The sequence below is a fragment of the Oncorhynchus mykiss genome, chromosome 23, assembly GCF_013265735.2.
Source record: "Oncorhynchus mykiss isolate Arlee chromosome 23, USDA_OmykA_1.1, whole genome shotgun sequence".
In the NCBI taxonomy this organism is placed as follows: Eukaryota; Metazoa; Chordata; class Actinopteri; order Salmoniformes; family Salmonidae; genus Oncorhynchus; species Oncorhynchus mykiss.
Genome location: NC_048587.1, coordinates 16,992,252 through 17,136,430, shown reverse-complemented (window position 1 = coordinate 17,136,430; position 144,179 = coordinate 16,992,252). Strand labels below are relative to the sequence as shown.

The following is a 144,179-nucleotide window of genomic DNA, read 5'->3' as shown; positions in this document are numbered from 1 at the left end:
ACTATGGGCAGCACCCTACACACTACAGCAAGATTTTGATTTTTAAAAACAACAAGCTAGATTGTTTCTTACCTTTTCAGAAATGTTGAAGCCTCCTTGATGCTCTGTGGAACTTCCTGAGTAATCAATAATTCCATTCTCCCCGAAAACTTCTTGTAAGATTCCCCTCAAATGCCAGTTGAACTGGTTGAGCTTTCCTCGGATGTAGCTTGCTTCTTCTGTGCTGACTGAACTTTCACTGCTATGCGGATGACACACAGCTGTACATTTCAATGAAACATGGTGAAGCCCCAAAATTGCCCTTGCTAGAAGCATGTGTTTCAGACATAAGGAAGTGGATGGCTGCAAACGTTCTACTTTTAAACTCAGACAAAACAGAGATGCTTGTTCTAGGTCCCAAGAAACAAAGAGATCTTCTGTTGAATCTGACAATTAATCTTAATGGTTGTACAGTCGTCTCAAATAAAACTGTGAAGGACCTCGGCGTTACTCTGGACCATGATCTCTCTTTTGAAGAACATATCAAGACCATTTCAAGGACAGCTTTTTTCCATCTACGTAACATTGCAAAAATCAGAAACTTTCTGTCCAAAAATTATGCAGAAAAATGAATCCATGCTTTTGTCACTTCTAGGTTAGACTACTGCAATGCTCTACTTTCCGGCTACCCGGATAAAGCACTAAATAAACTTCAGTTAGTGCTAAATATGGCTGCTAGAATCCTGACTAGAACCAAAAAAATGTATCATATTACTCCAGTGCTAGCCTCTCTACACTGGCTTCCTGTCAAAGCAAGGGCTGATTTCAAGGTTTTACTGCTAACCTACAAAGCATTACATGGGCTTGCTCCTACCTATCTCTCTGATTTGGTCCTGCCGTACATACCTACACGTACGCTACGGTCACAAGACGCAGGCCTCCTAATTGTCCCTAGAATTTCTAAGCAAACAGCTGGAGGCAGGGCTTTCTCCTATAGAGCTCCATTTTTATGGCATCCTATGATGGTGCCACGTTAAAAGTTACAGAGCTCTTCAATATGGGCCATTTTGTCAATGTTTGTCTATGGAGATTGCATTGCTGTGTGCTCGATTTTATACACCTGTCAGCAACTGGTATGGCTGAAATAGCCGAATCGTCTATTTTGTGGTGTAGCTGCAAGCAGCCATGTTGGATCCTTATGGTCCCACAGTGCCACCATCAGGAAATGTTGGTCTCATTACCCTTGGATGAGCTACTCCTTTCCTCCTTACTACATCTGCCAAATATCAGAAATCAAAATCAAACAGATCATGCAATATGCTTTTGATGGATTTTGGAGAGAAAAAAGTACAATGTTGACTGCTTTAAAGCAACAATCTGTAGTTCAAGCAATAACACTGTTTCAGGAAACAGCTGGGGGATGGGGATGGGAAATGTAATCCCTCTCAAATTTATAGACAAAGCTAAGGACTGGCCATCCATGATATCATAGCGTTTCTCACAGATTCATTGCTTGAACCCTTAATTAACCATACCTGGGAGCCAGTGATGTATTTCATACTTCTGTTTGTCAGATGAGAGACGCAAATGACAGGAGATGGGAGACTTGCCATAGGTGCTGTAGCTGGATGTGGAAATTGGTCATCTCATTGTAATGTTTGTCTGATAATTACCAAATGTTGAATTGTTTCTAACAAATCCCTACATTTTTCCACCTTTAGTAAAATGGTTTAAATGTCTGATGTACACTAGGTGTATGCAACTTAGAAATCAAAACTGGATGGTGTTCAGAGATAAATGGGAGGGGTTCAGGGTTGCTGAAGGATGGGACTAAGAACAAGAAAAAGATAACTAATACAAAATGTACTGTGTCTGTAAAATGTATATAGTATTTACAAGCTGGAAGTGTTATTGTCCATTAGTTTACTGCAATTAGGGAAGGGGGGGGGGGGGGGGGGGGGGTTAGGGGAAAATAATAAAGGAAAATATATATATATTTAATTTATTTCACCTTTATTTCACCAGGTAGGCTAGTTGAGAACAAGTTCTCATTTGCAACTGCGACCTGGCCAAGATAAAGCATAGCAGTTCGACATATACATACAACACAGAGTTACACATGGAATAAACAAAACATACAGTCAGTAATACAGTAGAAAAAAATAAAACAAAACGTCTATATACAGTGAGTGCAATTGAGGTAAGATAAGGGAGTTAAGGCAATAAATAGGCCATGGTGGCGAAGTAATTACAATATAGCAATTAAACACTGGAATGGTAGATGTGCAGAAGATGAATGTGCAAGTAGAAATACTGGGGTGCAAAGGAGCAAGATAAATAAATAAATACAGTGTGTGGATGAGGTAGTTGGATGGGCTGTTTACAGATTCGCTATGTACAGGTGCAGTGATCTGTGAGCTGCTCTGACAGCTGGTGCTTAAAGCTAGTGAGGGAGATATGAGTCTCCAGCTTCAGTGATTTTTGTAGTTCGTGCCACTCATTGGCAGCAGAGAACTGGAAGGAAAGGCGGCCAAAGGATGAATTGGCTTTGGGGGTGACCAGTGAGATATACCTGCTGGAGCGCGTGCTACGAGTGGGTGCTGCTATGGTGACCAGTGAGCTGAGGTAAGGTGGGGCTTTACCTAGCAGAGACTTGCAGATGACCTGGAGCCAGTGGGTTTGGCGTCGGGAGTGAAGCGAGTTGGCATATAAAAACAAATATATATTTAAAATAATATATTTATAAACATTACCGTTCAAAAGTGTGGGGTCACTTAGAAATGTCCTTGTTTTTGAAAGAAAAGCAACTTTTTGATCCATTAAAATAACAGAAATTGATCAGAAATACAGTGTAGACATTATTAATGTTGCAAATGTCTATTGTAGCTGGAATATGGAATATCTACATACAGTGCCTTGCGAAAGTATTCGGCCCCCTTGAACTTTGCGACCTTTTGCCACATTTCAGGCTTCAAACATAAAGATATAAAACTGTATTTTTTTGTGAAGAATCAACAACAAGTGGGACACAATCATGAAGTGGAATGGCATTTATTGGATATTTCAAACTTTTTTAACAAATCAAAAACTGAAAAATTGGGCGTGCAAAATTATTCAGCCCCCTTAAGTTAATACTTTGTAGCGCCACCTTTTGCTGCGATTACAGCTGTAAGTCACTTGGGGTATGTCTCTATCAGTTTTGTACATCGAGAGACTGAAATTTTTTCCCATTCCTCCTTGCAAAACAGCTAGAGCTCAGTGAGGTTGGATGGAGAGCATTTGTGAACAGCAGTTTTCAGTTCTTTCCACAGATTCTCGATTGGATTCAGGTCTGGACTTTGACTTGGCCATTCTAACACCTGGATATGTTTATTTTTGAACCATTACATTGTAGATTTTGCTTTATGTTTTGGATCATTGTCTTGTTGGAAGACAAATCTCGGTCCCAGTCTCAGGTCTTTTGCAGACTCCATCAGGTTTTCTTCCAGAATGGTCCTGTATTTGGCTCCATCCATCTTCCCATCAATTTTAACCATCTTCCCTGTCCCTGCTGAAGAAAAGCAGGCCCAAACCATGATGCTGCCACCACCATGTTTGACAGTGGGGATGGTGTGTTCAGCTGTGTTGCTTTTACGCCAAACATAACGTTTTGCATTGTTGCCAAAAAGTTCAATTTTGGTTTCATCTGACCAGAGCACCTTCTTCCACATGTTTGGTGTGTCTCCCAGGTGGCTTGTGGCAAACTTTAAACAACACTTTTTATGGATATCTTTAAGAAATGGCTTTTTTCTTGCCACTCTTCCATAAAGGCCAGATTTGTGCAATATACGACTGATTGTTGTCCTATGGACAGAGTCTCCCACCTCAGCTGTAGATCTCTGCAGTTCATCCAGAGTGATCATGGGCCTCTTGGCTGCATCTCTGATCAGTCTTCTCCTTGTATGAGCTGAAAGTTTAGAGGGACGGCCAGGTCTTGGTAGATTTGCAGTGGTCTGAAACTCCTTCCATGTCAATATTATCGCTTGCACAGTGCTCCTTGGGATGTTTAAAGCTTGGGAAATATTTTTGTATCCAAATCCGGCTTTAAACTTCTTCACAACAGTATCTCGGACCTGCCTGGTGTGTTCCTTGTTCTTCATGATGCTCTCTGCACTTTTAACGGACCTCTGAGACTATCACAGTGCAGGTGCATTTATACGGAGACTTGATTACACACAGGTGGATTGTATTTATCATCATTAGTCATTTAGGTCAACATTGGATCATTCAGAGATCCTCACTGAACTTCTGGAGAGAGTTTGCTGCACTGAAAGTAAAGGGGCTGAATAATTTTGCACACCCAATTTTTCAGTTTTTGATTTGTTAAAAAAGTTTGAAATATCCAATAAATGTCGTTCCACTTCATGATTGTGTCCCACTTGTTGTTGATTCTTCACAAAAAAATACAGTTTTATATCTTTATGTTTGAAGCCTGAAATGTGGCAAAAGGTCGCAAAGTTCAAGGGGGCCGAATACTTTCGCAAGGCACTGTAGGTGTACAGAGGCCCATTATCAGCAACCATCACTCCTGTGTTCCAATGGCACGTTGTTTTAGTTAATCCAAGTTCATCATTTTAAAAGGCTAATTGATCATTAGAAACCCCTTTTGCCATTATGTTAGCACAGCTGAAAACTGTGGTGCGGATTAAAGAAGAAATACAACTGGCCTTCCTTAGACTAGTTGAGTATCTGGAGCATCCGCATTTGTGGGTTGGATTACAGAAGTGCTGACAGCACCTTGGGATTCGGAAGCCTCGTTCACTTTCTAAGAGGCTTTAGGATACAACAATGGAGCTCTACAGGGATTTCAGTTAAATATATTCGTGTTCAGATGTGACATGAGATTCAACCCAGCAAACTGCCTCTCTGCTGAGTGTGGGCCAGAACGTATTCACACCCTTTGACTCTTTCCACATTTTGTTGTGTTACAGCCTGAATTTAAAATTGATTAAATTGAGATGTTGTGTCACTGGCCCACACACACACAATACCACATAATGTCAAAGTGGAAGTATGTTTTTAGAAATGTTTACAAATGAATTAAAAATGAAAAGCTGAAATGTCGAGTCAATAAGTATTCAACCCCTTTGTTTTGGCAAGCCTAAACAAGTTGAGGAGTAAACCTATGCTTAACAAATAACATAAGTTGCATGGGCTCACTCTGTGTGCAATACTAGTGTTTAACATGATTTTTGAATGACTATCTCATCTCTGTACCCCACACATACAATTATCTGTAAGGTCCCTCAGTCGAGCAGTGAATTTCAAACACAGATTCAACCACAAAGACCAAAGAGATTTTCCAATGACTCGCAAAGAAGTGCACATATTGGTAGATGGGTACAGTGGCTTGCGAAAGTATTCACCCCCCTTGGCATTTTTTTCTATTTTGTTGCCTTACAACCTGGAATTAAAATAGCTTTAAAAAAATTAAAAAAATGAGTTACACAACATGCAGATGCAAAATATTTTTTGTGAAACAATCAATAAATTAGACAAAAAAACAGAACTTGAACATGCATAACTATTCACCCCCCCAAAGTCAGTACTTTGTAGAGCCACCTTTTGCAGCAGTTACAGCTGCAAGTCTCTTGGGGTATGTCTCTATAAGCTTGGTACATCTAGCCACTGGGGTTTTTGCCCATTCTTCAAGGCAAAACTGCTCCAGCTCCTTCAAGTTGGATGGGTTCCGCTGGTGTACAGCAATCTTTATGTCATACCACAGATTCTCAATTGGATTGAGGTCTGGGCTTTGCCATTTAAATGTTTCCTCTTAAACCACTCAAGTGTTGCTTTAGCAGTATGCTTAGGGTCATTGTCCTGCTGGAAGGTGAACCTCCATCCCAGTCTCAAATCTCTGGAAGACTGAAACAGGTTTCCCTCAAGAATTTCCCTGTATTTAGCGCCTCCATCATTCCTTCAATTTTGACCAGTTTCCCAGTCCCTGCCGATGAAAAACATCCCCATAACCTGATGCTGTCACCACCATGCATCACTGTGGGGATGTTTTTCTCGGGGTGATGGGAGGTGTTGGGTTTGCGTCAGTGTTTTGCTTAATGGTCAAAAAGCTCTATTTTTGTCTCATCTGACCAGAGTACCTCCTGTTTGGGGAGTCTCCCACATGCCTTTTGCCAAACACCAAATGTGTTTTTTTTCTTTTTTTTCTTTAAGCAATGGCTTTTTTTCTGGCCACTCTTCCATAAAAAGCCCAACTCTATGGAGTGTAAGGCTTTAAGTGGCCCTTTGGACAGAAACTCCAATCTCCGCTGTGGAGCTTTGCAGCTCCTTCGGGGTTATCTTTGGTCTCTTTGTTGCCTCTCTGATTAATGCCCTCCTTGCCTGGTCTGTGAGTTTTGGTGGGCGGCCCTCTCTTGGCAGGTTTGTTGTGGTTCCATATTCTGTCCTTTTTTTTATAATGGATTTAATAGAGCTCTGTGAGATGTTCAAAGTTTCTGATATTTTTTTATAACTCAACACCACACATTTGTCCCTGACCTTTTTGGAGAGCTCCTTGGTCTTTATGGTGCCGCTTGCTTAGTGGTGTTGCAAGTAATTTTTTCAAATTTTACTTCACAAATTTGGACTATTTGTGTATGTTCATTACATGAAATCCAAATAAAAATCCATTTAAATTACAAGTTGTAATGCAACAAAATAGGAAAAACACCAAAGGGGATTAATATTTTTGCAAGGCTCTGTAAAAAACAAACAGATATTGAATATTCCTTTGAGCATGGTGAAGTTATTAATTACACTTTGGTTGGTGTATCAATACACCTAGTCACCACAAAGTTTTGTCTTTTAGTGAGCATTTCTGCATTGCCAAGATAATCCATCCACCTGGCAGGTGTGACATATCAAGAAGCTGGTTAAACAGCATGATCATTACACAGGTGCACCTTGCTCTGGGGACAATAAAAGGTCACTCTAAAATGTGCAATGTTGTCACACTACACAATGCCCAAGATGTCTCAAGTTTTGAAGGACTGTGCAATTGGCATGCTGACTGAAGGAATGCCCAACAGAGCTGTTGCCAGAGAATGGAATGTTCATTTCTATACCATACGCCACCTCCAACATCCTTTTAGAGAATTTGGAAGTACATTCAACCGGCCTCACAACCGCAGACCACATGTAACCACGCCAGCCCAGGACCTCCACATCTGGTTTCTTTACCTGCGGGATCATCTGCATACAGCCTCTCTCTGCGCTACAGGTGATGTTCCCCCCAAACTCTGTATGCCAACCCTGTTCCTGCAGCTACCCAGAAACCAAGTAAAACCTGTTCAGGAACATCAATAGCAACATGTTTTCACAAACAAAACATATTTCAATAAACGTTGACAGCCCCTCTCTCTACGAGCTCGAGAATGGGATGGAGAGAGAGGAGAGAGATGGAAACATTCAGTGGTGAGATATTCTGTAGCTAAGGTAATGTGTCAGCCTATTAATTACGAAAATATTTTAAAAATCCCTATTAGTAGGCTATTCAAAATCAAATACAAATTCGCTGTAATTGTAGGCTAACTCTGTAAGCCGCCCTGCGCAATCAATGAACCAACAGTATCGCCTAGGCCTATATGTTTTCTCCCAGACTCATGGATAGAAAGTTTGGAGCGTAGCATAAGGTAACTAGTCCATCCAGTATGGATAATAATACAGTCCACACTCAAAGGCAATTACTATAATTTAGTATAGGCTAGACCAGGGGTGGGCAACTCCAGTCCTCGAGGGTCTGACTCCAATAATCCCCTAATCATGATCTTCAGTTTAGAATGCAATTTGATTAATCAGCTCTGTTTGCTAGGGATTGTGAAAAAGTGACACCAATCAGGCCCCGAGGACTGGAGTTTCCCACCCCTGAGCTAGACCAATTATGTACCAAAGACATCTTAAATCAGTTTCTTTCTGCCGTGCGTAATATGCGGCACAATCATTATTTTAATTCTGGGTTTATTTTCTGGCTTGGGCTCATATAAACTGTGTACAAAATGTCTTTCCATGACATAGACTGAATCTAGGTGAAAGCTATGATCCCTTATTTATGTCACTTGTTAAATCCACTTCAATCAGTGTAGATGAAGGGGATGAGACAGGTTAAAGAAGGATTTGTATGCCTTGAGACATGGCTTGAGTATGTGTGCCATTCAGAGGGGGAATGGGCAATTCAAAATATCTAAGTGCCTTTGAACGGGGTATAGTAGTAGGTGGTTTCCCATGTGTGTCAAGAAGGGTCCACCACCTAAAGGACATCCAGTCAACTTGACACAACTGTGGGAAGCATTGGAGTCAACATTGGCCAGCATCCCTGTGGAACGCTTTCAATACCTTTTAAAGTCCATGCCTGACAAATTGAGGATGTTCTGAGAGCAAAAATGGGGGTGTAACTCAATATTAGGAAGGTGTTAATGTTTTGTACACTCTGTACATGTCTATGCATAAGCGTTATGCATCCAACGCTGAAACAGCGTAAAAAGCATATGGGTGATTTGAATCATTCATCATAGAACGCGCTGTCCATTTTGTTGCGTCAGGCTTCGAAACATCCACCACAACCATGTTTTCCACTCAGTTTCAACCTGTTGTTGAACTTCTTTCTTCAAAATTGATCAATCACAGTGAGGTGAGTTTAAAAAAAAAGGACAATACTGTTTTGATGAGTGTTGGACATGATTTTCAATTGCATTGATGTCAGAGTGGTTAAAGGGACAACAGAGCCCTGAGTACCAGGCCATTAGCAATCTGATGGTCATTGCGAGTTGGGTACTACCAATGCATGTCCAGAGTGCATAAGAGGAGATTACCATGATCAATGGTCACATACATATTGTGACGGATCAGCTGGTCCTAAACGCCCTAACACAGGCAGGAGGCATGAAATGAGCAGACCGGAGGCAGTGGTTGTGGTTCCTTTTCTTTTGTAATGTCACTAAACAGGTTCTTTCGCCCGGCAAAATAATTCCAGTAAAAGGTAGCATCCAAACTATACAAACTAAGCAGCTGACCAAAAGGCTGTGGCCAAAAAGGGAACACAAAACAACAAACAGCTCCCATTGTCTTTAGACTATCGTCTACACATCATATTCCCAGGGGGAACGCTTCCCTCTAGCTATAGCCTGCCTTGTTTAACATAGAGCCAAGGTGCATCAGCTGCCGCCGCTTTCACTTGGGTAAGAACGTCCCCACGTCTGCTCCCATTCCACATCGAGCTCATCTCCTGGCACACCTATATAGAGGGAGACACCAAGCCAATCAGTGGGCCCAGGTGTGTACTAATTGGTTTTACACTGAGTAACCTATCTCCTGAGGAGGGTGCTGTAGTGTCGTCTTCCTCCCGCTGGTCACAATCTTGAACCCTCACAGTATGTATAGAATAGGGCTGTCACCAACTAAAGAAAAATCTTGGTCGACCAAGAGTCGTCTGTTCTCTTGACCAATCGATTGGTCAACATTTTTAAATGTGTACTTTTCCATATATAGACACATCCTATGTGTTTTAATCAAATCAACTATAATCACTGAGCATGTCTGATGCTTTAAGCACACTGTTTGATTAAATAATTAAGACACACAAATGATTAGAGGGAGTCCTATTAGCAATTGATTTGATTGTGCCGCTGTGTTAAAAAAAAGACAGTGAGTGACTGTGTGACTAGCACCCGTTGCCTCTCTCTCCTCCCAGCTGCAGCAACCACCACAGAACATCAAAGTGATTATTGTGCTGTCCGTGTTGCTGAAGCTTCAACATAATTACAGCCATTTCTGATAAAAAAAAAGTTCTGTTACTGAAGTCTCTCATTTGTTTAGGAAAAACATTCCCTATGCATCGCATGCACGTGACCAATAGGGCCTGACCTATAACATAACGCAATAAATTGGTTATTGAAATATAGGCCTAAGTAAGTTACAGTATTAAGACTAAACAGGATGTGCTCTTAGGCCTACAGCTCAATGGTGGTTATATAAGGCTATAAGCCTACTAATGGTAATGACATTTCTTATTATTATACTAATAATAATAACAATAAGAAGGAGATCAAGAAAAAGGAGCCTTATTATTATAAATATATTCATTCTGACCATTTGGAACAGTGTAAACAACGCTAAATCAATAATAAATCATATCAGAGACACTATTCTAACGGGAAATAATTGTGAAGCCTTTATTACAGCAACATTTAAAACAGACATTTGTGAAATTGTTTGCTTAGGCATGGCGTGGGAGCCTGCCGAGCCAACCGACGCAAGGAAACCTCTCGAGCCAGCTAAGGCGCGGAAGCCCGACGATCCAGCTAAGGCGCGGAAGCCCGACGATCCAGCTGAGGCGTGGAAGCCCGACGATCCAGCTGAGGCGTGGAAGCCCGACGATCCAGCTGAGGCGTGGAAGCCCGACGATCCAGCTAAGGCGTGGAAGCCCGACGATCCAGCTAAGGCACCCCTGGTTACATCGGCAACGGCACACGACATCACCAACAAAAACAAAAAATCCCAATTGCTTCAAATTGTGGTGTCAGCATTCTGTAAGGACAGACGCTTGGAGATGAGAAGCAAGTACAGGGACTGAACATTTCATTATTAAGCAGACATGAAACAAGACAGGTCAGCATCTGCACATGATAAACATAACGACATTAATGCTGACACGGGGAACAAACTGAGGAACAAACAGATATAGAGGGGGAAATCAACAACGTGAAGGAGTCCAGGTGAGTCCAATGGAGCGCTGATGCGCGTAATGGTGACAGGTGTGCGTAATGATGGGTGGCCTGGTGCCCTCAAGCACCAGAGAGGGGGAGTGGGAGCAGGCGTGTTGGAGATATCCGTGAATGGATATCCGTGAATTTAATTTTAAAAACAAGAAAATGGTGCTGTCTGGTTTGCTTAATATAAAGAATTTGAAATGATTTATACTTTTGATACTTAAGTGTATTTTTGCATTTATATTTACTTTTAATATTTAAGTATATTTAAAACCAAATACTTTTAGACTTTTACTCAAGTAGTATTTTACTGGGCAACTTTCACTTTTACTTGAGTATTTTTCTGTCACACCCTGATCTGTTTCACCTGTCTTTATGCTTGTCTTCACCCCCCTCCAGGTGTTGCCCATCTTCCCCATCATCCCCAGTGTATTATTACCTGTGTTCTCTGTTTGTCTGTTGCCAGTTCGTTTTATTCGTCAAGCCTACCAGTGATTTTCCCCTTGCTCTTCTCTGAGTTTAGTTTCTGTTTTCTAATTTTGACGGTTTTGACCATTCTGCCTGACCTGAGCCTACCTTGTCACACCACTCTGGATTATTGACCACTGGCTGCCCTGACCCCGAGACTGCCTGCCATTCTCTACCTTTTGGACTCTGATCTGGATTACTGACCTCTGCCTGCCCTTGACCTGTCGTTTTGCCTACCCCCTGTTCTAGTAATACACTTTTGTTACTTCTAGATTGTCTGCATCTGGTTCTTCCTTTATTATTTTTCCGTAACCCTACTACCCCTCCCCTAACTGGAGTAAACTAATGGACAACAACAATTAGGCTTCTACTTTCAGCTTATGCATATAATATACATTTTACGTTAGTTATCTTTTGTTTGTTCTTAGTCCCATCCTTCAACTACCCTCAATCCAATTTTGATTTTCCACATATTTTCAACTGTGCTGTGATGTTTCATTAACATTTCTGAACCTATATACATTTTATGGATCCAGTATATCTTTATACCATTGTTTATCTTTGTTTTTCTCACCTTTCAGCTCCCTTCAACCCCTCCCATCTATCGCTGAACGCCATCCAGTTTTGATTTAAATTTGTCATATATTTTTCAACTGTGCTGTGATGTTTTACAAAAGTTCTGAACCTTTCTGTTATCATAGTTTCTACAGATTGTAAATTAAAGAAACATTTTTGCTGAGAGTATTATAAATGTATTTATCGATTGACAGACTTTTCAAATCACCCAGCAGTGCAATTAGCAGAGTTTGTGGCAGGTAAATGATGAAATTCTTCAGCCATTCCTGAGCCTGTGACCAAAAACAAGATGCATATGGACAGTACCAAAACAAATGATCTAATGATTGTCTCTTTGCATCAAAATCTGCAGAGCTGGGACGGTTGTATACATACTTGTTTTTCAACCACTCCACAAATGTCTTGTTAACAAACTATAGTTTTGGCAAGTCGGTTAGGACATGTACAGCTTGGAAAATTCCAGAAAATGATGTCATGGCTTTAGAAGCTTCTGACAGGCTAATTGACATAATTTGAGTCAATTGGAGGTGTACTTGTGGATTTATTTCAAGGCCCACCTTCAAACTCAGTGCCCTTTTGCTTGACATCATGGGAAACTCAAAAGAAATCAGTCAGGAAGTTAAAGCTTGGTCGCAAATGGGTCTTCCAAATGGACAATGACCCCAAACATACTTCCAAAGTTGTGGAAAATGGCTTAAGGACAACAAAGTCAAGGTATTGGAGTGGCCATCACAAAGCCCTGACCTCAATCCTATAGAAAATATGTTGGCAGAACTGATAAAGTGTGTGCGAGCATGGAGGCCTACAAACCTGACTCAGTTACACCAGCTCTGTCAGGAGGAATGGCCCGAAATTCTCCCAAGTTATTGTGGGAAGCTTGTGAAAGGCTACCCAAAACGTTTGACCTAATTTAAAGGCAATGCTACCAAATACTAATTGAGTGTATGTAAACATCTGACCCACTGGGAATGTGATGAAAGAAATAAAAGCTTCTGACATTTCACATTCTTAAAATAAAGTGGTGATGCTAACTTTTTTACTAGGATTAAATGTCAGGAATTGTGAAAAACTGAGTTGAAATGTATTTGGCTAAGGTGTATGTCACCTCTTCCCCTCTCCGGGGATCGACGTTTCCTGTCTACTAATCACCTGTCCTGGCAACCCATCTATTCGCAAACCTGTGTCTCATCATCAGTCACACCTGGACTTCATTACTCCCTGATTACGTTCCATTTGTCGAATCGCTGACTGATTAAATGAGATGACAGGCAATTTTGTCAAATTGATTACCTAACGCTTCATTGATTACGTGATTGAATTAAACATGCAACAATTAACTCATCAATAACCTGGGACACCACAGAACAGTGTTTATAGAGCTGCTGTCTTCCAAATAAATTCTTAAAGATCTGAAGATCTTTTATATCAATAGCAGTCAATTATTAATCATCACCTTATTCAGTCTCATTCTGATTGTCGTAAAGTACTTGGTTATCTGCACGAACCCTGGCTAACAAGTTGAATCAGCAATACACAAATTGGCTTAATTATTTATTTACTAAATACCCAAATAATCACACAGAATTACATATATATACCCAACAGGATAAATTATACATTGATTTCTAATCATGCCATAAAAAGTCCCTAGTGGACTAACCCAACACCATAGCTGGTTACACAAAGGGTGGGGGAAGAAAGAGCGGGAGGTGGAGAGACAAAGGAATGGGTCTCTATCGGACCTTGAGAAACTATGCTCACGTAAATACAAAATTGTATGCGCTCTAATAACCGCCCATTCGGAAAAGGAAAATGCAAGATATATATTTACTCTGAGCTACGCTTCTATAGATGGGTCGAAGTTGGAAGACTGGTTTGCCCAGCAGAGATTGCCATTGTCCTTTAAGAATGTTTCTGGTTGTAGTGTTGTAGACAGATACATTGAGGTGCCCTGTCGTTCTTAGGAGATTGTCTGTCCTTTCCTAGGCCACGTAAGTTTACAGCTACAGCTGATAAGTCGACGTCTAGGATGTATCACTTCTTCTTTAGTGAATAATAGTTCAAAGTTCATACCAAGTTGCCATAATTAGCTTGTGCTGTATTCTGGCCGGTCTAGTCGAAATTCACCATTCCAGCGTGGTGATCGTCACCTCCACGTTGAAATTCACAACTAAATGTTAATGATCGTTACAGGGGCTTTTGTACTGGGAAGGAGAACCTTCTAACCAATGTCTGTGCTCCCGTGGGTGGGGTTACTGATTGAGCATAATTTTACTCATTTAGAAGCTAAAATCACATTTTATCTTCTCACAAATAGTTTAATGTTTAATCACATACGTTTTGCATAATTTTTATGTAAATCTGATCATTAGATTGTGTAGACTTTCAAAGATACAATTCTGTCGTCCTATCATCAGTAACAATCTACCAAAACAATGACTGATCTGACATCATATTCTTTAAGTACCAACGGACCCTTCCCTTACTGAAATATTGTCTGATGTTACCATCCTGTAGTCTTTCTCTGTGGTAACAAAAGGGCTTTCCAAAAGTCCATTCTGTAGAGTGGAGAGAGTTTAGGTCATAAAGCAGTGGTTGTTGGGGGGGTGAGGGTCTATGACCCTCACCCAACAGGGCAAAGTCATGACACCTTTATATAGCACTCTTTTGTTATCAGTTATCAGGTAGTGTTGGCTGTGGATAAGGTCCTCTGCGTTCTTCAACGTCTTGACATTACACGAGGGGTGTCACCTTCAACAAGCGGAGGATTCTCTACCACAAGTTGACCCAGCACCTCAGCCCATCCAACAGACCGCCCAAGTAAGCAATGCCCCTTTGTCCCTCCCGGACAATGTTGACGGGTCTCCATCCAAATACCCTGGCTTCCTACTCTGGTGCTCACTCTATTTCACTCCATCAGATGGGAGCCCCCACCACAAGAGGTCCAAGGTTCGACCATCGACCAGAGGGCAGAGAGGGGGGAGAGAGCCTACTACGGATGGCCAGACCACGGTGGAGTATACTCACCTTTTGGACAGTGGCAGCATCCAGAGGATTGAATGAGCCAGTGCTCTGCACCCTATTCAGAAGAGTATTGTGCGAAGAGGTCCAGATGGTTGGCGTGCCGAGATGACAAAGTCATTGCGATGGCCATCCGTTTGGATAATCTTCTTCGTGAGCGTCGGCACCCCCATCGCCCCTCTCCCTCCTTCATTGACCGCTCTGAGAGCCTGAACCCATGGAGGTAGGGGCCACACGCCTCATCTGTCCATTGATTTCACCCCCATTTTGGTGGTTGTGGACAGATTCCCTCTCCGGCGCTCGACGTCGCCCGGTCTACTTACCACCGGTCCTGGCAACCCATCTTTACTCCCACCTGTGTCTCATCATCAGTCCCCTGCTTCCTGACTCCCTGCGTCAACATTACACTTACTTACAGGTTATGGACAATTTGCTCTTTTAGTATTTGTTCAGTAGGTTTCCTCAAGGACAAAGCCCTAACAATATAATTTAAAAAAAGAGATTTAAACAAAAGATAATAAAACAAAAACGCTATTAGTAAATACAGTATACAGTATTACAGTAATGTCTATAAAAACACTACAATAAATACTACAGTATACTAGTCGTACTGCAAAAATACTACATTAAATACTACAGTATTCACTAGTATTTATGCGCAAAAACAATGGATAAAATGCATCTCATAACATTTTAACAAGAAAATAGCTGTTCAATCATTCAGCCTACATTGCAGCCAATGTGTGGTGTTCAATGTAGGCCTACATTCTATGAGACTTTTATTACATGTCCTAGTGTGGAAATGCTGGTTTAGTTCCACCCTTCCGAACACCGACGTATGGCTCCTTATGAATATTGATTAATCGGACGTGCACAGCTCCACCTTCCTCCGGGTGCACGGCCCATACGGTCTCTGGCACAGCCCACACCTCACGAATTGTACAGACCAAAAAGCCAGGGTCACGTTGCTAAATCGCTAACTTACGTAGCACAGCTAGCTAAGACAAGGCAGAGGACCGTCCACTCTCTTCTGCAACAGAATTTAATTATCTAGGATGAATACAGAGTTTAGCATTAAGACCACACTTCTCCACGCATGCACAGACATTTTCAACCTCTCCTTGTCCTAGTCTATAATCTCAAGCTGACCACCATCATTCCTGTCCCCAATTTTTTAAACGTAATCTTCATTTTACCAGGAAAGTTGACTGAGAACACAGTCTCATTTACAGCAACAACCTAGGGAATAGTTACAAGGGAGAGGAAGGAATGAGCCAATTGGAAGCTAGTGATGATTAGGTGTCCAGATTTAGCTAGGACACCAGGATTAACAACCCTAATAAGTGCCATGGCATCTTTAGTGACCACAGAGAGTCAGGTCACCCGTTTAACATCCCAGCCGAAAGACAGCACCCTATATTGGGATATTGGTATATTTTCTTCAGACCAGAGGAAAGAGTGCCTTCTACTGGCCCTCCAACACCCCTTCCAGTATCTGGTCCCCCAACCAGGGACCAACCAGGACCAACCTTGCTTAACTTCAGAGGTAAGCCAGAAGAGGGATGCAGGGTGGTATGCTGCTGGTGTAACTCTAACACGGAACCCAAACCGCCTGCGCCATCATGCGCTATCGTGCATACATTTATTTTGTCCCCCTACACCAAAAGCGATCACGACACGCAGGTTAAAATATCAAAACAAACTCTGAACCAATGACATTTAATTTGGCGACAGGTCGAAAAGCATTAAACATGTATGGCAATTTAGCTAGTTAGCTTGCACTTGCTAGCTAATTTGTCCTATTTAGCTAGCTTGCTGTAGCTAACTAATTTGTCCTGGAATATAAACATTGAGTTGTTATTTTACCTGAAATGCACAAGGACCTCTACTCCCACAATTAATCCACACATAAAATGGCCAAACGAATCGTTTCTAGTCATCTCTCCTCCTTCCAGGCTTTTCCCAGGCTTTTTTCTTTGAACTTACATGGTGATCGGCATCTAAACTTTCATAGTATTACCACGACAACCAGCAACAAAGTTCGTCTTTCAATCACCCACATGGGTATAACCAATGAGGAGATAGCACGTGGGTACCTGCTTCTATAAACCAATGAGGAGATGGGAGAGGCAGGACTTTCAGCGCGATCTGCGTCAGAAATAGGAATGACTTCTATTTTAGCCCTTGGCATCGCAGACGCTTGCGCATGCAACGTGTCCAGTCTGGCCATCATGTAAGGCTACCTGCCACAATGATTAACATCTCTAATCATGAAGTGCTTTGAAAAGCACACATCCCTCCATCGTCCCAGACACCCTGGACCCACTCCAGTTTGCAAACCGACACAACAGATCTATAGACGATGCAATCTCAATTGAACTCCACACTGCCCTCTCCCACCTGGACAAGCGGAATGCGTATGTGAGAATGCTGTTCATCGACTACAGCTCAGCGTTAAACACCATAGTGCCCTCCAAGCTTGTCACCATGCTCGGGACTGAACACCTTCCTTTGCAACTGGATCCTTTACTTCCTGACAGGCCAACCCCAGGTGATGAGAGTAGGCAACAACACGTCCGCCACGCTGACCCTCAACACGGGGGCCCCCAGGGATGTGTGCTCATCCACCTCCTGAAGTTGGGCTAATGTATTATTCTTTTAAATTTTTTAAACGTTTATTTGCCAAATTTGTGCACAACATTTGAGAGAAATAAGCTTTTTGTGCCTATAGAACATTTCTGGGATTTTTTATTTCAGCTCATGAAACATGGGAACAACACTTTACATGTTGCATTTATATTTTTGTTCAGTATATTTCATCCACAATATTGTTGCTTTCTCAGCCGCTGTCCTTGGTCTGCATCACACAGCCCGGGAGTCCTCAGTCCTTTAAGACACTTGAAACCCATAAGTAGGTTGTTGAATAGTCATTATGTCGGTCATGGATCCATTCCATACAATACCATTTTGCTGTTTTTAGTTTAACTCAGAGAACTAAGACTCAGGGAGGGATTCTCTCTCTGTATATAGTCAAGACAGTGCTGTCGGATCCTACCCACTTTGTACCTCTACACCCGGGCCAAGCCACCCAAGATTATCCAGCCTTGTTGTGTCCTGACTCTGCTCTACTTCACCTAGGTGGTTTAGGGATTTTAGCAGGGCTGGACAATCATGGATGGTGATCTGATTTGCATTTTTTGGGGAGAGAGAGAATCCTCTCTCAGTTTTCTGGGCGTGTGTGAGTTATGATATTATTCACAGTGACATAGGCCTACCTTCGCAATAAGATACTCAAATGAATGTGTACACAGCATTTTTCTGGACAAACTTCAGTGAGGCTGAATTGTTGTTGTCTGTTGACTCCTGAAACAAGACACAATGCTGGAGTTAGTGAATGTCTGTCTCTCATGGATCAATGTATAGCCTACATTCTATGAACTTGACAATGAAATACAATTACATACTCAAGCGTTCTCTATGGAGAGGAAGGTGTCTGCCTGGCCAAGGTTTCACTTCTGTGGCCAGAGGGGGGCTGTGATGGGTAGGCAACTACAATATTAGTTCTCACATTTGTTACCTGTTGTATAGGACAGAATGTCACTGCTAAACACAGAAGTGAACATTTTAGGAAGAACTAATTTCACTAGCTATAGACACCCAATTTCTCATCTTTGAAAGCATGCTAGCTAGCTAATTAAAACATTATGCTTTGTCCTTTGAACTTTACCTGAACTATAGTTGCACGTTTTGATATTACTTTGCAGCATTTTGTATCACACTGACAAGCAAGCACACACTCGCTTTGACAGCTAAGTTTATTACTGTAGAGACACCTTGCAATTTTGGAGACAGCTTCGTGTTTGGTAACATAAAAGGTGGTACCGTAGCGTTAGCTAGGACTGGGAAAGCAGGGATTTACTCATTGACCTATATATTAACTTACCTACTTCATATGGATGTACTTCAGTGCACAGTTACCTATACTATAGATAGCTAGCCAGCCAGCCAAACTTGTATATCTGTATATGCCCAACAAGTCTACAGGAACGACGATGTATCTAGCTGTGTTGACATTTCACCTATCCAAGCCTTTATCAACTTTTGATGTCACTAGCTAGCTATCCAGCGAATGTTAGCTAGGTGAGGTTAGCCATGAAGCTAGCCCCTGATATGTGTGCCTTAACAGGCTGCCAAGTGAATGACAGTAGCTAATCAGAATAATATTCGCTCTTTTCCTACTCGCCGTTTCAATTTCACCCCACCCAACAGCTCCAGATTGAACTAAGTGCATTACAGATAGCAGTAAGCCATAGCACCAGGTTGTAAATTGGAAGTAATGAGCCCGCACATGTACATGTTCAGTAGGTGGTTCCAAATAAAACAAAACGATCCAACGCAAGACACGTATAGTCAGATATAAATGTACGCCATTTTTTATCATAAAACACACGGTATAGACGCGGACCCGTTTCAAGCCCAAATATATTGACTCAAACAATGACTTATTGACTTAAAAAGTGAAACATCACAGGTCATTGTCTTTCAGTTGAAAAAAAGATGTTCATTGGTGTATGTGTTTAACCTTGTTATCCACTTGTTCTTCAGACAAGGAGGTGACTGAAAATGTTGTTGTAATGTGTTTGATGCAAGAAACCCCTTTAAAATATTACTAGTATTATTACAGAGAATCAGACAAAAATGTATGCATTTTGGAGCCTTTCTCAAAACACAGAACTGCTCCTTTAAGCCACAAAAAAAGCTATTTAGGTGACTCGTTTTTCAAAGATGTCTAAAAATGTACACATTTTGTGCTCTTGTAGGAAGCAATCCCTCCCCCATTGCTGACCAGAAATGAGCTATAACTGAACTAATAACGCAATAACTAGCAACGAATATGTACAAATGTGCACACGTGACTACATGCAGCTCTCGTTTTGATCTCAAAACAAACGCATCTACTCGCAACCGCTAGTGCCTGTCGGTAGCGATAGAATCCTACTCCGATGCGCTGTGCAAAACCTCTCGCATATTTAGTTATGTTTCAGTATGTAGCATTGAAAGTGGCTAGTATTAAGTCTATCACAATTCCCACAATTCCCACGGTAGAGGGAAATGTTGGTAGCGTTAATTAACGGGGAAAACTTGTGTGAAGTCTCATGCTGGTATTTATTCTGCACAGCAGTCCCTGGGAGCTGCACGTGTGCTTAGAGGGAACATTGCTGTGCTGTACTAAAAATCATTTTAGAGTTCAGAATGTCTCAAGAGAAATGGATTGGTATTACTCTCTCCTGATTTTAGAGTGAAGAACTGATGACAGATCAATAGACTTATATTCACAAAAACATCCACATTGCACTGCATCAGTATTGATACAGTTATAATATGTTACAACACAAAGAGAATCCCCAGTGCATCAGTAGATGATAGAACAACCACAACCCAGTAGGGCTGATGCCACTGCAAACCCATCATTGCCTCAAAAAAAACGTTATGAAACATGATATGTACTGTAACAGACCAGGAACAAGGAAACTAACATTCTTCCCTGAAGCTCTTTTATAGTTTCTCAGGCCATGTCTAGACTTGACAGTTAATGCAGCTTTAGTATTTTGATCATAGAGTTCTGATCATGGAATTCCAAACTCGTTATGCGTCGACACCTACATTTAAATGTGTTCCCGTGCTATATTCTAATGCCAGTATGCATTCTTGTCACGGGATACTAGGAGTGGTGGGTTGGAATCAGGCGCAGAGAGCAGGGTTCAGTATATCTTGATTTTATTCTCAGGCCAAAAAACGGTCATGCCAACATACAGGGCGCTTAGAACAGACCAGCCCAAAACCAGGACCAAACAGTCCGGAAAATACACACATGAAAACCACAATCCAACAGAGTAACAAAAAACAATCCCGCACAAAACAAGGGCGGGACAACCTACTACATATAGGGAAGCTAATTAAACTAAAATACACACAGGTGAAACTAATAAGACAAAACCAACAGACAAACGAAAAAGGGATCGGTAGCGGCTAGTAAGACGGTGACGACGACCGCCGAGCACCGCCCGAACAGGCAGGGGAGCCAAATAAGGCGGAAGTCGTGACAGTACCCTCTCCCCTGACGCGCAGCTCCTGTAGCGCGCCGCCACCGGCCTCGAGGACGACCCGGAGGACGAGGCGCCGGGCGATCCGGGTGGAGGCGGTGGAAATCTCTCAGGAGAGAAGGGTCCAAAATGTCCCCCACCGGAACCCAGCATCTCTCCTCCAGACCGTACCCCTCCCAGTCCACGAGGTACTGTAGGCCCCCCACCCTGCGTCTCAAATCCAGAATGCCACGAACAGTGTACGCCGGGGACCCCTCGATGTCCAGAGGGGGCGGAGGGACCTCAGGCACCTCACCTTCTTGCAGGGGACCAGCCACCACCGGCCTGAGGAGAGACACATGAAACAAGGGGTTAATACGGTAATACCTACCTAAGTTGTAACCTGTAACACACCTCGTTTATTCTCCTCAGGACTTTGAACGGCCCCACACACTGCGGCACCAGCTTCCGACAGGGCAGGCGGAGGGGCAGGTTTCGGGTCGAGAGCCAGACCCTGTCCCCCGGTGCAAACACGGGGGCCTCACTGCGGTGCTGGTCAGCGCTCCTCTTCTGCCGTTCTCCCGCTAACCTTAGCGAGTAGTGTCCTTGGAGCGCTGTACCCATTCCTCAACCGCAGGAGCCTCGGTCTGGCTCTGATGCCATGGGGCCAGGACCAGCTGGTAACATAACACACACTCAAAAGGGGACAAGTTAGTTGAGGAGTGGCGTAGGGAGTTCTGAGCGAGTTCAGCCCAAGGAACATACCGTGCCCACTCACCAGGCCGGTCCCGGCAATAGGACTGCAGAAACCTGCCCACATCCTGGTTTACGCGCTCCACCTGCCCATTACTCTCGGGGTGAAAACCTGAGGTTAAGCTGACCGAGACCCCCAGTCTCTCCATAAACGCCCTCCACACTCTGGACGTGAATTGGGGACCCCAATCAGAAACGATGTCCTCAGGCACCCCATAGTGCCGGAAGACATGGGTAAACAAGGCCTCCGCAGTCTGCAGGGCCGTAGGGAGACCGGGCAACGGGATGAAACGACAGGACTTAGAAAACCGATCCACAACGACCAGGATCGTAGTACTTCCCTGGGACGGGGGAAGGTCGGTAAGAAAGTCCACCGATAAGTGTGTCCACGGCCGTTGTGGAACGGGGAGGGGTTGTAACTTCCCTCTAGGCAGGTGCCAAGGAGCCTTGCTCTGAGCACACACTGAGCAGGAGGAGACATAAAATCTCACGTCCTTAGCCAGCGTGGGCCACCAGTATCTCCCTCTAAGACTCCGCACTGTCCTCTCGATGCCAGGATGACCCGAGGAGGGGAGAGTATGAGCCCACCGGATCAGTTTATCCCGGACCGTTAGGGGGGGCCGGCTCTAACCGTGAGGCCCTCTCTATCTTCGCGTCCACCTCCCATACCACCGGTGCCACGAGACATGAAGGTGGAATGATGGGAGTTGGCTCAACGGACCGCTCCTCTGTATCATAGAGGCGGAACAGCTCGTCGGCTTTGGTGTTTTGGGAGCCTGGCCGGTATGAGATGGTAAACCGAAACCTGGTGAAAAACATGGCCCATCTAGCCTGACATGGATTTAGTCGCCTCGCTGCCCGGATATACTCGAGATTACGATGGTCAGTCCAGATGAGAAAAGGGTGTTTCGCCCCCTCAAGCCAATGTCTCAACACCTTCAGAGCCTTGACTACAGCTAACAACTCCCGGTCCCCCACGTCATAGTTTCGCTCCGCTGGACCGAGCTTGCTCGAAAAGAAGGCACAAGGGCGGAGCTTGGGTGGCACGCCCGAGCGCTGGGACAGCACGGCCCCGACCCCCGCCTCGGACGCGTCCACCTCCACTATGAACGCTAAAGAGGGGTCCGGATGCGCCAACACGGGCGCATTGGTGAACAGCTCCTTCAAACGACTGAAAGCTCTGCCCGCCTCTGCTGACCAAAGCAAGCGCACCGGTCCTCCCTTCAGCAGTGAGGTGATGGGAGCAGCCACCTGACCAAAACCCCGGATAAACCTCCGGTAGTAATTGGCAAACCCTAAAAACCGCTGCACTTCTTTCATCGTGGTCGGAGTCGGCCAATTACGCACGCTGTAATGCGGTCATCCTCCATCACCACCCCGGAGGTGGAAATACGATAACCCAGGAAGGAAACGGACTGTTTGAAAAACTCACATTTCTCCGCCTTGCAATACAGGTCATGCTCCAGCAGTCGCCCAAGTACCTTAGGCACCAGAGACACATGTGCTGCGCGTGTGGCAGAATAGATCAAGATGTCATCGATGTACACTACCACTCCCTGCCCGAGCAGGTCTCGGAGAATCTCATCTACGAAGGATTGGAAGACGGCTGGAGCATTCTTCAACCCATATGGCATGACACGGTACTCATATTGACCAGATGTAGTGCTAAATGCGGTTTTCCACTCATCTCCTCCCCGGATACGTACCAGATTATACGCACTCCTCAGGTCCAGTTTTGTGAAGAAGCACGCCCCGTGAAATGATTCCACCGCCGTAGCGATGAGAGGTAGTGGGTAACTAAACCCCACTGTGATGGAATTTAGACCTCTATAATCAATGCACGGACGCAGACCTCCATCCTTCTTCTTCACAAAAAAGAAGCTTGAGGAGACGGGTGATGCCGAGGGCCGAATGTACCCCTGTCCCAGCGATTCAGCAACATATGTTTCCATCGCTACTGTCTCCTCCTGGGACAATGGATACACGTGACTCCTAGGAAGTGCAGCGTTCTCCAGAAGGTTTATCGCGCAGTCCTCTCGACGATGGGGTGGTAATTGGGTCGCCCTCTTTTTACTGAAGGCGATAGCCAAATCGGCATATTCAGAGGGAATGCGCACGTTGGAAACCTGGTCTGGACTCTCCACCGTAGTCGCACCAACGGCAACTCCTATACACCTGCCTGAACACTGCTCTGACCACACCTTAAGAGCCCCCTGTCGCCAGGAAATCACCGGGTTGTGTTGAGCTAGCCAGGGAATTCCCAACACCACTGGAAACGCAGGTGAATCTATAAGGAACAGACTAATCTGCTCCTTATGATCACCCTCCGTTACCATGTCCAGCGGCACCGTAACCTCCCTAACTACTCCTGACCCTAATGGTCAGCTATCTAAGGAGTGCACGGGGAAAGGTAGGTCTAACAACACCAGGGGAATCCCTAGCCTTAACGCGAGCCCACGATCCATGAAATTCCCAGCTGCGCCTGAATCGACTAGCGCCTTATGCTGTAGAGAGGGAAAAAACCCAGGGAAAGAAGTTAACACATACATATGACCGACAGGGGTGATCGAGTAGTGCTCCGCCTGCCCTCCCGACTCCCAGACGAGTTCCTCCAGCACCGGTCGGCCGTGTGCCCTCGCCGACCACAACTGGTGCAGGAGAACACTCCTCCTCCGGTCCCCCTCGAAGCCGCCCCTCCTAACTCCATCGGGATAGGGGCAGGAGGGCTGGGAAGTGGAAACGACAGGACCTGATCCGAACGCCCGCGGGCAGACAGCAGGTTGTCGAGACGGATAGCCAGGTCAATGAGTTCATCCAGTGTGAGGGTGGTGTCCCGACATGCTAGCTGCCTGCGGACGTCCTCCCTGAGACTGCATCGGAAATGATCTATCAGGGCCCTGTCGTTCCACCCTGCGGCCAAGGTCCTAAACTCCAGGGCAAAGTCCTGCACGCTCCTCGTCTCCTGACACAGGTGGAACAGCCATTCACCCACCGCCCGACCCTCTGGTGGATGGTCAAACACAGCTCGGAATCGGCGGGTGAACTCTGGGTAATCATCCCTCACCGAGTCCGGACCATTCCACACTGCGTTGGCCCACTCGAGGGCTCGCCCAGTCAAACAGGAGACGAGGGCGCTCACACTCTCCTCTCCGGAGGGAGCAGGACGCACGGTAGCCAGGTACAGTTCCAGTTGGAGAAGGAAACCCTGGCACCCAGCCGCCGTTCCATCATACTCCCGTGGGAGCGTCAGCCGAAGAGCCCCGGAGCCAGATGTGGTAGCAGGAACAGGAGGTGCTGAAGGAGGGGGTGCTGGAGATGAGGTGGGAAGGCCACTCCTCTCCCATCAATCCATCCTCTCCATCATTTGGTCCATGGCCGAACCAATCCTATGAAGAACGCTGGTATGATGGAAACCCTCTCCTCCATCGATGGGAGAGGAGATGCGGCTGCTCCTGCTGATTCCATGTATTTTTTTGGTGCGGGATTCTGTCACGGGATATTAGGAGTGGTGGGTTGGAATCAGGCGCAGAGAGCAGGGTCCAGTATATCTTTATTCTCCGGCCAAAAAACGGTCACGCCAACATACAGGGCGCATAGAACAGAACAGACCAGCCCAAAACCAGGACCAAACAGTCCGGAGAATACACACATGAAAACCACAATCCAACAGAGTAACAAAAAACAATCCCGCACAAAACAAGGGCGGGACAACCTACTACATATAGGGAAGCTAATTAAACTAAAATACACACAGGTGAAAATAATAAGACAAAACCAACAGACAAACGAAAAAGGGATCGGTAGCGGCTAGTAGGACGGTGACGATGTCCGCCGACCACCGCCCGAACAGGCAGGGGAGCCAACTGCGACGGAAGTCGTGACAATTCTACAAAAGGTGGAATAGGCCAAATATGATAGTAATACAACATCAAATGTTGGCAGTAGCTAAATACTGTAGCTAACTAGCCAGCTAACCTCTGTAGCTAACCAGCAAGCTAGCAAGCAACGCTAAAGGGATTGCAAATGGATTAGCATAATTCTAGCCCAAGAAATTTATTTTGTTTTCTAAATATTAGCTAGATAGCTAGCATTTATGAGGCCAGCAAACACGTTTCTCACATGCTAGAAATGTATTCCTCCAACGTTTTAATGGAAAGGTGCCTCTCGGTCCCAAAACACAGGTTTTCTGGAGACTTGTGGGAGGAGTGCTGATGAAGTCGCCCACTGTATGCGCTTTTGTTAGCCTGATTAAGTCCAGACCGAGGAGCATTCTGCACTCAGTGCATCCCTGACCACCTCCTGAAGTTGTCAACCAGACCTGAACACAATCCGACCACAAAGCAACTTTTGTGTGTCCCATCTTTTCAATGCAATCTTTGTTCTTTGTATTCTGATTGTAGATATAATGGCGCCCGAGGGTATGGCTGCCTTTATACAGGCTCCTAACCAACTGTGCTATTTTGTTATATAAAAAAAAGTAACTTATTTTGTCCATAAAGTTGCTTCTACCGTCTCTTATGACCGAAACGAGCTTCTGGGCATCAGAACAGTGATTACTCACCTCGAACTGGACAAAGATGTTTTCTTTAATGAGTCCTATGCGAAGGATATACTGCTTTCCTGAGACCAGACCCAAATCCCTGTTATTCACGTGAAGAAAAGGCGGAGAAACAGAGGGAGTGTTACGGTGCGTGAATGAGGACCCAAAAGCGAATTAACGTAAACAGAGCTTTTTAATAACAAAACAAACGTAGGCTCAGATGGACCGGCAGATTCCGACAGGACAGGACAAGGTTGCAGCAAACATGACGATAGTCTGGTTCAGGCATCAACAACACAAACAAGAATCCGACAAAGACAGAAGCAGAAACAGAGAGAGATATAGGGACCTAATCAGAGGGAAAAAGGGAACAGGTGGGAAAAGGGGTGACGAGGTAGTTAGGAGGAGACAAGGAACAGCTGGGGGAAAGAGGGGGAGAAAAGGTAACCTAATAACGACCAGCAGAGGGAGACAGGGTGAAGGGAAAGGACAGAAACAGGACACAACATGACAATACATGACAGTACCCCCCCACTCACCGAGCGCCTCCTGGCGCACTCGAGGAGGAAACCTGGCGGCAACGGAGGAAATCATCGATCAGCGCACGGTCCTGCACGTCCCGAGAGGGAACCCAACTCCTCTCCTCAGGACCGTACCCCTCCCAATCTACTAGGTACTGATGACCACGGCCCCGAGGACGCATGTCCAAAATCCTACGGACCCTGTAGATGGGTGCGCCCTCGACAAGGATGGGGGGGGGGGGGGAAAGACGAGCGGGGGCGCGAAGAACGGGCTTGACACAGGAGACATGGAAGACCGGGTGGACGCGACGAAGATATCGCGGAAGAAGAAGTCGAACTGCGACAGGATTAATGATCTGAGCAATACGGAACGGACCAATGAACCGCGGGGTCAACTTGCGAGAAGCGGTCTTAAGGGGAAGGTTCTGAGTGGAGAGCCAAACTCTCTGACCGCGACAATATCTAGGACTCTTAGTTCTACGCTTATTAGCAGCCCTCACAGTCTGCGCCCTATAACGGCAAAGTGCAGACCTGACCCTCTTCCAGGTGCGCTCGCAACGTTGGACAAAAGCCTGAGCGGAGGGGACGCTGGACTCGGCGAACTGAGATGAGAACAGCGGAGGCTGGTACCCGAGGCTACTCTGAAAAGGAGATAGCCCGGTCGCAGACGAAGGAAGCGAGTTGTGGGCGTATTCTGCCCAGGGGAGCTGTTCTGACCAAGACGCAGGGTTGCGAAAAGAAAGACTGCGTAAGATGCGACCAATAGTCTGATTGGCCCGTTCTGCTTGACCGTTAGACTGGGGGTGAAAGCCGGAAGAGAGACTGACGGAAGCCCCAATCAAACGGCAAAACTCCCTCCAAAATTGAGACGTGAATTGCGGACCTCTGTCCGAAACGACGTCTGACGGAAGGCCATGAATTCTGAAAACATTCTCGATGATGATTTGTGCCGTCTCTTTAGCAGAAGGAAGCTTAGCAAGGGGAATAAAATGAGCCGCCTTAGAGAACCTGTCGACAACCGTAAGAATAACAGTCTTCCCCGCTGACGAAGGCAGTCCGGTGACAAAATCTAAGGCGATGTGAGACCACGGTCGAGAGGGAATGGGAAGCGGCCTGAGACGGCCGGCAGGAGGGGAGTTACCGGACTTAGTCTGCGCGCAGACCGAACAAGCAGCCACGAAGCGACGCGTGTCATGCTCCCGGGTGGGCCACCAAAAACGCTGGCGAATGGAAGCAAGCGTACCCCGAACGCCAGGATGGCCAGCTAACTTGGCAGAGTGAGCCCACTGAAGAACGGCCAGACGAGTAGGAACGGGGACGAAAAGAAGGTTCCTAGGACAAGCGCGCGGCGACGGAGTTTGAGTGAGTGCTTGCTTTACCTGCCTCTCAATTCCCCAGACAGTCAACCCGACAACACGCCCCTCAGGGAGAATCCCCTCGGAGTCAGTGGAGGCTACTGAAGAACTGAAGAGACGAGATAAAGCATCAGGCTTGGTGTTCTTAGAGCCCGGACGATAAGAAATCACGAACTCGAAACGAGCGAAAAACAGCGCCCAGCGCGCCTGACGCGCATTAAGTCGTTTGGCAGAACGGATGTACTCAAGGTTCCTATGGTCAGTCCAAACGACAAAAGGAACGGTCGCCCCCTCCAACCACTGTCGCCATTCGCCTAGGGCTAAGCGGATGGCGAGCAGTTCGCGGTTTCCCACATCATAGTTACGTTCCGACGGCGACAGGCGATGAGAAAAATACGCGCAAGGGTGGACGTTGTCGTCAGAGAGGGAGCGCTGAGAAAGAATGGCTCCCACGCCCACCTCTGACGCGTCAACCTCGACAACGAACTGTCTAGTGACGTCAGGTGTAACAAGGATAGGTGCGGATGTAAAACGATTCTTGAGGAGATCAAAAGCTCCCTGGGCGGAAACGGACCACTTAAAGCACGTCTTGACAGAAGTAAGGGCTGTGAGAGGAGCTGCCACCTGACCGAAATTACGGATGAAACGACGATAGAAGTTCGCGAAGCCGAGAAAGCGCTGCAGCTCGACGCGTGACTTAGGGACGGGCCAATCAATGACAGCTTGGACCTTAGCGGGATCCATCTTAATGCCTTCAGCGGAAATAACAGAACCGAGAAATGTGACGGAGGAGGCATGAAAAGAGCACTTCTCAGCCTTCACAAAAAGACAATTCTCTAAAAGGCGCTGGAGGACACGTCGAACGTGCTGAACATGAATCTGGAGTGACGGTGAAAAAATCAGGATATCGTCAAGGTAAACGAAAACAAAGATGTTCAGCATGTCTCTCAGGACATCATTGACTAATGCCTGAAAGACAGCTGGAGCGTTAGCGAGGCCGAAAGGAAGAACCCGGTATTCAAAGTGCCCTAACGGAGTGTTAAACGCCGTCTTCCACTCGTCCCCCTCCCTGATGCGCACGAGATGGTAAGCGTTACGAAGGTCCAACTTAGTGAAAAACCTGGCTCCCTGCAGGATCTCGAAGGCTGAAGACATAAGAGGAAGCGGATAACGATTCTTCACTGTTACGTCATTCAGCCCTTGATAATCTATGCAGGGGCGCAGGGACCCGTCCTTCTTCTTAACAAAAAAAACCCCCGCTCCGGCGGGAGAGGAGGAGGGGACTATGGTACCGGCGGCAAGAGCTACAGACAAATAATCTCCGAGAGCCTTACGTTCGGGAGCCGACAGAGAGTATAGTCTACCCCGGGGGGGAGTGGTTCCCGGAAGGAGATCAATACTACAATCATACGACCGGTGTGGAGGAAGAGAGGTGGCCCTGGACCGACTGAACACCGTGCGCAGATCGTGATATTCCTCCGGCACCCCTGTCAAATCACCAGGCTCCTCCTGTGAAGAAGAGACAGAGGAAACAGGAGGGATAGCAGACATTAAACATTTCACATGACAAGAGACGTTCCAGGAGAGGATAGAATTACTAGACCAATTAATGGAAGGATTATGACAAACTAGCCAGGGATGGCCCAAAACAACAGGTGTAAAAGGTGAACGAAAAATTAAAAAATAAATGGTTTCGCTATGATTACCAGAAACAGTGAGGGTTAAAGGTAGCGTCTCACGCTGAATCCTGGGGAGAGGACTACCATCCAGGGCGAACAAGGCCGTGGACTCCCTTAACTGTCTGAGAGGAATGTCATGTTTCCGAGCCCAGGTCTCGTCCATAAAACAGCCCTCCGCCCCAGAGTCTATTAAGGCACTGCAGGAAGCTGACGAACCGGTCCAGCGTAGATGGACCGACAAGGTAGTGCAGGATCTTGAAGGAGAGACAGGAGTAGTAGCGCTCACCAGTAGCCCTCCGCTTACTGATGAGCTCTGGCTTTTACTGGACATGAAGTGACAAAATGACCAGCAGAACCGCAATAGAGACAGAGGCGGTTGGTGATTCTCCGTTCCCTCTCCTTAGTCGAGATGCGGATACCTCCCAGCTGCATAGGCTCAGCACCCGAGCCGGCAGAGGAAGATGGTAGTGATGCGGAGAGGAGGGCAACGGAGAACGCGAGCTCCTTTCCACGAGCTCGGTGACGAAGATCAACCCGTCGCTCAATGCGAATAGCGAGTTCAATCAAGGAATCCACGCTGGAAGGAACCTCCCGGGAGAGAATCTCATCCTTTACCTCTGCGCGGAGACCCTCCAGAAAACGAGCGAGCAAAGCCGGCTCGTTCCAGCCACTGGAGGCAGCAAGAGTGCGAAACTCAATAGAGTAGTCTGTTATGGATCGATTACCTTGACATAGGGAAGACAGGACCCTGGAAGCCTCCTCCCCAAAAACAGATCGATCAAAAACCCGTATCATCTCCTCCTTAAAGTCCTGATACTGGTTAGTACACTCAGCCCTTGCCTCCCAGATTGCCGTGCCCCACTCTCGAGCCCGTCCAGTAAGGAGAGATATGACGTAGGCGACACGAGCAGTGCTCCTGGAGTAAGTGTTGGGCTGGAGAGAAAACACAATATCACACTGGGTGAGGAACGAGCGGCATTCAGTGGGCTCCCCAGAGTAACACGGCGGGTTATTGATTCTGGGCTCCGGAGATTCGAAAGCCCTGGAAGTGGCCGGTGGATCGAGGCGGAGATGGTGAACCTGTTCTGTGAGGTTGGAGACTTGGGTGGCCAGGGTCTCAACGGCATGTCGAGCAGCAGACAATTCCTGCTCGTGTCTGCCTAGCATCGCTCCCTGGATCTCGACGGCTGAGTGGAGAGGATCCGAAGTCGCTGGGTCCATTCTTGGTCGGATTCTTCTGTTACGGTGCGTGAATGAGGACCCAAAAGCGAATTAACGTAAACAGAGCTTTTTAATAACAAAACAAACGTAGGCTCAGATGGACCGGCAGATTCCGACAGGACAGGACAAGGTTGCAGCAAACATGACGATAGTCTGGTTCAGGCATCAACAACACAAACAAGAATCCGACAAAGACAGAAGCAGAAACAGAGAGAGATATAGGGACCTAATCAGAGGGAAAAAGGGAACAGGTGGGAAAAGGGGTGACGAGGTAGTTAGGAGGAGACAAGGAACAGCTGGGGGAAAGAGGGGGAGAAAAGGTAACCTAATAACGACCAGCAGAGGGAGACAGGGTGAAGGGAAAGGACAGAAACAGGACACAACATGACAATACATGACAGGGAGAATTTCTGGGTGCCTTGTGAAGATTTGGAGGCGAGTGAGTAAATCACCACATCTATCAGTTCTTATTGGTCAACATGCAATCACTGGAAAACAAACTCGATCTACGGTGGAGACTATCCTCCCAATGGAACATTAGAAAACGTAATATCTTAGGTTTAACAGAGTCGTGGCTGAACGACACGGATAATATAGAGCTGGGTTGGGTTTTCTGTGCATCGGCAGGACAGAGGTCTTGAGGTATTGCTCACCTGTGGTAGAGTACCTCATGATAAGCTGTAGCCGACACTATCTTCCAAGAGAGTTTTCATCTATTTTAATGGTAGCCGTCTATTTACCACCACAAACAGATGCTGGCACTGAGACCGCACTCAACGAGCTGTATAAGGCCATAAGCAAACAAGAAAATGCTCTTTAATGCAGGTTAACTTAAATCCGTTTTACCTCATTTTTACCAGCATGTCACATGTGCAACCAGAGGGAAAAAAAACTCTAGACCACCTTTACTCCACACACAGAGACACATACAAAGCTCTCCCTCGCCCTCCATTTGGCAAACCTGACCATAATTCTATCCTCCTGATTCTCGCTTACAAGCAAAAACTAAAGCAGGAAGTATTAGTGACTCGCTCAATACGGAAGTGGTCAGATGACGCGGATGATACTCTACAGAGCTGTTTTGCTAGCACAGACTGGAATATGTTCTGTGGTTCATCCAATGGCATTGAGGTGTATACCACCTCAGTCCCCACAGTGACCGTACGTTCACATCCCAACCATATAGCCATAGATTACAGGCAACATCCCCACCAAGCTAAAGGCTAGAGCTGCTGCTTTCAAGGAACGGGACACTAATCCGGACGTTTATAAGAAATCCCTCTATGCCCTCAGACGAACCATCAAAAAGGCGAAGGGTCAATACAGGGCTAAAATTTTATCCTACTACACAGGCTCGTCGGTTGTGGCAGGGCTTGAAAATTATTACGGACTACAAAAGGAAACCCAGCCACGAGCTGCTCGGTGATGCTAGCTGACCAGAGGAGCTAAATGCCTTTTATGTTTTCTTCGAGGCAAGCAACACTGAAGCATGCATGAGAGCACCTGCTGCTCCGGATGACTGTGTGATCACGTTCTCCGTATCTGATGTGAGCAAGACCTTTAAACAGGTCAACGTACACAAGGCCGTGGGGACAGACGGATTACAAGGCCGTGTACTCAGAGCATGTGCGGACCAACTGGCAAGTGTCTTCACTGACATTTTCAACCTCTCCCTGACCGAGTCTGTAATACCTACATGTTTCAAGCAGACCACCGTAGTCCCTGTGCCCAAGAATGTGAAGGTAACCTGCCTAAATGACTACCGCCCCGTCGCACTCTTGTCGGTAGCCATGAAGTGCTTTGAAAGGCTGGTCATGGCTCACATCAACACCATCATCCCGGAAACCCTAGACCAACTCCAATTCGCACACTGCCCCAACAGATCCACAGATGAATCAATCTCAATCGCACTCCACACTGCCCTTTCCCACCTGGACAAAAGGAACACCTATGTGAGAATGCTGTTCATTGACCACAGCTCAGCGTTCAACATCATTGTGCCCATAAAGCTCATCACTAAGCTAAGGACCCTGGGACGAAACACCTCCCTCTGCAACTGGATCCTGATCTTCCTGACGGCCGCCCCCAAGTGGTAAGGGTAGGTAACACATCTGCCACTCTTATCCTCAACACCGGGGCCCCTCAGGGGTGCGTGTTAAGTCCCCTCCTGTACTCCCTGTTCACCCACGACTACGTGGCCAAGCACAACTCCAACACCATCATTAAGTTTGCTGATGACACAACAGTGGTAGACCTGATCACCGACAATGATGAGACAGCCTATAGGGAGGAGGTCAGAGACCTGGCAGTGTGGTGCCAGGACAACAACCTCTCCCTCAATGTGAGCAAGAAAAGGAGGGACGAACAGGCCCCCATTAACATCGACCGGGTCTGTAGTGGAGCAGGTCGAGAGTTTCAAGTTCCTTAGTGTCCACATCACCATCAAACTATCATGGTCCAAACACACCAAGATAGTCGTGAAGAGGGCACGACAACAAGATTTTGCATGAGTCAGATCCCAGATCCTCAAAAAGTTCTACAGCTGCACCATCGAGAGCATCTTGACCGGTTGCATCACTGCCTCGTATGGCAACTGCTTGGCATCCGACTGTAAGGCGCTACAGAGGGTAGTGCATGTGGCCCAATACCTCACTGGGGCCAAACTTCCTGCCATCCAGGACCTATATATTAGGCGGTGTCAGCAGAAGGCCTCACATTTTTTTCAAAAACTCCAGTCACCCAAGTCATAGACTGTTCTCTCTGTGGTACCTGAGTGCCAGGTTTAGGTCCAAAAGGCTCCTTAACAGCTTCTACCCCCAAGCTATAAGATTTCTGAACTATTAAATAATCAAATGGCCACCCAGACTATTTACATTGAACCCCCCCCCCCCCCCCCCCCCCCTTTGTTTTTACACTGCTGCTACTTGCTGTTTATCTATGCATAGTAACTTTACCCCTTCCTACATGTACAAATTACCTCGACTAACCTGGGGGTAACGTTACCGAGTCAATGTGCGGGGGGGCACATTGACTCGGTAACGTTACCCCCTGTATACAGCGTCGTTATTGTTATGTAATTTTATTGTGTTGCTTTTTCGTTTATTATTTACTTTCGTTTATTTAATAAATATTTGATCAATTCTATTTCCTGAACTGCGTTGTTGGTTTAGGGCTTGTAAGTAAGCATTTACACCGGTTGCCTTCGGCGCATGTGACAAATAAAATTGGATTTGATTTTAGAAGTCGCATATAAGTGTCAAGTGTAGACATGACCTCGGTTAGACGGAATGTGTGGGCAGGGTTTTTTACTTTGAGATTATACAATGCATTGCAACTGGTTACAATGGCTTTATTCAGAACTACATCAGAGCCAAGTGATACTCTTGCTCTTATCAAAGTGTCATTCTTTTATATTACAAATGACAATTTATGCTTTACTGGTTATCATCATGTACAGATGATAACCAACCATTCCAGCCCCTCCACATCCTCTGACCCCGTATTTTCCTTTTAGCCGTACAAACTCAATACGGATGTCTTAAGGCCATTTTTCACACTGTTATGAAGGGATCAATGAACTATTGAGCACAACGGTTAAACAACAGTCATTAAGGAAGCGCTGAGTGAATTGATTTGACACTGAGAGAAACGGATCTCCTTCTTAACTGGTTGTCCTTTCGGTTGAACAGCAGAGTGGACTCCACAGAGAGGTGGACCAACTTGCGAAACGGCAAAACACACATCCAGGTGTAGAATCCTCATTTGACCTGTGACCTCATGATCTTTAGTTACTCTTGTGTCTTTTGTTCTGAGCGAAGCTACATGAGAGAATCCCTCGCCATTTCTCTGTCTGTCTACCCCAACTCTATTTATTTTCCTTTCTCTCTGTCTTCCCCTCTTCCTCCTATTATCTGTCTGACTTTGTCTGTCAATCTCTTTCTCTCTACCCCCCTCTGTCACTCGATTGATACCTCTGCAAGTTTACCAAGGGATGCGCCTCTGTTGACACATCACCATGACAACATCATGTCACTCTGTTGCTGTCTCCATCTGTATCTTTAATTACATTTAGACAAAAGTCAGTGTCTGTTTTTTTTTCTTCTTCCTCCTTTTCATATTCCCCCGTCGGAACCTTCCCTCCCAGCTCGGGCTAGACGTGATTAGCGTTCGTCGGATGGATTTGCATAAGCACAGTGAGACAGTGGCGGCAGAGATGTGGTGTAGGAGACCCCAGGAGAGATTAGCGACATTAGCATGCTGGAGCCTACAGGGCCCTTCCTACAACTAACTGTGTCTGTGCAGGAGGCTCCACTGATCAGCTTCTTAGAGAGAAACATGGACAGTTGAAGGTTGGACAGATACAATTTACATGCCATATTATGACTAATAGGATCTCTGTAATTGTACACAGGTTTCCTATGGGCCTAGTACATACTCTGTCCTAGGGTCCCCAGACCTGGGCTAGGGTAAGTCTAATTAAATCCAATTTTAAAAGTCCTTTTAGTGCAGCATCTTGGTTGGTGTGGATCTGGCCTGGAATCTGAGCTTACAAGAGCTGCTTGTTTGCCAAGGGGCTTTTCTTGTCTATGATGTTGTTGGCTGGGGGGTTTTCTATGCTTTTGACAGGACAAGGAAGCCAAGGCATTCATCTCACTGTCCGTACCATTCTATACATCTCATCACAGATATGAGAGTCCCAGACAATCAACTACTGCAGAACTGATATCAGCTACTGCAGCACTGATATCAACTACTGCAGCACTGATATCAACTACTGAAGCACTGATATCAACTACTGCAGCACTGATATCAACTACTGCAGCACTGATATAAACTACTGCAGCACTGATATCAACTCCTGAAGCACTGATATCAACTACTGAAGCACTGATATCAACTACTGCAGCACTGATATCAACTACTGCAGCACTGATATCAACTACTGTAGCACTGATATCAACTACTGCAGCACTGATATCAACTACTGCAGAACTGATATCAACTACTGCAGCGCTGATATCAACTACTGCAGCACTGATATCAACTACTGCAGCACTGATATCAACTACTGCAGAACTGATATCAACTACTGCAGCACTGATATCAACTCCTGAAGCACTGATATCAACTACTGAAGCACTGATATCAACTACTGCAGCACTGATATCAACTACTGCAGCACTGATATCAACTACTGCAGCGCTGATATCAACTACTGCAGAACTTATATCAACTACTGCAGCACTGATATCAACTACTGCAGAACTGATATCAACTACTGCAGCACTGATATCAACTACTGCAGCACTGATATCAACTACTGCAGAACTGATATCAACTACTGCAGAACTGATATCAACTACTGCAGAACTGATATCAACTACTGCAGAACTGATATCAACTACTGAAGCACTGATATCAACTACTGCAGCACTGATATCAACTACTGCAGCACTGATATAAACTACTGCAGCACTGATATCAACTCCTGAAGCACTGATATCAACTACTGAAGCACTGATATCAACTACTGCAGCACTGATATCAACTACTGCAGCACTGATATCAACTACTGTAGCACTGATATCAACTACTGCAGCACTGATATCAACTACTGCAGAACTGATATCAACTACTGCAGCGCTGATATCAACTACTGCAGCACTGATATCAACTACTGCAGCACTGATATCAACTACTGCAGAACTGATATCAACTACTGCAGCACTGATATCAACTCCTGAAGCACTGATATCAACTACTGAAGCACTGATATCAACTACTGCAGCACTGATATCAACTACTGCAGCACTGATATCAACTACTGCAGCGCTGATATCAACTACTGCAGAACTTATATCAACTACTGCAGCACTGATATCAACTACTGCAGAACTGATATCAACTACTGCAGCACTGATATCAACTACTGCAGCACTGATATCAACTACTGCAGAACTGATATCAACTACTGCAGAACTGATATCAACTACTGCAGAACTGATATCAACTACTGCAGAACTTATATCAACTACTGCAGCACTGATATCAACTACTGCAGCACTGATATCAACTACTGCAGAACTGATATCAACTACTGCAGAACTGATATCAACTACTGCAGAACTGATATCAACTACTGCAGAACTTATATCAACTACTGCAGCACTGATATCAACTACTGCAGCACTGATGTCAACTACTGCAGCACTGATATCAACTACTGCAGAACTTATATCAACTACTGCAGCACTGATATCAACTACTGCAGCACTGATATCAACTACTGAAGCACTGATATCAACTACTGCAGCGCTGATATCAACTACTGCAGAACTTATATCAACTACTGCAGCACTGATATCAACTACTGCAGAACTGATATCAACTACTGCAGCACTGATATCAACTACTGCAGCACTGATATCAACTACTGCAGCACTGATATCAACTACTGCAGCACTGATATCAACTACTGCAGCACTGATATCAACTACTGCAACACTGATATCAACTACTGCAGCACTGATATCAACTACTGCAGAACTGATATCAACTACTGCAACACTGATATCAACTACTGCAGAACTGATATCAACTACTGCAACACTGATATCAACTACTGCAGCACTGATATCAACTACTGCAGAACTGATATCAACTACTGCAGAACTGATATCAACTACTGCAGAACTTATATCAACTACTGCAGCACTGATATCAACTACTGCAGAACTTATATCAACTACTGCAGCACTGATATCAACTACTGCAGAACTGATATCAACTACTGCAGAACTGATATCAACTACTGCAGCACTGATATCAACTACTGAAGCACTGATATCAACTACTGCAGCACTGATATCAACTACTGCAGAACTGATATCAACTACTGCAGCACTGATATCAACTACTGCAGCACTGATATCAACTACTGCAGAACTGATATCAACTACTGCAGAACTGATATCAACTACTGCAGAACTGATATCAACTACTGCAGAACTTATATCAACTACTGCAGCACTGATATCAACTACTGCAGCACTGATATCAACTACTGCAGAACTGATATCAACTACTGCAGAACTGATATCAACTACTGCAGAACTGATATCAACTACTGCAGAACTTATATCAACTACTGCAGCACTGATATCAACTACTGCAGCACTGATGTCAACTACTGCAGCACTGATATCAACTACTGCAGAACTTATATCAACTACTGCAGCACTGATATCAACTACTGCAGCACTGATATCAACTACTGAAGCACTGATATCAACTACTGCAGCGCTGATATCAACTACTGCAGAACTTATATCAACTACTGCAGCACTGATATCAACTACTGCAGAACTGATATCAACTACTGCAGCACTGATATCAACTACTGCAGCACTGATATCAACTACTGCAGCACTGATATCAACTACTGCAGCACTGATATCAACTACTGCAGCACTGATATCAACTACTGCAACACTGATATCAACTACTGCAGCACTGATATCAACTACTGCAGAACTGATATCAACTACTGCAACACTGATATCAACTACTGCAGAACTGATATCAACTACTGCAACACTGATATCAACTACTGCAGCACTGATATCAACTACTGCAGAACTGATATCAACTACTGCAGAACTGATATCAACTACTGCAGCACTGATATCAACTACTGCAGCACTGATATCAACTACTGCAGAACTTATATCAACTACTGCAGCACTGATATCAACTACTGCAGAACTGATATCAACTACTGCAGAACTGATATCAACTACTGCAGCACTGATATCAACTACTGAAGCACTGATATCAACTACTGCAGCACTGATATCAACTACTGAAGCACTGATATCAACTACTGCAGAACTGATATCAACTACTGCAGCACTGATATCAACTACTGCAGCACTGATATCAACTACTGAAGCACTGATATCAACTACTGCAGCACTGATATCAACTACTGAAGCACTGATATCAACTACTGAAGCACTGATATCAACTACTGCAGCACTGATATCAACTACTGAAGCACTGATATCAACTACTGAAGCACTGATATCAACTACTGCAGCACTGATATCAACTACTGCAGAACTGATATCAAGTACTGCAGCACTGATATCAACTACTGCAGCACTGATATCAACTACTGAAGCACTGATATCAACTACTGCAGAACTTATATCAACTACTGCAGCACTGATATCAACTACTGCAGAACTGATATCAACTACTGCAGAACTGATATCAACTACTGCAGCACTGATATCAACTACTGAAGCACTGATATCAACTACTGCAGCACTGATATCAACTACTGCAGCACTGATATCAACTACTGCAGAACTGATATCAACTACTGCAGAACTGATATCAACTACTGCAGCACTGATATCAACTACTGAAGCACTGATATCAACTACTGAAGCACTGATATCAACTACTGCAGCACTGATATCAACTACTGAAGCACTGATATCAACTACTGAAGCACTGATATCAACTACTGCAGCACTGATATCAACTACTGCATCACTGATATCAACTACTGCAGCACTGATATCAACTACTGCAGCACTGATATCAACTACTGAAGCACTGATATCAACTACTGCAGAGCTGATACTCATTCCTGGGGTCAGGAATGAAATGAGTTCACTGTGCTGAAGGAAATCAACATTGAGAGAATGGAGTAGCCATCACAGCTACACACACACAAACACACACAAACATAGACACTCTCACACACATAGACACACACATTTGGTCTCATGATACAGAAATGCCTTCTCTCTCTCTCTCTCTCTCACTCACACACACACACACACACGACGACTCTGTGTCACAGTCCATCAGCAGCAATGCCCAGCCTTGGCTGAGATGAAACGTAATTGCCCTGGCCTGCTTTGAGACTTTGAGACCACCACACAGCTGGAAAGGGCCTTCGTCATAAATAGGCAGCAGTATTTTGCTGACAGTGTGCAGATACATCACGGAGAGAGGAGCAGGACAGACTACCGCTATCATCAGGGGATATGTGCAGGAGTCTGGCTCAGAAACAACACAGGGCTGAAAGTTTGGCCCAGAGCTTGCTTCGTTTACACCTGTGGCAATGGACACCTTTCTGTCACCTTTTTCCCATTTACTGAATCCAGAGATGCTGTCTATAACCATCTCTCTGTCCCTCCGCAGCATGACTGTTTTTCTCCATGAACAGTCTTTCTGCCAGTGTAACAGCACTCTGTCCCACCGCATAGCGCTCCCTCTGTGTTTGTATAGGGTTGCTGTGCAGTTTGTGTGTGTAGAGGTGGGCTGTGTATGGGGGGGGGGGGGGGGGGGGGGTGGAACAAGGATGATGATAGGAGGAGTGTGTGAACAGACGCAAATGAGAGTAATCATCATTTCCACTGGGATAATTGCTGTCTGCAGGGGCGGAGCTTAGCTTTCACTCCCATGGGTGGGAGGCATAGCCAGGGGCCCCCTTTGTGCGTAAAATTGTGCCCAGTATGGGCAATCTCTACTTGATTTTCCAAGTTGAACATGTACAGAGAATATTGTTTTTAATATAATTTTCCAATGATTTAAGCAAGTTTTCTCTACCATTCATGTCTTAAAGTAATGATGTACTGTCGTTTCTCTTTGCTTATTTGAGTTGTTCTTGCCATAATATGGACATGGTCTTTTACCAAATAGGGCTATCTTCTGTATACCACCCCTACCTTGTCACAACACAGCTGATTGGCTCAAACGCATGAAGAAGGAAAGAAATTATACAAATGAACCTTTAACAAGGCACAGCTGTTAATTTAAATCTGTTCCAGGTGACTACCTCATAAAGCTGGTTGAGAGAATGCCAAGAGTGTGCAAAGCTGTCGTCAAGGCAGCTGCTTTGAAGAATCTCAAATATAAAATATATTTTGATTTGTTAACACTTTTTTACTACATGATTCCATATGTGTTATTTCATAGTCTTGATGCCTTTGTTATTCTTCTATTATGTAGAAAATAGTCAAAATAAAGAAAAACCCTTGAATGAGTAGGTGTGTCCAAATTTTTGACTGGTACTGTGTATATATGTATGTATGTGAGATGGGATGTATAGACATTATGGACAGTATGTGGATAGAATATATAGTATATCTGAAGAATACGTGGATAGAATAGTATGTGTACAGCAATAGTTGAATAGGGCTCCCTTAGAGTTGATTAAGTATTCAGATTTAGAATTCAAAGCCATGCCAATGACTCATGCAATAGAAGCATTGTTTCATTGCTTCATTAGTTCATTATGGAAAACGTGCTAATGCTATGTTGGAGTTAATTGAACTAATGTTGAAGAAAGTGTGTTTGCCTGCAACATTAGGCTATAAAGGTACAAATTGAACAGGATTCATCTAGGATTCATGAAAAGGATTTTCTAAAAATATTTCAGCACTGTCTCCCTCTGGACAGCTCCCAAGACATGGGCAAATCAGAATGCCACTTTCCTAACCTTCATGTGGGCACCGTTTCCTGTCCTCCGTAATTTCTTATTCAACAAAAAGAAGAGCATGGCAAAAGAGGCGCTTCAAGTTTTAATCAACTTCAGACAGCTGAAAGACTGCTCTGTCTGCGCGCTGCTGATGTTTAGGCTAATAGTAGAGTTAGCCTAAAGACAAAATTAAATTGACAGTAGTCTAATGGTTGAGAAAATGAATTGATTGTTAAATTGCAGGCCTATATGAAGAAAATGATGAACAGCGCAGGTAGGAATTGACACAGAGGCAAGGAAGCGACGCCAAAAAGAATCACACGTTTCTCTTCCATAGAAAGAAATATTTTGATATCTTTATAGTATCAGAAAAAGCTGATTCTGTGTTTTCCAATTATACTTTATATATTTTTTTAACTAGGCAAGTCAGTATTTACAATCACAGTCTACCGGAGAACAGTGGGTTAACTGCCTTGTTCAGGGGCAGAACGACAGATTTTTACCTTGTCAGCTCAGGGATTCAATCCAGCAACCTTTCGGTTACTGGCCCAACGCTCTAACCACTAGGCTTACCTGCTGCTCCAAATCACCTATCCTTGACAAACAGCTCTTAAAAATGACCCCTTGAGCTCTATAATTTAGCCTAATATAACCTAGAACTTTTTGCCAGAATTATCACAAGTCCTTGCGTTCCCTGCACCTGCACTCTCAACACTCATAGCACAGTAATACTGTATATTTAAACAAAAGAATATGCCATTCTGTTCTTTTGAAATGCATTTTCTTAAATTCATAATTCTTTAAGACCTACCTTTAAAACTCCTTTATTGTCATGTACTGTCATGTTGTGTCTTGTTTCTGTCCTTTCCCTTCACCCTGTCTCCCTCTGCTGGTCGTTGTTAGGTTACCTTTTCTCCCCCTCTTTTCCCCAGCTGTGCCTTGTCTCCTCCTAACTACCTCGTCACCCCTTTTCCCACCTGTTCCCTTTTTCCCTCTGATTAGTCCTCTATATCTCTCTCTGTTTCTGCTCCTGTCTTTGTCGGATTCTTGTTTGTGTTGTTCATGCCTGAACCAGACTATCGTCATGTTTGCTGCAACCTTGTCCTGTCCTGTCGGAACCTGCCGGTCCATCTGAGCCCACGTTTTGTTTTGTTATTAAAGAAGCTCTGTTTACGTTAATTCGCTTTTGGGTCCTCATTCACGCACCGTAACAGAAGAATCCGACCAAGAATGGACCCAGCGACTTCGGATCCTCTCCACTCAGCCGTCGAGATCCAGGGAGCGATGCTAGGCAGACACAAGCAGGAATTGTCTGCTGCTCGGCATGCCGTTGAGACCCTGGCCACCCAAGTCTCCAACCTCACAGAACAGGTTCACCATCTCCGCCTCGATCCACCGGCCACTTCCAGGGCTTTCGAATCTCCGGAGCCCAGAATCAATAACCCGCCGTGTTACTCTGGGGAGCCCACTGAATGCCGCTCGTTCCTCACCCAGTGTGATATTGTGTTTTCTCTCCAGCCCAACACTTACTCCAGGAGCACTGCTCGTGTCGCCTACGTCATATCTCTCCTTACTGGACGGGCTCGTGAGTGGGGCACAGCAATCTGGGAGGCAAGGGCTGAGTGTACTAACCAGTATCAGGACTTTAAGGAGGAGATGATACGGGTTTTTGATCGATCTGTTTTTGGGGAGGAGGCTTCCAGGGCCCTGTCTTCCCTATGTCAGGGTAATCGATCCATAACAGACTACTCTATTGAGTTTCGCACTCTTGCTGCCTCCAGTGGCTGGAACGAGCCGGCTTTGCTCGCTCGTTTTCTGGAGGGTCTCCGCGCAGAGGTAAAGGATGAGATTCTCTCCCGGGAGGTTCCTTCCAGCGTGGATTCCTTGATTGAACTCGCTATTCGCATTGAGCGACGGGTTGATCTTCATCACCGAGCTCGTGGAAAGGAGCTCGCGTTCTCCGTTGCCCCCCTCTCCGCATCACTACCATCTTCCTCTGCCGGCTCGGGTGCTGAGCCTATGCAGCTGGGAGGTATCCGCATCTCGACTAAGGAGAGGGAACGGAGAATCACCAACCGCCTCTGTCTCTATTGCGGTTCTGCTGGTCATTTTGTCACTTCATGTCCAGTAAAAGCCAGAGCTCATCAGTAAGCGGAGGGCTACTGGTGAGCGCTACTACTCCTGTCTCTCCTTCAAGATCCTGCACTACCTTGTCGGTCCATCTACGCTGGACAGGTTCGTCAGCTTCCTGCAGTGCCTTAATAGACTCTGGGGCGGAGGGCTGTTTTATGGACGAGACCTGGGCTCGGGAACATGACATTCCTCTCAGACAGTTAAGGGAGTCCACGGCCTTGTTCGCCCTGGATGGTAGTCCTCTCCCCAGGATTCAGCGTGAGACGCTACCTTTAACCCTCACTGTTTCTGGTAATCATAGCGAAACCATTTCTTTTTTAATTTTTCGTTCACCTTTTACACCTGTTGTTTTGGGCCATCCCTGGCTAGTTTGTCATAATCCTTCCATTAATTGGTCTAGTAATTCTATCCTCTCCTGGAACGTCTCTTGTCATGTGAAATGTTTAATGTCTGCTATCCCTCCTGTTTCCTCTGTCTCTTCTTCACAGGAGGAGCCTGGTGATTTGACAGGGGTGCCGGAGGAATATCACGATCTGCGCACGGTGTTCAGTCGGTCCAGGGCCACCTCTCTTCCTCCACACCGGTCGTATGATTGTAGTATTGATCTCCTTCTGGGAACCACTCCCCCCCGGGGTAGACTATACTCTCTGTCGGCTCCCGAACGTAAGGCTCTCGAAGATTATTTGTCTGTAGCTCTTGCCGCCGGTACCATAGTCCCCTCCTCCTCTCCCGCCGGAGCGGGGTTTTTTTTTGTTAAGAAGAAGGACGGGTCCCTGCGCCCCTGCATAGATTATCGAGGGCTGAATGACATAACAGTGAAGAATCGTTATCCGCTTCCTCTTATGTCTTCAGCCTTCGAGATCCTGCAGGGAGCCAGGTTTTTCACTAAGTTGGACCTTCGTAACGCTTACCATCTCGTGCGCATCAGGGAGGGGGACGAGTGGAAGACGGCGTTTAACACTCCGTTAGGGCACTTTGAATACCGGGTTCTTCCTTTCGGCCTCGCTAACGCTCCAGCTGTCTTTCAGGCATTAGTCAATGATGTCCTGAGAGACATGCTGAACATCTTTGTTTTCGTTTACCTTGACGATATCCTGATTTTTTTCACCGTCACTCCAGATTCATGTTCAGCACGTTCGACGTGTCCTCCAGCGCCTTTTAGAGAATTGTCTTTTTGTGAAGGCTGAGAAGTGCTCTTTTCATGCCTCCTCCGCCACATTTCTCGGTTCTGTTATTTCCGCTGAAGGCATTAAGATGGATCCCGCTAAGGTCCAAGCTGTCATTGATTAGCCCGTCCCTAAGTCACGCGTCGAGTTGCAGCGCTTTCTCGGCTTCGCAAACTTCTATCGTCGTTTCATCCGTAATTTCGGTCAGGTGGCAGCCCCTCTCACAGCCCTTACTTCTGTCAAGACGTGCTTTAAGTGGTCCGTTTCCGCCCAGGGAGCTTTTGATCTCCTCAAGAATCGTTTTACATCCGCACCTATCCTTGTTACACCTGACGTCTCTAGACAGTTCATTGTCGAGGTTGACGCGTCAGAGGTGGGCGTGGGAGCCATTCTTTCTCAGCGCTCCTTCTCTGACGACAAGGTCCACCCTTGCGCGTATTTTTCTCATCGCCTGTCGCCGTCGGAACGTAACTATGATGTGGGAAACCGCGAACTGCTCGCCATCCGCTTAGCCCTAGGCGAATGGCGACAGTGGTTGGAGGGGGCGACCGTTCCTTTTGTCGTTTGGACTGACCATAGGAACCTTGAGTACATCCGTTCTGCCAAACGACTTAATGCGCGTCAGGCGCGCTGGGCGCTGTTTTTCGCTCGTTTCGAGTTCGTGATTTCTTATCGTCCGGGCTCTAAGAACACCAAGCCTGATGCTTTATCTCGTCTCTTCAGTTCTTCAGTAGCCTCCACTGACCCCGAGGGGATTCTCCCTGAGGGGCGTGTTGTCGGGTTGACTGTCTGGGGAATTGAGAGGCAGGTAAAGCAAGCACTCACTCAAACTCCGTCGCCGCGCGCTTGTCCCAGGAACCTTCTTTTCGTTCCCGTTCCTACTCGTCTGGCCGTTCTTCAGTGGGCTCACTCTGCCAAGTTAGCCGGCCACCCTGGCGTTCGGGGTACGCTTGCTTCCATTCGCCAGCGCTTTTGGTGGCCCACCCGGGAGCATGACACGCGTCGCTTCGTGGCTGCTTGTTCGGTCTGCGCGCAGACTAAGTCCGGTAACTCTCCTCCTGCCGGCCGTCTCAGGCCGCTTCCCATTCCCTCTCGACCGTGGTCTCACATCGCCTTAGATTTTGTCACCGGACTGCCTTCGTCAGCGGGGAAGACTGTTATTCTTACGGTTGTCGACAGGTTCTCTAAGGCGGCTCATTTTATTCCCCTTGCTAAGCTTCCTTCTGCTAAAGAGACGGCACAAATCATCATCGAGAATGTTTTCAGAATTCATGGCCTTCCGTCAGACGTCGTTTCGGACAGAGGTCCGCAATTCACGTCTCAATTTTGGAGGGAGTTTTGCCGTTTGATTGGGGCTTCCGTCAGTCTCTCTTCCGGCTTTCACCCCCAGTCTAACGGTCAAGCAGAACGGGCCAATCAGACTATTGGTCGCATCTTACGCAGTCTTTCTTTTCGCAACCCTGCGTCTTGGTCAGAACAGCTCCCCTGGGCAGAATACGCCCACAACTCGCTTCCTTCGTCTGCGACCGGGCTATCTCCTTTTCAGAGTAGCCTCGGGTACCAGCCTCCGCTGTTCTCATCTCAGTTCGCCGAGTCCAGCGTCCCCTCCGCTCAGGCTTTTGTCCAACGTTGCGAGCGCACCTGGAAGAGGGTCAGGTCTGCACTTTGCCGTTATAGGGCGCAGACTGTGAGGGCTGCTAATAAGCGTAGAACTAAGAGTCCTAGATATTGTCGCGGTCAGAGAGTTTGGCTCTCCACTCAGAACCTTCCCCTTAAGACCACTTCTCGCAAGTTGACCCCGCGGTTCATTGGTCCGTTCCGTATTTCTCAAGTCATTAATCCTGTCGCAGTTCGACTTCTTCTTCCGCGATACCTTCGTCGCGTCCACCCGGTCTTCCATGTCTCCTGTATCAAGCCCGTTCTTCGCGCCCCCGCTCGTCTTCCCCCCCCCCCCCCCCATCCTTGTCGAGGGCGCACCCATCTACAGGGTCCGTAGGATTTTGGACATGCGTCCTCGGGGCCGTGGTCATCAGTACCTAGTAGATTGGGAGGGGTACGGTCCTGAGGAGAGGAGTTGGGTTCCCTCTCGGGACGTGCTGGACCGTGCGCTGATCGATGATTTCCTCCGTTGCCGCCAGGTTTCCTCCTCGAGTGCGCCAGGAGGCGCTCGGTGAGTGGGGGGTACTGTCATGTACTGTCATGTTGTGTCTTGTTTCTGTCCTTTCCCTTCACCCTGTCTCCCTCTGCTGGTCGTTGTTAGGTTACCTTTTCTCCCCCTCTTTTCCCCAGCTGTGCCTTGTCTCCTCCTAACTACCTCGTCACCCCTTTTCCCACCTGTTCCCTTTTTCCCTCTGATTAGTCCTCTATATCTCTCTCTGTTTCTGCTCCTGTCTTTGTCGGATTCTTGTTTGTGTTGTTCATGCCTGAACCAGACTATCGTCATGTTTGCTGCAACCTTGTCCTGTCCTGTCGGAACCTGCCGGTCCATCTGAGCCCACGTTTTGTTTTGTTATTAAAGAAGCTCTGTTTACGTTAATTCGCTTTTGGGTCCTCATTCACGCACCGTAACATTTATAATGAATTATCTTTGTAATGGTGTTTGTTTAATGGATTTGAACACTTCAATTGTGGTGTTTTAGTGGTTTTTCATTTGTTCATATAGCCTACAGTTCCATAAACGAATGAAATCGTGTTCTTTAACATACATTTTCCTTTTTTTTATTCTAATGTTACTTAAGACCTTCATCAACACAACTGAATTATTATTTTGGGGTTTGCATAATGAAATGTATTTATTAGACTGTTTGAATGTTGACATCCAAAAGACTCATCATTGGCTCTGTCGACGCCAGGCTTTTCTAGTGTTAAATTAATGCAGATATAAATGACTTATCAATGCCAAAATACCTATTTTCAAAACTAAATATAGCAATCAACAACAACAAATTCATAATATCATTTATTCTGCTTGTGACTATTTTTTTGCAATATGACAAACGTTCTTGGGGGCCCCTCTCATTGGCAGCCATGGTGAAGCTCCACCCCTGGCTGTGTGGTTCCCAGGAGAATATTTTGGTCCAAATCACACAATTTATCTGTGAAGGGGACCACATAATTATACCCAGCTTGTTAAAAGAGGACAGAGGACCCCACACACCTGGTTGGTCACACAGACATACACACACCTCTGTCACAGTCCATTTGCTGCGTGTGATTATCCTTTGTAGATTTCAAGGTGATCCAGTCAGATAAAATGGAGGACCTTTATGACACAGCATCCCATTGATGTTCCATAATACTGCTTCTCGTGGGAATTTCTGGGCTGTGATGAGGGTCCTTTTCTCTCACAGTTGGAGTTATACACTGCGCCTTTTCCCAATGAGTGTGTGGGTGTCTGCGTTGTGTGTGGCACAAATGACAGTATTTGTTTTGCTCATTGACGATGATCAATCTCTCTCTCTCCCCCTTTTTTTCTACCGCTCAATACACTTTATTCACCCCCAATACCAGGGGCGTTCAAATCTTACCCAAATCTTACCGTACGAGGTCCATAGCTGATGTTTCTTTCTGTTCTACTTGATAGACCTGGTGTCCCAGGTCTAAATCAGTCCTTGATTAGAGGGGAAGGATGGGGGGAAAAAAGGAGTGGAACTGGCTTCGAGGTCCAGATTTGAAATCAGCCTTGTTTGCATAGCGATGATGAAAAGAATATCTCACCAATAAAAATGACCATAAAAATGACTGTTTTTCTATTTTCTGCCATTCACTCCTGACACTCTTCAGGCAAACACACTTTCTTCAACATTATTTCAATTAACTCCAACATAGCATTAGCACGTTTTCCATAATGAACTAATGAAGCAATGCTTCTATTGCATGAGTCATTGGCATGGCTTTGAATTCTAAATCTGAATTCTTAATCAACTCTAAGGGTGCCCTGTGGCTCCATCACTCAGTAAAATGCTACATTTTGTAAGCTTAAAGGGATACTTCTGGATTTTTGCAATGAAGCTCTTTATACTTCCCGAGAGACAAATTAACACATGGATAGCATTTTTATGTCTCTGCATCCAGTATGGAGGAATTTAGAGGTAGGTTCACGAGACCTACCGAAATGACTCTCAGTCTATGACATCTACTAGCATGCTAGCAGTTACCATAGAATTCCAGTCATTGTGCTTACACTAGTTAGCAATTGTGCTAACACTAGTTGCACTTTTCTTCAAAATGCATGCAGACATACAAATGGTATCCACAGGTTAATTTGTCTCTTGGGAAGTAGATAAAGGGCTTCATTTAAAAATTCTTGAATTATCCCTTTAAGTTGTGTGAACTGGATGGTTAAAAGCCCCTCCCAGAGCTGGCCGTTTATGCAGATATGTGATTGAGGCATGCATTAATGAAGGCAATTAGCCTTTGTCACAGAAATAATTAGCATGAATATGTGTCTGGTCATAATGCTGTGTGTGTGTCTGTGGTTGTGTGTCTGAACTGTATAATGTGTATGTGCTTGTGCATGAATGCACCTCTCTTTTGCTCTTTCTTTCTTCCTTCCTCTCATTCTCGCTCTCTCTCTCTCTCTCTCTCTCTCTCTCTCTTTCTCTCTCTCTCTCTTCTTATATCTTTCTCTCATTTAAATACTTAATAAAGACATGAAATGCCATATTGCCAAAGCGGAAATCCATAAATAACTAATGAAGTAACTACGGAATCTCTCTCTGTGTCAGCAGAAGCGGTACCAGCGGTATGCAGCGGAGGAGTGCCTACTCCAGATGGGAGGAGGGTTGTGTCCAGATGGGAGGAGTGATGTGTCTAGATGGGAGGAGTGTTGTGTCCAGATGGGAGGAGTGTTGTGTCTAGATGGGAGGAGTGTTGTGTCCAGATGGGAGGAGTGTTGTGTCCAGATGGGAGGAGTGTTGTGTCTAGATGGGAGGAGTGTTGTGTCTAGATGGGAGGAGTGTTGTGTCCAGCCCTCTGTGGAGCAGGCCTGCTGCCTGAGGACGACAGAAGGATGATCCAGTGTCTGATCAGCAACGGTTTGGGATGCAGGGAGCGGCACACACACGCGCAAGCACACAACACATGAAAAGACACTGGATCTATTGTTCACTGCCCTTCATTTAGATTGGATACCTTGACCCTTGGCCCCTCCTCATCTCTTCTCGGATTGGTGTTTCCATCAGCAACGCCCTCCCTGCCCTCCATCACGCAAATGCAATCATAGTACAATTAAGATGTAATTATGACACAATTTGCATGATGTTCTGTAATTAGCCAGTCGATTAAAGATTAGGATGTAGTTCACCATTCATTAGGGCTGGCTGATTGCATGTTTGCAAACATCAACATCATCATTACATTTCTCTCACACACTTTTTCCTTTCTCTGTCTCTCTCTGGCTTCACTAATGGAAACAAGGTTATTTTATTGGAGCCACAGGAGTCTCCTTGCCTTCAAAGAGATATACGTCACTCAAGACTGCTGTTTTAAAAAGAGAGAAAGAGATAGAAAGAAGGAGTTTGTGCCTGTGTGTGTGTGTGTGTGTGTGTGTGTGTGTGTGTGTGTGTGTGTTTGTGATGGCACAGTCCATCCAGAAGTCTGGGGGAAGCAGATAAACCCTTTATAGGTAGGTGGCAGGCTGCTACTATAAGAGGGGAGTCCTGTCACTTTAACACTCCCAGTGATGCAGTCCTCTTTCGGGGAGGGGGGGGGGGGGGGGGGGGGGGGGGGGTTGATGTGCTCAAGACAGTAGGATATTGGTGAGCTGGCTTCTCTCACAGACTCCACATACATCAATCAATTTCGCCCCCCTCCCTGTCCATTTTATGTCCTCCCTGCTAGTGTTTGTGAGCTGGCTTTAGGAGCCCCCTGCTGCAGCTCTGGCAGGAAGTACAACTCAGATAGGCTCTGGCAGAAAGTACAACTCAGATAGGCTCTGGCAAGAAGTACAACTCAGATAGGCTCTGGCAGGAAGTACAGATCAGATAGGCTCTGGCAGGAAGTACAACTCAGATAGGCTCTGGCAGGAAGTACAACTCAGATAGGCTCTGGCAGGAAGTACAACTCAGATAGGCTCTGGCAGGAAGTACAACTCAGATAGACTCTGGCAGGAAGTACAACTCAGATAGGCTCTGGCAGGAAGTACAGCTCAGATAGGCTCTGGCAGGAAGTACAACTCAGATAGGCTCTGGCGGACCAGGCTGCATCCGTAAGCGCCAATAGAAACTGTGGTCAGGGGAGGTGACCTGTAAACATGGAATAGGACTGGTTGTCTCACTGGCCGTGCAGGTCCTCGTCTCGTCCACCAGCCGGCTCTCGGTTGCAATTAGCCGGGGGACAGGCCCTAGCACAGAATCTGAACTCAGTCAGGGGAGGTCTTTAGGGCTGGATAGGGTGAACTGCAGGGTGTGTGTGGGTGATCATGTACTGTGTGTTTGTATGTGTGTGTGTGTGTGTGTGTGTCTGTTTCTGTTCGAGAGATAACCATGCAATATTCCCTTGAGTCTTTTGTGTGTCGGTGTCATTTTCGTTAGCAGATGTACAGCAAGAGAGCGTCTTTATGTCTTGTGTCTGAAGTGACATGACTGTCTGAGAGTCAGAGGCTTTCTTCTTATGAGAGAGAGAGGGGGATGAAGAGGGAGATGTAGAGAGAGGAAGGGTGTCAGGGAGGGCAGAAGGGGGACGTCTTTGGCACTTCATCAGTAAGCTCTCTCACAGAGCTCTTCTTTTAGCTTCACTAGAATGCACTCATTTAGATGAGTTCGCGCTGCTGCTGTCACACTTAGTTCAAACCTTCATGCTTCTGTACTGAGACAGACTCTGCAGTGTACTGAACCTATAAAACTATGTCTGTCTGTCTGTCTGTCTGTCTGTCTGTCTGTCTGTCTGGACAGGTGGGTGGGTGTTCCAATCACCAAAGGCTAAACACCCAGCTGGCCAATGGTCGGGTGCGTGAGGGCCTGTTAGTGTTTCTATGTGTTAATGTGACCATGTATTTTTTTGTGTCAGTGTATGTGTGTATGTTTGCCCTCTGAGGGTGCTGTCTGGGGTACTGTGATCCGTTGTGTTGCTCGGTGGAGGGAGGCGAGGGGAAATGGGTTTATCAGCCACCGGAGCCCTTCTGTATCCCTTGCTACACACACTCATGTGTCTTCCACACTCCATTGGGCAGCTCTGTCTCTGTACCAGCCGTGCAACCCACCCATTGGCCAGCCCTCAACCCCTCAACACAACCCTCAAACCTCACCCCCACCCCCACCCTCACCCTCCACCCAACCAAACTTAGCTAGAAAAATACTTTTTTATTTTTTTTTGCTGACCAAGTGACCTGATCAGGAAAAACGGAACCCTGGTCATAGGCTTTTGTAGATAGGCTCTAGCCGTCAAACAGTTTTCAATTTGAGTTTGTTATAGTGATATGACGCTTCTGCTGAAGTGAGACTTAAGACGGCAGGGTAGCCTAGTGGTGGCAGGGTAGCCTAGTGGTTAGAGCGTTGGGCTAGTAACCGAAAGGTTGCAAGTTTGAATCCCCAAGCTGACAAGTTAACCCACTGTTCCTAGGCCGTCATTGAAAATAAGAATTTGTTCTTAACTGACTTGCCTAGTTAAATAAAGGTAAAAAGACAAGCTACTGTGAATGTTGCAGTAGGGCATTAAAAAGTACTTCACAGACAATCAGGTCAATGTGCTACAGTTCAGTATAGTGTTGAGTCCTGAGAGTCCCACATTTGGGCAGAGCTGCACATCGCTGTCTGTCTTTGACAAGCTTGGGGGTTTGATGAAGTGACTGTTCAGAGTTTTCTGCCGAAGACGGTGATGGAGGCTCATCTGAGGGAAGACTGGGAAAGAAAGGGGGAGGGGGAGGAAGAAAGAGCCTGTCAGAAGCGCCCCTCGTCTCATCACAGGCGGCGCCATGCAGGAGTTTGGAAACGAAGTGGCTTTTGTCACCCAGACCCTGAGAGGAGAGCTGCTATCTGTCACACTTAAAAACAGCTGATAATATAAGGAAAAAACAACAACAAAAGCAAAATCACTGTTGCGCTCCAAAAGATGCAGTCGAGCTAAAAATACAAAGCATCTTCTAGACTTTCACATGCAGGTTGGGTTGCTGCTAGTGGGGGAGGATAGAGAGATAGCACCACCCAGTGTCTATCTTAGGAACTTGTATACAACCTGTGGGAGAAGATTCAGCCGGTCATTATGCCTTGAAACCAGGGGTGCATCTCAATAGGCAAAGATGGCTTCCTCTCCACGACTCATTTCCCTCATCTGCAGTGAAGTGATGGAACTTGACTGATGAATGCAAATGAATGGCTGACATCCATTGGAAAGGAAAGGGAGCCACTATAGACTTTTAAGATGGATCCCAGTTCAGGTTTTCAGTGCGAATAAATTGATAATATTATTCAGGCAAGGTGTTGTGTGTCTCCTTGCAGTTTGTGTTCTGCTGTGACTGTAAGGAGTGGTTCCATGAGGGGGAATGTGGTGTGAGGTCAGCACCTGTCACAGGAGGAGCTCTGCAGGTAACTGAGCCAATCAGCTATGTGCTGCTCACTGATGCACTGCTGTCTCTGCTGCCCCCCTACTGTGACATAACCAGCATTAGTATCTCAACACTGATGAGGGAACACTCTGAAACACACTCGTCATGGCTTGTATTACAAGTGTGGCCCTGGGTCTGAACTCCGCCCTGTGCAACTGTATCCTGGACTTCCACTCCGCACACCTCCACTCCGCTGATCCTCAACACTAGGGCCCCACAGGGGTGTGTGCTCAGCCCCCTCCTGTACTCCCTGTTCACCCAGAACTGCGTGGCCAAGCACGCCTCCAACTCAATCATCAAGTTTGCAGACGACACAACAGTAGTGGGCTTGATTACCAACAATGACGAGACAGCCTACAGGGAGGAGTTGAGGGCTCTGGGAGTGTAGTGCCAGGAAAATAACAGCTTTTCAGGCTCAGTGGGAGCATGCCTCCCAGGAGACTATAGATGAGACTATAGAAGCCCATGTCCACATTGCAAGGTCCCTGTGGAGAAGAGTGGTAAAGGCACTTTGTTTCTCCATCACTCCATCTCTCTCCATCCATTCTCTGATCCTTGTTCCAATACATACACATTAGGTTATATATCTACATTTTTTTCTCATTCTCACTATATAATAGATTTCTCTTTCTTGCCTGTCTGTAATGTTGTGTTTCTATACTGTGGTCCCAGGGGTCTGTATGCACATGGTGTGCCCCCCTGCCCAGTGTAAGTTTGAGTGGTGCTGGATCTGTCTTGTGGAGTGGAACATGGAGTGTATGGGCAACCGCTGGTTTGGTTGACTCTATGACCTCAGGAAGGCATGCTGCCACTCAGGAATCCGTACCAAGGATTAGAATGCAAAATCAATCATGTGTTTTTTAAAGACTCAGTAAGGTTTTTCCCTGACCTATCACAAACTCTCAAGCAGTGACCTCATTGCCTTCAGTCACATTGTCGGAAGACAGAACTTTTATCCAACTTTAACTGGACAACACGTTCTTTTTTTATTCTTGTCAAAGGGTGTCTCTGCGGTCATTGCACTGTACATCACAACCTTGTTATAAGAACGCAATTATTTCTGTGTTTATATAATAGATGCCATTTAGCAAACGCTTTTATCCAAATTGACATACAGTCATGTGTGCATACATTTCACGTACCAGTGGTCCCGGGATTTGAACCCACTATCCTGGTGTTGCAAATACCATGCTCTATCATCTGAGTTACAGATGACCGCTCTTTCAGTCTTATTGTTACTCAATGGCCTGTAGTCATTGAGGCACCTGTCAATCACATTGTTATGGCGACCACGTCCTGTCAATCAATGACAGCTCTGAGCTGTCGCTGCATGTGGCCAAGTCATGGTGTTGTCATTTTGGAGGCTTTTTCTAAGATAAAAATAGATATGAAAACACCATTGGAATCCTACAGTGCCTTGCGAAAGTATTCGGCCCCCTTGAACTTTGCGACCTTTTGCCACATTTCAGGCTTCAAACATAAAGATATAAAACTGTATTTTTTTGTGAAGAATCAACAACAAGTGGGACACAATCATGAAGTGGAACGACATTTATTGGATATTTCAAACTTTTTTAACAAATCAAAAACAGAAAAATTGGGCGTGCAAAATTATTCAGCCCCTTTACTTTCAGTGCAGCAAACTCTCTCCAGAAGTTCAGTGAGGATCTCTGAATGATCCAATGTTGACCTAAATGACTAATGATGATAAATACAATCCACCTGTGTGTAATCAAGTCTCCGTATAAATGCACCTTCACTGTGATAGTCTCAGAGGTCCGTTAAAAGCGCAGAGAGCATCATGAAGAACAAGGAACACACCAGGCAGGTCCGAGATACTGTTGTGAAGAAGTTTAAAGCCGGATTTGGATACAAAAAGATTTCCCAAGCTTTAAACATCCCAAGGAGCACTGTGCAAGCGATAATATTGAAGTGGAAGGAGTATCAGACCATTGCAAATCTACCAAGACCTGGCCGTCCCTCTAAACTTTCAGCTCATACAAGGAGAAGACTGATCAGAGATGCAGCCAAGAGGCCCATGATCACTCTGGATGAACTGCAGAGATCTACAGCTGAGGTGGGAGACTCTGTCCATAGGACAACAATCAGTCGTATATTGCACAAATCTGGCCTTTATGGAAGAGTGGCAAGAAGAAAGCCATTTCTTAAAGATATCCATAAAAAGTGTTGTTTAAAGTTTGCCACAAGCCACCTGGGAGACACACCAAACATGTGGAAGAAGGTGCTCTAGTCAGATGAAACCAAAATTGAACTTTTTGGCAACAATGCAAAACGTTATGTTTGGCGTAAAAGCAACACAGCTGAACACACCATCCCCACTGTCAAACATGGTGGTGGCAGCATCATGGTTTGGGCCTGCTTTTCTTCAGCAGGGACAGGGAAGATGGTTAAAATTGATGGGAAGATGGATGGAGCCAAATACAGGACCATTCTGGAAGAAAACCTGATGGAGTCTGCAAAAGACCTGAGACTGGGGCGGAGATTTATCTTCCAACAAGACAATGATCCAAAACATAAAGCAAAATCTACAATGGAATGGTTCAAAAATAAACATATCCAGGTGTTAGAATGGCCAAGTCAAAGTCCAGACCTGAATCCAATCGAGAATCTGTGGAAAGAACTGAAAACTGCTGTTCACAAATGCTCTCCATCCAACCTCACTGAGCTCGAGCTGTTTTGCAAGGAGGAATGGGAAAAAATGTCAGTCTCTCGATGTGCAAAACTGATAGAGACATACCCCAAGCGACTTACAGCTGTAATCGCAGCAAAAGGTGGTGCTACAAAGTATTAACTTAAGGGGGCTGAATAATTTAGCACGCCCAATTTGTCAGTTTTTGATTTGTTAAAAAAGTTTGAAATATCCAATAAATGTCGTTCCACTTCATGACTGTGTCCCACTTGTTGTTGATTCTTCACAAAAAAATACAGTTTTATATCTTTATGTTTGAAGACTGAAATGTGGCAAAAGGTCGCAAAGTTCAAGGGGGCCGAATACTTTCGCAAGGCACTGTATGTCTAGGCATGAAACTGGTTGTTTGTCAACAGCGGGGCCACATGTGTGTCAAATCAAATCAAAGTTTATTTGTCACGTGCCCAGAATACAACATTTGATTTGACACATATGTGGGCCCCGCTCTTGACAAACAACCAGTTTCATGCCGGTACAGAGTCAATGTGCGGGGGCGGCGGTGTCAAGGTAATTGAGGTAATATGTACATGTAGGTATAGTTAAAGTGACTATGCATAGATGATTACTTGCATACTTGGTGATTATATGTACCTTAACAAGCCAAAATGCATCTGCACTGAGCACACATCAGCTGATAAGAAGCCATAAACATGCACACAGTTTCTTCAACACCTTAAAAAACATCTTATGGCTGCAGGGGAAGTATTGAGTGGCTTGGATGAAAGGTGCCCAGAGGAGCCCAGAGTAAACGGCCTGCTCCTCAGTCCTAGTTGCTAATATATGCATAGTATTATTAATATTGGATAGAAAACAATCTGAAGTTTCTAAAACTGTTTGAATGATGTCTGTGAGTATAACAGAACTCACATGGCAGGCAAAAACCTGAGAAGAAATCCAAACAGGAAGTGAGAAATCTGAGGTTGGTTGATTTTCAACCCAGCCCCTATTGAATTCATAGTGGGATATGGATGAAGTTGCACTTCCTAGGGCTTCCACTAGATGTCAACCGTAGTTAGAAACTTGAATGAGTCTTCTACTGTGTTGTGGGGCTGAATGGGAGCTAAATGAGCCAGGTGTCTGGCAGAGAGCTAAGGGCTGGTCACGCGCAATTCACATGATAGCGACCTGCGTTCCATGGCTTCTCTACAGACAAAGGAATTCTCAGGTTGGAAGTTTATTGAAGATTTATGGTAACAACACCCTAAAGATTGATTCTATACTTAGTTTGACAAGTTTCTTCGACTTGTAATATAACTTTTTGAAGTTTTCGTCTGACGTTCAGATGGACCTGCATGAGCGTTTGGATTTGTATACCTAAGCCCTAACAAAAGTAGTTGGACATAACTAATGGACATTATCGAACAAATCAAGCATTTATTGTGGAGTGCATTCTGATGAAGATCATCAAAGGTAAGGGAATATTTATAATGTGATTTCTGATTTCTGTTGACTCCAACATGGCGGATAATTTTATTTATTTTCTGAGCACCGTCTCAGATTATTGCATGGTTTGCTTTTTCCGTAAAGTTTTTTTAAAATCTGACACGGTGGTTGCATTTAGGAGAGGCATATCTATAATTCCATGTGTATAACTTGTATTTTCATCTACAGTTATGATGAGTATTTCTGTTGAATTGATGTGGCTATGCAAAATCACTGGATGTTTTTGGAACTAGTGAACGTACCTCGCCAATGTAAACTTAGATTTTTTAAATATAAATATGAACTTTATCAAACAAAACATACATGTATTGTGTAACATGAAGTCCTATGAGTGTCATCTGATGAAGATCATCAAAGGTTAGCGATTAACTTTATCTCTATTTGTGCTTTTTGTGACTCCTCTCTTTGGCTGGAAAAATGGTTGGGGTTTTCTGTGAGTTGGTGGTCACCTAACATAATCGTTTGTGGTGCTATCGCTGTAAAGCCTATTTGAAATCGGACACTGTGGTGGGATTAACAACAAGATTACCTTTAAAATGGTATAAAATACATGTTTGTTTGAGGAATTTTAATTATGAGATTATGTTGTTTTGAATTTGGCGCCATGCACTTTCACTGGCTGTTGTCATAACATCCCGTTAACGGGATTGCAGCCCTGAGAAGTTTTTAACAGTTAATACAAACTCCAATGCTGTTAAACACTAGAAGACAAGACCATTGCTTTGTCAGTGTAATTGCCTGTCAACTTTATGACATAAAGGCTGTTTAGGCTGTTGCAAAACATGCACGTGGGTCAGACATGGGTCAGAATGTACCATATTGTTCAAGTACAGTACTACAGACAGGGAACACTTCTCACTAGTAAACAAACAGCTTGAATGAGAAACAGTGAATAGGCCTGTAGAAGACTTTCCTTTGACCTAACAACAAACAATCCACTCCTTTTCCCTGTGGATCACAAGGCTTTAGCAGGTTCAGAATCTATCGGAATCTACCAACTGCCTGTGTTTTGAGTGAAAGCCTTTGTTTGGAAATAGTCGCTCATTGCAGAGGTACTGTACCTACGCTGGCAGGCTGGTCGTTGTCATATTAATGCTGTGTGGTTCGTTGTTTGCAGAGAGGCCTTGAGGCCTGGAACACAGCAGAATGAGGAAGATGAACCAGGTTAGTGCCCCTGGCCATGACAACCCGGCCATGGAAATGAAGATGACTGATGGAATGGTCAACCAGGTGAGGAGAAAATAGCACTTTGAAGTTCAATCAATCAGCCTCTCAATGTTGTTATTTGCAGTGGTGTAAAGTGCTTAAGTAAAAATAGGTTAAAGTACTACATTTTTGGGGTATCTGTACTTTACTATTTATATTTTTGGCAACTTTTACTTTTACTTCACTACATTCCTAAAGAAATGAATGTACTTTTTACTCCATACATTTTCCCTGACACCCAAAAGTACTCATTACATTTTGAATGCTTAGCAGGAAAGGAAAATGGTCCAATTCACACACTTATCAAAATATCATCCCTGCTCATTCCTACTGCCTCTGATCTGGCGGGCTCACTAAACATACCTCCTTGGTGTTGTCTGAAAAATGGTGGTGATTTGCTTAATATAAGGAATGTTTAATTATGTATACTTTTACTTTTGATACTTAAGTATATTTTAGCAATTACATTTACTTTTGATAGTTATATAAGTATATTTCAGACCAAATACTTTTACTCAAGTCGTATGATACTGGATGACGTTCACATTTTCTTTCAAGGTATCTTTACTTTTAGTCAAGTATGACAATTGGGTACTTTTTCCACAACTGGTTATTTGTTGATATTTTTAATTTCTTTCTAGAGTAATCCGAAGCCCTCTTCTCAACACATTTTCAATCGCTACTCAGTTCCAAACTGTATATGATTATAAAGTGGTGTGTTACTATACTTGCTTTTATTGGGTGATACATGTAGGATTGGTCATTTGAGTATGCTATGATGCAGTTCTATGTACCGCAGTTCTATGTACCGCAGTGTGATGTACTGCAGTGTGATGTACTGTATGTGTGTCACTGCATTCTGAACGGCAGCCTGTTGTTGGAATTCAGATCTCTAAGACATCGGTGTCGAGTGCTGTCAGGGCAAATGCCGAGCATCTTATACCTGCAGCCGCCGGAAACGAGCCTGCCTTCAGTGTGTGAGGAGAAAACCCACAGGTACCATTGCAGACGACACACCAAACTCAGATAGGACTTCAAATACTCAACACTCTTTCAGTGGACACTCGACACCGCTGACACACAGAATAACTTAAAATTCAGTTAAACTACTCTAACCCTCATAACCCCTGCACCCAAAATCAAGTCATTTAACCATTCAACTTCCTGAACTGCAGTTCATTCCACTGTATCTCAGCCCTTTACTTCAAAGACGTTTCACTCACTCTCTGGTCTCAGAATGATATCAGACAGTATGATAACCTTTTTGTTTAGAAGGGAATTATTTGAGAGCATGTACAAAGGCCTGGTCTGGGATGAGGACGTCATAAATGGAGGAGAAAGAAGCTTCAACCTCAATAAAAGTCTGCTGAACAATTTCAGAGATCTGGCTTCTAGCAATTAGGGCACTGACGAGGTGAGGGGTGGATGGCATTCCGCCTTTATATTGTAAATTGGGGCTAAAGGTATAGATTAAGATTAAAAATGGTCTGATTCGTACAGTCACTCATCCTGTTTGTTCATAGGTGGACCTTCAGTACCTGAATGATGTGATCGTAGATGGAGCCGACCCCAACCCAACAGACAGGTTCGGACAAACTGTCTTGCTTAAGTCTTTACCAGTGATCAAATTACTCAAATACCTTCTGTTGTGTCAGATCGTTCTCAGGGAAGGCCTCCAGACAGTGTGTGTTCAACAGGGCTCTTTCTACCTAGTTGAAGATCTCGAGGTTGTCGAATGTGGGGCTGATGTCCTGCGTCCTGACTCCTACGGGGTCACGCCCCTGCACATTGCTGCAGCTCTTGACTATGTGGAGATGATCCACTTCCCGTTGGAGAGGAAAGGTCAGAGGTCAAACGTGTGTTTGCCACTTGTTTGTGTATGTGCGTGAGTACTTTTAATGTGTATTGTACGGAAGTTCACATATGCATGTCCCGTCCCTTCAGCTGACATTGGTGCTAAGACCAACATGGACCATCAGACGCCTCTCCATTACGCAGCTAAGAGTGGGGGCACTCAGGGTACTGCTGCAGAATGAGGCAGACATCTCCGCACAAGACTACAAAAAGAGAACCCCTCTACAATTGGCTGCCAACCTAGGTACTGCTACCCTTACAGACGAAGGATCTTAATTTGAGCCAGTTTGCTACAGCAGAAAAATAATCGTGCAGCAACAGGAAATGGGAATAACTATGTGGATTATAATGAAGGGACATTTCTGTAGGGGTTGATACGTTTTTCATTTGAAAGTGGAAATGACAACAACAACAAAAATACACTACAAGTTTTCATTTCCTGCCATGTAGAAAAAAGCTCAGCAACAAAAGAGTGATCAAATGAAGATCCTACATCTGTACTTGCCTCTGTGTGCACTGTTGATTCTGTTAATTTCATATTCAAATACATTGTTTTAGAATAGAATAAAACACAACTTTATTGTCCATCCGTAGATGGAAACGTGCCCACGACCTCACATTGCAAATAACTACATTGCACATTACACAGTTATACTGTACCTGATCATACTGCTTTTGTGATGCTCCTGTGTATTCAGACCGGACTGAGGCTGCACGGACGCTAATGGTCCCGGGGTCAGATGCTGGGGTGATGGACTCTGATGGTCATCTCTGCATCACCGCCATGATTGACAAGATGACCTCAGTGGTAAATAAGGGTTGGATGGTCACGGACCCAATAAGTCACAGTATACACCTCCAATTGTATAGTTAGGCCTGACAATGTGCTAGTTGTTGTGAATTAGTAGGTTCTGTAGGTGGTCATCCTACAGCTTTGTTTAGCTCTCTTTGGTCTTGTCAGGCTCATTTGGTGATGAACCAGTTCCATGTGACTGAACGGATGACCAGGCAGCAGTGAGCACAGGGCTCACAAGGTAACCTGTTCAAACAGTAAAAAATAAAAACATCTCATCTTGACTTTGGGGATCTTTTTAAGTTATTTAATTTTTTTAACTTTTTGTCATCTCTAATTTCTCTTTTCTTGTCTTCCAGAGAGAGTGGCCAGTGAGCCTAGATCACCAGTATGTCCTCTTTAAGGCTAAACAGACTAATGCAGTGATAATGGATGAAAACTCAAATGGAAGACTACGTGTGCGGCAAATTTGTCAAGTGAGTCAACTAATTTGATGATAATTGCTGTATGAATTTTCTCTGAGACGTTGTTCTCTCTCTCTCTCTCGCCACAGTTGCCGTTCATAGTGCACCAGGGAAAGATGGATCTCATCATGCACCCTGTGGTTCTAAAGCTCATCACTGTCAAGTGGAAACTATAAGGCAGGTCAGTTAATCAGTGAGAGAGAAAGAGAGAGAGAGACAGCGAGAGACAGAGAGAGAGAGAGAGAGAGAGAGAGAGAGAGAGAGAGAGGGAGAGAGAGAGAGAGAGGTAGAGACTTTTAGAGAGAGAGAGAGAGAGAGAGAGAGAAGAGAGAGAGAGAGAGAGAGAGAGAGAGAGAGAGAGAGAGAGAGAGAGAGAGAGAGACTTTTGCCAGAAGGGAGTGGCAGGTGTGTCGCTCGTGCCAAATGGGTCTCCCCTCTTGCCCCCCTCCAGTCTCCTGCTCTCACATAAATAAAATACACTAGCGGCCCTGACCATTCATGCAGTTAGACACATAGCTGAAGGGATCTGTTAATCCAGTACTGAATGGTGGCTCAGTATTTCACTCTGAATAGTAAACGAGTGACTCTGTAGATTGGGGGCTTGGATACTCCTACTCCTCAACCTCCTGTTTATCGTCTCCTGGACAACCGTGGCCATCTCTGTGTCTGTCATCCGAGACAAGGAGCCGTATGTTTTCCCTGAGGTGAGAAAGTAAAGGAGAGAGGGAACTTTACTCTTTTTTATAATTTTTTTAAGATTCACTCAATCCTTAGATAAAAAATGGTGAATACAAAGGTCCCAACTATTTTACAGGTCATACAGATGCTAGGACATGCTAGGACATGCTTGGATTGCTCATAAGTCACTGATAAGGTCATTGTGGACTCCATTGTAAAAGCCAATGGGGATCCAAATAAACAAATCGAAATACAAAAATATATATCTTCCTGCATGATTGGTGGCGTTTGTTTGGGGTGGTGGTGACTCTGGGGCTGACAGTGGTGGAGGTGGGCCGGGAGGTGGCGGAGACGATAGGCTCCAGGAGGAAGCTGAGGAGCTGGTAGCGGTGGTGTGAACGCCGGATCAACGATGACCTGTGCTGCACACACCCCATGTGGCCCAAGGTACAGCATCTTTTATTTTGTTAATTTATTTGATTCTTTTTTTTACACCTTTTCTCCCCAATTTCGTGGTATCCAATTGATAGTTACAGTCTCGTCTCATTGCTGCAACCGCCGTACGGACTCGGAAGAGGCGAAGGTCGAGAGCCGTACGTCCTCCGAAACACAACCCAACCAAGCCGCACTGTTTCTTGACACAATGCACACTTTACCCGTAAGCCAGCCGCACCAATGTGTCGGAGGAAACACTGTACACCTGGCAACCGTGTCAGCGTGCACTGCGCCTGGCCCGCCACAGGAGTCAATAGTGCGCGATGGGACAAGGACATCCCTGCCGGCCAAACCCTCCCCTAACCCGGACAACACTGGGCCAATTGTGCTCCGCCCCATGGATCTCTCAGTCGCGGCCGGCTGCGACAGAGCCTGGACTCGAACGCAGATTCTCTAGTGGCACAGCTAGCACTTCGATGCAGCGCCTTAGACTACTGTTTCACTTGGGAGGCGCACAGCACCTTTTCTCACCCAGTAGACACACACAGACACACGTCTTACTGAAGTCTCTAGACCTGATCTAGGCTGACACAGTTACCCAAATGAAACTTACTTAAGATCTAAGGAGAGTCCTCCTATTGGTAGTATGCCCTTTGTCAGGCTATAATCCCATTGAGAATGTAATGTGCAACGTTAAATATTCTTGCCATTTTTTTGTCTTCCTGCTCCAAAGGAAAAACATTTCTTGGAAGAGCAAATCAAGATCATCCGCTGCATGAAGGGAAACTACTTACCAGACCCCTGGTGAACGTGTTTGTCTTATACACAATACATGTCATATGGATATGATTTAACTCTGGCCTAGCTGGCAAGCAGGCGATGATATCGATTTTGGCTGTGTCACAGGAACATCTTTGATTGGCCGGTGTACATTCTGCTGATGGCAGTGTTTGGGATCCATGTGGCAGATATCTTCTTGCTGGCAGGCTGCGAGACTAGAGCCTGCGCCTCTTTGCTGTGGTCATCATTTCCCTCTGGCTCCGGGGGATGAAACACGTCCACACAGCAACCACTAAATAGATTCCTCTTTTTGGCCCCATTTTTTTACATGATCTCACGGCCCCTTCGTTTTAGAGCACCAATCTGCTGGTGGAGATGAATGAGTCTTTACTGCCGAACTTCACCATTCGAGACCGTTCCCTGGTCCCCAATGGATCATGGGAAGGGAACAAAACAATGGAAAAACATAGCTAAACAGATCACATGGACCGGGTGTTAGGTTCTCATAGCAATGGGTATTGTTCATGGGGTAGCTCAGGTATAATCGTGACACCTGATCAGTGTCCTCATGGGTACACCTGATGTTCTCAGGTTCCACGACAACAACACATGAATGGGGCGCCACATTGTCCCCACTGTAGCCATGACAAGAAAGGAACTTGAGCTCAAAGGCCCCAACATGGTCATGGCCCTCCTGTCCAAAATAGGATACTTTTTTGAAACAGCATGTCTGGATATTTTCAAGTATAAAGTAACCAAATATAATACTATAATATAATACACATAATACTGATCTTTGAATCATCCACAACATTACCTTTCATCCTCATTTTATACAGGGTTATGATTCCTTTCATTGTCATGCTGGGGAAGATTGTGGAGGATGTCCTAGCTTTCCTCTTCCTATATGCAGAGATCTTTGTCCCTTATGCATGTGACTTCTGGATTGTATTTCAGAGGTTAACCCAATTTGATCAAACAGATACCCACAAAATTGCATAGCATACGCTACTGTAGCTGTGCTAGTATGATTTTAAAAAATACACATAAATAAATATATTTACAGTATCTGAGTGTCTGAGTCTGTGTGAACTGTCCTCCCCAGGTCAGGCGACAATACCCAGTATGCAGACTATGCCACAGCTGCTCTACAGCCTGTACCGCATCACTCTGGTGGATGAGCACGAGTTTAATTCCATGGTGGAAGTGGACTCTATCGTGGCCCACTTCCTCTGTGGCACCTTCCTGGCTCTGTCCTCCATTCTGTGTGTCAACCTGATGATCGCCCTCCTCTCGGATACCTTTCAAAGGTAAGGCCCGCTAAAAGTATATATATTTTAAAAAATTTACCCAGGCAAGTCAGTTAAGAAGAAATTGTTATTTACAATTATTACCTTTATTTAACTAGGCAAGTCAGTTAAGAACAAATTCTTATTTTCAATGACAGCCTAGGAACAGTGGGTTAACTGCCTGTTCAAGGGCAGAACGACAGATTTGTACCTTGTCAGCTCGGGGGTTTGAACTTGCAACTTCCAGTTACTAGTCCAATGCTCTAACCACTAGGCTACCCTGCCGCCCCACTAGAGGGTGGGGCGGCAATGACGGCCTAGGAACAGTGGGTTAACTGCCTTGTATCATGGGCAGAAAGACAGATTTGATCTAGCAACCTTTCGGTTACTGGCCCAACGCTCTAACCACTAGGCTACCTGCCGCCCCAATTTGAAGAGATAGGGCAGTTATTCCCAAACTGGGATACGCGCAATGCCGTCGTGGGTACGCCAAATAAAAATGTGATTCACATTTTTTTATTTTATTATAATTATAAATTCACATTTTCGAACAGTACATTTATGTTTTCCAACGGGGCTATACATTTGGGTGAGGTTTGTTTCTCGCCTGAGTAGCCTTGTTTCACTGCCCAAAAGAAAATGAAACCCTCTAGTGTTCAGCAAAATAACAACACAATGTCAAATACAGGTAGCCTAGTCAAATAATTAACATCCAATCACATTAACCGTTACTCTCTCGCGGGAAACCTTCACTCTAGCGCAGACATTTAGAAACGATACATGACAATTAGAAAAATAAGCCACAGGAGTTTTTTGAGCGAGAATAAAGACGACTTTTCGAGTAGTAAGACATGTATAAAAGCAACAGTACCAATTAATAAGAAGGTGCTAGGAGCGTATTATATGGTGAGCTACCGAGTGGCTAGGACAGGCAAGCCCCATACTATTGTGGAGGACTTAACTCTTCCTGCTTCCGCGGATATGGCGACGGACAGTGCTGGGGGAAGAAGCCAAAAAAACGACACAGACAATGCCTTCATCAAACAACACTGTTTCACGACGCATCAGTGACATGACAGGAGATGCTTTGAAACAATTACTGTGTTTTATACAAACCAGTGAATTATATGCGTTACAGCTGGATGAGTCAACAGACGTAGCGGGCCTGGCACAGCTCCTGGTATGTGTCCGTTACGTTTATGGGGGGTCAATTAATGAAGGCATCCTCTTCTGCAAACCACTGGAAACCAGGACAATATAAGAGGATATTTTTAAAATACTGGACAGCTTTGTGACATCAAATTGACTTTGGTGGTCAAGATGTGTTGGTATCTGTACTGATGGAGCAAAAGCCATGACAAGGAGACATAGTGGAGTGGTAACGTGCGTGCAAGCAGTTGTTCCCGACGTCACTTGGGTACACTGCAGCATCCACTGAGAGGCTCTTGCTGCTAAGGGAATGCCTGACAACTTGAAAGACGTTTTGGACACTACAGTGAAAATGGTTACTTTGTTAAAGCAAGGCCCCTGAACTCTCATGTATTTTCTGCATTATGCAATGATATGGGCAGTGACCATGTCACGTTTTAACAACATACAGAAGTCCGCTGGTTATCAAAGGGCAAAGAATTGACATATTCTTTTAAATTGAGAGATGAGCTTAAAGTTTTCTTCACTGACCATAATTTTCACTTGTCTGACCTCTTGCATGATGACGAGTTGGCCTATCTGGGTGATGTTTTTTCTCACCTGAATGATCTGAATCCATGATTACAAGGACTCTCCTCAACTATATTCAATGTGCGGGACAAAAATTGAGGCTATGATAAAGAAGTTGGAGCTCTTCTTTGTCTGCGTTAACGAGGACAACACACAGGTCTTTCCATTATTGTATGATTTTTGTGTGTGCAAATTAACTCATGCTTATGGACAATGTCAAATGTGATATAGCGAAGCACCTGAGTGAGCTGGGTGCGCAATCACTCAGGGACTTTCCCGAAATGGACGACACAAACAACTGGATTCATATCCCTTTCATGCCCTGCCTCCAGTCCACTTACCGATATCTGAACAAGAGAGCCTCATCGAAATTGCAACAGCGATTCTGTGAAAATCGAATTTAATCATAAGTCACTGCCAGATTTAAGGATAGGGCTGCGTTCAGAGTTTCTTGCCTTGGCAAATCGCGCTGTTAAGACACTGATGCCCTTTGCAACCACGTACCTATGTGAGAGTGGATTCTCGGCCCTCACTAGCATGAAAACTAAATACAGGCACAGACTGTGTGTGGAAAATGATTTAAGACTGAGACTCTCTCTAATACAACCCAACATTGCTATGTTATGTGCATCCTTTCAAGCACACCCTTCTCATTAACCTGTGGTGAGTTATTCACCATTTTTGATGGAAAACAAGGTTTTATGTAATAAGGTTTTTTGTAAGATGGCTAAATTTTGTATGTAAGATGGCTAAATAAAGAGCAAAATGATTGATTATTATTTTATTATTATTTGTGCCCTGGTCCTATAAGAGCTCTTTGTCACTTCCCACGAGCCAGGTTGTGACAAAAACTCACACTCATTCTTATGTTTACTAAATGTATTGCATAGTGTGTGTGTGTGTGTGGCAGGCTTACAATGATGACAAAAAAACAACATTTGAGAGTGCGCTGACCCTGGTGCTAGAGGGGGTACGCAGCTGCAGGTTGAATGTTTGAAGGGGTACGGGACTATAACACGTTTGGGAACCACTGAGCTAGGGGGATCTGTGTGCATATCAGTGTGGGTATAAGCCTTTACAGCTTACACTCGTGTACTCACTCAAGTACTATATATTGTTTGTCTTCATCAGGTATCAGTGTTTGTCCCATTCTCAACAAACCAACATATCACTCAGTATGCATCTGTCACTCTCAGCATCATTATGAGTGAGTGTATCACACTCACTGTGTGCATTAATCTCTTCTGTCAGGGTGTATGACAATGCACTGGCCAATGCAGTGATGCAGCAAGCAGCCATTATCCTGCAGGTGGAGGAATCCATGCCCCGTCTCTGCCGTTTCTATGACGACCACCACATCCACCGCTTCTGTGCCCCGCTTGGGGAGCTTCACGACGATGACATCAGAACTGACCCAAAGCGGCACGCAGGGATGAAGACGATCCCCGCTCTGATCAAGGTGACGGAATGGGAAATTCATCTTTAACACCAGCATTTTGAACTGCACTTCTGTATACAGTACAGGGGCTCAGGGTAGGCACAGCACTGCCTCTCTTTTACCTGAATTTAGGAGTACGACACAACTTTGCTGTATTGTAGAATATTTCCAGGCGTGTGTCAAGATCTCTCTCTTCATTCCTAGGGGGAGGCGCTTCTCATCTCCTGTGCAGGGGGAACACCTGCAGACTCTTCAGAGGATCCAGATGGATGAGACCCAGCAGAGCCAGGACCTCAGTGCCCTGAGGGCAGACATGAAGATCCTGCAGGCCCTGATCCACCAACAGATCCAGTCCCAGACCAGCTCATGTCAGTACTTGGTTGACACTACGACAGACCAAATAACTAATCTAGTGTAGTCTGACCTGGTCAAAGACTTAACAAAGAGTGAAGTCCATTCAAAACCTGAGAGAGTGCATATATAGATTGAGAGCTAAGTCTTTTCACATGATGATGTAATTCGTACTGACGTTTGTTTAAATAAGAGAAGGCCTACCATAGAAATATAAACTATGGAGTTTACTCTTTGACCCAGTCAATCTACACTACATTAGTTATATGTAGGCCTACTATGATAACCTGTCTCTGTGCCTGTTTCTTCTGTGTATCTCTGTGCTAGAGTATATGTTTCACAGTCTCCTGTCTTTCCATAGCTGATAGATTACATTATTGTGTCTCTGTGCAGGCGTGGGCTGTGGTGTGAGGGCAGCAGAAAGCACTGGGTCAGAGACTGTCGAAGCTCCACCATATAGGTGAGGCATCAGTGGTTCATGCATCTTGATTTTCTGTAATGTCTCTTTGTCGTAAGCCTGTAATTACATAGTGCACTCTGCAGATGGCCACAGTGTGTCTAAGAAGTCTGTCTAATTTGACCTGTTTACTTTGAACTCACAAGTGTTGTACTCTCCAGTCCTCCAGGGCCTCAACAGGCTGACTCTTGATGCTGAAGATGACTGTAACCATAGAGACTGTACCAGCACCAGCAACCAGAGATACATGACCAGAAAATAAGGATGAAGCCTTCTAACTAACATCTACATGACTATAACACATGCATTATTTTTTGCTAATGCTATTTAGCCTATTTATTTGACTTAGTTGTCCTAGATCCTTATAACCTGCATTCTCATCTAAATATAAGGCGTGTTTTCAAGAGTGAATCAAGAGCCACCCATTTAGTTGTAATTTTACTGATCTGCTTGGAATATGATGCTGGCTTTAAATGTGAATTAGCAATGACCCACTAATGCCTGGCAGTCTGTCTATACAATCTCAACATTATTACTGTACAGTGTAAATACATCTATTGCACATATGCACTTTTGCAATGACTTTATGGAGTGTGTCACTACAATTGTTATCAGCCTAATCATTATCATCATCATCAACAACAACAACATCATCACCAACAGCATCATCATCCTCAACATCATCATCATTATTAATATGTTGAATTATTCTGATTTTACAACTACAGCGTGTCTAATGTCCCCAGTGCATCTTTGAAACAAGTAACCTAGGTTGGCTTTCCCCTGACCCTGTTGTGTAAGCGTTGATCCTGCACAGCCTCTCATTTCCCATTAGTCAGCTTAAAAGTTTCCCCACTCTCTCGCTCGCACTACGAAGTAACGGCTGATATCCGTTTCCTTCCGCACTGGGAGAGGGAGTGAAGATGGCGGCGGCCGAATCTGATCGTGAAGTACCTTCTGCTCTGTGTACTGAATTCCTGAATTTCTCTGTCAAAGACACAGCTTCGGTAAGCGACAGTTGTTATATGTGTATATATTTGATGTGATTGTTCTTGTCGAAGGGATTAGAGCGCACCCATTTCATCGCTGATATTTATTTCTGTATTTTTTTTTCCATCTCGACTTGTTTTTCTCTGATGCGATGATGGCAGTACGGGAACTTGGCTAACGCTTACTAGCTAGCTAACGTTAACTATCCTTCTAGAAAATTGTATTTGAGCTAATATATGGCACTGCATTAACGTAAGCAGGATTGGATGTGATACTATTCCAGATATTTTATATTGAGAGATGTGTCCAGGATTATTTAAAAACACATGTACTTTAGCTATCTACCGGTAACTAGACAGTGTTTTATTTCTTAGATGGCTAACCGCTAACGTTAGCTGTTCACTTGGCAGACACAACAATATTAATTTGCCCGTCTCTGCGTACGAGCTGCTGTTGCTGCTTCTGTTGCTTCTGCTGTTGTTTCTGTTGCCGCTGTTGTTTCTGTTGCTGCTGCTGTTGTTGTTGTTGCTGCTGCTGTTGCTATCAACGCCATAGCGAGCACAGCAGTAGCTATCCTGGCAAACTTGCTAATCAAAACCCCCATAACATGGTTGGGCGATACATTTATATATGGAGGTGACCCCCCCGCTGCTATAACAGCCTCCACTCTTCTGGGATGTAGTTTGACTAGATGTTGGAACATTGCTGCGTGGACTTGCTTCCATTCAGCCACGAGCAGTAGTGAGGACGGGCACTGCTTTTTTGTTGACACTATACTCAAAAAAGCAAGTTCTGCAGCCTCTAGTTTTGTCTTATCTTGATTATTGATCAGTCGTGTGGTCAGGAGCTGCAAGGAAAGACTGCAGCTGGCCCAGAACAGAGCGGAACGTCTTGCTCATCATTGTAATCAGAGGGCTGAAATAAATTTTATATGCATGCCAGTCTCTCTTGGCTAAGATTTGAGGAGAGACTGACTGCATCGCTTCTTATTATTTTATAAGAAACATTGTGTTGAACCATTGCATTTCTGTTCAAAATGTTGTATCAAGACTGCCCAAATGTGCCTCATTTGGTTTATTAATACATTTTCAAGTTCATAACTGTGCACTCTCCTCAAACAATAGCATGAAATTCTTTCACTGTAATAGCTACTGTAAATTGGACAGTGTAGTTAGATTAACAAGAATTCAAGCTTTCTGCCCATATCAGATATGTCTATGTCCTGGGAAATGTTCTTGTTACTTACAACTTCGTGCTAATCACAGACTACGTTAGCGCAACTGTCGCGCGGGGGGACACTGATCCAGTAAAGGTTACATTTTTTAAATATTTTTTTAATGTAGTTCTTTCCTTGATCTGTTCTTGTCTTGTCTATTAATGTTCTGTATTATGTCCTGTTTTGTGTGGATCCCAGGAAGAGTAGCTGCTGCTTTTGCAACAGCTAATGGGGCTCCTAATCAAATGCCAAAGATGTTGGGTGATTAGGCCTGGCTTGCAGTCGGCGTCCCAATTCATCCGAAAGGAGTTCAATGGGGTTGAGGTCAGGGCTCTGTGCAGGCCAGTCAAGTTCTTCCACACCGATCTTGACAAACCATGTCTGTATGGACCTTGCTTTGTGCACGGGGGCATTGTCATGGGGCGGAAATAACATGTTACAGTTTTAAAGCTGGTTTCCAGCAATTCTACCCATTTTTTCTAACGCAAATTTGCTGCAATTCTACACATTTTGCCATAGCAGAAGAAACACGGCATATGCATTTGAGTGACTCGAACATTATAACAAAATCAATTGGGACCCCGTGACATTTTGTTTTTAAATATGAGCTTCTCCCTGACACTAGTTTATATTCTGATCTTATTTAAAACGAAATATAGCTTCATTATCTTTTCTACATAAATTATCTGGTTTTAGTAATTAAGTTCACACTGAAAGTGTTTTTACTATCCTGAAAATTATATAAAGAAATAGTTAAACATAAAAAAATAAATACAAAAAAAAGAGATTGTAGTGACTGCCTGCTGCTGATAAATGAATATAGGATAAACACTGCAGTGAGAGAAAGGGAGAATTAATAATGTTTTTGGTGACAATCATCTTTGAAATCAGCATATTTGGGTTATGGTTTGCGAACAAAGTACTAGTGTTGCACGGTATACTGGCACCATAGCAATATCATGGTACGGAAATAGCATGATAATTATGATGCCAACATTTGAATACCAAAGTACCATTTCAAATGATACTACCAAATGTTTCAGCCCTACCGATCTAAAGAACCAGCTGGCACCTGCTTATAAAATCTTTGTAAAGTCAGTTTTGTTTATAAATTCAGTTTAATTTTCCCAGCAACTAGTCTCTTGTATGCGCCAGTCCAATGTCCACTTTCATGGCATCTCAAGTGTGGCAGCTGTCACTTCCAGCCATCACTCACCTGCTTCTCTCCGTTCGCTCCTCCTGCACATCTATTCCTCCATCAGTTTAAAAATATATATATATAATTTAGCTTTGATGGCAATTGGGGATACAGACCCTAATAAGTCTTCTGTTACATTTTATAAATTGGAGCAGAGCGAGCAAAGTTGATACTATGTATAATTTCATTGCCTGTTATTATAACCAAGAGCACAGGCCAGTCGGAGTAGGCTTTGCAGTTGCATGTTTGCTGTCAAATCAAATTTTATTTTTCACATGGTCTGAATACAACAGGTGAATTTCACCTTACAGTGAAGCCCTTAACCAACAACGCAGTTTTAAGAAAAATAATTAAAGAGCAGCAGGAAAATAACAGCAGTGAGGCTGGGTACAGGGGGTACCGGTACAGAATCAATGTGCAGGGGCACAAGTTAGTTGAGGTAACATTGTATCTCTCATGCAGCTTTTGAGTGACAGAGGAAAATGGAGCGCAGCTTCATGACAGGCATGCTTGTAGCTTTAAAGCAAAGAATGGCGTTTCTCTAGCCCAAACGGTTTTAAAAAATCTGACCTTATTACCGGAGCTACCTTTTTTGTTCCGGAGCGATTTCGCACACATTTTTCACACATGATTTTGCACACATTACACAAACCATGCCGCGGGCTGTTTTTTTAAACGAATTCCAGGTCGCTAATTATTGGTTTCTTAACAAACGTTGTTCAGTCATGTTACCTAATTAGCTAACAACCTGCTAACGTGACAGTAGGTCTAGGCAAATTTGATTGGCACAGGAAGAAAGGAAAGCGGCCTGTTACTCGAGATGTGCTTCAAAGGTAGGATTCAAATAGGCCAAAAGTAAGCCACAACTCTTTCTGGTACTCCTTAAATTATGTTTGGTACGTAATGTTTTTAAAGTTGGGAGCAGTGTTTGTGTGAGAGAGGGAGACCGTGCGTGTGTTAACAGAGAGTGAAGAAGGTTTCATGCAGTATTTTCCCCTTACTGCCCCCAATGAAATGCCGATCATTATGCATGTTTATTCCTCCAGACAAGTCACAGTTAGGCCTTTGCAAATAAACTCAGAATTTTTTTTTTTGTCCTCTCACTGTCAGCTGTGTTTATTTTCAGCAAACTTAACATGTGTAAATATTTGTATATAATAAGATTCAACAACTGACACACAAACTGAACAAGTTCCACAGACATGTGACTAACAGAAATTGAATAATGTGTCCATGAACAAAGGGGGGCATAATCAAAAGTAACAGTCGGTATCCGGTGTGGCCACCAGCTGCATTAAGTACTGCACCAGATTTGCCAGTGAGATTTGCTGTGAGATGTTACCCCACTCTTCCACCAAGGTGCCTGCAAGTTCCTGGACATTTATGCAGGGAATGGCCCTAGCCCTTACCCTCCAATCCAACAGGTCCCAGACGTGCTCAATGTGATTGAGATCCGGACTCTTTCTCTGTCTTGCAGAGCACTATGGCAGGTGGCATTGTCATGCTGGAGTGTCATGTCAGGATGAGCCTGCAGGAAGGTTACCACATGAGGGAGGAGGATGTCTTCCCTGTAATGCACAGCGTTGAGATTGCCTGCAATGACAACAAGCTCAGTCCGATGATGCTGTGACACACCGCCCCAGACCATGACGAACCTCCACCTCAAAATCCATCCCGCTCCAGAATACAGGCCTCGGTGTAACGCTCATTGCTTCGACGATATGAGCGAATCCGACCATCACCCCTGGTGAGATAAAACCGCAACTCGTCAGGGAAGAGCACTCTATGCCAGTCCTGTCTGGTCCAGCGACGGTCGGTTTGTGCCCATAGGCGACGTTGTTGCCGGTGATGTCTGGTGAGGACCTGTCTTACTACAACAGGCCTACAAGCCCTCCAGTCCAGCCTCTCTAAGCCTATTGCGGACAGTCTGAGCACTGATGGAGGGATTGTGCGTTCCTGGTGTAACTCGGGCAGTTGTTGTTGCCATCCTGTACCTGTCCCGCATGTGTGATGTTTGGATATACCAATCCTGTGCAGGTCATGTTTGTTACTGTAATTTAATTATGCCAATGTGCTTTCATCAATTATAAACCCTTAATCTATTTTATGAGAATTTATAAGATTCTTGTTTGCATAAAATAGACGCAGACCAGTCTTTCAATAATAGGTAACATAATTTATTCTCGGAGCGCGCTGACACTTAACCACGAGCAACAGTTTATATACATGTCATTTCATGGCTTTAACAGAATCCCCTCCTCTTGACCGGGACAAAGTGAGGTGAAAAGTTCATTCTAACTTACTAACACACTCCCAGGTAACTTTTGACCCCTCAACATTATCGATCACCACTGAGCTGACAGTTCTAATTAACAGAAAACCTAGGAATGCACTCACTGTCTTATCTAAAATCCCCAGAGCTAAGTTTCTGTAGGTTCAACGCTAGGTTAACGACCCATTAGTTTCTTCCTAGTTGGAATGGTGTTCATTAACTTCAATTATTCCTTGTCCGTGTCACACTCCCTTCTTATGAACTCATATTGTTAATCAGATATAGTAAAGCAGATTATAAGTTTTACTTAGTTACAGTTCCATTTAAAATGATTTGTTCAGTCATTTAATCATCATTTTACCAACAATGTTACACATGGTCTGCCACTGCGAGGACGATCAGCTGTCCGTCCTGTCTCCCTGTAGCGCTGTCTTAGGCGTCTCACAGTACGGGCATTTCAATTTATTGCCCTGGTCACATCTGCAGTCCTCATGCCTCCTTGCAGCATGCCTAAGGCATGTTCACGCAGATAAGTAGGGACCCTGGGCATCTTTTTTTGATTTTCAGAGTCAGTAGAAAGGCCTCTTTAGTGTCCTAAGTTTTCATAACTGTGACCTTAATTGCCTACCATCTGTAAGTGTCTTAATGACCATTCCACAGGTGCATGTTCATTAATTGTTTATGGTTCATTGAACAAGCATGGGAAACAGTGTTTAAACCCTTTACAATGAAGATCTGTGAAGTTATTTGGATTTTTATGAATTATCTTTGAAAGACAGGGTCCTGAAAAAGGGCCGTTTCTTTTTTTTGGTGAGTTTGAGCAAATCAGCCATTATATGCAGTTTTCTATTACACGGTGTGAAGTTAATTCGGTAAGTGTTGTGAATATCAGTGATAGTGTTTTGCGTAGGACATGCGCATAACGTTTAGAAAACGGGAACATGCGTCCATGGGACAGGGTGAACAGGATGCAAGGCTACTGAATTGTACCCCCCCCCCCTCGGTTACCTTGATACTTGGCCTGGTGTCGTTACTAAAATGTTGGTATCGTGACAACACTACAAAGTACTAAATAAAATAAATGTTTATTTCTCACATGTGCCGACTACAACCTTACAGTGGCATGCTTACTTACAGGCCCTTAACCAACAATGCAGTTTTAAGAAAAATACGTGTTAAGTTATTTTTTACTTATTTTACTGCTGTTCTTTAATTAACAGTAGCGAGGCTATATACAGGGGGTACCGGTACAGAGTCAATGTGCGGGGTCACCAGTTAGTCAAGGTTATATATACAGTTGAAGTCGGAAGTCTAAATGTATTTGGCTAAGGTGTACGTAAACTAAATTAATTTTCTAATTGTAATGTCAGAATAATAGTAGAGAAGTTTACATACACTCAATTAGTATTTGGTAGCATTGCCTTTTAAATGGTTTAACTATGGTTAAACGTTTCAGGTAGCCTTCCACAAGCTTCTTACAATAAGTTGTGTGAATTTTGGCTCATTCCTCCTGACAGCTGGTGTAACTGAGTCAGGTTTTGTAGATCTTCTTGCTCACACACGCTTTTTCAGTTCTGCCCACACATTTTCTATAGGATTGAGGTCAGGGCTTTGTGATGGCCACTCCATTACCTTGACAATATTGTCCTTGAGCCATTTTGCCACAACTTTGGATGTATGCTTGGGGTCATTGTTCATTTTTGGAAGACCCATTTACGACCAAGCTTTAACTTCCTCACTGATGTCTTGAGATGTTGCTTCAATATATCTACATAATTTTCCTTCTTCATGAAGCCATCTATTTTGTGAAGTACACCAGTCCCTCCTGCAGCAAAGCACCCTCGCAACATGATGCTGCCACCCCCATGCTTCACGGTTGGGATGCTGTTCTTCGGCTTGCAAGCCTCCCCCATTTTCCTCCAAACATAATGATGGTCATTATGGCCAAACAGTTCTATTTTTGATTCATCAGACCAGAGGACATTTCTCCAAGAAGTACGATCTTTGTCCCCATGTGCAGTTGCAAACCGTAGTCTGGCTTTTTTATGGCGGGTTTGGAGCAGTGGCTTCTTCCTTGCCGAGCGGCCTTTCAGGTGATGTTGCTATAGGACTCGTTTTTACTGTGGATATAGATACCTTTTGTACTGGTTTCCTCCAGCATCCTCTCAAGGTCCTTTGCTGCTGTTCTGGAATTGATTTGCACTTTTCACATCAAAGTATGATGGCTGCGTAGTCACATGGTGTTTATACTTGCGTACTATTGCTTGTACATATGAACATGGTATCTTCAGGCGTTTGGAAATGGCTCCCAAGGATGAACCAGACTTGTGGAGGTCTACAAAAAAAAAATTCTGGTGTCTTGGCTGATTTCTTTAGATTATCCCATGATGTCAAGCAAAGAGGCACTGAGTTTGAAGGTAACTTTTGAAATACATCCACAGGTACACCTCCAATTGACTCATTATTTCAATTAGCCTATCAGAAGCTTCTAAAGCCATGACATCATTTTCGGGAATTTTCCAAGCTGTTTAAAGGCGCAGTTAACTTAGTCTATGTCAACTTCTGACCCACTGGAATTGTGACCGTGAAATAATCTGTCTGTAAACAATTGTTAGAAAAATTACTTGTGTCATACACAAAGTAGATGTCCTAACCGACTTGCCAAAACTATAGTTTGTTAACAAGAAATTTGTTGAGTGGTTGAAAAATGAGTTTTAATGACTCCAACCTAAGTGTATGTAAACTTCCAACTTCAACTGTACATGTAGGTAGAGTTAGTGACTATCCATAGATATAAAGAGTAGCAGCAGTGTAAAAGAGGGGGGGGGGGACAATGCAAATAGTCTGAGTAGCTGTTCAGGAGTCTTATGGCTTGGAGGTAGAAGCTGTTAAGAAGCATTTTGAACCTAGACTCCGGTACCGCTTGCCCATGCGGTAGCAGAAAGAACAGTCTATGATTGGGGTGGCTGGAGTCTGACAATTTTTAGGGCCTTCCTCTGTCACCGCCTGGTATAGAGGTCCTGGATGGCAGGAAGCTTGGCACCAGTGATGTACTGGGCAGTACGCATTACCCTCTGTAGTGCCTTGCGGTCGGAGGCAGAGCAGTTGCCATACCAGGCAGTGATACAACCAGTCAATGGTGCAGCTGTAGAACCTTTTGAGGTTCTGAGGACCCATGCCCAGGGGGCATAGGCTTTGTCGTGCCCTCTTCACAACTGTCTTGATGTGTTTAGACCATGATAGTTTGTTGGTGATGTGTCCACCAAGGAACTTGAAGCTCTCAATCTGCTCCACTGCAGCCCCGCCGATGGGAATGGTGGCGTGCTCGGTCCTCCTTTTCCTGTTGTCCAAAATCATCTCCTTTGTCTTGATCACGTTGAGGGAGAGGTTGTTGTCCTGGCACCACACGGCCAGGTCTCTGACCTCCCTATAGGCTGTCTCATCGTTGTCGGTGATCAGGCCTACCGCTGTTGTGTCATCGGCAAACTTAATGATGGTGTTGGAGTCGTGCCTGGCCATGCAGTCATGGGGGAACAGGGAGTACTGGAGGGGACTGAGCACACACCCCTGAAGGCCTCTGTGTTGAGGATCAGCGTGGCTGATGTGTTACCTACCTTTACCACCTGGGTTCGGCCTGTCAGGAAGTGCAGGATCCAGTTGCAGAGTGAGGTGTTTTAGTCCCAGGGACCTTAGCTTAGTTATGAGCTTTAAGGGAACTATGGTGTTGAATGCTGAGCTTTAGTCAATGAATAGCATTCTCGTATAGGTGTTCCTTTTGTCCAGGTGGGAAAGGGCAGTGTGGAGTGCAATAGAGATTGCATCATCTGTTGGGGCGGTATGTGCATTTGTGTGGGTTTAGGGTTCATGGTGTTTTGGGTAGTGAATTGATGTTAGCTTCAGCTGGAAGCTAATAAGAAAATTGGCCTACAATGCTGGAAGCTACCGGTGTTGTCTTGCATTGTAAAGTGTTCTAGCCTGTAATGGACATTTTGTTTTGCGAACAGTAATTAACAGTTGCCGTTTTCTACATGCTGCGGTGTATTATTCTATAGTGTGTAAACTTCTGTTGGGAGCTAAATTGATGCAGTAGTCCAATGAGTGCAATGGTTCTCCAGGACAGGCTAATTCTAGCAATGAGTAAGTGGAGCAGGCAAGGTGCTCTCGCGCTATGTAAGGGGACATCAGCTGTGCTGATAGACTTGGTCCTTTTTCAATCAGTAGATGCAAGACATATTTGACCGAAGTGCTGAAAATACCCACAATTTTAGTAATGACTCCAACCTAGTTATGTTCTAGTTTAGAAAAAGTACAGTGCCTTGCGAAAGTATTCGGCCCCCTTGAACTTTGCGACCTTTTGCCACATTTCATGCTTCAAACATAAATATATAAAACTGTATTTTTTTGTGAAGAATCAACAACAAGTGGGACACAATCATGAAGTGGAACGACATTTATTGGATATTTCAAACTTTTTTTAACAAATCAAAAACTGAAAAATTGGGCGTGCAAAATTATTCAGCCCCTTTACTTTCAGTGCAGCAAACTCTCTCCAGACGTTCAGTGACGATCTCTGAATGATCCAATGTTGACCTAAATGACTAATGATGATAAATACAATCCACCTGTGTGTAATCAAGTCTCCGTATAAATGCACCTGCACTGTGATAGTCTCAGAGATCCGTCAAAAGCGCAGAGAGCATCATGAAGAACAAGGAACACACCAGGCAGGTCCGAGATACTGTTGTGAAGAAGTTTAAAGCCGGATTTGGATACAAAAAAATTTCCCAAGCTTTAAACATCCCAAGGAGCACTGTGCAAGCGATAATATTGAAATGGAAGGAGTATCAGACCACTGCAAATCTACCAAGACCTGGCCGTCCCTCTAAACTTTCAGCTCATACAAGGAGAAGACTGATCAGAGATGCAGCCAAGAGGCCCATGATCACTCTGGATGAACTGCAGAGATCTACAGCTGAGGTGGGAGACTCTGTCCATAGGACAACAATCAGTCGTATATTGCACAAATCTGGCCTTTATGGAAGAGTGGCAAGAAAGCCATTTCTTAAAGATATCCATAAAAAGTGTTGTTTAAAGTTTGCCACAAGCCACCTGGGAGACACACCAAACATGTGGAAGAAGGTGCTCTGGTCAGATGAAACCAAAATTTAACTTTTTGGCAACAATGCAAAACGTTATGTTTGGCGTAAAAGCAACACAGCTGAACACACCATCCCCACTGTCAAACATGGTGGTGGCAGCATCATGGTTTGGGCCTGCTTTTCTTCAGCAGGGACAGGGAAGATGGTTAAAATTGATGGGAAGATGGATGGAGCCAAATACAGGACCATTCTGGAAGAAAACCTGATGGAGTCTGCAAAAGACCTGAGACTGGGATGGAGATTTGTCTTCCAACAAGACAATGATCCAAAACATAAAGCAAAATCTACAATGGAATGGTTCAAATTGAACATATCCAGGTGTTAGAATGGCCAAGTCAAAGTCCAGACCTGAATCCAATCGAGAATCTGTGGAAAGAACTGAAAACTGCTGTTCACAAATGCTCTCCATCCAACCTCACTGAGCTCGAGCTCACTTTCTGTCCCTAATACAAATGTTTGGGGCAAACCTAATACAACTCATTATGGAGTACCACTCTCCACATTTTCAAGCAAAGTGGTGGTGGCTGCAGCATGTTATGATTGTAATTGTTAAGGACTGGAGTTTCAGGATAAAATGGGTGCATGTTTCGGAATATGTTTATTCTGTACAGGCTTCCTCCTTTTCACTCTGTCAATCAGGTTAGCTTTGTGGAATAACTTCAATGTTGTTGATCCGTCCTACATTTTCTCCTGTCACACCAATTAAACTCTAACTATTTAAGTCACCATTGGCCACATGGTGAAATCCCTGAGTGGTTTCCTTCCTCTCCGGCAACTGAGTTAGGAAGGATGCCTGTATCTTTTTAGTGACTGGGTGTATTGACGCACCTTCCAAAGTGTAATTAATAACTTCACCACGCTCAAAGGGATATTCAATTTCTGCTTTTTTACTCATCTACCAAAAGTTGCTCTTTGCGAGGCATTGGAAAACCTCTTTGGTCTTTTGGTTGAATCTGTGTTTGAAATTCACTGTTGACTGAGGGACATTACAATTATCTGTATGTGTGGGGGTCATGTTAAACACTAATATTGCACACAGAGTTAATGTGACTTATTAAGCACCATAACTAAGGTGTTGAATACTTGACTTAAGAAATTTAGAAAAAAACACAATTCTACTTTTGAGTTAAAACATTTTTTTAAATTCTATTTTAAATTCGGGCACGTAACTTTTTACATTTTACCTTTATCTAACTAGGCAAGTCTGTTAAGAAAAAATTCTTATTTTCAATGACGGCCTAGGAACAGTGGGTTAACTGCCTGTTCAGGGGCAGAACGACAGATTAGTGTGTTGCTACATGCCCACATGTCTAAACTGGTTTGTTATAATATTCATGGTCTCACTGTTGCCCCCCCTCTACACAGAAATGGCTCCAAGTGACTGATCTGTACAAGGAGGTGTACCATCACCTGGCCCGCTATGTCCCAAAGATCTACTGCCTGGGGCCCAACCTGAACCCCCAGAGTGAGGACTTGCTGGCCCAGATGCTGCTGCAGGCCCCTCTGGAGTGGTACCTGTGTGGGGAGGACCCCTCCACGGGCCTGGCCAAGCTGGAGCAGAACAACCAGCCCTCACAGCTCTGCGGACACGTCTTCAAAGTGGGAGAGCCCACCTACTCGTGCAGGTGGGGGTAGTTAAGGTCTCGTTCAAACAGACGGAGACACGCGTGCACATACTAGCTGTCCTTTCCTGTGAATTGGGTCAGGTTAGCCCTGTGTTAAGTCTGAGGTCAAACCGTAAGCTTCCTGGTAAGCGGTACTGTCTGGATAAAGTCATGGTCATTTCCGTTTACAGGAGCAGCTTGCTAATACTAGCCAATTCCATACACTCAGGTGTGTGTTCAATGGAAAACCATTGGGACTCATACCCATGCTTATTGTACTTGTATAGCCTAATTGTACATCCGTTTTATGATTATTGCTGTTTTAAATTTTTCTTGTGACATGTTCACTGGGTCATGTTAATATGGGATCTAGACATGGTCTAGACACCTGGTTGAACATTGGAGGACGATGTTTGACACTGTTGGCTGTCCCTCCTGCCTCACTCACCGTCAATCTCTCCTGTAGGGAATGTGCTGCAGACCCCACCTGTGTGCTGTGTATGCAGTGTTTCCTGGGCAGTGTGCATAAAGAGCATCGCTACAGGGTAAGAACGACGACGACAACCTCTACCACACACTCAATGGTTCAGTAGAGGCTGACCAGCAGCCTAAACAATGGCTAGGTTTCTGTAGAGGTGCTGTCGCAGAATGGTTAAGTGAGTGTGTGATTGGCATGAGACGGGTCACTCAGTTGCTGCTCTGAATCCAGGCTGAGGATCAGGAAGGCTAATCCCATTTGGGGCTGGCCACTCTGCTGCCATGTGGTCCTCAGGATGGGTGCACCTAGGCTCCTCAGCTCTGTTCATCCAGGAGTAGGTACAAGTTGCCCCTAAGCACTGATACAGGGTCAGATATGTAGTTGCAGTCCTATTAACGATTTAAGGTTAGGATTGGGGATAGCGTGAATGGATCCATGGCAAATTTGACCCGGAGTGCTGACTCATGCATTCTGGTCTTATCTTACTCCACTTGTGTTTGTTCTAGAGCATTGTAGAACATTCTAGTTCCGGGCAATCAGATGTACATATGTCTGTTACAGGTTATGTAGAAGATTCTAGTTGTTGTCGTCTTCCAAATGTAAATGATCCATCAGCTTCTCTGTCTACCGTGTGTGTGTACACAAGTGTTGTCTTGCCTCACATCTCTTGTCTGCCCTCCAGATGACGACCTCTGGGGGAGGGGGTTTCTGTGACTGTGGAGACACAGAGGCATGGAAGAAGGGCCCTTACTGTCAGAAACACGAGCCCAACATCAGTGACTCCTGTCAGGAGGTGAGCATCTCTTAGCTATATTGCGTCTCATTGACATCCAATAACTATACACAGTTCATTCACTGCTGTTGCTCTTACACATGTTATTACGTTACAAGTTGTTAGAGATTGCGAATTGGCACTCTAAAATAGGCTATTTCATTTGATTGAATCATTGTTTGAGTTCGACACTCCCATAGTTGCAGTGCATTTGGAAAGTATTTAGACCCCTTGACTTTTTCTACATGTTGTTATGTTACAGCCTTATTCTAAAATGGATTTTAGAATAAGGCTGTTTACACACAATACCCCGTGAGGACAATCTACAGTCGTGGCCAAAAGTTTTGAGAATGACACAAATATTAATTTTCACAAAGTCTGCTGCCTCAATTTGTTTGATGGCAATTTGCATATATTCCAGAATTGTCAAGAGTGATCAGATGAATTGCAATTAATTGCAAAGTCCCTCTTTGCCATGCAAAGGAGCTGAATCCCTAAAAAAACATTTCCACTGCATTTCAGCCCAGCCACAAAAGGACCAGCTGACATCATGTCAGTGATTCTCTCGTTAACACAGGTGTGAGTGTTGACGAGGACAAGGCTGGAGCTCACTCTGTCATGCTGATTGAGTTTGAATAACAGACTGGAAGCTTCAAAAGGAGGGTGGTGCTTGGAATCATTGTTCTTGCTCTGTCAACCATGGTTATCTGTACGGAAACACGTGCCGTCATCAATGCTTTGCACAAAAAGGGCTTCACAGGCAAGGATATTGCTGCCAGTAAGATTGCACCGAAATCAACCATTTTATCGGATCATCAATAACTCCAAGGAGAGCAGTTCAATTGTTGTGAAGAAGGCTTCAGGGCGCCCAAGAAGGTCCTGGCGCTTGCTGGACTGTCTCCTGAAGTTGATTCAGCTGTGGGATCGGGGCACCACCAGTACAGAGCTTGCTGAGGAATGGCAGCAGGCAGGTGTGAGTGCATCTGCACACACAGTGAGACAAAGACTTTGAGGATGGCCTGGTGTCAAGAAGTGCAGCAAAGAAGCCACTTCTCTCCAGGAAAAACATCAGGGACAGACTGATATTCTGCAAAAGGTACAGGGATTGAACTGCTGATGACTGGGGTAAAGTCATTTTCTCTGATGAATCCCCTTTCCGATTGTTTGGGGCATCTGGAAAAAATCTTGTCCGGAGAAGACAAGGTGAGCGCTACCATCAGTCCTGTGTCATGCCAACAGTAAAGCATCCTGAGACCATTTCATGTGTGGGGTTGCTTCTCAGTCAAGGGAGTGGGCTCACTCACAATGTTGCCTAAGAACACAGCCATGAATAAAGAATGGTACCAACACATCCTCCGAGAGCAACTTCTCCCAACTATCCAGGAACAGTTTGGTGACGAACAGTGCCTTTTCCAGCATGATGGAGCACCTTGCCATAAGACAAAAGTGATAACCAAGTGGCTCGGGAACAAAACATTGATATTTTGGGTCCATGGCCAGGAAACTCCCCAGACCTTAATCCCAATGAGAACTTGTGGTCAATCCTCAAGAGGCGGGTGGACAAACAAAACCCACAAATTCTGACGAACTCCAAGCATTGATTATGCAAGAATGGGCTGCCATCAGTCAGGATGTGGCCCAGAAGTTAATTGACAGCATGCCAGGGCGGATTGCAGAGGTCTTGAAAAAGAAGGGTCAACACTGCAAATATTGACTCTTTGCATCAACTTTATGTCATTGTCAATAACAGCTTTTGACACTAATGAAATGCTTGTAATTATATTTCTGTATTCCACAGTAACATCTGACAAAAATATCTAAAGACACTGAGGCTGCAAACTTTGTGGAAATTAATATTTGTGTCATTCTCAACTTTTTGCCACGACTGTACACACAATACCCCGTAATGGCAAAGCAAAAACGTTTTTTTAGACATTTTAGCAAATGTATTAGAAAAAAAAACAAAAAACATTTATTTACATAAGTATTCAGACCCTTTGCTGTGACACCTGAAATTGAGCTCTGGTGCATCCTGTTTCCATTGATCATCCTTGATGTTTCTACAACTTGATTGGGGTCCACCTGTGGTAAATTAAATTGATTGGACATGATTTGGAAAGGCACACATCTGTCTATATAAGGTCCCACAGTTGACAGTGCACGTCAGAGCAAATACCAAGCCATGAAGTTGAGGGAAATGTCCCTAGAGCTCCGAGACAGGATTATGTCGACACAGATCCTACGAAACGGTACCAAAATTGTATTGAAGGTCCCCAAGAACACCGTGGCCTCCATCATTCTTAAATGAAGAAGTTTGGAATCACCAAGACTCCAATGGATGCTCTGACTGATCTCTAGAGTTCCTCTGTGGAGATGGGAGAATCTCCCAGAAGGACAACCATCTCTGCAGCACTCTACCAATCAGGCCTTTATGGTAGAGTGGCCATATGGAAGCCACCGCTCAGTAAAAGGCACATGCCAGCCTGCTTGGAGGTTGCCAAAAGGCACCTAAAGAACCTCAGACCATGAGAAACAAGATTCTCTGGTCTGATTAAACCAAGATTGAAGTCTTTGGCCTGAATGCCAAGCATGACATCTGGAAGAAACCTGGTACCATCCCTACGGTGAAGCATGGAGGTGGCAGCATCATTCTGTGGGGATGTTTTTCAGCAGCAGGGACTGGGAGACTAGTCAGCATCGAGGAAAAGATAAACGGCGCAGAGTACAGAGGGAACCTTGACGAAAACCTGTTCCAGAGCGCTCAGGACCTCAGACTGGGAAAGAAGGTTCACCTTCCAACAGGACAATGACCCTAAGCACACATCAATGTCCTTCAGTGGCCCATTCAGAGCCCAGACTGAAAATGGCTGTGCAGTAACACTCCCCTTCCAACCTGACAGAGCTTGAGAGGATCTGCAGAGAGGAATGGGAGAAACTCCACAAATACAGGTGTCTAGCTTGTAGCATCATACCCGAGGCTGTAATCAGTGCCGAATGTGGTTCAACAAAGTACTGTGTAAAAGGTCTGAGTACTTATGTACATTTGATATTTCTGTTTTTAAAAATTTGTAATACATTTGCAAACATTTCTAAACCTGTTTTTGCTTCATTATTGGGTATTGTGTGTAGATTGAGGGGGGGAAACAATTTAATATATTTTAGAATAAGGCTGTAACATACCAAAATGTGGAAAAAGTCAAGGGGTCTGAATACTTTCCGAATGTGCTATGTATTTCGCTGATCATTATTTAATTGTCTATTTGCAGGATCCCCTGGCCCACCTCTCAACAGACATGATTGCCCGCTGCTATAATGTCTTCTCCGTTGTGCTGAAATACGCCGTGGACATGCTCACCTGGGACAAGGAGGATGAACTGCCCCCGGGCCTGGAGCCTCCGTATGTACACACACACACACACACACACACCCAAAGTACTTTGTGATGTTCTTGCTGGTCATCATGACAACCCAATAATTTCCATCTATATCCAGTTGATAGTCATGTTTGTCTGCTTCTGATTTCTCAGAGACCGAAGTGACACTTATTACTGCATGCTCTTCAATGATGAGGTGCACACCTACGAGCAAGTCATCTACACCCTTCAGAAGGCGGTCAACTGCACCCAGAAAGAAGCAGTCAGCTTCGCCACCACAGTGGACAGAGATGTGAGTCGTGTGTGTGTGTGTGTGTAGCCCGCAAACCAACGACATCATTGACTAATGGCTTGATATGTGTGTAATCATCTCCTGCTATACAGGGAAGGAAATCGGTGCGCTTTGGCGACTTCGCTTTCTGTGAGCTGGCCAAGTCGGTCATTGTGGTGAGTAGCCTGGTTTGGGGATCTGGATGCATCTCATTGAAATCTCATGACATCAAACCGCTGCCACCAATTAATCTGTTAAGTCATTTTCAATGAGTCTCTATATATTAATTGTGTGTGTGTGCACGTGTATAGAGGAACACGAGCCGTCAGTCCAAGCCCTTGCGGGTCCAGGTAATGCACTCCTCGGTGGTGGCTCATCAGTGCTTCGCTCTCAAAGCCCTCCACTGGCTGGGCCACGTCATAGGATACTCAGGTCAGTCTCCTTCCACTCTACATACTATTAACGTGAGTATTGTCTACCTGTCGTTGGATGGTGCACTCAGTGTCCTCTTGAAATATAAAGAACTTAAATATTGTGTTAAATGTTTATTGGGGGTGGGGGGGACCCGTGTGTTCACTGCGTGTGCCTGAGGGCCCATTGACACTGTGTGTGTGTGTGTAGATGCTCTGAGGAGGATCCTGTGTCAGGTGGGCCTAGAGAGGGGGCCAGAGGGTGAGAACTCCTCCCTGGTGGACACGCTCATGCTCTGTGACTCCAAGATGTGGAAAGGTGAGGAGGAACTGCATCTTTTTAGTTCTTGACAGCTTTGGGAAAAGTTTCACTCAATAAAAAAAATCCTCAGATTTTGGGATGGGTATTGACCGACCCCAACCCTATCTCCTGCAATGCGCATAAAACACAAACACTTCCATGAGTTCTCTCTTAACACCTAATTTCTACTCTAGGAGCCAGGAATGTCTACCACCAGCTCTTCATGAGCAGCCTTCTCATGGACCTCAAATACAAGAAGCTGTTTGCTATCCAGTTCGCAAAAGTAAGCTTCTTCTTTTGATCCATAATATGATAAGCCACTATGGCCGCCTAGCACCGCTATTTGGGAAGTCACCACCTTTTACAGGTGGTAGTCTATTCCGCTCCTCAAACTAGGCTCGGCATTGCTGAGCGAGCGTGATTTTAATTCCACGGAATTATGCAACTGAACCGATAGACCGATAAGCATGACCGGTCACCGGTCAAATGTATTTTGGCCAGCTAACCGGTTTAATAGTTACCCGTTAACATCCCTAAAAGATACTGTTAGCGTATAGCTCTGAAAGAGAATTTGATACTGTCTTGAATTGAAGATTGATATGTCAAACAAATGTATTGTATGAATATGAGTGTTTTCATAAAGATCATCCCATGAGTTCTCTGACAGAGACTGACACCATACCCATTTGGTCATTTAAACACACACCAAAGCGTGTATAGTCTTATCATAACAGCAGATTGAGAGTATTTGGCACGAGGCCTGGATGAGGCGTTAACTGCGCCCATCACATCCTTTTACTCTGTCCTCCTGGGTGGCATAGCTGAGAGGATGGAAAGACAGCCGGCTTTATAGCAGGCTTTTCTCTCAGCCTGCTTGACATGTAACACAGCCCCACACATGCCCAGTCCCTGTCGGACCCCTCAACCCAAAATCCTAGGCTGTCCGCTCTGCTCTCACACACCCAAACCCAAAGCTCTACAGGTGTCTTGAGCTGAACCTGAGAGCATAGATATGCACTCACTAGATCACATGAGCTAAGACTTAGACCGGATATTGGGTAAGATTGACTGCCCAAAGTCTTGCGTGGAGGAATATTGAATCCAATCTTTTAGATTAGACTCAATTGGTCTATTTTGTGATTCTGTATCTATGCTCTCTGAGACCTGGGTGGTCAAGGATCAGAGCGCTTTAGATGCTTAGTAGGGGGAGTAGGATGAAGTTGCACGAAAACACTCATCTGAGGTCAGTTTTGCTTTCCCTCTCCAAAAGGGTTAAGCTTACAATTTGGCAAGTAAGCTGATCCTAGATCTGTGTCTAGGGGTAACTGCTCACCAGAGCGTAGAAAGGTATTGGGGGAGTGGGGAAGGGGGGCCCACGGCCTTTGACCAGGAGGTGAATGTCCCCCTTGTCATTTAGAATTACCGGCGCCTCCAGACAGATTTTATGGAGGATGACCACGAGCGTGTAGTGTCAGTGACCTCTCTGTCAGTTCAGCTCTTCACCGTCCCCACCATGGTGAGTAACCCAAAACTCCATGCCTGACCGCACACATCTCAACACACACCTCTTCTCTTGTCTTCCCCCATTCCACTGCTGTTAGAATTATGAGCGCTTGCAGAGCGACTATGTGAAAGATGACCACGACAGGGAGTTCTCGGTCACTGACCTCTCGGTGCAAATGTTCACAGTGCCCTCCCTGGTGAGTACAGGCCGCACGGGTCGGGGTGACGTGAGTACCACCCGAGATGGGACGCATGCTGAGAACCACAAGGATTTTTAGACTGTTAATTGATGTCACGTCCATAGAGTGAAAGGATGGCCGTCTTAACCACGAGTGTGTCATCTTCATTATGTTCAGAATATCTCCGTTCTCGTCGTTGATTCCTTGAAAAGGGTGTTGCATGCCAAACTGATGTTTTAGATGTTTCTTAAGTAAAACAACATTATACTTCTAGGATCCCATTTCTTGTGGTTATCACAATAACTATTATAGAAATGAAACTGTTAAAGATTTGTGATCACCCTAGCAAAGTATGCTATTCCAGTTGTATGCTAATGCTGTAGTGTACTTTTAAAGGGATACTGCGAGATTCTACTTACCCAGAGTCGGATTAACTCGTGGATACCGTTTATTTTTTTTATTTTTTATAAATGTATACAGTGGGGCAAAAAAGTATTTAGTCAGCCACCAATTGTGCAAGTTCTCCCACTTAAAGATGAGAGAGGCCTGTAATGTTCATCATAGGTACACTTCAACTATGACAGACAAAATGAGAAATAAAATCCAGAAAATCACATTGTAGGATTTTTAATGAATTTATTTGCAAATTATGGTGGAAAATAAGTATTTACAGGTTGGTGAGAGCCAGAAATCTTGCTTGTTTGTAGGTGACCAAATACTTATTTTCCACCATAATTTGCAAATAAATTCATTAAAAATCCTACAATGTGATTTTCTGGATTTTTTTTTTTTTAATTTTGTCTGTCATAGTTGAAGTGTATCTATGATGAAAATTACAGGTCTCTCTCATCTTTTTAAGTGGGAGAACTTGCACAATTGGTGGCTGACTAAATACTTTTTTGCCCCACTGTATAAACCTCTGCGTGCGGTACAGTATGAAGGATGTTAGCGGTAGTTTTACGAGCCAATGTTAACTATTGTTAGCGCAATGACTGGAAGTCTACAGTTGTGGTAGCATAACCGGTAACTTCCTGCATACTGCACACGGAGACATAAAAACGGTATCCACGACTGGGTAAATTGGGCCGAAATGCCAGAATATCGAAATATCCCTTTTTAAGTCTGTAGTATATTTTCATATTTTTACATAGATTTGCCTGGATTGTATTTAGGGGTGATTTTGACTCCGGAATGTCCTTCTACTTGAGGCCTCTAACCCTCATCCTCTCCCCCCTGGCCCAGGCGCGGATGCTGATCACTGAGGAGAACCTGATGACCACCATAATCAGGACCTTTGTGGACCATCTGCGCCACCGTGACCTGCAGGGCCGCTTCCAGTTTGAGCGCTACACCGCCCAGCAGGCTTTCAAGTTCCGCCGCGTCCAGAGCCTCATCGGAGACCTCAAGTAAGATGACTGTGCTAACACTGGGCTGTGTGTGTAGATTAGTTAAGTAAGTGTTGTACAAAGCCAGTGTGTGTTGTAAACAATGTTGTTTGTGTGTGCGCGCAGGTATGTCCTCATCAGTCGGCCCACAGAGTGGAGTGACCAACTCAGGGAGAAGTTCCTGGAGGGCCTGGACACCTTCCTGGAGCTGCTCAAGTGCATGCAGGTTAGAACTAGTCACTGTTAGGGGTGGGGGACTGGGCATCCGTAACCCCTCTGAGCTTGATTGAGACTACACGGGTCTATGGAACAGAGTGACGATGTGTCTATGTGTATCTCTGTAGTCTAAAGGTGCTTCCTCTCAGTCTCCCCTCATTCACCTACACTGCCCTACAAAATAAGATTTGGTGAAAGAAATATGATGGTAGAACTTGCTTCCACCTGTCCAGTTCTTTCACATCAGATAAGAACGAGGCATTTAGGTCAGAGGAATGCATTTCTGACTCCTATGTAGAGGTCGACCGATTAATCGGAATGGCCGATTAATTAGGGCCGATTTCAAGTTTTCATAACAATCGGAAATCAGTGTTTTTGTGTGCCGATTTTTATTTTATTTTTTATTTATTATTATTTATCTTTATTATTATTCTTATCTTTATTTAACTAGACAAGTCAGTTAAGAACACATTCTTATTTTCAATGACGGCCTAGGAACGGTGGGTTAACTGCCTCGTTCAGGGGCAGAAAGAGCCTTGTGGTGGTTGTTTCCCTTGCTCTGCATGGGTAACGCTGCTTCGATGTGCTGGCTGTTGTCGTTGTGTTGCTGGTTCGAGCCCAGGGAGGAGCGAGGAGAGGGACGGAAGCTATACTGTTACACTGGCAATACTAAAGTGCCTATAAGAACATCCAATAGTCAAAGGTTAATGAAATACAAATGGTATAGAGGGAAATGGTCCTATAATAACTACAACTTAAAACTTCTTACCTGGGAATATTGAAGACTCATGTTAAAAGGAACCACCAGCTTTCATGTGTTCTCATGTTCTGAGCAAGGAACTGAAACGTTAGCTTTCTTACATAGCACATATTGCACTTATACGTTCTTCTCCAACACTTGTTTTTGCATTATTTAAATAAAATTGAACATGTTTCATTATCTACTTGAGGCTAAATAGATTTTATTAATGTATTATATTAAGTTAAAATAAGTGTTAATTCAGTATTGTTGTAATTGTCATTATTACAAATACATTTTTTATTTTATTTTTTTAATCGTGCCGATTTAATCGGTATCTGCTTTTTTGGTCCTCCAATAATCGGTATCGGTGTAGAAAAATCCATAATCGGTCGACCTCTACTCCTATGTTCCTCCCCATGTCTGGTTCATTTTGGGGGTGGTGTTTAGCCGCGTCTGTGCTTTCTGTCTCCCTCATCAGGGAATGGACCCGGTTGTGAGGCAGGTGGGCCAGCACATTGAGATGGAGCCTGAGTGGGAGGCAGCCTTCACCCTGCAGATGAAGCTCACACACATCATCTCCATGATACAGGAGTGGTGCGCTACAGATGTGAGTGACTTGACATGATACATGAACACGCACACACTTTTCTCTCACAAACTCTTTGTGGGTCACTCACAAACATGCACCTGCCTTTTCTGACCTGTGGTTCCTACTGTTTTTTTTATTTTCTTCCTGTGTGTGTACAGGAGCGTGTGCTGATTGAAGCCTATAAGAAGTGCCTGACAGCCCTTACACACTGCCACAGTGGCTTCGCCGATGGGGAGCAGCCCATCACACTGAGCATGTGTGGACATTCTGTGGACACCATCCGTTACTGTGTGTCTCAGGAGAAAGTCAGCATCCACCTGCCTGTGTCCCGCTTACTTGCAGGTCGGACACTAGCACACAGCTGAATGACAGACCGCTGATGCTTTGGCTATGATATTGACGGAGATTCTACCCTTTTGTTAATATGGTCACTGCTTTTTTCTGTTTAGGTCTCCACGTTCTCCTCAGTAAGATGGAGGTGGCCTACAGATTCCCTGAACAGCTTCCGCTGGTAAGTAGGGCTGTCACGATCATGACCGCAGTCAAATTCCACGTGGCTTATTAGTCACGGTAATTAGGCTTCTCCAAGCTCTGATGCTGCTGATGGTCATTAGTAGCCTACCAATTGTGCTACTTGTCTGGTGCGTTGCACTCTATTGTCCCTCGAATCACCCTGACATTAATGCAAATGTCATTGAACATCTGAATCAAACAGTGTGTTACAGTTACAGTGATGTCCTCCATTTATAAAGAGGATCCCATCAGCTTTCTATGAGCTAGGCCTACTATAGTTATTTCTCAACGTTCTGAATATTAAGCACATTGCTTCTCATTACAACAGGAGTATTAGCCTACCTGGCTGGCGTGAAAATGCATGATAATGGTCCAAATCAAAATGAATTTCACGCATATACTAAATGATATATTATTGATATGTACTATTATTTAGTGTATGTATAGACCAGATTTAAATCAAGAATAGTCTGATTGGTGACAATATTACCATATCACTTTTTCATGCCTTTTTTTAATCATAGGCACACACGTCATGTAGCTTAGCCCATAGGCCTATATTTTCTAAACTAAAGTTGCCAATTATCTTCTTAAAATGAAGCACATTAATTAACCGGTGTAGAGTCTAACTGGCATACATAGGCGGCGTGTGAGTTTCAAGTTTGGGGAAGAGAACTATTACCGTAAAAATGTACCTTTTTTTAATAAAGCATTACATGCATAATTGCATTTGCGGTCACTTTTGAGAATGGTGCCCCCCCCCGCTAATTGTTTGTTGGAACATTATAGCCATTTGCCGTGTGCACATTGCTGCTCTTATAATGGGAAGAAATAGTTTATCAACAGTTGAACCTAAACGTTCTGATCTGTGCATCAGCCTCATTGCTTTTAAAAGTTAAATGTTTTATGTTAGTGGTTGTATTAATCTGTCGCATCCCACAACTGTCTCAGACTATGTTTTGAAGTATTTATTTCTCACACAGAAGGACAAGTTGACCAATCGAATAGGTCAACTTTTCTACTATGGGGTACAGTAGAATGTCATGGGTTTGTGCTTTTGCTGTTCGTTAGGCCTGCTCATCTTGTTGGCTGACAGTAAATGTGTACAGTTTTTTTCCAACATCTTCAATATAAGCGCCGGAATCTGATAAGGACACGCGCAGTTCCGTCCCCGACGTTTCTGTCTTCACTTGTAGCCTGTGAGAAGGACCTGTGATGTCTGCAGGACCCGATCACAGGCATTGGCTGATAAGAATTGAGATACAGTATCTGAGAGAGCCATGTGAGTGCGAGGCACTTCGGAGTGCACATTGGGCAGAAGGGAATTATAATTATTATATTCAGCCCAAGGGCACAATGGCCGCAAAAAGCATGGATTTTTTTGGGGGGATCATTATTGCCACAAAGGGGATGCCGCCGGGAAATTCGAGGAATTATCAAGTGCATGTGAATGAGGGACTGATTAAACGTGCCTGCACAACAAAAAAACGAAGCAGAGCTCGTGTCTTTTCATGCAATCCCTCCAAAATCATCATTAGTCTCTTCATGCAGTCTTAGAATGTATTAAAATCAAAACATATAGCACAACGTTTGTAGAACAACCTAAAGTTACATAAACACCTCTAAATTAAGCGTATAGGAGGACCTGTTTCTTTGTTAACCGCTCAACACAGAATGGCCGCATGCGCGCACTCCCCCAGAAATCACTTGGAGAGAATATCCTTTCTATTTTATTCAGCTATGTTCAGTTGTATTCTTCCTACTATAAAATAATGCCACTGAATTCTATGCAAATCTTGTCTGCTAAATGAACTAGTGTAGCCCACCGCCATATGGCATAGCCGGATCAGGGTCTAACATAAGGGCAACTCGGAGTATGTTCTTCTGAAATAGACTACATTTTCTTAATGTCATGCTTCCTTAGACCTGTCTAAAATAAATAATGGATCTATTGTGACGCTATATTACATTGATTTATTAGACTTTGGAACATCTACGTTTTAAAAAGGTCTGCGTCAGTGGCTTGTAGGCTATGCGTGGAATCCAGGAGATGCTAAATGTGTTTGTCAATTACCGTGAGACCGGCAGTTATTTGCTTGACAATCACCAGCTGACACATTTTCATCACTGCCACAGCCCTGCTGGTAAGCATGCAGGAGTTGTCTGTGTATTTCTGTAGCAGCTTGCCTTGGCAAAACGTGTGTCTTTTCTAATAAATGCATCTCATTTGTCTACAGAGTGAGCTAAGCCCCCCCATGCTAATAGAACACCCCCTTCGCTGCCTGGTCCTCTGTGCCCAAGTGCACGCTGGGATGTGGAGGAGAAACGGCTTCTCATTGGTCAATCAGGTAAAAATGTCCCCTTCCATCACTATAATACCTTTTTTTTCTCTTTTCCCTCTGCGCTGTGTATCAGAGCACTAACACGTGTTTCGTTGTTGTTCTTGTGGCATTTATAATGAAGGTAGTTCATAGTGTACTCTGGTTGCAGATCTACTACTACCACAATGTCAAGTGCAGAGTGGAGATGTTTGACAAGGACCTCATTATGCTGCAGGTCAGTTTTTCTTTTGTTTCAGCTGACAACTTAATGACGTTAACGTTAAACAGAGGCGCTTCGGGCTTTAACGAGAGCGTGCGCGCGTCTGTCGCCGTTATCGTTCTCTACAGGCCGGCGCTTCCATGATGGATCCCAACCACTTCCTGATGATAGTCCTGAGCCGCTTCGAGCTCTACCACATCTTCAGCTCCGCCGAATGCAGGAAGAGATACAACCGGGAGAATGCCAACAAGGTCTGCTCTCCCTGACAATGACAACTTAGATTAGGCTTTTATGCTCTTGCTCATCTCGGACTGACCTGACTCCCTGTGCCTCTGTCAGGACGTGGTCCAGCAGAACAACACCCTAACGGAGGAGATGCTGCACCTCATCATGATGGTTGTGGGTGAGTGCCACTCTACGCTACTTCTCACTAGGACTGGTTTTGTTTCAGCGTACATTGTATTCTGAGCCTCTTTTTGACTTGTTTCCTTATGTTATTGACATTTTTTTTTTTTGAAAGTGGGTAAATGGTTGGTTTGGCTGGTAAATGGTTGGGGTTTGGCTACAGTACCTGACGGGTGTGTGTGTATTCAGGTGAGCGTTTTGAATCTGGTATCGGCCAGGTGGAAGGCTGTGACGAGATCAAGCGGGAGATCCTTCACCAGCTTTGTATTAGACCCATGGCCCACAGCGAGCTGGTCAAAGCCCTGCCTGAAAACGTAAGGCTTTTCACTCGCGCTCTCTCTCTGCCTCTCCCTCCCTCCCTGTCTCACCACATCTAGATCAGGCTGACTTCCCGGCTGCAGTTTCCACTTGGAATATCTCAACAACGAGTTATAGCCAACAATATTTAACTAGTTACGTAAGCTGTCGTGGCATCTGCTTAGACGGCTCCTATTTCCCATGATCTACACGCCATCTGCACTTTTGGGTGTGACGTTTTCTCTGCAAGTGGATTAATAGTGTATCTATTTGACTAGCCTGACACCTAGTGGCGAATCTAGGCAGTGCAGGACAGGTGCAAGTCGAAGCTAGTAATCTCGGATGGTTAACCCAGAACTAAAATGTTTAGTGATTTGGTCAGATATATTTACGTAGTCCACATGAGATTAAGCTTGGCCAAATGACCGCTAGGAATGAGGCTGTACTAAAGCCAACCTGTATGTGTCTGACACTTTATCCTTTAGGAGAACAAGGAGACTGGTATGGAGAGAGTGATCGACTGTGTTGCTTCGTTTAAGTAAGTAGCTTTCTTCAGTTGTTTGATGTTACATTAAGTCTCAACTGACCACTTCCTGACCACCCAGGTTGTTAACGTAAAATAGTTTGTTCCTGTTTGCTCGGCTAAATGAAGATCTGACAATTGGATACGTATGACGCGCCCCGTTGTGTCCAGCTGTGTGACATGTTGATCACACATGCCCTCTGTGCCCACAGGAAGCCTGGCGTGACAGGCAGAGGGCTGTATGAGCTCAGGCCAGAGTGTGCCAAGCAGTTCAACCTCTACTTCCACCACTACTCCCGGGCTGACCAGTCCAAGGCAGAGGAAGCCCAGAGAAAGCTGAAGAGACAGAACGGAGAGGACACAGGTAGAGCGTCTCAACGAGAAACACTTGCTTCATCTCTGTGGTGATTGATCGTGGTACACAAGAACATCTTGGAAGTTAGTATTAACTGTAATTGATTATAAGCGATTGTTGCAGACATTGTGGTGATTGGTTGTGGTATTTCAGCTGTCTATCGAGTGCTGCTTTGCTCTGACTATATACACTGAGTGTACAAAACATTAGGAACACCTGCTCTTTCCATGAGACTGACAAGGTGAGTCCACGTGAAAGCTTTGATCCCTTATTGATGTCACCTGTTAAATCCACTTCAGTCAGTGTAGATGACGGGGAGGAGACAGGTTAAGGAAGGATTTTCAAGCCTTGAGACATGAGTTGTGTACGTGGGCCGTTCAAATGGTGAACGGGCAAGACAAAATATTTAAGTGTCTTTGAACTGGGTATGGTAGTAGGTGCAAGGTGCACCTGTTTGTGCCAAGAACTGCAACGCTGTTTTTCATGCGCAACACTTTCCCGTGTGTGTCAAGAATGATCCATCACCAAAAAGGACATCCAGACAACTTGACACACCTGTGGGAAGCATCGCAGTCAACATGGGCCAGCATCCCTGTGGAACGCTTTTGACACCTTGTAGAGTCCATGACCCGACTAATTGAGGCTGTTCCAAAGGCAAAATGATTGGGTGAAACTATTAGGAAGGTGTGCTTAATGTTTTGTTCACTCAGTTTAAGTCTGTGTTGTAGCCCTCCCTCCTCCGGTGCTGCCCCCGTTCTGCCCGCTGTTTGCCAGCCTGGTGAACATTCTGCAGTGTGACGTACTGCTGGGCATGCTGGGAGCCGTGCTCCAGTGGGCCGTGGAGCCCAGTGCAGGACACTGGTCTGAGTCCATGCTGCAGAGGGTGAGCGAGACCAGGACCACGCTCTGCGTGTGTTAGTGTCCTATGTTTATGCGTGGGACCAGTCGAGGTATCGCTGTACATAACCGTGTCTGTCCGTCTCCAGGTGCTCCACCTAATAGGCATGGCTTTACTGGAGGAACAGCAGCAGTTAGAGAACAGTAGTGAGGACAACGACGTCTACTTCAACTTCACCCTCAAAATGTCCCGTAAGTCTCTCTCTCTCTCTCTCTCTCTCTCTCTCTCTCTCTCTCTTAGCCTGGGTACCAGTCTGAGTTATCATTCCCCTCCTTGTCATGCTGAACATGACGTGGATTACAAGGAGTGGATTGTTAGCCTGAAGTCCAGAACCTGTTTTGCTAACTTTCTCTCCTTAAATGGCAACATTTTATATACACTATTTTTTAACTAGTGTATATACTGCTGTGTGTGTGTGTGTTCTAGGTCCAGGGGAAGCCCCCAGTAACACAGCCAGTGTCCTGGCCCTCCTGGAGAACCTACAGAATGCCCCTCATCTGGAGGTCCACGAGGACATGATCCGTTGGCTCCTCAAGGTAGGTCACCGTTATTACGACCTCCACTACCAATACAAATCTCACGGTTGGGGTGACCACATTTTAAATGCCCAAATGCGGGACAACGGGCTGATTTTTCATCAAATTGTATTTGTCACATACACATGGATAGCAGATGTTAATGCGAGTGTAGCGAAATACTTGCGGGACAGTGTAGCCAAAACATTAATAATTATCGAATATCTTGTCGTAAGTGCATTGTGACTGCGAAAGAGACTGGTTGGAATGTCTATTCTCATCAAATGAATAGGGAGTATCACTGAAATACAGTAATTTTTAAAATTTATGTTTTACTGTATTGATAAAATCCGAGACATGATTGTTTGGTTGTCACAAAGGGTCAAAATTCGGGACTGTCCCGCGCAATTGGGGATATGTGGTCACTCTGCTCACGGCAGACATCTCATCCAAGGGTGACATCTATTTGAGTTGGTACAATATTGTACATGCCAGGGCCACCAGGAGGCAGCATAGGACAGCATGCAACCAGTGGTCCTAATGACTAATCCATATCTACGATGACTTCCAATATCAGAATACAAAGATTTATTATTAGAATATATTTTTTACCTTTTTTTCCCCCCCTGTTTGCTGAGGTAACGTTATTGTGTCCCTGTGCAGACGGTGGCCGGCATCAAGACGTTGCGGGAGCGTAGCGCTTCCACTTCCACCGTGACCGCCAGCGGGAGCCGCGGTCAGGAAGAGGTGGGTCGAGCACATCCTATGAGGAGGCAATTTTTTATGGTTACTCTGTGAATTTGAATCGAAAAGTGTACGGACACATCTGCGTCTCCCCTCTTTCAGACAGCGTGCGACAAGGACAAGGCGGAGAGGAAGAGGAAGGCGGAGATGGCCCGCCTGCGAAGGGAGAAGGTCATGGCCCAGATGTCGGAGATGCAGAGGCACTTTATCAACGAGAACAAGGAGCTGTTCCAGCAGAGTCTAGAGGAGCTGGATGCTTCCACCTCGACCTCACTGGATCACAGGTAGTGACACAGTTTTTAAACTCTATCCTCCACCACACACACACTAATTTCACCACGCAAATCCCCACCGTAGGCGTATAAAGATTGTCTCTCACCGCTCCTGCAGCCCCGCGTCGCCAGACGCAGCCCTGGCGTGTGTGGGCCCCAGGCGGTCACGTCCCAGGGAGAAGAGGCAGGTTGTTACGTGTATCCTGTGCCAGGAGGAGCAGGAGATCCGGGCTGACGGCAAGGCCATGGTGCTGGCTGCCTTCGTCCAGCGCTCCACCGTCATGTCTAAGAACCGCACGAGACCACCGCACGACCCCAGTGAGTGGTAGAGAGAATGGAGGGCTTTAGGTCGCAGATGGGTCGAAGTTGCCCTTAGGCACAGATCTAGGATCAGCTTTCCCTCCTCCAAATTGTGACTTTAACAATTTTAAGATCAGTGTCAACGGGTGTCTTCAACCTACATCCCTTCCATGGTCTTGTCTATTTCTGTGTTTTTGTCTGTAAATGATATACTAGCATTGCTTGACTTTTTGGTATGTTTTCCAGAGCGCTACGACCCTCTCTTCATGCACCCTGACCTGTCGTTCGGCACGCACACAGGCAGCTGTGGCCACATCATGCACTCTCACTGTTGGCAGAGGTGAGCCAGGCTCCGGGTTCTACAACACACTGGTAGTAGAGGCCTTCGCGGGTCCAAAATGGACATGGGCTTTGCCATCCGGACCCGATATGCATACGTAAAACATTTGGACCTGTTTCAAATGGACCCGAGGTTAACTAGACCCATTCCTGGGTCTGGATTCAGACCCGACATGAGTGAGAAAAGCAGCGGAAATGTCAAATGAAGCTAGTTTATTAACCAGAGCTGATAACGTGCGAGAGAGAGAGGTGGTAGAGAGAGGTGACATGCTAGTAGCAGCCTTCCTGTTGACTCTTGGTCTTTGTAGCCTATCCTTCTCCTTTAACTTTTAATTCTGTCATTTTCATTCCCTTTTCCATTGGCTAGAGACGTAACTTTCGCCCCACATGGAGGCTCTATAACTGTAGCCTATTGCCGCTTTGATGACTTATGATTGGCGAACAGGCTACACACACACACCACTCTCTTGAAAAGCAAAGTGCGTAAGCATAAATGATACAATTTCTCTGGGAAAAACTTTGGCCAGTAGTTTCCGTGTGTGTGCAGGTACTTTGAGGCGGTGCAGGCCAAGGAGCAGCGGCGTCAGCAGCGACTGCGTGTCCACACCAGCTACGATGTGGGGAACGGGGAGTTCCTGTGTCCGCTCTGCGAGTGCCTCAGTAACACCGTCATCCCCCTGCTCCCCCGAACTATGGGCTCCAGCAGGTACCCAATCTGTCTCTCTCTCACGTACACACGTTACTTTGAGGTGCGTCTCTCAAGTCATGTTGTTTCCTCCCCTTTCCTCGATCTGTGCTGATCTGAAAGGGGATGGGTGAAAGCAGAAGGTCTATAGTAAATTCTCAATGGGAATTGTCTCTCCCCGTCCAATACCTTTTTAGATTAGCACCGATGAAGGAGACGACGAGAGGAAGACACTTCAGACTATTGAGATGCACCCTCGGTCAGGAAACCAAACATTTGACTGGTAGTGGGTACATGGCCACTGCAACCCCAGACTGTTTATTGGTTGTCACGAGTTGAACCCCCTCTGGTCACTCGCTTCGCCCCCCCCCCCAGTTAAACCAGCATAATCCTCTGTGATGTCACTGGTACCACCCTCACCCGAGGTCAAGGCTCACTCTGCACTAAGGCTCGCTCAGTTGTTGGGCTCCCGAGTGGCGCAGCGGTCTAAGGCACTGCATCTTAGTGCTAGAGGCATCACTACAGACCCTGGTTCGATTCCAGGCTGTATCACAACCGGCCGTGATTGGGAGTCCCATAGGGCAGTGCAGAGTTGGCCCAGCATCGTCCGGGCCGGTGTAGGCCGTCATTGTAAATAAGAATTTGTTCTTAACTGATTTGCTTAGCAAAAACAATTATAAACTCTGCAACAAAAAAAACCATCCCTTTTTCAGAACCCTGTCTTTCAAAGATAATTTGTAAAAATCCAAATAACTTCACAGATCTTCATTGTAAAGGGTTTAGACTCTGTTTCCCATGCTTGTTCAATTAACCATAAACAATGAATGAACATGCACCTGTGGAACGGTCGTTAAGACACTAACAGAAGGTAGGCAATTAAGGTCACAGTCATGAAAACTTAGGACACTAAAGAGGCCTTTCTACTGACTCTGGAAAAACACCAAAAGATAGATGCCCAGGGTCCCTGCTCATCTGCATGAACATGCCTTAGGCATGCTACATGGAGGCATGAGGACTGCAGATTTGGCCAGGGCAATAAATTGCAATGTCCGTACTGTGAGACGCCTAAGACAGCGCTACAGGGAGACAGGAGGGCCAGCTGATCATCCTCGCTGTGGCAGACCACGTGTAACAACACCTGCACAGAATCGGTACATCCGAACATCACACCTGCGGTGTACAGGATGGCAACAACAACTGCCCGAGTTACACCAGGAACGCACAATCCCTCCATCAGTGCTCAGACTGTTCACAATAGGCTGAGAGAGGCTGGACTGAGGGCTTGTAGGCCTGTTGTAAGGCAGGTCCTCACCAGACATCACCGGCAACAACGTCGCTTATGGGCACAAACCCACAGTCGCTGGAACCGGACAGGACTGGAAAAAAGTTATCTTCACTGACGAGCCGCGGTTTTGTCTCACCAGGGGTGATGGTCGGAGGAATGAGCTTTACACCGAGGCCTGTACTCTGGAGCGGGATTGATTTGGAGGTGGGGGGTCCGTCACAGCATCGTCGGACTGAGCTTGTTGTCATTGCGGGCAATCTCAACGCTGTGGTTACAGGGAAGACATCCTCGTCCCTCATCCTCTTACCCTTCCTGCAGTCTCATCCTGACATGACCCTCCAGCATGACAATGCCACCAGCCATACTGCTCGTTCTGTGCGTGATTTCCTGCAAGACTGTAATGTCAGTGTTCTGCCATGGCCAGCGAAGAGCCTGGATCTCAATCCCATTGAGCACGTCTGGAACCTGTTGGATCGGAGGGTGAGGGCTAGGGCCATTCCCCCCCCCCCAGAAATGTTCGGGAACTTGCAGGTGCCTTGGTGGAAGAGTTGGGTAACATCATCTCACAGCAAGAATTGGTAAATCTGGTGCAGTCCATGAAGAGATGCACTGCAGTACTTAATGCAGCTGGTGGCCACACCAGATACTGTTACTTTTGATTTTGACCCCCCCCCACCCCCCTTGTTCAGGGACACATTATTCAATTTATGTTAGTCACATGTCTGTGGAACTTGTTCAGTTTGTCTCAGTTGTTGAATCTTATGTTCATACAAATATTTACACATGTTAAGTTTGCTGAAAGTAATTGCAGTTGACAGTGAGAGGACATTTCTTTTTTTGCTGAGTTGAGAGAGAGAGCTATATCTCTCTATAGTTGTCACCTCTACAACCCCAGAGGTCCTTCAGGCATGTATGTGTTGGTTCTTTTTACACAATTCCGGTCAATATTGTAACAGAAAATGCGTTTACCTGCTTAAATGGATGGCTATCAATCAATCGGAAAGGCTTTGATTCATCTATACCAACAGCCTTGTTTATTTAGCATGTCAAATGAAAACGCAAGGGCCAGCCCGAATTCCTATGCTGTCCATAAGTGTATTAATGAGTAGGTCAATGCCTTGTCAGGTCCAATGACAGTCTCCTTCTCTCCAGTTGTGAGCAGCCTGGCCTGGGTCAGTGGCTGAAGACCAGCGGTCAGCAGATAAAGGCCATGCACTCTGCCCACAGGAAACTCCAGCCCGTCAGTGAGTATTGGAACGCAGAACATTGTGTTAAAGGCACCCACATGTTCCCGTCGTCCGACAAATGTCCGATGTCATTGTTACGCAGAGGTCCCATTTTACACCGGCGTAGAGAGGAAATTGTGATCGAAAACACTACTGTGTCTATGTGTTCAAGTTACGTCACTAAGGTGTGTGTGTGTGTGTGCAGGTACCGTTGAAGAGACAGTGGAAGAAGAGTGCCCTGCCCCTGAGGTTTTCACTGTGGACTACATTCCCACGTATGTGACCGCTGATCCCTGAGGGAACATGAAAGACAGGACATTTTGAAGTCTTGAGTTACCACGTTGACTTGCCCGTGCCTCTTTTGTTTTACCCTCTTCAGGAATCCCTACTCCAGCACCATAAAGGAGATGCTGACCACTTTTGGGTCAGCGACCTACAAAGTTGGCCTTAAGGTGCACCCCAACGAGCAAGACCCTCGCATCCCCATCATGTGCTGGAGCAGCTGTGCCTACACCATCCAGTCCATAGGTGAGAATCCCCCCCCCCCCCCCCCCCACACACACACACACACAAGTTTGTTTTACTATCCTTATGGGGACCAAACAATTGATTCTCATTCAAAAACCTATTTTCCCTAAGCCTAATCCCTAAGCCTAAAATAGCAGATTTCCTTGTGGGGACCAGCGAAATGGCCCCACTTGTATGACTTTTTCTTTGTTTTACTATCCTTGATGAATTCTGGTCCCCACACAGATGGAAAAACCCAAAAGCGCGCAGAGAGAACAAGATAATAATCGAATCAGAGCAACAGACAGTTTACAGTGACGATAAAACTCATATCAAAGGCATTCATGTGGGATTGAGTTATGTCTTCATTATTTAATGGGTAAATGAATCTTTCAACTGCTGCCAATGGTCCACAATGTTCAAACACCGCTAGAGCATAGACGCCCATTTTTAGAATAGATGTTTGTCTCAATGCCACGTTCAACTGACTTTTTTTTCCCTTCTTTTTCTTCTCCTTCTTTTTGCAGAGCGACTGTTGGTGGACGAGAAGAAGCCTTTATTTGGAAGTTTACCTTGCAGACAGGTAACGCGTTCCTCCTTTAATTCCAACCCGTCTTTGAAACAGTTCCACGTGTAGAGATGGGTCCGACGCCAGTGTTGAGTGTGTTTCTGTGTACAGGACGACTGCCTGAGCTCCCTGGCCAGGTTCGGCTCAGCGTGTTGGACTGCGGCCTGTCAGCCCACCGTGCAAGGCCACTTCATCCGACTGTTAGCAGGTAGGACAGAGACTTAACAGGGACCTCCATTTAGGATGGCCTACTCAGTGCCTGAAGCCACGTTCACTTTTTATGTGTTGACATTGTTTGTGTTGTGAGGGTTTACAGTTTCATCGTTATAGTGATGGAGTGTGTATGTTTGTGTAGCTTTGATTCCAGACCCCCAGGTGGAGGCCTCTCCGTGTATCCTGGACGTAGACATGTTGCACCTGCTGGTGAGCCCCCCCCCAACACACCAATAATACCATCAGCCACACAGGCATGCATGACGTCTCTGAGTTGCCAGATCAGACACAAACCCATTGTTGACACTACCGTAAAACCTTTTTACATTGTGCATAAGTGTTATAGGTCAACACTAATCCCTGTGTCTCTCTCTCTCTCTCTCTCACCCACTCTCAGGTAAGTGTGGTTCTGTCCTACGGGTCGGTCCACTCCCAGGACTCGTCAGGGCTGAGCGTGGACGCTGTCCAGCTGCACCTCTTCCACCTCATCACTGTGGCTCACATGGTCCAAATACTACTCACTTCTGGCCCAGGTAAGGAGAGAGGGAACCCAATACCTGTGTGTGGGTGTGTGTGTGTGAGTGTGTGTGCATGCTTACCAGACCGTTGGAAGGTTGTCTAAACACCGGTTAAGATATTACCTTCTGGATAGTTGGAAGAGAGGGTCATTGCCATTCAACCACTGTCGTATGGCGTAGAGAAGGAAACAAACATGACATTCCGTGTGTCAACAGAGGAGGTGACCATGGAGCAGGAGAGCGGCGAGGCGGAGCGGGGGGAGGAGGAAGGCGCCTGCCGTCTCTACAACACCCTCAGAACACTCGTGGGCAGGTGAGGTAACGCTGACCCTGTAGCCATGGAGAACTCCCCTGAAATACACACTCGCCTATCCTAATCCACCAAGCAGCTGGCTTTTCCCCGGTATTCACACGTTGTGAACCATGCTATGAGTGTGATATTATTGTATTTTGTATGATTTTTTTAAATAAACTTGTGTGTGTGTGTGATGACAGTTCCCTACCTGAGGTGGGCTCTGGTTGGCACCTGTGGCGGTGTGTGAAGACTGGCATCCTGCCCTACCTGAGAGGAGCGGCGCTGTTCTTCCACCACCTCCACGGAGTTCCTGCACCCCCAGAGCTGCATGGTCAATACAACGCACAAACACACTCGCTCTCTTTTACTCCCCTTTGAACACCTACGCGGTACCAAGCAGAGCCATGCGGGTGTTGATGTTCTCCCGGTGTGTGTGTGTGTGTGTGTGTGTGTGTGTGTGTCTCCTAGCTCTGTGTCCTGGTCAGTGGGAGGTGCTGTGCGGATACCTCAGTCTGCCCTCCAACCTGCTGCAGCTCTTCCACGGTCAACAGGAGCTACTGGAGCCCTTACTGCATGGGTAAGAGTCTCTCTCACACACTCACCAGTAACCTGTCTTTTCTCCTCTTGTATCTTCTGATTGGTTCAGAAGTGCCAGCTACATGGCTGATTTTGATGTAGTGCTCAGGTTTATTTGACCCTATTGCTCTCCACCAATGATGTCGTACAATGTAAAAAGATGAGACCCAATTATATGGACAGTGCATCATCAATAAGTCATAAACAACAAATTGGCACACCGCTAAATCAATAAATATGCATATCAAGTGTCTTTAGTGGATCGTGTCATTGTCACGCGATGGGGAGGGGGAGTAATACCTTTTGGAGTGAAGTTTGTCTTGCATTTTGTCCTCCTGTCCTGTAGGTGGTGCACTCACCCAGGTATACAGCAGACCCTTCAGGGAGGTGGTGTTCTTGTGAGGTCAGTCCTGCTATTTTACTGTCTAATATGATGGGGGGGGGGGGTATATTTTTTTTGCGCCTCGACTCGCCTCTTCTTTCCATTCCTGATATGAAGGGGGGGGGGGGGGGGGGGGGGGGGGGGGGGGGGGGGGGGGGGGGGGGGGGGCTCTGATTACTTAGGTTGGATATTGGTATAAATGATTGTGTGGTCCAGAGTGGTGTTAGAACTATACAATTCAAGTAGTTGTTGATACTGTTTAGCGCTCTAGGGCTGACCAATCCTCCCTTTGTCCAGTTTTCCTCGGGAGTCCAACAGCCTGATTGACCTACCAGATGACTACAGTGCCCTCATAAACCAAGCCTCCAGCTTCACGTGAGTACCCAAAGAACAACTGTCCATTGGTAATTCAAAAGATTTCACAACACAACACAGGCTTACAAAATGACAATCCGGAGCGATTGGATCACATTGCGCTCCTCACTGTCCTATAGAACAGTGTTTCCCAAAGTGGACCCTCCGGTGCACGTGTTGGTGTTTGCCTTAGCACTACACAGCTGATTCAGATAACTAACTCATCAAGCTTTGATTATTTTAATCAGTTGTGTAGTGCTAGGGCAAAAACCAACACTTGCACCGGGGGAGGGAGGGGAAGAGTCCAGTTTGGGAAACCCTGCTATAGAAAATTTGAGTAAAAATGTGTTTATACCCTCCTCTCTCCCCCCCCCCCCCCAGGTGCCCTAAGTCGGGTGGGGATAAGTCCCGTGCGCCCACCCTGTGCCTGGTGTGTGGCTCCATGCTGTGTTCTCAGAGCTACTGCTGCCAGACAGAGCTGGAGGGAGAGGACGTGGGAGCCTGCACTGCTCACACCTTTGCCTGCGGAGCCGGAGTAGGCATCTTCCTCAGGTACAGACCCGACCGTGGGCGTGTGTGTGTGCCTTCGTTCGTGAGTGTGCAAATCTAATTCTGTCCCTTCTGTTGCAGAGTGAGAGAGAGCCAGGTTCTGTTCTTGGCTGGTAAAACTAAGGGCTGTTTCTACGCTCCTCCTTACCTGGATGACTATGGAGAGACAGACCAGGGCCTAAGGTGAACGACCCTGCACATTCACTCCTTACAGTCCAGTAGTGGTTCTCGAAATGGCTTCTCGAAAGGTCGGAACAAACACATGCGCGCACTAATCTCCCAGAACCAACTTTGAGACCCATTGCTGTACATGTTATTGGTCTGTGCTGAAAGATGCCTTGTAGTGTCATTGCGGGTATTTTTTAAAACATTTTTTAAAAGCAGTTTGTCTCTGTGTTTATCCAGGCGGGGGAACCCATTGCACCTGTGCCACGAGCGCTACCGCAAGATCCAGAAGCTGTGGCGCCAGCACAGCATCACCGAGGAGATAGGCCATGCCCAGGAAGCCAACCAAACCCTGGTTGGCATCGACTGGCAGCACCTGTGATGTCTTAGGGCACATCTACCGGAGTCGGACACACCCCTTCTCCATATGAATGGGGGGGGGCACGGCACATGGGGGTGTGGAATGGTTGTCAAGGCAACACAGCCCCACCTCTTTCGCTCCTCCCCCCCTATTGGAGAAGGGGTACGTGTCGCCCCCCCCCTCTGTCTGAGAGTGGATGAATGCATGTAGGTTTTTCTCCTTTTCTTTTTGCTGTTTCTCCCTTGAAGGAATGTTCCTCTATTTTCTTTGTAATTTAATATAAAAGAGAGAGTGTGTGTGTGTGTATGTGTATATATATACACACACACACACCGCTCTCAAGCATATAGCCGACGCATCGGGCACCCATGGACTGGCTCGGGTGTAACATGAATACTCAGAGTATAACTTCTTTATAGGAATGCTATTTAATTTCTGCCTATTCAAATACCATTAAATTATTTCTAAGGTAGATGGCTGACGTATTGCTTTATTTACAGTTGGATTTGCTTTGATGCTAAACATTTTTGACTAAGCACCAGGTTTTCCTTCTTGCTCTTGTCAGCCAGTGACAGCTCATTTCAGAGTTTGGGACACAATCTCATCAGATAGGTGAGGTCAGATTGTGCCCCTTACCAGTATTGGGATCCATTCTATTTAAATTTCAACCAAAGAGCTGAAAAATCCTTATTGAAAATAAATGGTGCTTTTCAGCTTTCGATTTGAAATTTCAAATAAAGTCCTGAAATGTATTGACCCCCCCACCCCCCATTTAGTTACTTTCTCCAGTCTGATGGACACCCAAATACACAGTACTCAGAGAATACAAGCCAATGTAAGGAAGTTCGGTAACACACTGGTGTGAATGTTTGTGTTTTTGTGTTTTACTCCTGAGTGCCTGTGTTCTGGTTTTTAAATTTGTCAGGGTGTATGTTGGAGTGTGTGGAGTTTTTTTGCAGGTTGAGTATGTGCGTTTTGTCGGTGCTTTGTATTTTAACACTATTTAAATGAACCCCTTAGCCCACAGATATGAGCCCTTTTAAGGCAAGGCTGTCCCTTCCTTTTTTGCTAATGTGTGTGATTGGTTGATGTGCATTGATGGGGTTTGTTTGTTTTGGTAATTGTTTTTGTATTGTACATTTTTTTTATGTTCAGCAGAAACATTTTTTTTCTGTATGAGAAGAGAATGCAGAAACATATCCCTCTACCTGTTTTTTAAAATAAACCCATATATATATATATATATATATATATATATATATGGACCTGTGGGTTTGCCTGACCCGACCTGGAATAAAATTCCATTTTAGTTAATTTTTTGGTCAGATAAAAGTCTTAGTCCTCTTAAGGTTGCCTCTGGACTGTACCATTTTTCCACAGCTACGGCTGGGTGGACTGACACATTGGGGCAAATATCGTCCTTAAGGCTCGGAAACAGAATAGATTAGTCAGGCTCGCAAGGCACTTTAGAGGAACGAGCAAGCGCACACGCACACTGCTCTTTGATGCATGTTCTCTCTGATGCTGGGACCTGAAGCTCCATATTCTTCATCCCATCACTCCGTTGGCATGTTTTCCTGGTAACCACCCCCACCCCATTCTTTGACACGCTCCCAATATCAAGGCTGTATTATTATTATTATTATTATTATCGTGTCAGACTTGTTAATATGTGAATTACTGTATAAATGAGTACATTGTACTATATTGTAAAAGAATACCAAAATAAATCAAAAGGAAAAGGAAGGCCTGAGTGTTGTCTATTTGTGAGCTGGTGGGCTTTTGATTAGATACTAGCTATTATGATAATTGTTTTTGCAATAGTGAATCGATTCAATGGCTTACGAATCTTGGAATTGTGATATTTGGTTGTGTTCATTTAACAGTTAAATTACATGCAACAACAAATACATTCTGACAGGAAATGCATTAATCAGGCAAAAAGTGTTCTTCCTGGCCCTAGTCTCTTGTGGGCTCTAAGTGAAATTCTGTTGGGAGGGGGCCCCCCTACGAGGAAAACGTTTTAATGCCCCCCCCCCCCCCCCCCCCCCCCTCTTGACAGCTGCAGTTCTGTAGTTTTTGCCATGGTGCATCGAGAACATTTAGCCGTTTTACAGACAATTTCCTGCCATGACTTATGCCATGTTACTATATCTGAGTGAGAGTGACTAACAAAATCCATTCGCAATACATGTGACATGTATCGGGATATGATTTGTGTCATGAGGCCAATACCCAGCCTTATTACGAAGACCCTACTGGGTTTAGTGTGTGATAGACACCTATGTAATATCAATATCCCTATTGCTGTGAGAAGCGCTTGTCCCAGATCGGTCAGGGCCTCCCAGCATGACCACCATGGAGACAGGCCAGGAGAATACGGTGGATTGTGCCGCGTTCAAGTGCTAGTCGGAACTAGGAAACATGGATATTTCCCGACTTGCTTACTGGTCGTAGGTATACACGTGCCACGTTCAACGAATCAGAAAGTCGAAGTGAGTTTCCTAGTTCCGACTAGCATCTGAATGCGGCATTAGGCTCCCAAGGCCCAGCTGGAGAAAAAGCTGATGTTGTAATGAGAACACTTAACCAGGTATACAATGAAGCTGAGGCTAAAGAAGTGTGCTCTTCACGGATGAATCCCGGTTTCAACTGTACGGGGCAGACAGCTTGATATTTAACACCTGTCAGCTAGATGGCTCATCTTGGCAAAGGAGAAATGCCCACTAACAGGAATGTAAATAAATTTGTGCACAAAATTGGAGAGAAGCTTTTTGTATGTATAGAACATTTCTGTGGTCTTCTATTTCTGCTCATGAAGCCTGGGACCAACACTGTACATGTGTTATTTTTTTTCAGTATACATTCCTATTCTTATAAAAAGGTCATTCATATGGTTTCCTTGGTTCATTTACATAGTGTATATATAAGATCTATGAAATGAACCCAATCTCGTTCATAGCTACTAGTCTGGGGATGAGATTAAAGAGTGACTGCACTTCCTGATTTAGCCTTGTTTTAGATTTGGTTCATTAAGAAATGCTAGTAGCCATGACTGTATTCAGGCGTGAGTTGGTTTTGGGTGTGGTTTGATGTGGGTGTCTCTTGTTTGCAGGTTAGAAAGAGTTATTAGCCAATTAGCTTCAGCCAGCTGTGAATTATTGGTTTGACTTTGGGTAGTCTATCAATATTTTCATGTTGCACATTTTTTATTTAAATGCTCTGAATTGATGATTACATAGATGAGGGCAGGATTAAAATAAACACAACGCACAGAGAATGATACCCTTCATTCCGTGACGTACCATTTTTTTTTTCATTCTGACTTGGACCAAAATGGTCCTATTTACACTTTGTAGTCCATTTTGACACTATACTAAGTGTTTCTAACTGACATCGATGCCACATGGGACATTTTCAAAAGGAGAAGTAGCTTTTTCTTTAAAACTAACCAAAACATCTTCACACTTACCCCCCCCACCCACCCCCACCCCAATCGTCCTTACCTAAAACATGTAAATATTGGACAATAAATTGTGCCTTCCTGTATTATACTTATGCTAAAATGTTTAATCTATTCTATTGAGCCATTTACTTCGTTTGTATTCTTATCATTTTATTATTTCTCATTGTTGCTGCATTGTCGAGAAAGAACCTGCAAGTAAGTGTTTCATTGGACGGTGTATCCCAGGCATCCTGTTCTAACAAAACTCCTGTGATAAATGTGCATCACTAAGTTTCCTAGTTGTTTTTTTTTGTTTTTTTTAGCACCATCATTAGATGTAACGTTCTGGCACTGCACACACATCCAGGCATCCTGAGGATTTGAGAACATAATTGGGTTGCATCCTGCAGGGGGGAGGTGGGGTTGCCCCGTCCCATCCGGCCCAAGATGCTTTGGGCACCTCCCTGCATTAGAGGCACCTGTCCTTGCCGTCACCTGACGGGGCTAAACTGCACATCAAAGCCTCTCACTGCTCTTATCGCCTCATCTGCTGTCTATGTGCTTTAGGGTTATTATTCCAGATGACAGATGTCCCCCCCCCCCCCCCCCCCCCCACTACCACTCACATATACCAATGTCTTTACTGTACCTGCTCATCTGAACCCACCTCTCAGGTAAGGATACCTCCGATCATAGCTTAGTTGGACATATTGAGGTATAGGTGATGTATATGTATCCTTTCAATTGTCTTGCCAAAATGTACCTCAACCTTTCAATATGAATTATCCAACACTTAAACTTATTTAAGCTTTATTTAACCGGGAAGTGCCTTTGAAGTCAGAAGGCCTCTTTCATAATTGAGACCTGATAACTACAGATTAATTATCAGATAACGTATGTTTGTTTTCTAGCATAGATTTCCTATCTTCTGAGGGTGGCCCAGTTAAAGTGACGCCAGTCACCTGTTTGTCCTGGAACAGAACTGAGGACTGGATCCCTGCTGAGTGGAATCCACACATTCCTGCTGATCTCATCAGGTAAAGCTGGCCTCCTCCTGGGTTCTTTACATGTACTGTACCCTCATCTCACTCGAACCTCCGGCTCTCCTTAACTCCTTATTCACCAGGTCCATGCAGCCTACAATTAGCATTTCTCTCCTCATTCTTTCACTCATTCTCTGCTAGCTTCATGATTAGTTGAAATAAGGCTGAGGACCTCAACAAGAGAGGTTGTGTAGGGTAATACCTTGTGTATTAGGAAAAATACTGTATGAATGTACATACAATCTTCCTGTCATAGGCATATTCTGTAAGTGTGGAATACCATTTTAAAAATGACCCATGTCAGTCAAAACCCTGTGGACAAAACGGACAATCATACTCTTGTTCTCATTATATATCTTTATCTTACACAGTGGAGGTGCTAAGTTCTCCAGCCAACCCACAAGACTGACAGTTTTGCTGATCAAAATCCACATTTACAGAAAATGTTAACTCTCAATATTACAAAGGAAGAAAAATGGTCACACAGAAAGTAAAAATATTACAACTGATAAGACTTTTTGTATCCACGGAAAACTGACCCGTATCTCTATGTACTCACACAAGGAACGCTGATTTTAAACTGCCAATCTGATCATATTTTGCTCTCCAAAAAGTACAGAACATTCTCCTTCTAAGTTCCCTCAGCACTTCATCTGGCCACTCAGCCCACTGTATCCCCTCAAAGGAGTACAAAACCAGAGTTAAAACCGCCTCGTACACGAAGCAGACATATAACCCGATAGCAACACTGATACGTAACGAATGAATGTAAAAGTGTGTGTTGTATAGGTGTGAATGCATATGGCCCTGCACTGCCAGGACCTGAGTGACAGGGACAGGGGGCTGGGACAGCCAGGACCCCAGTTCCGCAGCTACCCAATTTAAGCTGCCATAAGGGGACATTTGACCGGGTTGCATTGGGCACACTGGTAAAGTTGAGTTTTGGAGTCGGTTGAATTGAGCAGACTAAATTACTTCACAGAACTACTTATATATTTGTGTGCCTGTCAGGTTACATGTCCACGCAACACGAGTTGTGGAGTGTAACAAGGACATAGGAGTAAAACTATTAGATATGAGCATAGAGAAACTGTATTAGGCTTGATGGTCTCAGGGTCTGCCCATCGTTTTTCATGGAGAGGATTGCCAGGCAGGGGAGGAGATAATTATTAATTCAGGACATTTTCTTCATATTCACAAGCCCAAATTAATGTATACTGTACAGATGTTTTGACAACCCAAATATATTTTTCATTATTAAAAAAAAAAGAAAAGAAAAAAAAGAATGATTAACATATATACATAATTATTATGGACAGGATATACATTCACATTTTTGAGTTTGGTTCTTACTTCATCTGAGCAGTTGGTTAAGTTCTTCACTTTTCAAAGGGTGTGTGCATGTGTGTCAATGTTTGTGTCTGTGTGTGTATGTTTGTTTACGCATTTGTTTTTCATGTGTTTACATTTGTTTGAGCGTGTGTGCGTCGTTTCACTGAGAAGATCTCTCTCCTCTTTCTCTTCGAGCTCCCATCGATAGGACAAGCCTCAATCCCTTTGGGTGGGACCCTCTCAACTCACAGTGGCCACCGCCTCCTCACCCTCCCCCACCTGGTTCCCTGCACCGGCCAGACCCTTGATCGTTGCTATGACGTCTGCCACCGTCTCCTTCACACTCTTCTCCAGGAGCCAGCCCTCGCTCTCACTCTCCGGGTTCTCTGGGTCTGCCATGGTCTCCAGAGAAGTGGTCAGGTACTGTAAGCCCACCATCACTCCTGCCTGAGGACCACACAAACAAGATATGTACATCACTGAGTCTCTATACAGACACACTGCAATTAAACAATCTGTACGGCCTCTGAAACACCATAGATCTCTGCTATCCATTCTTTTTTGGGATTTAGAAAACAGTGATTCTAAATCTATTCAATCACTGATCCAAATCAAATGGATTTATAGTCACTAAGGCTTGGCTTTTAGATCAAATCTCCCATTGAAATCTTCCAATCAATTGACACAGATCTCCAATTTGGTCCAAACGGACAATTTAGTGTTGTTGTTTTGACCCAGACAGCAACCCAGTTAGTGTTCAGTCTGTAAGTTGGCACAGTGAGATCCTGCTTCCAGGAAGGATACCTGTTGCACTTTGCTCTGCCCAGATTAACCCCTCTAAGAAACCCTGATCCTCCCTCACCGCCTATACCACCCCCACATATTACGCAATCCCTCACCCTTTCAGTCCCAAGACTCCTTTAGCTGTCGTTATGGGCTATAATCTGCCTAGGGTAGTTTTCCCCACGGTCAGTTTATAACTCAGTGAATATAGGGAGGTTTGAACAACAACAAAAAAAGAGTCACTCACATAGTCACTCTTTCAATGGAAAAATAGTTTATAATCAGATTCCATTTCAAACAGAGAAATATGATAAGGAAGGTAAGGTAGACCTAGTTATTGGTGGGTGGGTGGGTGGATGCGTGGCATTCATGCTCATTCATCTGTGTACCATAGATCAGACACTGGAGCTCTACACCTCAGCCTTTTGGAAAGTCAGTTAGATGGAAGTCAAGTTGAGTCAAGTGAGTGCTAAGACCAACCAAGGAAATGGCATGTTTTAGTGCCTGCTTGGCAGAAGGGCAAAGGTATAGTGATAGTTGGCTTGTTGTGTGCCACGTGTTCTCTCAAAGTCAAGGGCAAGAGGGTTGGCATGTGTGCTCAATGAACTGGTCAGCTGTGGCCAATTTGGAACAGCTGGACCTTTCCTAATAATACTCACTGAGCTAGATACTTAGAAATGGCTGTCGTCTTCCACAATGGGAAACCTATGGGAAAGCCTTCTTTTCAAATCCTCTTCTCCTCAGCACTGGGCCTAGCCCTGCCCTGCTACTTACCTACACATGCCTTTTAAGACGGTAATTTAATCAAATCTTCAGCTAATCAATTACTTTTCAGTCTGGCGTGTGAGGTCACATCAATTTGATCTTTAGCGTTTGTAGCCAGCTACCCTTTGAAGTGAAGGACATTGACAGAACCTCCCGAAAGTACCACCAGCCATTTCCCTTTCAGTTCCATATTCTTCTCTTTCTCACCTCCAGTATGATGTACAGTAGCATCAGGCTCCCGATGCTGTTCATCATGCCTCCGTAGTAGGCGACCAGGGACTCGCGGCAGCCCCGGGTCCAGATGTTGAGCTCCTCGGTGTGGTGGTCGTAGTCATAGTGGGCTGAGTTGTTGGTCAGCTGGTGCTGGATGCAGGGTCTGGGGGAGCCGGGGTTGCAGCAGCTGAACGGGACACTCTCCATCAGGAACTTCCCCTCCACGTTGCTCAGGACACGGCTGTGGGAAAGGCCCAGAGAGACACGTCAGATCCGTCACAAGTCATGTCAGCCATGTGACACAAAGTATGGCATTCGAGTAACGGGTGTATGTCCGTTGCCGTAACACAGACCTACGAGGCGCGGATGTTTAAACGATATAAAGGGCCAGTGATTATGAAAACGGTGAACCCATGAGCCTCTGGTAGGAAGAGTTAACAAATGAACGGCTCACATGGTAAAGTATGTGATCGTAGCTGTCAGTTTAGACTAACTGTATGAGTAAATCATCAATCAGTGTTTGGCAGGGGTATCCTGTCGAGGCCTTGGCTGAATTTCTGTTGACAGGAGAAAAGTGGGTGGGTCTCCTGGCTAATATTGACAGGTGTTGAGTTTAAACCCGGGTTCACGAGGATCCTCTTGATGTGATCGTGAGTGAGTGAGAGAGACGGCCGATATCCCTTGAGTAAAGTAACAGAAACATGGACGCATAAAGCACACACGTATACACACCTCAATGAACTTACTCCCATGCATTTAAACATGCACGCTGTTACACATGTACTATCCACACATTGCCGCACACTTCCAATTATATTCTCTCAATGTCCAAATGATCCTAGAGAATCTCAAATAGTTGTTGTAGCTCAACGAAGCGCAAAAAAATCTAATAGGTACCATTGACTTGCATTGGATTTATGCCATAAATGCTAAAAAGTTAGCACTTAAAACAGTGGCCAGGTAAACAAAACCTAAGCTTGGATTGCTGTCATCCTTTATGCTGAGACTGCTTACAGAGTAAGGAAACCAATGTGACATGTTGTAATCTGGGTGAACTATCCTTTTAATCAATGCCTTGAAATCTGAATCTAAATTGACTAAATATAAGTATCAGTTGCCACCAGGGCACAATATTAGGGAGAGAGGGGGGTAGTGTGTATTAGTAGTGTGTCTATTAGTGACAGTTAACGGCTGTTTTATTATGATTTAGGGGGACAGTAAGCTGTGAAGGACGTGAAATTTAGATCCATGGAGATTATCTACTTATCAGAACCTGGCACATGAACCTGACTTCACTTACACTGGTATCCTGTCCTGACACCTTGAAAAATGTTAAGGGACATCCCTCCGCTCCCCCAAAAAACTCCACCCATTAAAAAAATATAGCATTTTGTCCCAATAAAAGTGTTGATTTCTAAATGTAGCAAATAACTGAAAGTAGGCGACTAACTAAACTACTTGTTTTGTATGTATGTTTTACATTAACTAAGTTGTCACTACCATACACAAGCAAAAGCATATGCTACCGTGGCCCATTTTCTATCTCAAGCTTCCTGCACCAGATCACAAGAGATCAAATGGGTAAAGATGGAGACTATGGGCAGGAGTGAGGAAAGCTCTTATGTAGTAGCCATGTCAAATATGTTTCATAAGACTTAGAATGGATTAAACAAACAGTTTCTTTCCTTAAAATAGCCTTTTTTGTCTCTCAATTGAAAGACTAAAGGCAGCTTAGGAGGCCAAGGAGATTTGGTGGAAAGGTAGAGTCATCTGTTCTGGCTGACACCCAGAGAGACTGTCAACTTTTACTGTACATGGTACTTTTTGGCCTTCTGGGTACCCTAATCAACCCAACATTGCTCTCACTCAGCTACGGATTCTAGTACTCACTCTTTGACTTCATCGTTGCTGAAGTCCAGATAGCGGTTGCTGATCCACTGGACCTCAAACCAATCCCTATAGTTGTTGTTGCCACAGCAGCGGAACTCGATCTGGGTCATGTCCAGCGTCCTCTTCATGAAGCAGCGTCCAGGTGTATCCGTATCCTTGTAGAATTTTATCCCATTCTTCAGACCCTCGGCCAGGGCGAAGTACAGATGGAACTGCATGCAGAAGCACAGCAGAGCTGTGAAGAACAGGAGGATGTTGAAAGCGAAGCAGCCCATCAGGTAGCCCTTGACCATGGGCTTCCACTTGGCGAACTTTATAGCATCCAGAGAGTCGTGGCACACTTTGCCGCCAAAAACATTGAGCCCGCAAGCAGCTAGGCCTACTAGGATCAACAGGTTGGGCACAAAATGGCTTTCGTTGTTGTTCATCATCTCACTCCTCTTCCGGAGCTCGATCTTAAAGAACAGCCCCAGGCTGAAGACCAGGATGCCGGTCATCACTGCCAGCCAGTACATGAGCCATAGGCCCTGGGCAAGCTTCACCCGCTTGGGCAAGTCAAACTTTACCTTCATCAACGCCATGCTTACCTCAGAGTGTATGCTATTCCCAAATCAAAATTGGATTTTTTTAAAAATAAACCAATTTGAATTTACAAAAGATTCTAAGCTATTTTTTCAATGTTTTTTTTTATTATGTAACAGGTAAGGATTTCAGTTGACCTGTTCCTGTTCCAGTTGACCTGTTCCTGTTCCAGTTGACCTTAGGCAACTATGTTCCTGTGGAGAGTTTCAGTTGGAAAATTGTAATCCATTCCAGAAAGGAGCTGCAGAATGTGTTTTGGCAAGCGTTTCCCTCTTCATATCCATTCTGACCACCCTCAAATCAGGAAAGTCCATAGTGCTGGGTGGGCAGAGGAGTCTGCCACCCAAAATTCCACCCCAAAATATTCACATAAAATCTCTCAAAATGACAGGATGGTGGGCTACACAGCTTTTCCGGGTGGATCTTTTTCCTGCAAAAGGAGGTAGCCAAGCGAGTAGCCGAGTGATCGAGCCACAAAGTTGCAGTACGTCACCCTAAACTCCGCTAATCAGCCCTGATCCAATTTGCAGCAGATGAGCCCTGGGCTCTAATCTCTTGTCTTACCATATAATTGATTTGTTGCTTAAGAGTCAACTTCCTCCATTACCTGCCCGTGCTGGGAAGGGGAGACCGGAGACAGTCTTGCGGCCGCAGGAACTACTAACTTGTCAAGTGTGAACCATTTCGTTGACAGCCTGGGTGGTGTTTGAAGAGTAAGACTGTACTGCCTAATGTGTTTGCCAAAATAGCTCCCTAATAATGTCACAGCACAACATCATTTTGCCTCTTCACCAAGCAGAATCTCTCATGTATTCCTTGCAAACAAGAACAAAGGATCCTCATTATCTCCTTGTGTTGTCAGGGTTTGGATTAAGGTTAAGTCCATGTATTATTACTTCCTTCCTTTGAGGCTCTAAATTCTAAGTCTTAGTGCAGGGCAGAATGTAGCACAAAATGATCACCTAAAACACCTTTTTGTATTGTTGTAGCTTTACCATCTTTATTGCGGAGATTAATACAAATACACGTGCCTTTTCTCTGTTGGCTCCACATATCACTCTGAGGCACACCCTGTTCCAATTCTATAGTTGCTAATGTTTATAAGGGTCAATAAATAGAACTGTTTAGAACATTAACTTTCATAGGACTTTCCATAAAATTGACAAATTAATGGTGGCTTCCTTTTCCCGTGCAAAAAACAAAAGTATAAATTATACGTTTGGCTCAGAGACTTGGCGAAGTCTAAAGCTTTATTTAGCCCAACCTTAATCCAATTTGTGGCCCACGTTTGTTTTAGTATTTACTCTAGGCCTATCATTGTCTTAGAAGTATGAATAGGCCTAGGCATTTACAAAAGGCTTTGTTCCCCACCCCAACTACATCAACCTGGACTCAGGGGTAGACGTAACATAGTAAATGTAATTCCGGGACACTCCAATTAGTGTGAGATGTCACGTTTCGTATGGTATGTATTTTATTTGTATTTTATTTGTGGATGTTCATCATAGTATGATATGTTACAAATTCAAATGAGTATGATGTGTTACAAATTCAAATGAGTATGATGTGTTACAAATTCAAATGAGTATGATGTGTTACAAATTCAAATGAGTATGATGTGTTACAAATTCAAATGAGTATGATGTGTTACAAATTCAAATGAGTATGATGTGTTACAAATTCAAATGAGTATGATGTGTTACAAATTCAAATGAGTATGATGTGTTACAAATTGCAAAAGCCCTCTTACTAACAACAAGGGGGCTTTGTCAAGAGGGCTAAAATCAAACGTGATTTTAGAATACAGAGACAAAGTCAGAAGGTCAATGGCATGGAGGAGGATTGCAGAGATGTTGGTGGGTAAAGAGAGATTTGCACAATGTTTGCTAGTCAAAGCCACAATTTCCTTTACCCAAAGTACCCATTCATGTCCATGTAGGCCTACTGTATGTATTTTACAGGAAGTGAGCAAAATCATCAATGTCATGACACAAGTATAATGAAAGAGCCATAAGCTATAATATATGAGAATCATAATGTTAAGATACCATAATCTAATTGGTAGCATGTTACATGAGAAATTCATGCTTAGTGTATCATTTACAATGTTATAATGAGTGTTACTGGTGATTTCTGTCCTTTGGTGGGCAAATTCCACAATTTAATTTGCTCAACACATTCACAAATGGTGGCTATGATCACAGTTTTGAGATTTAGGTTGCTTGAAGGTCATAGCTAGCAGGCAGCACAAGCAAACATTGTTGTGCAAATCTCTCTTCACCCACCATCAACACCAACTCTGCAATCCTCTATGCCATTGACCTTATGACCGTCTCTGTAGCAAAACCAGACACTGCAATGATTGGCATTCCTCCATCATTTTTGGTTGTGCTTGCCCGGAACTATGTTTCACGAAGGGAAAATGGAAGTGGTGAAAACCCTACGTAAAAGGTTAATTGGCGGGAAAATCTATTTGACTGGAAATGATGGACAAGTAGGAGTTTAAGGAGTAAACATTTTTTTTAAAGGATTACATGGTGAAAATCGGACCTCTCTGAAATGAATATGGATGGCACTCCCTTCAGCAAAATATATTTAACCGAAACTCTCCGGCTTGAAAAGATCTCCTTTATAGTAAAAGCATTGAATGAATCTATCGTTGTGTTTGTAGCTCCGATAAAAAAAAATGCCATTTATAAAAAAATATCAAATTCTACATAATTGTAAGTATTGGCTGAATCTTTTTTTAATAGCCTACAACGCAAATGACCGAAAATACAGGCTAAGAATGGACAGAGAGATAGGTTTGTGCTTTTAGCCATTTTCTTTAATAAAAGTTAGACCTCTCATACCACCTCAATTTGAGTCTTGGTTTTAACTTAACAGTCCTTTACTGACACGGACGTAGGCTATTTAAAGAGTACATGGTAGGTGATGGAGTTGACGACAAATCTATGGATATAGCAGCCTATAGCCTAATTATTTAACTAGGCAAGTCAGTTGGATAGGCCTACCTCTTATTTCTTCAATAGGAAGAAATTAGTCTCCAACACAAAGCCCTCTTGTTGTTAGTAAACTCCAATTAAAATGAAGACGGTTGAAATTAATTATGCCTACCGGCACTCTAATTTGCCTACTTTCAGCACCATGAGCTGTCCATTTCCGAGGGATCGTGCCGCAGGTGCTTTCAAGTTTCAGCACCACCATAAATTGCTAGAATCTGGTTGATTGTGAGTTTATTTTGAGGTCAATAGTGCAGTTTTGGGACTAGGCCTAATCAAATATATTTTCAGAAGAAATCTTTGACTCTCCTCCTGAACTGCCATTGTAGCCCTACACAGCACAGCCATTGGTTAAGCAGCATACACAGACGTTTTTGATCAGCAAGAGCAGAGCAGGCCGGGGCTCAGGGTTGGAATATCCATTGCAGTGTGTAATGCAGCCTAGTTTAATTTAAACCATCCCAGCACCAATCTTAGAAATAGATATAGAACTTTGCTCTGTGCTCCTCTGAGCATGCACTTCGTAGCCTGTAGGGGATGGATCATTTGATTGAGACCACACTAAATAGCCTATAGGCGCAATTGACATTGCTTGCCCAGCGGAGAATCAGAGATGAGGAGCAGCATTGGGCACACATCAATATATAGCCTAATAAGCAACTCATTCTAAAACATTGAGAAATATTGACATTTTATCAATTACAACCCAGGACTAGATTTTTTTTTTTTTAACTCCCCTTGACTGAAAGCATTGTCCCTCCCCCTATTTTCCCCCAGGTAACCATTCTGTAATTGTCGATCTCCCCCTTAGTAATAGGTGACATATAAATAGTTGGATGTAAAACATTTCCAATATAAAAAATAGTTAGATTCTTTTGTGAATAGTCCTGTAAAGTATGGTGACACTTGGTGTTAATCTCCTTTCTTATCCAGCTATAGCCTGTCCTGAACCTACTCAATGGTCAAGACAGCAGCTGGCATCACAGTTAGGAAATAATGGATCAGTCCTTTTAGATATCAGACAGAACTAACCCAGGTGTTTATGCTCTCCAAGCACATAACACACATTTCTGCCTCTCCTTTTTTGTTGTTGCCTTTCTCCATAGTGACCAAGGGCTATAACAATACCCCCACCCTGCATCTCTCCAATTCAGTCACTATGGATTATGATCGGTTGCCTACAATGCATCCCCTGGATCAGTGATTCCAAAAAGGTTGGTCACCAAGGGGACAACTTTCAGGCAATGTTCTGAAGCAGGGCTTTCTTCACCGGGTTCAGTTAACCAACCCACAGCCTCTTCAAAATGATTAAATCCAGCATTCAGTCATGTACAATGGGCCTTTGCCTGAGTGGAAGAGAGCAGGTCTGTTGCAGGGACAGGGGGTGGGTCTCAGTGCAGGGTTCACCCCCTCTTTCGTTGTGGACACAAACGTCCATAACAGTAGAATCCAGCCTGGGCCTAGCATATCCCAGGGGCTGTTCAGGGCCTGCCCCAACTCAACACTGAGTACACAGGCACCAGTATGGGCCTACAGTGTCTCTCCTCCACTGATACCAGACACAGCCCCCAGGAGGTCACAGTCAACCACACTGGCCAGAAGAGACCCACCAGCAGCCCCCAGATGGTCCACCACATTATAGTTCAAACCACTCCAGGCCCAGGGCAGGACCTGAATAGACCAGTGCATCAGACTCAACTGACTGGATCCACAGAGACCATCACCCCCATTATCAATGTACCATCCTTTCCCGGGCATATACTGGCCAATCACAGAGCTGAGGCTGAGCCAGTTACTGGGCAGAACTCTGGGTTCCCGGAAAACCATGCCCATGTCCATTCGACTGGAGCAAGTTTCCAGGTAAGAACATCATGAGAACCTATACAGATCTCTCTGGCAGTACACATTTACTCAGTCATGTCATGTTTGTCATTCATATTTGTGAAATTCATATTTCACTGTTTTTTCTTCACTACTTCCCCTTTCTTCTCACAGTTGTTCTAATTAAATGTCAAACACTATCAGTGACAGAGATTACATGCATAATGTATCCTCTTCTCCCTGTAACATGATGGACTTAACAGACCTGCCACTCAGCAGTTCCCTAAAGGAGACCTGTAAGTACTTTTATCTGCCTGTGAAGCGCAGCTCAACTGGGAAATCCAGTTCCAACAGTAACTGGCCACCGTATACAGTTTATCTAAATATCTGACATACCTACTTGTCCTTATAGCTACTGCCTTACGTCTCCCTGAACTGTATAGCCAAAACAGTAGACTCCACACCTCTCTATGACTGTGCAACTGGGGTAGTTATTGAGTGTGTGTGTGTGTGTGTGTGTGTGTGTTTTAGGATCCTCCAGCAGATAGAGCAGGACCATGCCAGGGTCCTGGAACCAGACCTGTCCCCCTTCACTTCTCTGGAGGATGCTGCCCACCACCTTCTACCATGGCTTCCAGATCAAGCTACCCACACAGGAGGATCTATGGTGAGGTAGAGTAGTCAACAGCCCACACTACAGGGCAAGCTTGTAATTCTTTCAAATCTCTGTTATCTCCCTCTGCAGTGGATGAGGAGTTTGAAGCAGAGGCCACTGAGGTCATGATGCAAAATGAAGCTATGATGAACAAGTACCAGTGTCTCATGCTGGAGGAGTTTGAGCTATCTATCTATCTGTCTATCTATCTATCTATCTATCTATCTATCTATCTATCTATCTATCTATCTATCTATCTATCTATCTATCTATCTATCTATCTATCTATCTATCTATCTATCTATCTATCTATCTATCTATCTATCTATCTATCTATTATCTATCAATCTATCTATCAATCTATCAATCTATCATCTAATTTCTCCTTTGCCAAGATAATCCATCCACCTGACAGGTGTGGCATATCAAGAAGCTGATTAAACAGCATGATCATTACACAGGTGCACCTTGTGCTGGGGACAATAAAAGGCCACTTTAAAATGTGCAGTTTTGTCACACAACACAATGCCACAGATGTCTCAAGTTCTAAGGGGGAGTGCAATTGGCATGCTGACTGAAGGAATGTCCAACAGAGCTGTTGCCAGAGAAATGAATGTTAATTTCTCTACCATAAGCCACCTCCAATTTTGTTTTAGAGAATTTGGCAGTACATCCAACTGGCCTCACAACTGCAGACCACACCAGCCCAGGACCTCCACACCCAGCCACTTCACCTTTGGGATCGTCGGGGGGGTGCTGAGGAGTATTTCTGTCTTTAAGAAAGCCAGTGGGTGGACCTGGCACTAAAGTGGCTGGGCCTATACCCTCCCAGGCCCACCCATGGCTGGTCATCTGCCCAGTCATGTGAAATCCTTAGATTAGGGCCTAATACATTTATTTCAATTGACTGATTTCCTTCTATGAACTGTAACTCAGTAAATCTTTGGAATTGTTGCATGTTGCGTCGATATTTTTTTCCAGTATTACTTGACAGCAGGGTTGATTGATGGACAGATTTCAGGTATTAACACCTCGAGAGGAAGGAAAGTGTGTGAGTTCTGAATCAGCAAGAGGTACCCCTATTATTAGCATGCTGTGGACAAGATTAGAGTCAGCCTTGGGATTGCAGTGAATTACTGCCCGATCGGTTTACAGGGGCACAGAGTCACACGCAGATCCGCACGCAATGAAACTGCGCCAGCAAAACTCACGCCCATCCATGATAGAGCAGTATTATTATACTCAGCGTGCGGTTGTTGGGTACGTCAGGGCCTGAAAGTATGGGTACACGCCCACACGTGAACCCTTGCTGTAAATGTCATTAGGACATTGGTCTATCTCCAAAAGTAACAGGATACCAAGTTAGATTATATTGTTATAAAACGGTTAGATCTGATTTAAGGATCAAATTCTGATAATTGTCAGAGAGGTGTTTTTTTTGTCATTTTACCTTTATTTAACTAGGCAAGTCAGTTAAGAACAAATTCTTATTTTCAATGACTGACTATGGAACGGTGGGTTAACTGCCTGTTCAGGGGCAGAACAACATATTTGTACCTTGTCAGCTCGGGGATATGAACTTGCAACCTTTCGGTTACTAGTCCAATGCTCTAACCACTAGGCTACTGCCATTGACTTAATTTTCAATTTATAGAGTAAGATTCTATATAAGTATTAATCACATGGAGACACAAACAATCCTACCAAAAGCTAGAGGAGGGTATTTTTGAAAAATGTATTGAGTGTGGTCTAGCCCCCTAAGACACTCTGAATGGCTCTGTTATAGAGTTGTTTCCAATGTGGGAAGACACCACTGACATCTTGTGGTACAATGCCAAAACTTAATTCACTCACTGCCATCTCATGGATGAGAATGAGTTCACACGTGCTTCCCATTAAATTGTACCCTCACACGCAACTCATTGTATTTGCTTTTGCCAAACAGTCATTACCCTCACACGGAATTCAATGTGTTTGCTTTTGCCAAGCAGTCATTGTCAAAGAGTATGTAGGATCCACCTGCTCTACTCTCGTCAACCTGAGAAGCTATTCCAGAGTTGGCATGCTACTGAGAGCTCCTCTGACTCAGTTGTGGGACAGGGATGGTTTGAGCTCATCATCATGGAAGCCAAATTTGGTTCCACATGGCCACTCCTAGATAGAGACAGAGCATGTAGCCTGTCTCCAGCCCTACCTTATGGCACACAGGCCTCAGCCGCCTCACTCTCACAAATAAACTGTGGATTAGCATTGTCTGTGGCTAATTAAGGACCTGCCGAGGGATTCACGTACGCTTCAAAGGGCCGTGGCTGCCCTCCCCTTCTCTCCTGTCCTCTGTTTTCCGCCTGGGTTTGATGGTTCTCTAAACGGTGCCACGTGTGAGAGAGAGCCGTTTCAGGCCCCTGGTGAGGAAGAGGTGGGGGAGAGAGGGGGAGAAGAGGACACTGGAATGTGTTTGTTCATAATCCTCCTTTTATCTATAATCATCTGTTTTCACATCCTGGGACGGGTTATGGGCAGAGAGCTCGGCTCAGCTCTCCCCTCTCTATCGTTGCCTTTTGTTGTCTTTATCTGCCTCCCTCTCTATTCTCTATGTTCTCTATGTTCCCAGCTGTCCCTTTGGTAAGGAATACATAGTGGTTGCTGCTGAACTTACACACCCACTGGCCTGGGTATCTCAACAGGCATGAGAGAGAGAAAGGGGGGCTAAAGATAGTGACCTTTCATGTGTACTTATATGTAGGCGAGTAGGATGGAGCTTGTTTTGATGTGATAGAGAGCGATGAACAGATAGTAGAATCCCCAGGGGGATGATGGGTGTATACACACTCCCCTGAATGGAGGGAGAGGGGGGAGAACGTTACAAGAATTTCATAACAAGCATAAAACCATTAATGTGTCACGGCTTCATTGGAAGCAGATGTGTGATTTATTTTTATAGGCTGGTAGTTGAGGTCGCCGCAACAGGCTGTGGAATGCCTCCTCCTCTTCCACTTCCTCCTCCTACGCCTCTTCCTTCACCCTAATCCTCCACCCTCTTCCTTCATCGTACTCCTTCTCCATCCTCCTCCTCCATCATACCCCTCCTCCTCCTCCTCCCTACACCTCTTCATCCTCCTTCTCCTCTTTCTCATCTGCTACCATCCCAGCCTCAAGTCCCTCACCCTTGTCTCCCTTTTGTCTTTTTTTTTTTGTCAAGCAATTATGCTTCTTCATCTTTATCTTTCAGCATCCATGTTTTTCACACTAGATGCCTAATGGCCTACACAGATCAAACTTCATGAACTAGGAGAAAAGTGATAAAGCTTGGTTGAGATGCAGGACCAAGCTTCTCTTGGCTGCCGTTGGATGCTGGGGAGCCGTGTGCTGGTGTGAAAGACAGCTTATCCATCTCCTCAAGCTCTACCACGCGCACACGCACACACACACACACACAGAGTGATGTCAAGTCCTCAGACTGACAGCCTGATCGCAGGAAGTGGTCCATTATTCAATCAATGGAATTGCGACAATTTGGGAAAATTTGTCAGAAGGAAAAACAAACGAGCAGCCAGTGTGCTCATAATTCAGACATCAGTTTAAACCAGATAGGAATGTAAAAATGTGTGCATGTTCTGTGTGTGGGAGTCCGGTCAGTTAATGGTGTGGGTGGACTGTACTGAAGCAGTTCTAGAAATGACTAACAGGTCCGGAGATTGAATATCGGCGTGTCTGATTTTTTTGTTGAAGAGAAACAAAACCTTCCTATCCATCATGCAAATGTATAGTGGGGTCCGAAATGATTGACACCTTAAATAAAGATGAGCAAAACTTTGGGAAACTATATTGTTTTACACTAATACAATTGCTCCGAGAAAGAGATTTTGTTGAACAAGTCATATTTTTTTCTCCCAACAAGGTAGGGGTCCAAATGATTGACACCCCTGTTTTCAATACCTCACCTTGCAAGGGTAACGTCACTGAGCCTTTTTCTAGAATATTTGATCAATTGGAGAACACATTGGGAGGGATCTTAGACCATACAGAATCCTTCCAGCTCCTCGATGATGATTATTTTTATTCATAACGATTGTTCACTTGAAAGCACTATAGTGGAAAAGAAAATGTGAGTAACGTCTGCAACAGAATGTTCTACTGTGGTGAAAATCAACTGTCCCTCGCTTCGGCCCTTACACTTTTTCTATGATGACGCTAACCGAATTGGAAAATGGCACACTCTGTGGAATAAGCCCGAGCCAAGAAAGGGGTTAGCCAATAAAAAAAGAGAAAAAGTCACCACCGAAAACGAGCACATTTCTTCTGTCAGTGACAATGGCGTTCACACAAACCCCTTCTGGCCAAAATGCCTCTCCGTGAGCGGCCTGACATGCCGTTTTTTACGTGAGGCTAAAGGTGAGTAAATGAAGTCGTTAACAGGGACTGCTCCGGGTTATTTTACTGTCTGAGCAACTCGACAGCTTTTGGTAAGCTGCCACATAAAACATTCTCCACAGAGCGACGTACTGTACAGTGCACAGACAGATAGAGGAGGAATAGAAGAGAGTGAGAAAAGAGACGCAGGAGAGAAGAGAAGGGAGGGATATGTGGAGGAAGAACAGAACTACAGTCCTGTCTGCACTCGTCTCGCACGAGGCCATTAAACGTGAACACATGCAAACAACTGGTAATACACATTTGATTCCCATTAGCCTTTGCTGCAAACATCCCCCGATTTATCAAGATGTTGGAAACTCGGCCCAGACCTGAAACAAGGACCAGTCATATTTACACAAAGCAGAGTTATCATACTTTGTGTGTTGTCCGTGTTAACTGTCTCACAGGAAATAAAATAAGCGATGCTATTGACCTAGGGGATGCTGCAGGATGTCAAGACCCAGCATGGGGTCTCCGCACCACACCCTGCCCAGACACACTGAACATAGCATGGGTCCTGGGAGAAAGAAACCATTCTCTTCCTTCCTCACTACCCATTATCTCACGAAGACACACACGGTTGGGTGCTGTCGCAAAATGTTCTACAAGCTCTCACAGTTTCACGTCATCCATGTTTCAAAGTAAAATTTAGAAGTGTTTAAGGTTATATTTAGGTGCTAACTCAGAATTCTAAAGGTTAGGCATTAACCTTGTTAATGTTTTAAAAAACGATCACTGGATTTGCACTCACAACTTTTCAGATGCTTACACCCATCCGCCATCCCCGTCCACAATGCCCTGGCAAAACCCAGACCTACTTGAAGGTAACAGCGATCACTGTTGCCCCAGTGGCCTGGCTTCCACATCATATCCCAATGTCCTCCGACGTGGCTGGACGACGTGGCTGGACGTTGAATACAGACTTGTGGCTGGACGTTGAATACAGACTTGTATCAAGGGTGACCTGTAGCTGTAAAATCGGACAGCAATAAATCACACGGAGACACACTCAGTAGAAAAACACTGGTTATGAGGCCAAGGAGAGAGAGGAAATATAAAATACAAATATAGTATAGTCCTCACAGTGTTAGCGTGATAGGAGCCAGCGAAGGCTTGAGTGTGATGAAATGTGTGTGTGTGTGTGTGTACTGCGTGTGTGTGTTGCGTGAGCTAAAGGCTGGGCCGTTACTCCAGCTTTTCCTCTCCAATTACAGCCCTGTTGATCTGAGGGTCTCCGCTTCACTGCTGTCTCCTGCTATTCTCATCCAGCTGCAATAACATCTCTATAGAACACTCCACACTTCCTACAGACACACGCGCACATACGGTATACGGACACTCGCGAGCACGTAGACACAGAGTGCAAACACACACAGTAAGCATGCAGGCACACACAGATCAACCCTAACACATTTTACACAGAACAGACAAAAAACATCCCAAATAATATGCCATTTAACAGATTATTTTATCCAAAGTGACTTCCTGTTATGCATGCATATATTTTACATTCCTGGGTGGTGCCAGGAATCAAACCCACTACCCTGCTATTACAAGCACCATGCTCTACCAACTGAGCTAAAAAAGGACCACACCAACACAAACACAAAAGCAACATCATCCGCATGAAACACAAATCGCTCGCATGCAGGCTCACACGTGCTCGCACACACAGACAGACAGACAGACAGACAGACAGACAGACAGACAGGCAGACAGTTAGTTAGTTAGTTAGTTAGTTAGTTAGTTAGTTAGTTAGTTAGTTAGTTAGTTAGTTAGTTGTCTGCCTGATCTCAGAAGTACTAGGTTCAGACTCTGTCTGTCCTGTCCCATTTGGCTGAGTGCACTTCAAAGTGCCCTGCTGGAGTCCACAGAAACCTCCCCTCCTGCCTTTTCCCCTCCAGACTTGGCCCAGAGAAAGTGAAAACCAGAGGGCTTTTAGGAAACACTCCCTAGGGGACCCTTAGACGATACATTCCCGCCTCATTGTAAGAGAGATCTGTCACTTTGAGTTTCCCTTGCGCCAGAGCCAGAGTAGGGCCCGTACAGGGCTGATAGATGGCCAGGCGAGGGGCCTAGAGCTGGGGGAGACTGGTGCGATGCAGGTCCGGTGCCCCCTGGAGGTCATCAAAGAGATAGAGCACAGGAAGAATAAGTCATAAAATACAATGACAGTCTTGACGGCTGCAGCATGGATCCCATCCTCCGCTTGTCTGAAATGGAAAAGACGTTGCTGCACTTGAGCTGTCTCCCGGACATTTGTTACATCAACACTGTTGTTTCTGTTGGGCTAAAAGAAAGAAAAAAGAGCCCCTCTCTGATTCCGAACGTGGTGCTCTGCCAAAAAAGGCCGGGGAAACTGATCCACCTTTGGGTCCTGGATTATATTCTTTGTCTGAATTCCAAGATTCCACAAGCGGCCAGAAGAGATTTGAGGTTTCTCCTGAACCCACGGTCGACGGCGGCAACAGCTAGCAGCAAACAGCAATCAATGTGTATTAGCCCTGATGTCTGCAGCTACCAACTTTACCTGAACTTTATCCGATGCATTCTCCGTTGAGAGTTATCCAACACGTGTGTAAGTGTGTCAATAGACCTTCCATTCGGCCAGGAGTTTCCCCCCGCTCAGGCCAGGGAAAACTCCAGGCCCTACTAAAGGTGTGTCGTCCCTTACACACACACCCCCACCCCAATCCCTCAAACACCTACATAGCACAGGTCAGGGTGATGTTGTTATTGCTCTGCAGTAAACGCAAGGCCCTGGGTCATAGAGTATGTACCAGAGGTGTCAGGTCATAGCAGCTGTGTGTTTGTGGAGTTGCAGTTACATTGTAGTTACTCCACAATACGAACCTGAGTGACAGAGTGAAAAGAAGGATGCCTGTGCATAATAAAAATTATTCCAAAACATGCATCCTGTTTGCAACAAGGCACTAAAGAAAAACTGCACAAAAATGTGGCAAAGCAATTAACTTTTTGTCCGGAATACAAAGAGTTATGTTTGGGGAAAATCCAACCACTCTCCATATTTCCAAGCATAGTGGCGGCTGCATCATGTCATGGGTAATCGTTAAGTACCGGGGAGTTTTTAAGGCAAAAAAATCAACCGAATGGACCTAAGCACAAGCAAAATCCTAGAAGAAAACCTGGACACTGGGAGATTAATTCACCTTTCAGCAGGGCAATCAACTACAACACAAAGCCAAATCTACACTGGGGTTTGCTTACCAAGACGACAGTGAATCTTCCTGAGTGGCGAGTTGCCGTTTTGACTACTTGAAAATCTATGGCAAGACCTGAAAATGGTTGTCTAGCAACGATCAACAACACATTTTGCAGCGCCTGAAGAGTTTCGAAGGGCAAATGTTGCACAATTCAGGTGTGGAAACTCTTAGAGACTTCCTCAGAAAGATTCCCAGCTGTAACCGCTGCCCAAGGTGCATCTACAAAGTATTGACTCAGGGGTGTGAATACTAAATGAGATATTTCTGTATTTTATTTTCAATAAATTTGCCAAAATGACTAAAAACACGTTTTCAATCTGTCATTATGGGGTATTATATGTAGACGGGTGTTTTGTTTTGTTTTTTTAATCCATTTTTAATTCAGGCTGTAACACAACAAAATGTGGAATAACTCCAGGGGTATGAATACTTTCTGAAGGAACTGTATCTTGTTTGTTCTATCAAGACAGGTGCGTTCAGGACCAGGGCAGCTGGAGCGCACCTGATTGGTAGGTTAAAAGACAATCCCATTAAAGTGAGATTATGTGATCCATTTTAGTCTATATAATATTGTAAGGCAAAATATTGTGGTTGTGTAACATTGCAACGTTGACGCATGGGTTCATTTTCATCCATTTCAAACTTTTGCCATTAATTATACAAATCAACACAAACATGAAATTATGGCTGATAGTACATTTGTCGGAAGTAACAAGCATTAAAAACCAGAGGCATGGATATAAGACAGATATTGTCCACTTCTCGCCAGCTATTACTTCCCTCCCCGCCGGCAGGTACAAAAGTAACATTGCGGTAGTTCTATTCTCTGTCTATTTCATTTCATTCATTACCCTTACATTTCATTACCCTAGAAATGAAATGACTGTTGCTAATGATCGAGGACGTATGTGACCGACCGGCTCAAATCACTCTTATGTATCAACATTTTAAATTGTGTTTTTTATGTTGGATAAAAGTAGAGACTCAGAGCTACAAAATTGTATGTCATACATTGCTTTTTGAGTAACAATGGGAAAGTAATTCTGCTTTGAAAGTTGATGAACTTGGAAACTCACTTTTGAGAAAATGGCCTTTTGAATGTTTTGGTATCTACTGGAGAGCTCTCCACTGCCTAAACCCATTCAGAATTGTTCACAGCCTCTTAAGCCAACCCCAGCCATCTCTTTAATGATTCACATGTGAGGTCATGTGCTAAACAGTGAGTAGTGTAGTAAATATTACTACACTACAAAAAGTGGAAAAAGTCGTAGCCTACAATAAGGAATAATTCCAGTTAAACAGAAAGTGTCCAGATAAATTTTAGATGACGGGCTCCCGAGTGGCGCACTGCATCGTAGTGCAGGAGGTGTCACTGCAGTCCCTGGTTCATATCCAGGCTGCATCCGACTGTGATTGGGAGTCCCATAGGGGGGTACACAATTTGCCCAGTGTTGTCCAGGTTTGGCCGGGGTAGACTGTCATTGTAAATAGGAATTTGTTATTAACTGACTTTCCTAGTTAAATAAAAATGTAATTAAAGAAATTATGCTTACCCAGACACACTTGCCTAAATTGATGGGTCACGTGAAAGAAATGCTATAACCCCCAGCCACATCTTGCCAAGTGGATGGGTCTCTATGGTTACTTTTATAGTAGCAATATCCCAAATAGATTGTGTCAATATGAATATGGTATGAACAATATCAATAACAATATCAGTGATAGATGAGGTAGTTATATGCATACAATCAGGGGTAAAGTGGTTGAGCAGCAGGATTTAAAACAATTGCAGCAGCAAATATACATGTGTGTTAGGAGAGAGTCATTTAAATAGAGGCACTGCAGATAGTGCTGATGACTGGTCTGTCCAAACCATGCATGAACAAGGGAATCTGTATTCGGAGAGCCTGTTTCTGTCCTGCCCTTGACTTTGGTGCAGGGCATGTGATGTCCATAGCCTTTTCGTCGCAAAACTCCCCGATCTTCTCAAAAACGAAGTTTGTCGAGGTGTGTCCAGTCCAGGTGGTGCTTGTACAGGCAGGAAGGATGTCAGCATTGCGCAGCAGCTGACACCTGGTCCCGATAGTCTGAACGCTCCTTGGCGACAACAACACCAGGCTCCAGAGCATCGAAACTGTAAAACAGGAAATAACAAAACATATTGAGACGACATTACAACCTTAGACAACATCAATTCACCTCCCAAGTTTAGATAAGAAGAAAAACCTCATAAAATGCTATAAAAAAGCCATGCCAGCCATAGCTTTCCACCGGCACTGTACCATCCTCCAGTCCAACCAGCTGTGGGATGTTGACCGCTGTCACACTGCTGTCCTTCACAACACCAGCAATCTCAGACAAAGTGTTCACGCTGGTCTTTCTGAAACGCTGCTTGATGAGGCCGAAGTACTAGTCGGTGGCTAACTTGGTGTGGCCTGTGATCAGGAAGGTCCAGACTGTGGTTCAGCTTGTGCATGGTCTGCCAGGCACAATACCAGAGCACAAACTTGTTCTTGTTTTGGCCACTGCAGCTGGGAGGAGATGAAAAGTAGATGGGACCTGGCTGCATAGATTCAGAAGGATAGCGCACCTGCAAACAACACAAAAACGAAGATAAGTTAATAAAAATAAAATGTTACGTAAGACGTAATAAAACATTTTTATGCGTCATTATCAGGCAAGTTTCACTTACAGCAGGAGCCCTGCATACAGAAACATAATATTGGAAACTGGAAGTTAAGATTATAACACAAATCCCAACTACACGTACCTCTGGAAAATACTGAAATAATGTGAGATCAATAAAAGTAGGTCAATTAAATAATCCAAATGTGTTTATGGTTTACACACCAAATGTTATCGATTCCTTGTAGAGACTTTGTTTATACATGGAGCTAGCTAGGTAGCTAAACAAGGAACCATAATCCCAATCCATGTAGTACTAGCAATACAATTCTTTTTTATCGGCTCTCCTAGGAAGTAGTGACCCTCGACCTACGCCTAGTTTCCTGAAACGGGTCAAATATATAAATGGTTTGTCATAAAATATGGTGTCTCTAGCTCTTTCGATCTCTGAGTAATTAGGAAAAAAAACTAAAAGTGTTACTTTTGGCCCGGTTCTCACCTATAGCGTGTCAGTAGAAATGTTGGACCTTATATTGACTCGTTTCGTTACAGGAAGAAAATACTCTTGCAAGTTTTTTAATATCTGAAGAAATATTTAGAATCGCCGCCAGGTGTCATAATCAGCCATAAAATAACGCAATATGCAGTATGTTACAACAGGTGTAAATATATGGGGAATGACAGTGTTATGACCATATTATGACAGGTTATGACAAGTTATGTCAGCTGTTAAGACACATTATGTCATAATGTGTTATGGCGCTGGGTGTCAAGTAAATATTTCCTTATTTCCCACGGAAGGAAATGTTTACTTGTTATATTTCCCACGGCAAATCTACTGTAGCAATTTACCCACCATTTTGTATGAATGGAAACTAATGTTGGTGTAGCCTACTGTTATTATTTTATTCATTTCCCATTTATGTTATCCGAGAGTGTCTGGTACGATCATTTCTTATCAAGATCGGGGGTAAAATATCCCTAGACTGTTGATATTTGTGCCAGAAGGGCATGGGCCAGAATCAAACCCACGCCGATACGGTAGGCCTATATGTGAGACCTGAAGGCAGTAATCGCTACACCATCCCAGGCCAAAGTTTTATCTAGGTTTGACAGTTCATTCGTAACGTTAGGATACACTTGACACTTATTTCTTGTATCCTATTGTAGACCAATATCTATATAAAACGACAGTTGTTGATGTGTATGGCTGCATTTCAGATACATTTCTGTACATTTGAATGTTGCAGCAATAGGATCTAGGCCTAGCGTTTGAGCGAGAGATCAATTATTTTGATAACAGGCCCTGATCCCAATTAATCGACTTTCCCCGCACGGAGAGGAGGAGATCTGCTCATTTTCAGGGACTCACAAGGCTCATTTGAATTTCCTAAAGCAGTAGGATAATTCTCTGCAACAAAAGTGTGATCAAGTTAAGATCTGACGTCTGTACATTATGTCAAATATATTTATGTGTATTTATATGAATGTACGTCTAAGTGTGCATGTTCATTCTTTGTATCTGATCGGAGTGTGTGTGTGTGTGTGTGTGTGTGTGTGTGTGTGTGTGTGTGTGTGTGTGTGTGTGTGTGTGTGTGTGTGTGTGTGTGTGTGTGTGTGTGTGTATCTCCCTCTCTCTGTCTTTAATCAGTGCAAGCTCTGAGTTCCACTGTGCCAAGTTCCATTCAGCTGTGTGTAGTCAAAGAATGATTTCCACCGACCGTCGTTCCACACTGCTTTTCCTAGCTGATCCTCATGGTACTGTGTCAGCTCAGGGACCTCTAATAGACACACATACACACACATACACACATATTTGCACACACACACACACTATGAATTATATATGCTGTGCATCAATACCTTCTTATAAGCCCCTCATCCTCCATCAGTATGATGCCATTATGACCAGCCTATATTCATTAAAGGCCTGTCAGAGTGAGGATTCTGATCACAGATCAGTCCATGTTTATTAAAGTCCTGTCATACAGAGAGGCTACGCTGAACAGAGATCAGTGTGTCTTTATTACAATCCGTGTCACGGTGGAGGCATTCTGAGCAGCACAAAGCCTCCATTGGCCTAATCCCTCGTCAGGGGCAACGGCATTAAGTTGTCAGTCAAAGCGGGGGACAGGTTATTATACACCATAGGGTTGCTCAATAATCACCTCACCTGCCACAGATTAAAGGACCTGTTGGAGGGGGCCATGCTGATGCCTGTTGTAACTCCAGTCCTTCCAATGAGTATTACCTCCTCTAGAAAGAGTTTTGTGGTCAGAGCTTTGTCCAGCGGGATAAATAACAGGCAGATATAACACATGGCTGCTACAACAGGCCTGTTTTATATTTAAGTTGTACCTAGGGCACAGAACCACACAGAAACAGAGAGACAGACAGAGAGACTGGGCAGATTAGCAGAGAGTGTGAGAGAGAGATCAGGAAAGACAGAAAAAGACAAGGAGTAGGTTAGGACTGGTGAGAGGTGCCTCTGTGTCTCTTCTAGGGCTGGTCTCCCCCCAAAAGCGCACACAAACCCGCACAAACAAACCTCAACCCCCCCCCCCCCCCCCCCCCCCCCCCATCGCCCTATGCTCTGCACTGTCCTCATGCGCTCCCACCGGTCTGCGTTTAATAAGGCATAATGCTGCGGCTCGGCGGGCACCGTTTCCAACAGGCAGGCTTAAAAGCTATTTTCTCCTTATTACATGCATGATTTTAACTGATCCCAGAAAAGCAAACACATGGATTCCCCATGGACCACTCGGATTCAGGCTCAACTGCTGAGCTGACAGAATGTGGTGGGAATAGAAGGTGCAGGGTGGCGGGTCGACAGAGAGGAGGGGTTTGGGGGGGGGGGGGGGGGGGGCCCTCTCACACCTTCGTTCAGCATGGCTATACAACGCCCCTCTTGTTGGAGGAGGGGGAGGAGGTGGGCTATACAACGTCCTGTACCTCTGACCTACTATCGATACAGAGACACACCCGTGATACACGCACGCACGTATTCTGTCCATTCACACCATCTCTCGATCCTCTTATGGCGTGGTTCCTAAGAACTAGTGGTCAGCCAGTGGTCTCACCGGTAGACAGGAAGCAGTTAACAGAGCAGATCGAATCAACGTTTATTGGTCGCATACACAGATTTGCAGATGTTATCGCAGGTGCAGTGAAATGCTTATGTCTCTAGAGCCAACAGTGCAGTAATACCAAACAATACAAAAAAATACACACATAAAATCCACAAAGTAAAATATTAAGAAATATCAGAACGAGCAATGTCAGAGTCCAGAATATATATCGATATATGTACACAGATATAATGTAAACTTCCTAGTCGGAAGTTTACATTCACTTAGGTTGGAATCATTCAAACTCATTGTTCAACCACTCCACAAAATTCTTATTAACAAACAATAGTTTTGGCAAGTCGGTTAGGACATCTACTTTGTGCATGACACAAGTCATTTTTCCAACAATTGTTTACAGACAGATTATTTCACTTATAATTCACTGTATCACAATTCCAGTGGGTCAGAAGTTTACAAACACTAAATTGACTGCATCGTTAAACTGCTTGGAAAATTGCCGAAAATTATGTCATGGCTTTAGATGACTCAAATTATGTCAATTAGCCTAATTGGAGGTGTACCTGTGGATGTATTTCAAGGCCTACCTTCAAACTCAGTGCCTCTTTGATTGACATCATGGGAAAATCAAAAGAAATCAGCCAAGACTTCAGAAAAAAAATGTAGACCTTCACAAGTCTGGTTCATTTTTGGGAGAAATTTCCAAATGCCTGAAGGTACCACGTTCATCTGTACAACCAATAGTAAAGTATAGTATAAGTATAAACACCATGGGACCACACAGCCATCATACCGCTCAGGAAGGAGATGCGTTCTGTCTCCTAGAGATTAACGTACTTTGGTGCGAAAAGTGCAAATCAATCCCAGGACAACAGAACAACAGTACAAAAGTATCTATATCTACAGTAAAACGAGTCCTATATCGACATAACCTGAAAGGCCGCTCAGCAAGGAAGAAGCCACTGCTCCACAACCGCCATAAAAAAGTCAGACTACAGTTTGCAACTGCACATGGGGACAAAGATCGTACTTTCTGGAGAAATGTCCTCTGGTCTGATGAAACAAAAATAGAACTGTTTGGCCATAATGACCATCGTTATGTTTGGAGGAAAAAGGGGGAGGCTTGCAAGCCGAAGAACACCATCCCAACCGTTAAGCACAGGGGTGGCTAAGTGTTTGGCTAAGGTGTATGTAATCTTCCGACTTCAACTGTATATATATATATATATATATATATATATATATATTTATATATATTTTTATATATATATATATATATATATATATATATATATATATATATATATATATAAGATGTTTGTCTTTCTGTGTTTGTCTTGGATCAACAGCAACTGAGTCCTCAGCCAAACCTCTGCCTCGAAATGGAGAGCAGCACTCCAAACACAGTGGGGTTTATTAAAGTATAATTAAAGTGATTAACAGAAAGTTTCGAGAGGGAGGTCCTTTCTGGTTTCAAGATTAAATAAAGAGTGAAATATAAAGTAAATAGACGTTTTGTTCTTTGATTCTTTTGGTCTTGGCCACAGCAAGCGGGATTAGATCATCAGCAGATGTCATAGCCTTCTGTCATCTGCCAAGGAAAATAAGAGAGGGAGAGGAGATGAGAAGGCAGAGAGAGAGAGAGAGGGGGGAGGAATTAGAGACAGAGGGAGAGGGAGAGAGAGGAGTTAGAGGCAGGAAAAGAGGGAGAGAGGAGGGAGAGGCTAAAGGAATAAGGGTCAGAGAGAAAGTAAGAAAGTGCATGTGAGAGAAAGAGAGCCAGAGAAAGTGAAAGAGAAAAGTAAAGGATAAAGTATGTCGAGACAAAGAAGGAAATTAGTTTGAAAAAGAAGGAGAAGATACAAGCTATGGTGTGAGTTGGAGTGGGGAAAAGATAACTGAGAATTCCAGCAAACTGGAGACATGGTTAAGATATCTGGATAGCTTCTAGGTGGAGAAATGTTGTTGAGCATTGGGTTGGTGTGACTGAGCTGAATATGAAAGAAGAAGTGCACCACACACACACACACACACACACACACACACACACACACACACACACACACACACACACACACACACACACACACACACACACACACACACACACACACACACACACACACACACACACACACACACACACTCACACACACACACACACACACCACTAGACCAAGTCAAACTGCTGCAATAAAAGAGGCTGACTGGTTGCTGAGTTAGGAGAATGATGGACTCAAACTAGGGCGGTCGCTTAGTCACTGGGTGTGCCCCTGACAGTTGTACTGGGGAAATAACCAACACACCAGCCTCTGGTGCTGGTACATACATCTAATAGGGAGGAACCATCATCAACCCTGTATAAAGACTGGACCTAAACTCTGAGCTATAGAGCAGCACAGGCTGCTGGTCAGTTTGTTTGAATCATGAACAAAGACACAGGACACGAGTAGAACATTATCTGTAGTGTGGAGAGATTTACTTTGACATTTTTTTTACCGATTGCTTACACACTGAAAGGGAATGCTTAGACAAAAGCATCAAAACCTTAACTTTTGCAACCATGCCTTAAACAAAGGCACCAAAAGTACAAACACATGTTCTGCTTTGCACTTGGTTTGCAATTCTGCAACACACTTGCAAAACACTACCCACCGTTTCTTACATTAGACACTTCGTTCAAGAATGAAATCTCTTGCAATCATTGGGAAAACACATATTCAAAATGCAAAACATACCTGAAATGTGCAACACCCACACACACACACACACATGTAAATGAACACCAATTAGTCTGAGCCTCACCACTACAAACAGACCTCAGGTAAGCTCACCTCTTTTGTGAGAACTTTGCAAACATGGAGGCAGTGAGAGCGAGAGGAAGGGGAAGAGGAAGAGGAAGAGAGAGAGAGGAGAAGGAGGAGGACAAGGACAATAACAAAGAAGGAGACCAGGCAATAGACGGAGACATAGTTCCGGTGACATTAGGGCCATTTTGGTGGACCATGTCATAAATCATGGCCAAACGATGAGGGAGGCTGGGCAGAGAGTCCAGCCCAACCTGAGTCGCTACACGGTAGCATCCATAATACAGACTAGAGAACAGGTACACCTTCAACTTTCTATGCTAGACTGTACCTATGTAATTGTTGCACATCATTCTGCATCACAGTACAATACAATGTAGTCCTACAATATTAGGTCTATGCACCTCAGTGAACCAAACAAATAGGTATAGCGCTGTGAAGTACATGTAATACAGGTTGATGTTACTGTGTACAGTATGACAGTACAGGATGTACAAAAAAAAACAGTGACATAATATTCTTGCATTTTCTACAGAACTGCCAGACGACCTCTTGAGAGTGGAAGGAAATGTCTGTCACCATGAACAGGAACTGGCCATTGTCACTCTAGTGTTGGCAAACAACACCATCTGCCTACATCAACTACGAGAGCAAACCATCGCAGACCACACAACATTCCATATTATCAACCGTGTCAGTATGTCGACACTCAGCCGCATCTTGCGTCAACACCAACTTACGATGAAGCAGCTGTCCAGGGTTCTATTTGAGAGGAACAGTGTTAGAGTCAAAGACCTTCGCTGTGACTGTGTGCAAGTAAGTGTCACTGTACTATACTGTAAGAGAGTAGTGGCAGCACATTGTGTCCTATTGGCACTGCATAGATACATTCAGACAAAGCACTATGTGACCTAGGTTGTCTGTGGGGGCACCTGCCTTGCCTGTAGCTTGTAGTTTTGACTGAATGTGTCTGACCCCACCCAACCCGCCCCAACCCCCATCCTTGTGTGAAAATGTAGACATTGTAGTCCTGTGTTTTGAGTTACACCATAGTCCTGTGTTTGTAGTCCTGTGTTTTGAGTTACACCATATTCACAGTACAGTGTATGCATTTTCTGGTACAGAGAGTCCTGGACTTTGATGTAGCTGCACAGCCTCGTGAGATCTTTTTCACTGATGAAGCTGGATTCAATCTAGCTAAAACCAGGCATCGGGGTCAAAATGTTAAAGGACAAAGAGCCGTTGTGAATGTCCCTGGGCAGCGCAGGGGGGAATATCACCTTGTGTGCCGCCATTAGTCTGCAAGGAGTTCTCCCTCACCATGCCACCCTCGGTCCCTACAATACTGCACACAGAATCCTATTTCTGGATGCACAACATAATGCAGTTGTACAGGACGGACCAGAGCAGCCCAGGTTTGTTGACATCTGGGATAATGTTAATTTCCACCGGGCTGCTCTGGTCAGGGACTGGTTCACCAACCACAATAACTTCACAGTTGTATATTTGCCCCCTTACTCCCCATTTCTCACTCCGATTGAGGAGTTATTTTCGGCTTGGCATTGGAAAGTGTATGACCGCCAACCACATGACCGCCTGCCTCTTCTGCAAGCAATGGAAGAGGCATGCGGAGACCTTGAGGTGGGGTCAGTCCAGGGTCGGATACGTTATTTTCCCCGTTGCCTAGCCAGGGATGACATTGCTTGTGATGTGGCCAGACCCTAACAGAAGGCGGGACCATCCACCCCATCCCTTCCAATATGATTATTTTGTTTACCGTTGCACTGTAACGTTACTGTAATTATTTTAGCTTCCGTGAGTTTACAGTAACATATTGTGTTGATCACTACTATAATTCTACTTTTCTTTGTGTTTTTTGTTGTTGTAAAAACCTGCAATGGCAAAAAATAAGCTGTATGTTTTTTTTTTCTGAAGCCTTTCTATTTTTTTGTGTTCATTGGAATGTGAGTTGATGTACTGTCCTGGAACAATCTTTCACAGAAGCCTGAATGACAAAATTAAAAAGCTATATGAAGTACTAAAGACAGCAGTGTGTCTGCAAATGAGAAGCAGGTGCTGGCGTTTTCCTGATGAAAACATGACATCAGAGTCATGTGTGTCACACATGTGCACGGGCTCTGGACTCACACTTCATAAATGAAACGGATGCACAGGACTGCCGACTGTGGAGGGGGCCAGGAGGCTTAGAGGCTGGGGAGGCAGGGAGCCTGGGAGCCATGGGCTGAGGCTGTGAGCGGTTGGAAGCGGCACAGATATTGTTTCATGTCCTACAGTGGCTCCTCACTTTCTGTACCGATTTTTAAAAAGTGTCCTCACATCCCGAATAGAGACCAGCGTCTCCATACTTTTGCCAGTGTTTCATTCAAATCAAACCATTCACGGCAGGTATGAAAGGTGCAGCAAGGTGCTTATGTGCTAGCTACGTCCACAATGAATTGCATTAGTGAATAATTAGTCAAGCACACACCATGGACGTAGCTCAAATCAAATCAAATAAAATTTATTTATATAGCCCTTCATACATCAGCTGATATCTCAAAGTGCTGTACAGAAACCCAGCCTAAAACCCCAAACAGCAAGCAATGCAGGTGTAGAAGCACGGTGGCTAGGAAAAACTCCCTAGAAAGGCCAAAACCTAGGAAGAAACCTAGAGAGGAACCAGGCTATGTGGGGTGGCCAGTCCTCTTCTGGCTGTGCCAGGTGGAGATTATAACAGAACATGGCCAAGATGTTAAAATGTTCATAAATGACCAGCATGGTCGAATAATAATAAGGCAGAACAGTTGAAACTGGAGCAGCCGCACGGCCAGGTGGACTGGGGACAGCAAGGAGTCATCATGTCAGGTGGTCCTGAGGCATGGTCCTAGGGCTCAGGTCCTCCGAGAGAGAGAAAGAGAGAATTAGAGAGAGCACACTTAAATTCACACAGGACACCGAATAGGACAGGAGAAGTACTCCAGATATAACAAACTGACCCTAGCCCCCCGACACATAAACTACTGCAGCTTAAATACTGTAGGCTGAGACAGGAGGGGTCAGGAGACACTGTGGCCCCATCCGAGGACACCCCCGGACAGGGCCAAACAGGAAGGATATAACCCCACCCACTTTGCCAAAGCACAGCCCCCACACCACTGAGGGAGTTATTGTGAAGCTGTAGGTACAGTTCTTTGGACAACTGTAAAATTGTTCATAGTAGGACTCTGTTGGAAGTTCTGCAAGTCACAGGGCTGGCGTGTGTTGAGACAAATGTTTGTGCGTGGCTCAGGCAACTTGTATGCGTGTCAGTGGAGGTGTGTGTGTGTGTTTGTGTGTCAGGGACTGCTCTGGTCCCAGTGAGAGGCCAAGCCGTAGCATTAAGGGAGCACAGTGAGTCTGGGAGGGATGAAGGCTGTGGGCTGTGGGGTGAACATTGGTTCCTCTGGAATCTTAATTCTTCCCCAACAACACAAATAGGACATAAATCCTCGCCCAGTCCCACAGTGCACAAGACAGTATGGAATTCTTCTCTTTCATGTGGCTGCGCTGGATAATCACCCTCTCTTTCTTTCCCTCCCTCAGACTTTTCCACTTTGCAGGACGCTTTCTCTCTCTGCCTCTCTCTTTCTCCCTCTCCCTCTCTTTCTCTCTCTCTCCCTCTCTTACTCTCTCTCTCCTTATCTTTCTCTCTCCTTCTCTTTTCCTCCCTCTCTTTAACTCTATCTTTCCTTGCCTTACTCTCTGTGTCTCTCACTCTCTGTCTCTCTCTTGCTCTGCCTTTCTCTTTATCAGATTCAACATTATTAGCTTTAATGACAACTCCACTGTTGCTAAAGCAAAACGGGATAATGACAGTAAAAATAAATAATGCTAATGGTGATTAGAGAAAGGGGAATATATAAAATGTAGTACCAGTCAAATGTTTGGACACACCTACTCATTCAAGGATTTTTCTTTATTTGTACTATTTTCTACAATGTAGAATAATAGTGAAGACATCAAAACTATGAAACAACACACATGGAATCATGTAGTAACCAAACAAGTGTTAAACAAATCAAAATATATGTTATATTTGAGATTCTTCAAAGTAGCCACCCTTAGCCTTGATGACAGCTTTGCACACTCTTGGCATTCTCTCAACCAGCTTCAGGAGGTAGTCACCTGGAATGCATTTCGATTAACAGGTGTGCCTTGTTAAAAAGTTAATTGTGGAATGTCTTTCCTTCTTAATGCGTTTGGGCCAATAAGTTGTGTTGTGACAAGGTAGGGGTGGTATACAGAAGACCAAATAGGTCAGTCAGTCCGGAACATTTCAAGAACTTTGAAAGTTTCTTAAAGTGCAGTCGAAAAAAACATAAAGCACTATGATGAAACTAGCTCTCATGAGGACCGACACAGGAAAGGAAGTTCCAGAGTTACCTCTGATGCAGAGGATAAGTTCATTAGAGTTAACTCAGATTGAAGCCCAAATAAATGCTTCACATAGTTCAAGTAATAGACACATCTCAACATCAACTGTTCAGAGGAGACTGCATGAATCAGGCCTTCGTGGTTGAACTGCTGCAAAGAAACCACTACTAAAGGACACCAATAATAAGAAAATACTTGCTTGGACCAAGAATCACGAGCAATGGACTTTAGACCAGTGGAAGTATGGACATTTGTATGGAATGTGTTCCATTTTTAGATTTTTGCTTCCAACCGCAATCTCTTTGAGAGACGCAGAGTAGGTAAATGGATGATCTCTGCGTAAGTGGTTCCCACCATGAAGCATGGAGGAGGAGGTGTGATGGTGTGGGGGTGCTTTGCTGGTGACACTGTCTGTGATTTATTTAGAATTCTTAACAAATACTTTTTTCTCTCACTGTATATATAGTTCAAGTCGGAAGTTTACATACACTTAGGTTGGACTCATTAAAACTCGTTTTTCAACCACTCCACAAATGTCTTGTTAACAAACTATAGTTTTGGCAAGTCAGTTTGGACATCTACTGTGTGCATGACACAAGTAATTATTCCAACAGATTATTTCACTTATAATTCACTGTATCACATTTCCAGTGGGTCAGAAGTTAACATACACTAAGTTGACTGTTCCTTTAAACAGCTTGGACAATTCCAGAAAAGGATGTCATGGCTTTAGACGCTTCTGAAAGGCTAATTGACACAATTTGAGTCAATTGGAGGTGTACCTTTGGATGTATTTCACTCAGTGCCTCTCTGCTTGACATCATGGGAAAATCAAAAGAAATCAGCCAAGACTTCAGAAAAAAAATGTAGACCTCCACAAGTCTGGTTCATCCTTGGGAGCAATTTCCAAATGCCTGAAGGTACCACATTCATCTGTACTCACAATAGTATGCAAGTATAAACACCATGGGACCACGCAGCCGTCATACTGCTCAGGAAGGAGACCTGTTCTGTCTCCTAGAGATCAACAGACTTTGGTGTGAAAAGTGCAAATCAATCCCAGAAAAACAGCAAAGGACCTTGTGAGGATGCTGGAGGAAAAGATACAAAAGTATCTATATGCACAGTAAAACGAGTCCTATAT

At 44.6% G+C, this 144,179-nt stretch overlaps 2 protein-coding genes and 1 pseudogene across 8 annotated transcripts; 2 read left to right on the top strand and 1 right to left on the bottom strand.

Moving 5' to 3' along the window:
• The first annotated feature begins 58,573 nt into the window (after positions 1–58,573).
• LOC110503085 lies at positions 58,574–69,153 on the top strand (annotated as a pseudogene).
• LOC110502348 (E3 ubiquitin-protein ligase UBR2) lies at positions 68,914–108,682 on the top strand. 7 transcript variants are annotated; one of them, XM_036959848.1, is made up of 46 exons: positions 68,914–69,898; positions 81,092–81,351; positions 81,797–81,875; positions 82,491–82,601; positions 85,847–85,977; positions 86,108–86,246; positions 86,339–86,401; positions 86,537–86,657; positions 86,847–86,954; positions 87,131–87,219; positions 88,354–88,452; positions 89,861–90,024; positions 90,130–90,229; positions 91,440–91,568; positions 91,709–91,892; positions 92,000–92,061; positions 94,301–94,411; positions 94,527–94,619; positions 94,733–94,855; positions 94,944–95,007; positions 95,199–95,323; positions 95,792–95,844; positions 96,042–96,193; positions 96,913–97,067; positions 97,171–97,273; positions 97,509–97,618; positions 98,261–98,344; positions 98,444–98,628; positions 98,732–98,931; positions 99,160–99,253; positions 99,800–99,958; positions 102,375–102,466; positions 102,654–102,723; positions 102,828–102,976; positions 103,483–103,538; positions 103,635–103,731; positions 103,879–103,946; positions 104,134–104,269; positions 104,471–104,567; positions 104,750–104,880; positions 105,018–105,126; positions 105,472–105,528; positions 105,805–105,882; positions 106,243–106,413; positions 106,492–106,593; positions 106,816–108,682. In XM_036959848.1, exons 1-46 carry the CDS (start codon positions 69,815–69,817, stop codon positions 106,955–106,957), a joined length of 5,289 nt encoding a protein of 1,762 aa, XP_036815743.1. In that variant the 5' UTR covers positions 68,914–69,814; the 3' UTR covers positions 106,958–108,682. The 7 variants fall into 7 exon arrangements, with proteins under 7 accessions (XP_036815743.1, XP_036815742.1, XP_036815747.1 ...); XM_036959847.1 differs by lacking the exon at positions 88,354–88,452 and adding an exon at positions 88,538–88,636 and having other exon boundaries at positions 68,915–69,898; XM_036959852.1 differs by having other exon boundaries at positions 68,915–69,898; positions 94,554–94,619.
• Positions 108,683–111,741: 3,059 nt separating this feature from the next.
• Positions 111,742–116,988, bottom strand: LOC110502347 (peripherin-2). Its single transcript, XM_021580296.2, has 3 exons — positions 116,408–116,988; positions 114,512–114,758; positions 111,742–113,203 (listed from the first exon to the last, which is right to left on the bottom strand). The coding sequence occupies exons 1-3, from the start codon at positions 116,986–116,988 to the stop codon at positions 112,997–112,999; spliced, it is 1,035 nt and encodes a 344-aa protein (XP_021435971.2). The 3' UTR covers positions 111,742–112,996.
• Between the last annotated feature and the right edge of the window lie 27,191 nt (positions 116,989–144,179).

Excerpts from the sequence above, each read along its gene's own strand:
- LOC110502348 (XM_036959848.1), top strand. The coding sequence starts at position 69,815 with ATGGCGGCGGCCGAATCTGATCGTGAAGTACCTTCTGCTCTGTGTACT. Across the intron at positions 81,876-82,490 it reads ATAAAGAGCATCGCTACAGG|ATGACGACCTCTGGGGGAGG; the intron begins GTAAGAACGACG and ends TCTGCCCTCCAG. Across the intron at positions 86,402-86,536 it reads TGGCCAAGTCGGTCATTGTG|AGGAACACGAGCCGTCAGTC; the intron begins GTGAGTAGCCTG and ends GCACGTGTATAG.
- LOC110502347 (XM_021580296.2), bottom strand. The coding sequence starts at position 116,988 with ATGGCGTTGATGAAGGTAAAGTTTGACTTGCCCAAGCGGGTGAAGCTT. Across the intron at positions 114,759-116,407 it reads AGCAACGATGAAGTCAAAGA|CCGTGTCCTGAGCAACGTGG; the intron begins GTGAGTACTAGA and ends CCTTTCCCACAG. Across the intron at positions 113,204-114,511 it reads TACTGTACATCATACTGGAG|GCAGGAGTGATGGTGGGCTT; the intron begins GTGAGAAAGAGA and ends TGTGGTCCTCAG.